The sequence below is a fragment of the Benincasa hispida genome, chromosome 6 (genome assembly GCF_027475165.1).
Source record: "Benincasa hispida cultivar pf3 chromosome 6, pf3_genome.v1.1, whole genome shotgun sequence".
NCBI lineage: Eukaryota > Viridiplantae > Streptophyta > Magnoliopsida > Cucurbitales > Cucurbitaceae > Benincasa > Benincasa hispida.
In genome coordinates this window covers 55261557-55405735 of record NC_143483.1, presented here as the reverse complement: position 1 = coordinate 55405735, position 144179 = coordinate 55261557, and the positions used below count along the sequence as shown (strand labels likewise).

Here is a 144179-nt window from a genome sequence, read left to right as displayed (position 1 = left end):
ACTATAGCTCAGTAATTTCACTTTCGTCACTGTAGGTATATTTCTGTCCACTTGATTTAAATATAATCAGTAAGTCGATTCTTCACAAGTTGTTTGTATTTACAGCTCGGTCAAAATTACTGTTTAACTCCTGCAATACATCTTGCTTCTTAAGTCTCCACTGACTCTCTAATGAACAATCGGTTTATGGTCCTACCAATAAATCGAGTCCTTCTCAGCAATAGAGAGGGTGGATCCCCTTTATTTATGACTAGGAGTTTGTACTTGAGGGAACAACCTATTTGCTAACCCTAAAACGAGTAGGAGTGAATTTCGTCTTATAGGACTATGTCCCCAACTATCTATCTGGTCTTATCTCTAAAATGGGAGGTTTATTGAGTGACAATATTGAGTCATTCTCACCCATGCAGATTAAAGGATAATCCTAAATAAATTAGAGTTCATAGTTAGCTCAGGATTGAGATCGAGTTACCTTGGGTCATCGATTTGAAATAGTCAATTTTAACAGTAAACGGGCGTTATAAAGAAAAGTGACTATTACGTGATCCGGTCTTATTCAAACATCTTTTGCATAGGATGCCCCCACTCGCATGTCCCCACATCAACAACTTTGGGATCATATCGTTTGTATCAATATACAAAACGGGCTGCATCCATAGTGTCCCTAAAATGAGGTACCCAACCTTTCCATATACTTATAGACCATTTTGGATATATACTAAAACTTGATCCTTTTTTATGTCTCTACATAAAGTTTAAGTATTCATATTATAGCCATGGGTTCATGAGTTTATTGGATTTAGGAATTTATAAATGCAATTTATATGTTCAATACAACTTTATTGAAACAATCTCAATAACATCTTTATTGTAAATAGAGATATGTTTAAAGTTTACAAACAACGAGTTTTAGAACATATAACCCAATACGATCTTAGTGTGCAACCTGAGGATTCCATCGGTTTTGGCTTCAGTCTTCGACTCGAGCATTCCGTCGGTTTCAATTCAGTGCTCTACTGACTTTGATCTCCACATTCTATTGGTTTCGATCTTAGTGTACGACCTGAGGATTCCATCAGTTTTGGCTTCAGTCTTTGACTCGAGCATTCTGTCAGTTTCAAACTTAATGCTCTACCAACTTTAATCTCTGCATTCTATTGGCTTTGATCTTAGTACGCGACCTGATGATTCTGCCGATTTTGACTTTAGTCTTTAATCTCAAGCATTCCGTCGGTTTCAAACTCATAGCTCTACCAGCTTGGATCTGTGCATTCTATTAGCTTCGATCTTAGTACGCGACACGAGGAATCCATCGGTTTTGGCTTAAGCCTTTGACTCAAGTATTCGGTTGGTTTTCAAACTCAGTGCTCTACCTGCTTTGATCTTCACATTCTATTGTCTTCGATTTAGTAGATGTGATAAAGCAAAACAAACTAAACTTGTTCTTGCATATAAGCCAAAGCTTGGTAGATTGGACATGGAGCCTAATAATAGACCCTTCTTGGAATTTTGCATCGAATATTTGACAAGCATCTTGTCAATGTACGATACTTAAGACAAGACCAACCTTTTGTTCTTACAATCTCTTATGACTTGGATTCCTAGAACAAACGGCGCCTCTCCCAAATCTTTCATTTGGAATTAGGCAGCTAGCCATTTCTTAACGCCAATAAAAAAACCTACATCATTCCCAATTAGTAGGATATCATCCACAAAAAGCTATTGAGTTGTTGATGATTTTCTTGTAAACACAGGGCTCAAAATCATAAGATTTGATCATTGTATCAAATCGTATATTCCAAGATCTAGATGCTTGTTTCAGTCCATAAATGGACCGATTAAGCTTGTAAACCTTTTGCTCTTGAACTTATTCAATGAATCCTTCTTGTTGAACCATGTAGATGGTTTTCTCAAGATTACCATTCATAAAGGCAGTCTTGACGTCCATTTGCCATATCTCATAGTCATAATATGTGACTATGGACAGGAGAATCCTTATAGATTTTAACATGATAACATGTGAGACTAATTGATAGATTTGTTACAAATTTAATCTTTTATTGATAGATTTGTTACAAATTTAATCTTAGACAAAAGGTCCCTTATATATAGATTTGTTACAAATTTAATCTTTTATTGAAATCAATTTGATCCTATTAAACTGATATAAAAGATTAATCTAATTTCTAATCTCACTAGAAAATTGTGAACTTAGGTCTATCTCAATCAAATTTTAAAACTCTTTTAAAACATGATTAAAGCCTAAATTTGCATGCAACTCTTTCTTATCGATTTTAATTATAATTTCATTAATTATAACACTTATAAAGAATGAAACAATTAAAATCAACTACATTGTTAAGTTAGCCATCCTCAAGGCATTTCTAACTTTTATAAATAAACCTAAGTGCCATGCTTCATGCAATGTTCATTCATTACTAATTTATATAACTCTTATATAACAAGTAATGAACTAAGCATACATGCTAACATATATCTTTATATTATAACATTTATAATAATGATGATGCATGGATTGTTGGGATTGGTATCCTAATTCTCCTGGAGTCTCGTAGTTTGTAAACTGTACAATTGTTATGAATAAAATAAGAGTTATTTTATTTGACATTTACTCATATCCAATAAACAAAACTCCATGGTTATTGTATGTAAACTTAAGCATGTATGTGAGATATACAAGTGGATCAAGCCTTAAGTGATAACCTAAAAAGGTTTGTAGTATAAGGATTAAGAGGGATACCTGGTCCTAGTGACATTACAGATACGACCCACTTTGTAGAAGTTTGTAAGTGTTGTGAACTAATCCTGACCATTCATGTGGAGACATGTGAGCGGGGGTCTCCTATACAAAGAGTTTGTATAAGACTGGACCATGAGTTGATTCGTCTCTTTATATAAGGTCATTGATACTTAAGACTTACATCTCACCTAAATGACCATAGGTGACATGACCTCAATCCTGAGTGTTTTGGGAACTCCTTCCTTTGAGGGCGGTCCTTTGATTAGTATGGGTGAGAATGACAAGATTGCCAACTCAACATGCCTACCTTTTTGGGGATTTGTTTGATTTGGGAGCTGGGAACTCAGTTACACAAGATGAAGTTCAATCCTTCCCCGAAACAGGGGTAAGTAGATAGATTGCTCCTTTAATGGCTGATTCTGAGTATTGAACATAGTGGCCACAACTTCTCTTTGGAAGAGAGGACTTAGTCATAGTAGGACTATGACTTATGTTCATTAAAGAGATCAATGGTACTTAAAGAGTTAGATGTAACTACAAGGGCATAACGGTTAATTGGCTCAGCTGTACTTACGAGCGATCTGTGAAGGGTTATCACATTGTTGATTGGTTGATATAGACACAAAATATATTTGTAATAAGGAAAGTGCAACTGTCAGTCTTTAGTGGAGTGCCCGACAGTTAACGGATGGTGGATCCTGTGACTAAAGAGTTTAGTCAGGTATTCACGTATCGTTGGAGCTTCAAGCTACAGGTCCATAAGGTCCCCTTGGTAGCTCAATGGATTCAAGTTGAGAATCAGTTCTTGATGTTGATTTGAAATGTTCAAATTGACAAAAGGAAATTTGATTATATATGATATAATCGGTGTGATGTATGAGATACATTAAGTGGAGGATTAATATAAATGTGATTTACATTAAGTACCATAAATAGAAAAAGAGTTATGATGTTTCATGAGATGAAATATTAAAACTATAGGTTATAAATATAATATGGTAAGTTGGTTATCATATATATTTATAATAATATTAATTATTAGATAATTATCTATTTTTCTCTAATAACCAATTGAGTGAGAGGTTATTGGTGGTTTCATGGTAACCATAAGATAAAAGGAAAAATGTTTTCCTAAATTTAGTAGAGTTGCTATTCTCAGAAAAGAACTCACGGAATTGTTGTCAAGTGAAATGGTTTTCACTAAACAATAGCTGAAAGAGAGACTAAACGACGATCGTGGAGTGTTACTATATGATAGTTCACTCACCTGGTCATAGCTAAACGATCGCGGGCTTTTTCTATATGATAGATTACCTTCTTCTACACGATTGAGCATTCGTCTATACGATAGACTCTTCTCATCTCCCACTTGCTCAATCATCTACACGATTGTTATTCCTCTAGTCTCTGCCTTTAACCAAGTCCACACAGAGCCATACTTCTGGATTCTCACGCCGCGAATACTAAGGTAACACAGAGCCCTCACTTAACTCGACTGAGTTTGAGATTTTGGAGGTTGTTCGTTAAGTTCGTGTTTGCTATTGACCGTGTTATGTTGTGTTCAAGAATGCTTTAAAGTAATTTAATCATGCAAAATACTATGTTACAACACTTATAATATAAAGATGATGCATGAATAAATGCATAACCAATGGTGGGTTTTAAAACTATATGACATTCATTATGGCATATAAATAAACATACGTCACATGTACATTCATAAAAAAATTAGTCTCAAAATCAGAAAGAAAAGCTCTATTACAAAAGGCCACGCGATCGTGCAGCGCACATCGAGTAACGTATGCTATGACTATGCAACGAGCATGATTGTCTAAATGATCGAGGAGCAAGCGTCGAGTATCGTATATCGAGTGATCGAGTAGCTAGTGACTATGCGATGAGCATGCTAGCCTACACGATTGTTTAGTGCACGCGCCATGCATCAAATATCATATACTTAGCGATCAATTACCCCGAGCGTCTATGCAATCGAGTAGCCAACGCAATACAATCGAGTAAACTCTTTACTCGATCCCATAGTATTAGCTATGCGATCGTTTAACAACTACTACACGATCGAGTATAACTTTTCTACACGATCGCATAGCCAAATCTAAACGATCGTTTAGCTTAAGCCACACGATGCGACCAATGATTCGTCTTCTCCCTCGAAGCAAATAGCAACCCATTGCGTATGAAGCTTCATCACGAACGACTGAAATAGACAACAACTTGGATACAGACTTGATTGCTTGTTAATTATGCCCAAAAACGCAGGGGCCCTTACAAATTAACTTTTGGAAATGTAAAGAAAGCTTTAAAAAGAGGCAATTATCCCGTAAACACCCATCAACAGAATCCACAAACACATTTAACATTTAAACGCATTGTAAAATGCTTAAAACCCACCAAGACTATAAATGACATTCAATACAACAATGGAATTTGGAATATCAAAACAACCTGACTCCGATACTAATTGAAGAAACTCTAAAACTAGAGGACCTGTGAGCAGAAGCGGATCTTTCCAAACTCCATTGTGAAAGAACTCAAACATTTACAATCATACAGAAATGATTATGCATTAATCAATAAATTACAACATGCTTATTAAATAAATCAAATGGATCGAGTAAACAATACATCTGAATAACTCTTTCTTCACGTATTTCCCTCAATCAGTCACGAACGCAACGTTCAACACAAACGTAACGAGCAACTTGAAAATCCTCGATCACCAGCGAGTAAAACTTGATCCTCAATCCTTGAACACAACTCGACACCACCACAAGATTACCTTAGTATTCTTTGTGTGAGAATCTAGGAGTTGTGGGCTTTGTATGATTTTGGATAGAGGGATGGAGGAAGTAAACGATCAAATATGCAATCAAACGATCGTGTAGAAGAAGAAGCCTATCGTATAGACTCGACACTCGATCGTGTAGAAACGAGTGCAATCGTATAGTGAACTCGATGCTCTATCGTTTAGTCTCTCGATAGTGAATTCTGTGAGATGATCCGACTAAATGATTTGAAAAAACTATTTTTTCTTTTTATCTCATAGTTACCATAAAATCGTGTATAATCACCCACTAAGGTCGGTTATTCAGAAAAAGAAATATTAATTATCATATAATTAATAAAATATAAATAAATACAATAACTAACTTATCATATTATATTTATAACCCATAGTTTTAATATTGCATCATATGCAACATACAAACCATAGTTCTTTTCCTATTTTATGGAATTTAATATAAATCATATTTATATTAATTTCTCCAATCAAATAATGTATCAACTATATCATACATAGTTGAATTAATTTAATTATATCATATATAATCAAACTCCCTCTTGTTAATTTGAACATTTCAAACTAACTCAAAATCTTATTCTCAACTTGAATCCATTGAGCTACCAAGGGGACCTTATGGACCTGTAGCTTGAAGCTCTAACGGTATGCGAATAACTGACTAAACTCTTTAATCACGATATCCACCATTCGTTAACTGTCGGGCACTCTACTAAAGACCGACAGTTGTACTCTTCGCACTACAGATATATTTATGTGTCCATATAACCAATCAACAGTGCGATGACTCTACACAAACTGCTCGTAAGTACAACTAGGCCAAATTACAGTTTTGCCCTTGTAGTTACATCTAACTCTTCAAGTACCACTGATTCTTCTAATGAGCAATAAGACATAGTCCCACTATGATTGAGTCCTTTCTTCCCAAGAGAGGATGTGGCCACTATGTTCAAGACCCGGAATCAGCCTGTAAGGGAGTAATTTATCTACTTACCCTTGCATTGGGGAAGGAGTGAATTCCGTCTTGTGAAGCTAAGTTCCCAACTCCCCAATCAAACGAATCCCCAAAATGGTAGGCTTGTTGAGTTGACAATCTGGCCACTCTCACCCATACAAATCAAAGGACTGCCTTCATGAGCAGGAGTTCACAACTCACTCAGGATTCGGGTCATGTCACCTATGGTTATCCTAATGAAATATAAGTCTCTATTATCAATGGTGTTATATAAAGAGACTAATCATTTCGTGGTCCGATCTTATACAAACTCTTTGTATAGGATACCCCCGCTCGCATGTTTCCACATGAACGATCAGGATCAGATCATTTAGCACTTGACAACACTTGTAATGGCTACAAAGCGGGTTGTATCCGTAGTGTCATTAGGATAAGGTACCCAACCTTATCCATCTACTACAGACCATTTAGGTTATTATTTAAACATGATCCACTTATATGTCTCTACATATTTGTTTAAATTTACATAAAATAATCTCAGATCTTAGATTATTGGATTGAGTAAATGCTTATAAAATAACTCTTATTTTATTAATAACAATATGTTCATACAAAGGTTACAAACTATGAGATTACAAAGAGATTTAGGACATTATTCCCAACAGTGCTAATTAGTTCGCACGAGGTTTTTGAAGAAACTTGCTTCGTGGAATTTGAACTTTTATATTTATATGAATTTCAGTATAACAAGTACAACCTCTAATACATAATCCTTTGATGCTTTCAAAATAAACTTTAATCTTTAAGCTGGTTGATCTTCTTGGATGATCGGCTTTTGGGCTTGTTGATCTTCTTGAATAGTCGACCTTTGGGCTTGTTGATCTTCTTGGATGATCGGTCTTTGGACTTGATGATTTTCTTGGATGATCAACCTTTGGCCTTGATGATCGACCTTTAAACTTGATGGTCTTCTTGGAGGACCAGTCTTTGCATGAGGCTTTTGGAGAAACGTAATTCGTGGAGTTAAACTTTTGTTGATGTAGATTTTATGCGGAATGTGGTTCGATCTCTAGTACTTGATCCTTTGATTCTCTTTCTGTTGAATACGTACATTTGATGTGTGAAAGCGGAGCATGTGGATGTTCTCGAAGTTGGAGACTTGGGAGAATGTTTGTATCTTCAAATGACTTTAGTCTTCAAATGTGATCGGTTTCAATAGTCAAGGAATCTTCTAATTGTAGAGAATCCTCTCTAGAGTCTATGGAGTGTAGAATTGTTGACCTCCTAAGAGGACTCCTTTATTTATAGAGTTCTCAGGTGGGCTTCGTGGGCTTGACTTGGTCCATGGGCACCGAATTAATTTTATTCAATCCAACAGTCATGATAAAAACACGTGGCATCATCAATAGACCAATTTTATGTCTTCAATTTTCAATTTAGGACACATGTCAACTTTCAATTCATCCCAAATTCAATTATTTGTAATTTTGTTATTGATTCGATAAATGACATGGTAATTTGTGATTGATCCAAAATTTATCCTTCAACACTTTAATTTAATCCTTAAAAATAATTTTGTTTTAAACTTGAGTATAGTTTAAAGATTTGGACATCGAAATACTAATTACATGCCAAGTCATTTGGACCTAGAAAAAGAACTTGGGTGGACACCATCTTTGTGCAAATTTCGCAGAGTGAAAAATTCGGCATGTGACAATTTTTTTTAAAAATATGTTATTTTTATTTATTTATTTTACTGTATAGGAGAAATGGGATGCATGAATACAATTTAGTTATTTATTAGTTGTTTTTAATAGAATGGAAAAAGAATAATTAACTCATTACTAACTAAGAATGAAGAAAATAAATTAATGGATATTATTAAATTATTATCCTTTTCAATAAAACTATACAATCATAGACGGCTTGGATTCTCTCTCTCTCTCTCCCTCTCTCTCTCCTCCGTTACAGCCACCCATCACCACAGTCAACGCTGACGGACGGCGACGACCAGTCTCCTTTGGCATTTCCCGGCAAAACCCTAAATCCCCATTTCTTCAATTTCCCTTCTTCAACCTTCAATTCCTTCAAATCCCTCCGATCTTGCAAACCCTAGACCCATCGGATTCATCCCAATCACTGTTTGTAATTTTAAAACCATGTCTTCGGAAATTGAGGTCGTCGACGAGGTTCAATCCCGGGATCAAGAGGCCTCCCAGACTGCTTCAGCTTCCGCTGCCAATGGCGATGCGGATGAGAGCTTGAGAAATGATGTCTACACGGCTGCAGCTTATGGCGATTTGGAGAAGCTTCAGAGATTGGTCGAGTGCGAGGGTTGCTCCGTTTCTGAGCCCGATGGCCTTGGCTACTATGCTCTTCAGTGGGCTGCTCTTAATAATCGCACTGCCGCTGCTCGTTATATAATTGAGGTTTGTCTTTCCAATCTGCGTGTTTTTGTCTGTGGGTCGTTTGGGAAATTTGATTTCCTTCCTTCCTGTATTTAGCCCATGGGATTTCTTTTTTGCTTTATTTGCCATTGGATTTTGAATAACTTTATTTCTATTAGTTATCTGGTAGGCTTTATGTGACACGGGATTAGCGTGGTCTTTCACTGCCTTTGTTTTGTTTAAGTGAGTTCATGAATGGTAGTTTCTAGATCGTTTTTTTTTTTTTTTTGGGAAGTATCGTTTTTCAGTTGTTGAGAAAACAAGCCAAAGAAATGAAAGAATAGAACGCTAAGGCATTGAGTTTTTGAATTTCTTTCTGGTTGATGGTTAAGGAAAACTTGAGTTTTCTAATCTGTATCTCCACTCCAAAACAAAAGTATTTGGATGGGTGGAGCAGTTACTAGAGGCTTGAAATGATGTCTGTATGTTCAGACGGAGGCACGATATTTAATACATGTCTTGTTTAAACTGTAATGCTTTCATTTCTCCATCCAGGACATTTTTTTAAATTGAAATACTTTCATTTCTCCAAATTAATTATGCATTTCATGTAATTCGTTTGAGCGACTTATTTTGAGAGATCTATTTTGTAATTCTCTTTTTTGGGACGTGATGAGGGCGCTAAGAGTATGTCAACTTAGTTGAGACAATCGGGTGCGCCCACTGATCCCCATTCACTAGTTTCATCTACTTTTCATGTCTCGCTGTATTTCGAGGATTAGCCTCTTTTCATTTCATCAATGAAAAGTTTTGTTTTTGTTTTAAAAAAAACATCTCTTGTCACTTGTACTAGCTGTTTAGTAAATTTGGTATTCCATCATTTTCAGCATGGAGGCGATGTAAATGCGGCAGATCATACCGGGCAAACAGCCTTACATTGGAGTGCTGTTCGTGGAGCCATCCAGGTAGCTGAGGTTTTACTCCAAGAGGGAGCTGCAGTCAATGCTGCTGATTATATGTATGGCTATCAGGTCGTGTTTATTTCCTTTCCTGCAATGTAATGGTTGCTAATTTATTTAGTGTTCCTATTTGTGAATTTATATGGCCTAAGAAGAAACGTATAATATTTTTTGTATCGGAAAGAGTTAGTATGGTCTCACTGAATAAGACAATAGTTAATACGTGGATAGAACTGTGAGTTTGTTCTTGAAATTGCCTGCAAAATTGTTTAAGAAATAAATAGACCTGTATATAAGAAGATTCAAACTTTATTGTTGTTTTTTTCCTCCAGGTGTTTGATATTGCTATTGACCTTTTCTTTTTCTTTTTGTTTTCTAATTATTTTTTTAACTGTGTTAATGGTAGATTGGTGGTATATGAGAAAATGTAGGTTAAACTTCTTCGTTGAGTGCTCTGATATGTTGTTTGGATGCTTGTTTTTCATGGTTTATTGAGCCACTTGACACTAATTTCCATCCAAAACTTATTTCCAAACTGTAACTAGGTCGTGCTAATCTTCTTTCTTGAATCTTAGCTTTCTAGCTAATGTTCTAGGCATTCTTTTTCTATTGAGAAATTGTTCAAAATGAAATTAATAGTCAGGTTGTACATCAAATGAAAGTTTCCTTCTAGCATACTGATTGTAACTGCATGGACATGGTTGCAGACAACCCATGTTGCAGCTCAATATGGTCAGACGGCTTTTCTCTATCATATTGTTTCAAAATGGAATGCAGACCCTGATGTTCCTGACAATGATGGGAGAAGCCCTTTACACTGGTAGTAGTTTTTTACAATGCTTCAAATTGTGAAAATGGTAGTCGTATTATCCATATTTATGCATGTATGGTGCTTATGGATGTGGTTTTTTTTTTTGGTTTTATGTTTCTCATCCTATTTGTTTTGTAGCCGTAATATTATGGTCCCGAACAATTTGCGCCATTTTACACAGTTGCTACTATTTCCTAACCCAATTCAATGAGTGCCATTATTTCTTTAAAAAAAAAAAATCAATGTGTTGTTCTAAAAATGTCTTTTTCTTACAAATTCTTTTAGGAATTATAAGTCTTTCTCTGTTGATTCTTTATGTGGTTCTTTTAGGGCTGCATACAAAGGTTTTGCTGATTGTATACGACTTCTCTTGTTTTTGGATGCATATCGGGGGCGCCAAGATAAGGAAGGTAATATATGGAGGGTTTAAACAACTTTACTAAAGAAAAACAAACCATTCCTTCTAGTTTAAAGATCATGTGAAACTCGAAAGCACCCCTTTTTTAAATAATTGTTTAGCTCGTGGTTTCTTCTTCTTTCAGGTTGCACTCCTCTCCATTGGGCAGCTATTAGGGGTAATTTAGAGGCATGTACAGTGTTAGTGCAAGCTGGAAAGAAAGAAGATTTGGTGGTGACCGATAATACTGGCCTTACGCCAGCACAACTTGCTTCCGACAAGAACCACAGACAAGTTGCCTTTTTTCTTGTATGTTGAAACCAAATCAGTTTCTCTCTCTCTCATTATTTTTCTTTCTCGTTTCCAAATTCGCAAATTATTATTATTTTTTGTTTTTCATGTGAAGACTCTAGAGTTTGTTATTATTTAGTTAATAATATTTCTCTTGCTTTGTGATTTGTTAGGGGTAAAGACCTCTAGTTTATTTTCTTTCATTCTTCTTCCCATATCTGCCATTTCATTTCTTCTTCAGGTTGATTTTTACTAAAAAACATTTCTATAATTTTCACATGTTATTGTGCCGAAGTTGTACTTTGTAACTGTTGAATGTTACAAAGTACAATTTGTTTTCTTTTGGAGCCAGCCGTAGATTTTGTGTTATCATGTGGGTATAAGGCTTGGAAAATGTTGGAGAATTCCAAGGCTGGCATGAAGATTATTAATTTTTTATTTTTTATTTTTTATTTTGTAAAGACATTTTCAAAAGCTTGAGGATTAAAAGGTGGGACATTTGATTTGTTTGTTATGTTACGGTAACATTTTGAGGTACTTGAATTGAAAGAAAGTGAAGGATTTAGAAGATATGTTTGATGCGTGGTTCAGAGTGCTTATCTTGGCTTCCTCTTTGGTGTATGACATAGTAGAGGTTCAGTGGTTTTTTTTTTTCCTTATTTAATTGGTGTATATGTATTTTTATATTGTCTTCTATTTCTGTTGGATTCCTCGTCTTCCTTTTTCAGTGAACATTTTTGTTTGATTTTTATATATAAAAAGAACATTTTTCTTTGATGACATTTTGTTTCTTATATAAAAGGAAACTAAAAATTTTCTGCTTTTGGACTTTTCAGGGAAATGCTAGAAGGCTACTTGACAAACGTTGTGATGGAAATAGCCGCCTTGGAAAGTTTTCAAAACTAGGACTTGCCCCTGTACTTTGGTGTTTAATCTTTCTGTTGCTGGTGACATATATTCATTCTGTCATTTTGGGTATTTCCATAAGCTTTATGTGACAGTTAAGTATGTATTCTGTCTTTTTAATTACTTAATCACATTTGTTTTGCATTTTTTTGCAGCATCAAATCTGCCAAAGTTAACATCTGGCTTAGGTCTTCTTGCATGGATTGGTGTTATTTTAGCAACTACAGGGCTGCTTATGTTTTATAGATGTAGCAGGTATGAAAACTTTCCGGAAGATAGCCCATTCCTTTAGTTGTTGGATATTTATAGATTGTAACTGCAGGATTTCAGGTTTGATTTATTTGTTAACGTGTGCTCATTTTTTTCTATTAATCTGCAGCAAAGATCCAGGTTTCATTAGAATGGATGTGCACGGCTCTCAGGATATGAAAGATGATGTACGTTTATTTGTTTCTCTCTAAGCCTCTATATAAAGTAATTCTTGAGAGGAACAATTGCATACTTCTTTCATCGTCTTTCAAATTAGTTTCTGTAGAATTGAAAGAGTTCCTGTTCTATTGTTACAATTGGGCAATCTTCTTTCTTTACCGTTATCTTGATGCCTAAGGTGAAAGCTTAACTTTGTTCATATCTTTCTATTAGGAACCTTTGTTGAAAATTGAGATCAACAATCCCGCTTTGCTGGCTGGGAATTGGTCTCAGCTCTGTGCTACTTGCAAGGTGCGTTCTGCTTCTGAGTTTTTAGATTATGTTTTGATTCTTTTCTTTTCTAATTTCCTTTTAGAATTTTTAATTTTTTAAAGCACATTTTTAACTTGATTTAATATCATGCTTAGATTGTCAGGCCTCTTCGTGCAAAGCACTGTTCAACTTGTAATCGATGTGTCGAACAATTCGATCATCACTGCCCTTGGGTATCCAATTGTATTGGCAAGGTACAATATCATTTGTGATGGACATTTTCATGTTAGTTCCTTCATGTTAGTAATGATAAAAAAAAAAAAGAAGAAGCTATCATTAACCTAAAAATATAGTGGAAAGAGGAACTCAACTATAAACTAGCCAAAGGAGTCACAAGCAACCTTCCAATGGACTTGATAGTACAGATGTATCATAGTGAAAAATATAATAATAAGTTGGAAGTTGTAAATTATAATAATAAGTTTTCTTTTTCTCTTCATTATCAAGTTTAGGGTGCTGGCTCAACATGAGATTGCGATTATTTATTTTTCTAGAATTTCAGGAAAAAAAGGAGGGTCAGTTCTTCCCTAGTTTCCCTTTTGGGTGGTATCTAGTTACTAATCCCCCAAGCCGACAAAACCTGACACGACTGACAAAGGAAGAATATAACATATCTTTATAGGAAGGAAGAAAAAATGTTGCCTAGTAAATGAATATTTTCCACAGGGCATACGCATATCCAGACCTAAAAGTTCAATGTTCTTCCTCTTCGTCAAACCTTTTGAGCCTAAAATTTATTGTGTAGCATACTTATTCTGGATTAATTAATAACAATCCCCGGCCTACAAAATAGCCCTTGTGCAAGAAATGGTCAGGAAAAGTTGCTTCTAATTCTCACTAAATTATGTTGGATAAACATTGCCAATTGGTCCTCTTCTTTGTATTAAAGGCTGCCGTTTGCGTTTTTGTTGTATGTTTGCTTAGATAGATTCATAGTCTGAGGTTCAATGAAAACTAATCAATATTTGATTATCACAGAAAAACAAATGGGATTTCTTTATATTTCTCGTTTTGGAAGTTTCGGCAATGTTGATCACTGGAGCAGTTACTATTACAAGTATGTTTCCAAAATGGCTTTAACATTGAATCATGTCTGTAATTTGTTTGGTGGAATCCCATGTGTCTTAATCTTTGACAATAAACCACTTCAGGAATTATAACCGATCCATCCTCTCCATCGTCGTTTGGAGCTTGGATTAATCATGCTGGCAATCATCATGTTGGTGCTATATCATTTCTCATTGTTGATTTCTTCCTCTTCTTTGGTGTGGTAGTCTTAACAATTGTCCAAGCATCTCAGGTACTTCCTGTCTATGGACTCTTTTGGAACTTGTAAATTAGGTGTGTTTGTTTTGTGCTTTGATTCGGTTTTTCTAATTCCACTTTGGTCCTTACTAGTGTAAATTTGCCTTGATGTCACCAGATATCCCGTAATATTACTACAAACGAAATGGCAAATGCTATGCGGTATAGTTATCTGCGTGGCCCTGCAGGTCGGTTTAGGAACCCTTATGATCATGGGATCAGGAAAAACTGTTCAGATTTTCTGATCAAGGGATACAACGAAGATGTGGAGTATAGCGAAAGCTCATCACATTCAGAAGAGATGGAAGCAATGTCTTCACCGATGAATTCAGTCTTGCAGAATGGGGACGCTCATTCTCACCACACCAATGGAAACAACCACATAGCAATAAATGTGAATTCTAAGAATACAACTAGCCATCATGGCCATACTCATTCTTCAAATTGTAGTCACAGTAACCATGGAAAAGCTAAAAACGATGCTGTCCCATTGGGCTTAGGTCTCGGCCTTGGGCGTTTATCAACTCGCTCAGTAGCAGCCTCATGATGCTTATTATTGTTTAAGTGATCACGGAGTTAGTGTTTTGTATCATGTCAATATACTCAACATTAGATTCAAATGTCCAATTATGATTTGTGCGTTCGAAATCTCTGAAACTTTATGTGGAGTGCTTGATTCTGGATGTGATATTCTTTATACAGGTATTGGCACACATGGTTTGTGAAAAATGGAAAGCATCTGGAACTTCTTCTGTGAAGATCATGGAACTTAGCTGCTTGAATATGAACATAATTTCGGCGAGGCTTCCATTCTGGTAATTCAGATTCCAAGCTATATAGTAGATGATTTTCCATATGTTGGTATAACCTTTGAAAGTGCAGATCTATTATTTGTTTGATAGGAACCTCCCATGGAATTTTGAGAATATCTTGGTCAATTGATTTTATTTTAGATATGTTATTGTAATGATTTTTTGTGTGTACAGTACAAAAAATGGCCCTACTATGGTAACTTCTCTTCTCGTTGTGAAGTAAGTGAGCTAACAATCGCCTAATTGTGTTGAAAGGAAATTTATAGTGCTTTGGTTCTTGAAATATATCTTCCACAATTCATCTCTTGATTTTTTCTGCTAAATCGAGTATAGCTGATGCATACAGATATCTAACAATCAAGAGGTTTGTGGTTCGAATCTCTGTACTCTTATTGTATTAAAAACCCTTTTTTTCTTTAAAATTATTATTGTTTTTTAATGATGAAAAAATGTATAAATTGTCAAGACTTGGGTTGTTTATTTCTCTCGTTCTTTCACTACTCACTCAGATAAGGGAATCTGAAGGAAGGTAGGACTCAGGTATAGAGAATTAAAGAGAAATTAGATGGTAAAGAAAGGGTTTTGGGTTCTTGGGATATTGTGGTAAAGCCTATAATGTTTGGTGAAGAAAAGTTTTTCATTAAAATTGGAGTAATAAATGAAAGTAATGGCACATCTTACAAAATATTTGATCTACGGCATCGTCCCTTTATTTTTTTTACTCTTTCAACAATTTTTTTTTTGAACTTTCAACTTTATTTTTTAGTAAACGAGAAATCATTTTATTGATAATATAAAATAAGTTAAAATATCATTCTAGTCTTTGTAATACATGGTTTTAGTACTTGAACTTTAAATTATCTACATTAGTCATTGTATTTTTAATAAATCTTAAAATTAGTCAAAATTAATTAAATAATATAATAACAATAATTTTCATATAAAAAGGACACTATTTGAATATATTATTTACGAGAATTATAAAGGGAATGCTAATACAAACTATTATTTAGAGAAAAATAAACAATATAATGAAAACTATTTTTGAAATTTATTAAAAGTAGAACTAAACTTGAATAATAATACAACAATCAAGGGAAAATTTATACGGATGACCCAAAAATTGGGCCTAAAATGTCAAATGACCCATTTCTAAAAAATAATGTCAATCGACCCTGACATCATCGTCATACCAAATTACGTAAATTCGCCTTCCGTCTAATTATGTAAGGGCAATTTACATCAAACCAAGCAATTACATCAAACCAGGGAATTTCAAGCGAGAGCGAGAGCGAGAGCGAGAGCGTTTAATTAGACAAGAGCGAGATTTACTTCGTGAGGCCGATGTAAAGGCAATTTACGTAATTTGGTATGGCGATAATGTTAGCAGAGGGTCAATTGACATTATTTTTTAAAAATGGGTCATTTGACATTTTGGGCCCAATTTTTGGGTCATCAATACAAATTCCCCAACAATCAAATAGTATTTCAATTATAACCAAAAGTAAAAATAACTGATTATCGGGACTGATTATAAAGAGTATTTGTAAGATAAGAAAGACTGATTATAGAGTATTTGTAAGATAAGAAATAAAAAATCTCCACGTTGCCGAGAGACTCTAAAAGTAATTGACCCATAGTAACTCAATCGGTATACAAATATATTAACAACTAAAAGATCTATGGTTCGATTCCCCTACCCTTATCATACTTGAAAAAAAAAAAATAGTTTTGCAGCTTATTGACAACCAATCTCAAGATAACGTAGAAAATGAACTTCATAATGTCATCAAAGTAAATGCTCAAACATTACTAAATCTTATTTCTTGTTGTTCTAGCAACAACACTTTCAAGGATAGTTTTGTCTCTAAGTAGTACCTCTTTTACTTACAGGAAGCTAACCATAATTTAAAAGTAATGTTATTTACACCACAAAAACCCTCTAAAATGTTTCTTAAGCTTTCTCAGAATTCATCGTTGTTTCCAACAAATTCAAGTACTCTGTTATGGCTTCTCCTTCTTTTGTTACATCCAAGTCGTAATCTGATACGGCACTAGCGCCATCAAGTTCTCTGGCGAGTTCATCTTCCATCTCCAAGTCTCGGTCTTCTTCACCTTCTGGTCCTTCCCCGTCATCAAAGGTGTCCAACATTTGGTTTTCTGCAATGTTTGAAAGGGAGGAACTTGTACCCTCAGAAGCCAAGGCTGCAGTCACTGAGTCAGGTTGCCCATTGACCGTAGTGTTCGTCTCGAGTTCTGATAATATAATAAGTGCTTGCTCTAAGGAGCCACCGGCCTCAAAAGCTGCCCCGGCTGCACACAGTACCGATTTTTTAGAGCATTACTGGTCTGATCAAAATTGCTCAATAAGATCAACGAATTTGTTGTTGTACTAGGATACATGAGACTTATAAAAGGATTTTTGGATTTATAATAAGCACCTTATATTGGAACTAGTTAAAAATAACATGTTGATCATACATAAATACCTTTTGTTCTATCAAAGCCCATGCGAACGAGATTATCAACTGCATCATCTGCTGTTTTATGTTGTCGTTTCCTTTTCCTCGACTCGATAGCATTCTGTAGAATTGCGGATGGCACAAATTTAGCACTGTAGATGTTCAAACGAGAAAACTGACTCACACTAAGGATAAATTTCAAGACACCTGTATAACAGAGTTAGATTCTGGGCTTATCAAATCATCCAATGCTTTCTGTAAGTCATTCTCATTTCTTCTCAGGGCTTCAGCAGCTAACTCCTTCTCATACCTGAAAAACAAGTTAGTTTTAGTTTTAATAATAACTACAAGGATGGTCATACCGTGCATATATAAATTGTCCCAATTGATAAAAATTTTGTCACGATTCACAACGTTGTGGCTTGCGAAACCAAAGAGCTCATCAACACAAGACTTAAAATGAGATAATTGGCAAGGGGACAAGCTGCAAGCATTAAACTTCGAAAGTGAGTTGTAAAACATATCAATGAATATCAAGTGTTCTGAAGTTCTCCAGGCTAGGCTCCTATCCAGTAATTTTCTTAAATCACTAATTGACCCAAAAGCTTAAACTGATGGGTGAAGACAAATTTAATATCATATCATCTAACACCCTCCCTCACTTGTGGGATTGAAATATGAAGAAGACCAACAAGTAGAAATCATTATTAATTGGGGCAGAAATAGCATTGCAAGGGTTTGAACACAAGGCCTCCTTGGACCACTTACTCTGATACCATCTTAAATCACTGACTGGCCTAAAAGCTTAAACTGATGGGTGAAGACAAATTTATTATCGTATCATCTAACAAAAATCTCACAAAAGCTTTCAAGAAGAGTACTCAATTGTCAAGGGAAAGCCCAACATTTACCTTTAACCCCTATTAGTTGTGAAATAATACTCTAATTGCATTCTTCAACACATATCCTAATCCATGATGGTCTAAGTTCAGACTACTGCCCAGATTCAACATTCCCTAATAAACTAAATAGAGAAGCACTACGTGGCACGGGTAATAAAGAGTGAAGCTAGAACCTAAGAAAATATGTTGACCGATCCATATTACTCTATGTTTCTGATACAACCAAACATGAAAAGTCTTGATGAGAAGTTATTCCACCACAACAATCTCACATTAGTTGTCACATACAAAAACAATGTTATCATTCATCTATATGTTTTTTTTCTGACATTTTGGAACAAAAGAATTGGTTAGTCTACTTACCCTATAGATGCCAGTTCTTTCAATATCTGAAGATTGACAGCTTTCTTGGAGGGTGTCATTCCATATAGTTTTTGCTCCCTGAAAATTTTATTCAGGTTATCAACATTATAGATCGTTCACAAACTATTGGAAGAAAATAAAAGCTAGTTTTGCTAAGAACACGTGCATGATTTCCTCCTGGCGTCGAATATCCTCTTCCCGTCTTCTCTCTCTCTTTGCCCTTTCCTCAAAAAGGAAATCAACAGCCTTACATACATCTTGATGGCACATGCGCAGTGCTCTCTTTGCTTCTCTTTCTTTAAAGCCCATATCCATAACATGTGATAATGCTTCATCTGACACTTGTAGCTGAAATTTTAAGGCAGATTGTATTAAGTTGCATAGAAATACAAAGAGGCCATCTTTAAAGCTCAACATGGAGCTACAGCGATGATTACAACTGTGGTTTAGTGGCATTTAATCAAAACCAAATTGCATCACATATATCTCAGGTAGCACACCATCCAATGCTATAAATATGCTCAAGCTTGATCCACCTAATCCTGTAATATGATAAGCTAACCTGAAAATATTTTGCTCGTGCTGAGTTGATTGCTTCCCGAGCCTTATCGAACTTACAGCTGTGATATGCAGCTACCCCCTCCAGTAGCTCCAGCCTCAAATGTCTGTCATTATGACAAAACATAATTAGCTTGTATCTGAAAACATCCCTCAAACTGTTGGCAATAACATGCAGCGGACTTACAAGGCAAGCTCAGGATGGCAACCAGCTTGAAGGATTCGAACACGGGAAGAGTCCTTCCCATGGGATCGTTCGATTCCTTCTCTAGCCCTTGCAAGGCGTATTCCAGCATCCGAGAGAAACTTGATGTCTTTTAGCATGAAATAGCACCACACCATGTCTATTTGAAGTATTGAGACGTTGTCAACAAACTGACAGAAAAGAAGGGTCATACTCAATCAGCAAGCTAAACAAATATTCTTGAGTCAAAGAACATTAAAAATTGCATTAATCTAATTTAAAAAATAAATAAATAAAAAATAAGAATTTCTTTGATACAACCCTGATGGGAACACCACCGTTGGTCACATACAGAAAATAAGGCAAATCATTAAAATCTGTGTATTTTCACCTGGTCTCAACCCAATGCCTCAAATCACATAACAACGATGACCCGACCAGCCTTATTAATATTTAAAAGTCTCATACTAACTTTGGTTGCAATGTTATAAACGAATAGTTATAAGTTTGTTTGAGTGGTCTGTTTTGTTGGACACGGTAACTTAACTTCCTCTTTCTTTTACAAGTAAAAATAACGAGAATGAGTCATTCACCTCAATTAACTTTGGATTGCAAAGAGAGAAAGCCTCCTACAAGAACGAAACCAAATTGATTAGTATTCATAGTAAATAAAAGTACGCTGATATCAGTATCTGGCCAGATATGTTTTATTTTATCCTTTCCTTTTGAGGGAGATTTTTATCATCATCTATATATGGTTTGAATCTTCAAGTTCACCTCAAATCATTTAGATCTGGTCACTGTTTCTTAAAAAGGGGAAAAACAGATAAAATTTAGTTGCTAGTCTTGAAGATTAATTAACATGATCAACCAGCCAGACCTCTCCCATGATGAGAACTTCTAATGCATCTTTGTAATTTCCCTTTCTTATCAGCTGCTTTGCGTTTGCATGAAGCATAAGGCCCATCATGATTGCCCTGTTAAATGTGCAACAAATATATTTCTAATATTTGACATGAGGAAACATAAATTCAAATATTGAGAATGATTTATTACTTACTTTTGGTCAGTTTCAGACCCAAAATTAACTTTCTGTCCACTTTGATCCTCAAGTTCTATATTGAAATCTTCAACCGGGAGAAAACCATTAGCATGCCTTTCAGCTAGAGCAGTGGCAGCTGCCCTGTAAATTTAGAGAAGATGCCAGAAAATCAGATAGATACTAAACAATGTAAAACGTTCAGCATAAACATCAGCAATACATTAAGATGTCTTTTAGATCTTCAAAATTACTCATGGCCCTGCCATGGGGAAAAATATCCTCCAAAAGTTGATTATCATTTGATTCATTATGCCACATTCCAGCTTACAAATAAAATTTGCCTTTCATTCCTGAACTAGATGCATTGTTTCCAAAATCAACTGTTAAAGCCTCATCATATACCCATAGAAGAACCCAAGCAGTCATCCAAAATCCAACTTTCATTGTGGCGATAAGATCTTTTTTTCTTTCTTTTTTTTTTTCCTTCTTATAATTTATATTTGTGAATGTCCGGATCAACTAATGTGCACCTCCATTAATCTCACGGGACAACCTGCCTGACCCAACAACATTTGGGTGTCAAAAAAATTAGGTAGGTGGCCACCATGGATTGACTCTCTTAAAATTCAATTTCAATATTACTTCCACAAAACTTGAAAAGAAGACGATGAAAAGCAAACCCATTTAATCCCAAAATCTCTGAAATTTTTTACCAATTTCTACATGGAATAATCAACATTCTACAAAACCGAGCTTCCCAGAATGGTAAAATCTATTGAAACACAAGCAAACAAAGCAACTCCAGTTGAAACTTATGAACACACAATGAATTGGCTTCTGTCAAATTAAGCAGGCAGCAATGATATTGCACACAATCCTAATAAACATCGTTATAAGAGAAGATATAAAAATAATTAGAGAAATAAAAAGTAAAAGAATCACTTGACTCGAGCAAGCCTAGTAGAGCGTTCTTCCTCAGCCATCAATTCATCCTTGAGTGCCTTGCCCTCTTCAGTAGAAACCCGTCTAGCAAGAATCCTAGAGTTGTTCTTAAGACCCAAATGGATAAGCTTCTCGCTTCCATCGCCATCTTTCAAGATTTTACCACCAGAAATCAAATTAATCGACTCAACACCACAGTTCGATCGTCTTGCAATTTCTTCCCTCAACATGGGGACAGTCCAAATATCGAGTTCCACATCCAACACACCAGTCCATGGCCCTGAAATCTTCAGTTTCGCCATGAAAAATAGACCAAAATAGAAATTGGGACTCCAAAAAAGGAGAGTGGGAAAGTCACTGAGTGGTCTTTTGATCCTTCAGAGGAGAATAGATGGGGGAAAATCGAGGCGGGTATGATTGGGATTAATGAGAGGAGGATTAAAAAGGTACGAGGAGGTTTTCTTGTTCGTCAAGTTTTGGAATTTTGGATACAATTGGATCAAATCCTCTGTTTCAAGTTTGTTGATGCGCTTTTGTGTGTTCGGGTTGGGTCTTTTTGCAAACTTGTGTGCGTGGTACACAAGTACGATTTAATCTAGTCAGCACCATATCGTTGATTGGTCCACGATTTATTTTTCTTTTTTTTTAAAAAAAAAGAAATAGATTGACTAATTTTTTTTAATGGAAGATGTACAACAATATTAAGACTTTAGGAACAAGTCCACAATTACATAAAAATTACAATTACATAAAAAGTATAAGTACATAAAAGGTACAATTATATGAAAAATATAAGTACATAAAAAATAAAGTATATAAAATATACAATTACATAAAAAATACACCTACTGACTCGAAGACGAAGCACCTAATGTACGTTGTAGATAAGTGCATCTGTTATGTCCTTCTCTCTTGCAAATTGTACATCGCACTTTTTGGCTCGCCTCTCTCCAATCCATTTCAAGCCAATAATCTGGTGTTGTATTGGATGGAAGCGGCCTTCATAACATCCCTTGAAATTGGACAATTTGTAGCATTCATCAATAAATGATCATACGCATGTAATCACAAACTGCAATTACATGAGAGTATGGAATCTTGAATGAAGGCCACTTATTGCAAGAACACATTCCTTCTTTCAAGTTCAAAACTTGGGTGTGTTGTCCTTTATAGGGAGAAATCATACTTATATCAGTTTGTACTTCAAAAGTTTAACTTTCCCTGTCAATAGATATCACCGTATGCGCAAATGCTTGTTTTTCCCACCTCTTAAGTTTTTTTAGGGCATATTCTGTATACATGTCTCCACGATTGAGTACTTCACTGATTTCTTGTCTCCGACGTTCAAAATACAGTATTGTGCGATAGAATGTTAGCCTAACCAAAGAAGTAATTGGTAACATTCTAGCACCTTTGAAAACACCATTCATGCATTCAACTGTATTGCTTGTCATCCACCCATAGCGATACCCACCGTCGTGTGATTGAGTCCATTTTTCCAAGTCAATGTTTGAAAAATATTCAAGACATTCAGGGTGCAATTGTTTCAATTCTTTCATGCACCGAATGAACTTTCATCTTTGGTGTTGATTTCCTACCTTAAACACCAAATTTTTTTAGTTGCTTTGATTTGTATTTCGTATTGAAATTACTGGCAACATGGCGAAAACAATATTGATGGTACGCTCTAGGTTCACTCTAACCAATTTCCTCATTATTATTTGAGGCAAGAATGCCTTTATGTTTATCAGAAATCAAACAAATACCCTCTCTTTGGGTAACATATTCACACAATGCCCACAAAAACCATGACCAACGGGACGAATTTTCACCTTCAACAATAGCAAAAGCAAGGGGAAATATATGTCCGTTTGCATCAATAGATAAGGCGGTCAATAATTTTCCCTATACTTTCCGTAGAGATGAGTTCCATCGATCTGGATTAATGGCCTACAATGTTTGAACCTTCTCTTTCACGACCAAAGGACCAAAAAACTCGACAAAATATAGTCGTACTTGGCACATCAGAGGGAAGGAAAAACCAATATGTTTGTGTTCCTGATTGTAATGAACAACAACACTCAACCAATACGGAAGCTCTGAATATGATTTTTATCAACGTTTTTTCTCTTGGCTTGCCACATCCGTCTATAATTAATATTATAGCCATATTGTTTTTTAATTGCTTCTTGGAGTAGGGCCACAGGTACCCTAGGATCAACTCTAACCAAATTTTGGATTTCGATACTCATAAAATTTGAATCAAGCTGTGAATGATCCTGTGTCAATTCTGAAAACAAACATGAGTGTTCCCTTGAAGTTTGGTGATTTCGAACATCCCATGAGTTTTTCGCCGACATGCCCATAACCTCTAAGCAGAACCATCACTCCATGATTTGATTCCACTACAACAATTTCGTAGTGTTCTGTCACACAATATTTTTTTACAGCAAGCTGTAAATCTTCTTTGGTATTAAACAAGATTCCTTTCTGTATTAAACTACATTTATCTACATCTATATTTCTTTCCTCCAAAGTAAACCCTAGTTGAATTTTTAATTTTCCAATCTATTTGGGTGAACATATCCGATGGTACCAACTCAAGGTCATTTCCCCTACTACTGTCGTTTCCAAATAATTCATCAACTTCAACGTCAATGTCACTATCTCCATCATTTCTAGGTTCAAGAATAACTAAATCTTCAGGACGCATCGACATATTTATTATGATTTTTTCAACTGCAAACAAAATAATATATATATGAACCAATCTTCATTTTTAAGTTCATAAAAATAATCTAATTTCTAAGTTCATAAACTACATTAAAACTACACATTAAGTTCATAAACTACATTAGACAAAATCAGAAAAGTAGCCCAACAAAATCAGCACAACCAAAATCTAATTTCTAAGTTCATGAACTACATTAGACAAAATAACCCAACAAATATACATATATTTCTAGATTTAACCCAACAAATAAATCATGGATCCATAAACTATATATTAAGTTCAACCCAAATACAAACAATATAAGTAGCATAATATATATATATATATATGAAGATTATATATTCGAAAACAACGTAGGGAAATTTTTTTAGTACAATCAAAGAGAGGAGAAGCTTTCGGGCGAACGGTTGGACGACCGGTTAAATGGAGGCACACGACTTAAGGGAGGATATTTTTGGATAATTTGTTCGGATGGACGAACAGAGGAGATTTTTGGACGGGGAAGACAGAAGAAAAGAGGAGGCAGAAGGCTTTCGGATGGAGGAAGAAGAAGACTCGCGGTGGTTTAATGGAGAAGGGAATCGTGTACCCGGTACACGACTTAAGGTAATGGGTACACGATTACCTCAGTCAACGCTGCAGGACTGCCACGGCAAACTGTGCGTACCAGATCAACAGAAAATCGTGTATCAGATACACGATTTAGGGCTAATTGTGTACCGGGTACACGATTTAAAAACCTATTTTTTATAATACTTTCAATCCTACCCCACTTTTGTCAATATATATTAAAATAACATTATTTTAAAAAAATCCTAACTAATATCTAGTTTAAATATATTTTTTAAAAATATCTAGTTAAATAAAGGATCTTTTTAAAAAAATCACATTTTATTTGTAATATCTATTTAAAAATATTTTTTAAAAAAATCTAATTAGGAGACCTAAATATTCTCATGTCTTTTCATGTTCTTCTTCTTGTTTTTTTTTTCCTTCGTTTTAGTTTTAATTTTATTAACACGCTCTCCCTGATTTTCAACGTAATTTTATAGGGTTTTTTTTTGTTAAATAAATTTCTTAAAGCACTGTTGCCACATATTTTTGTGTTTCTTCCCTTATTCTTTAATATTTATTTTTATTTTTATTTATTATTATGATTTTTAAAGTTCCTAGACATCCCTTGAATTTTTTTTTTTTTTTTTTTTACTTCAAGTACTCTTCTTTTTCAAAGCTTTTTTATTTTGTTTTATTTGTTGCTTTTTTAGAACTAGAGGTAGATAGGTATCACTTTCATTTTTTAAAAAAAAAAAATTGTTTACGTTGTGTTATCTTTTTCCCTTTTTTTTTTTTTTTTTTTTTTTTTCATTTAACGTGAATTGCATTTTGGATTGAGATTTAGATTGAATATTTAAAAAAAAATAGTTTTTTTTAAAAATAAGTTAAATAGAATTTATAAATATATTAGAAATAAATTTTTATTTCTAATAAAAGTGATTAACATTTTCTTACTATTAATGCAAAACATTACTATTTTGTTTGTTCTTTTACTATCAAAGATTTAAATTAAGAAATCAAAAATTCAATTCGATTACTTCATAAAAAAGTTTGTAATAATAATATTAATTTAAAATTATTTTGAGTAATATGATTCTTTTTTCTTTTAAAAATAAACATAAAAAAATGATTATCAAGTATAAAGTTCTTATTTCAACTTATACGTGCACATTCTATTTTCAACATTATGAAATAGGTGCAACGCGTAGTCTCAACTAGTAAACGAAAAAAATTACTTTTTTGGTCTAGGTTTTATTTAGTCAATAGGTTACAAAATACATTTGAGTTTTGTTTCAATTTGGTCCAAAGTTTTAAGATTTTTACTTAAACATCAATTTTTTTTTTTTTTTTTATTCAGGTCTCATTTGATAACCATTGTGTTTTTTTGTTTTTGATTTTTGAAACTTAAGTCTGTAGGATCTAAAGACAACATTAGAGGGGGTGAATAGGGTTGACTACCAATTTTTTTAAAAAAAATAATTTTATCTTCAAACAATGCTCAATAAAATTAACCCATTAATTTGATTAAAGAAAATTCATGCAAGACAAAACTTAAATCATGCAAGTTATGATAACTTCAAATTTAAAGACAATTTAATCAAGGATAAATTTAAATAACACACTAAAAATTAAATCATGTAATTTAGAAAGATTAAAAAAATAACTAAGACAAGAAGCAAAAAATTTGAAAACAAGAAATAACAGAGAGAGGAAGAGAAAACACCGGGAATTATAGTGATTCGGCAAATTGCCTACTCCATCCTCTAAGACTCCTTCTTGGGTATTTCACTGAGTGATCCTCTTGCAGGTGAGGACCAAATCGACACACGACCCTCTTTTTCCTAGACTAAAGAGAAACCCAAGATCTTCAGGATCAAACCAATTTCTTTTTCTCACAACCCAAGGTGTACCCATACCTTAATACAGTTCCCAAAAATTAAAAGAAAACCTCACAATATTACCTCTTGAAGGCTAAATACACAAGTTGAGCACTCAAAAAAAAAAACTCACAAAAATAACTCTAGGCCAATTTAGAATTGAGAGCTTAAGACTTGATAGCTTTTGGTGTGTGTATATGAAGAGTAAAATCAAGTCGAATTTATAGGCAAGAAAGATAAATTTTGGCCATTGGATATGATTGCAAATGAATGGTGGAGATTGAATAAAAATAGAAAAGGAAAGGATTTGAAAAGGAATTTTGAAAGATTGGAATTATTGAGATTTGGAGAATAAAAAGGATTCGAATGATGAAAATTTAAGAAGGAAATCAAATTTGAAAAGGCTGGAAATTTGGTGAGAATTTGGAGAAAATTGGATCAGGAAATTAAAGGAAAATAAGAAAATAAAAATAAAAATAAAAAATAGTCGGATGATATGAGCACCACATGCACAGGGGAGAAGATTGAGCGTCACGTGCCGCATTCTGTGAAGAAACCACAGGCACGTGCGGCGCACGCGCGCACGAAGCTGGGTGACTGCCACTTGTCATTATCTCATTCTCCACGGTCGCCACGTTACTGCCGCATCATGTGCCACATCATCACCGTGTCAACAAAAAATTACCGGTTGGAGCATCACTTCATCTGCCACATCATCAATATTGACTGTTTGTGTGCCACGTCGGATGCCACGTCAGCAATGTGCCACGTGTTACTGCCACGTTGGATTTCCTCTCCAATCTTCTTTTGCTTATAACTTTCTCGTTTGAACTCCGATTTGAGCGATTCAAATTGCGTTGAAATCGTCTTTCCGAGCTCTACAAGATAGTGACTCTAAAACACTGAAAATGTTAGTACAAAAAATCTGAGTTTGTTATCATCAAAATATTTGGTTTGATTGAAGCCCTAAAGCTAACAAAGTCTACATTCTTTCATTTTCTTACCATGATTTGCATTTTTCTTAATACAAGAATCGAATTCTTATACAAAATCTAGAAACAAAAACAAAATTTTAAAAACTACTTTTTTGTAGTTTCAAAATTTTGGCTTAATTTTTAAAAATATAGGTAGAAAGTAAATAACAAAACAAGAAACCTAGAGGTGGAAATGGTATTTGTAGACATAATTTTCAAAAATTAAAAATAAAAAACCTTATCAAACAGAGCTTAAGTATTCACTTCAATTTTTTACGTTAATGTCTAATTTTTTTTTTTTTTTTTTTTTTATGGATAATGTCTATTATTTAACTTTGTAACAACCCAAAATTTTAAGTGATTTTAATTAATTATCTCAATTTAGTTGATTTTAATTTTCCTTAATTTGGTTTATGACACCAAAATTTAGATCAATGTGAGAAGATAATTAATTTAAAGAGATTTGGAATTTTTGGAGTGATTTTGATGAAAATATTTGAAATTTAAAAAAGAAAAAGAGAATAATTTGAAATTTGGGATTTAAGAGTTCAAATTCATTTGGAATTTATATGTGTGTGACAAAAAAAAAAAAAAAAATCAAAAGTTCTTTTATTTAGAAATAGAGATGTCACGGGGCAAAGACGGGGAAGCCTTCCCATCCCCATCCCTAACCCCTATTTCAATCCCCGTCCCCAAAAAATTCCTACGAGGATTGGGGTAGGTATTTCCATAGAGAATTCGCAGGGATCGGGTTCCCACGGAGAAAAAAAATTCTCGCTTATTTTTTATATAATTTTTCTATTTTTAAAAAAATTAAATTTATTTTCAACAAGATAAGAATTTGTATATTAAATGAGTTATTTCCAATAATTTTTTTTTCAAAGAAAACACTACAAAATGTTCTAATAAAAATAATATATTTTATGAGATTGTTTTCATATATAGCAAATTGGCTAATTTATTTACAAATATAATAAAATGGAAAAAAGTTTCTTCATTTCTAAGAATAGTTCTCTCTCTCTTTTTATTACATTCATGATCTTAAAAATAAGATTTTGAATATTAAAACATTTTTAAAATGTAATAAAATATGAAAAAGTTGGGATGGAAATGTTCTAGCTATGATTTTTGTAAAGTAAATAATAAAGAAATAACTTTATAATATAGGAAAATTATTTCAAATAGTAAAACTATTTAATATATTTACAATATATAGCAACATTTTAGAACTATCAATAATAGACGTTGATATTCTATCAGTGTCTATCAGCATCTATCATTGATAGTTCTAAAATTTTGTTATATTTTGTAAATATTTTGATTCATTTTTCTATATTTAAAAACACCCTTATAATATATATAAACTCACATTTTGTATTATTATTATTATATGTAAATATGTGTTATACTCATCGGGGTGGAGCGCGGCGGGACGGGAAATCGGGACGAGGTCAGGGTTGGGGAGAAAATTCTCCCTATTCCTCGTCCGATCGGGGATTTCCCACCTCGTTCTGAGGCGGTTCCCCAAGAGGCCCCAGCCTTGTAGAGAGAATGGACATCTCTACCTAGAAACCCATGCAAACCCCAGCCCCAATTCTCCCTCTCTCTAAAAGTTCACACACAAGAACTCACTCCCTTTAAACTCTCTCTTAATATTTAGCTACCGCAAGCATCCACCCACCCACCGTGTTCCGTTCGATCGACATTGCCACCGACCGCCGTTTGTCTCCATTAGCACTCGTTGTCGGGCCACCTTCGTCCAATTGTCGAATATTGCCGCTCTCTCTCTCACACACATACGCACGCAACACAGAAGATAACGTCGTTGCATCCTTGCATTTCCTCTGCATTGTGTCGGAAATTGAACCCAGTGTAATTGGAGTTTTAGAGACTTTTAAGATGTTGTTCGACATTCTTTTTGGGTAAGTTTTAGGGGTTTTGTTGATCTTTCTCGAGCTGATCTTGAATGCCCATTGAATGTTGGTCTAATTTTATGTTGCCCACAATATTTATGCTTTAGATTTGAGTTTTGGAGGAATTTTAAAGGTTGTTTTTGGTAATATTTTGGCAAGTGTTTGGGATTTCAGAGCCGTTTGGAATGATGAAGATGCTATAAATTAAGTTTATAATTCTTATTTATGGTCTATGTTTAGATTGAAGTTCTTAATCGAAATTTGAGATAGTTTTGGATCATGCTGTAGTTTGGGTTAGTTAATTGGAAATGTTTGAGATAAACTTGTGATTTTGAATTAGGCCCTAAAAGTTTAATTAGATTTTTGGCTCATGTCTTAGGTTTGGTTCAAGATTTAGACAAACTGATTGACTATGATCAATATTTAAGCTTATATCCGAGGTAAGTGGCTTTACTATTGGAACACCTTTGTGTTGGCCATTTTTGTAAACCTATAACTTGTTTTCCTAAATTTTTATGCTTGAGAAGTTACCATGATGTTTATTGTTTTAAAGCTTGTTAAATGAGTTTGTTCAATTTGTTAAGATTTGACGTTAGTGGATAGGTTAAAAAGGAGAAGGGTTTCTAGGTGAATAAGCCTTCAAATTGAATTAATTAAGTTTAGGATTGGAAAATATTTTAAGTGTAGTAGAAGGGAGATCTCAGGTGAAAGGGAAGAGTTCCAATACTTAGTAAGTTCTTGAAGAGTGTTAAAAGGGGAAAGGTTAGGCATGGAAGAGCTTGTACTTTGAAGGATGCGCTAAAGAGGCCTTAGTTCAAGTTATAGAGGTTATTGTGTTTGTTGCTTAAAGCATTAGTCTAAGCAGGTAGCCTAGCATGAGCCTTGTGCTGCCCTCATTAGAGATTAATTTATGTGAGATAGGCGACCAAGCATGTGGTCGAGCGCCCAAGAATATATGCTAATAGGCTACTTGGCATAAGCGATTGAAGGTGTTATTGAGCATTCAAGGCCAGATGCTGTAGAGGTTGTTGTGCGTGCGGTGAAGTAGTGGTGGGAAGGACTTGCATCGGTAAGGAGCATGATCTCCTATGTGTTTGAGTGTTGAGGAAATTTTATTTTCCTAAGTATAGTTGGCGGGCAAAGGGACATGATTAGAGGTAAAGAATTAAACTTAATGGCACGAGCTGACAATTATTTAGACAAAGTTGGCATGCAAGAGGGAGTATAAAAAGACTTATAAAGAATGAATCAGTTTGGTTAATTCTCTCGTGCAAAGAAGGAATTTCTTCAGCCAAAAGGAAACTTCATTAGTCTACTTGATGCTCTAGGGCTGCTGTGAAGAAATTCTCATGAATTGATGAAGACATCTTGAAGAAATTGAAGGTTGATTTGAATTCTAGATTTACCCTAGGATTTCAGATTTTGAGCTCTTTAGGAGGAATTTGAATTCAAAATTTGAGGTAAGATAATTAAGAGGTTATGTAAGAAGTTCATAGAAGGAAGTTTTGTGTTTTGATGAATGGATTATGAGTTATAAGTTTTGAAAGTTAAAATTGAAAATTGATGTTGAAGAACAAGCAGGCAGCTGCATCGGTTGAACAAGCATGTAGCTCACTGAGGTGGGGAGGATGGGCATGCTTTGGTGCCGGCGAGTGTGTGCGCACATTAGCCAAGACAAGGTTGCTTGGGTGTGTGCGAGGTTGGGTTGTACGGCAAAAGAAGCACCCAACGCTAGTGTCCGTGTAACGCTCAACGCATAAAGAACAAAGCTCAATGCATACCTCAACACCTAACGCATAGGTCAGTGAGCGGGAGACCGTGCACGCGCCTACAGTATCGTGTGCGTGTCTCATCACCTACCTCGAGTGATAGTGTGTGTGTGCTCTACGTTCACCAGGCCGTGTGGTGTGCCTAAGTTACTAAGGGCTTGCCATTGCAATAGTCTTGAAGTCTAAGTGTTGGTAAGTGAAGTCCTTAAGGAATGTTAAGCATGTTAAGCTAATTAATATTTAAATGTGGACTCAAAAAGGGGAATTAGAGATAAATTTAGATTAAGAAAAAAGAAGGCCTAAAAGGTTAAGTTAGTTAAAGTAAGTAAAACTCAAAAGGGAGCCAATGTTATTCACCAAGGGTATGTATTTATGTGACAAGCCAAACGAAAATTGAGAAGGCTTATAAATCCTTAGGAGCTAGCAAGTAACAGTGATTGACAAAGTTTTTCAAATGTTCTCCGTGATTAGGTTTTAATGCATGTGTATTGAATGTTTTACCTAAATTTTTTTCTAAGCATGATTATTTCAAAGCATAATTTAGGTTGAACATGTGAGTTTTAAGTATGCTATCTTTAAGTTGTTTTCAACGCATACTGCAACGAAAGTATGTTGGACGCATGGTCCGCTCTAAAAGCAAAACTTTCCACGCATGGTCCGCTCTAAGGTTTTCAAAGCATGTTTCCAACATGAATGATTTCCAAGAAAAGTTTATGAATCATGTTCTTACGCAATATTTTAAGTATGTTTTGATTCATAAAAGCATTCCTAATTGTATTATGCACTTTTATGCCATGTTTACCTACTTGGAAGCCAAGTTTTCTAAGGAATGCTAAAATATTAAAGCACTATATATGTTTACAATAAATCATGCTTTCAGTACTCTGGTGTTGAAACTCGATACTCAAGAAGATGAAGTTATCCGGGTCCTTTGATACTCAAGGAGATGAAGCTATCCAGGGCATACATTATGTCTATATAGGTGTTTCTCATGAGATTAGCCAAGCGATGATATGATTTTAGGATTTCCAGTATGTTAATGTTATGATTTAAAATGCAAAGTTTCTATGCTTTAACTAAGTTTGATTTCTTAACCCTGAAACTACGAAAGCATTTATGTTCACTAGTTGTTCCTTGTTTATTTACCATATTTATGTTTATGTAATAAGTTTCAAAAGTTAGTTACTCACTGGGCAATTTTAGCTCACCCTTTCAAAATGTTTACTTACCAGGTAGTGGTCGATTACCTGGAGTCTAACTTACAGCTGCCAGTCTACCACTAATTAGTAGGATTTTGAAAGACTTGACATCTACCTAGGTCTTAGTTGAAGGGAATCCAATTCCCCCAAAAATGTGTGGTCGCCTTACAATTTAAAGAAAAAATTGTGAGAAACTAAAATCAATGAACTCTTGGAAATATTTAAAGGATAAACTTACAAAAGGACCTAAACATACTTTCAATGAAGAAGAAAGGAAGAAATGAACTCACCCTTGTGGATTCTTTTCCTTCTTCACGTTTTTCCCTCCAAAGGCCACAAATAATCTCAAGCTTCTCAACAAGAACACCACCTTTAAGGCTACTTTGTTATTCTCTTGGAATAAACAAGGATTGGAAGTGTGGGCTCCAGGACCTTTTGATTGAGGATTTTTTTAAGAGAGAAATTCTTTTTGAAGAAGAGATATTAGAAAGGAAGGGTGGAGGCTAGGTCATTTTTCACAAAAACAAACCTTACCTTAAAAAATGTTATAATAGTATATTTATAAGGAGAAAGGGTAACCCCTTCTCAAAGCTTTTCCAATTTCTTCCTTTTAGCTAATTAACTAATTAACCATTATTTAATTAATTAGCATAAAAATTAAATAACTATATACTAAATCAATTTTAATATAAAGTTAATTGATTAAGTAACATACAAATATCATATATCTCTTTATGAATCCAATTCGTATAAATCTAATATTTGAATCTCATTCAAATACATCTCTCATAATATAGTTTGGATTATAGATAATGTCTATCATAATTCACTATACTTTATATTAATCATATTAATATAAAATTTATTTAATTAATTTGAACCATTCAAATCAATCTTTTTACCATCCTTAACGAGCTCACAATGGGACCTTATGGACCTACAAATTAGAAGTTTCAATGATATGAGATTAATTTAATTAAATCAGTCAATATTCATTAACTATAGATCACTCCACTAAAGATCGAAAGCTGCACTCTTCGTAGATGTATTTGTGTCCATAGATATGACCAATCAACAGTGAGTTGACCCTTCCCAAATTGCTCATAATTATAGTTGGGTCAAAATACCGTTTTACCCCTATAGTTACACCTAACTCTTTAAGTACCACTGATTCATCTAATGAACAATTAGTTTATAGTCCAACTATAAACTAACACTTCTCGGACCAGTGAGAAGTTGAGGTCTCATTGTTCAAGATCCGGAATCAGCTGTTAAAAGAGCAATTTATCTAATTTCTCTATGATCAAGAATGAGTGAATTCCTTTTTGTTAGGTGTGTTCCTAGCTCTTTAATCGAACAAATCCTCAAAATGGTAGGCTTGTTAAGTCGGCTAACACTGCTACTCTCACCCATACAGATTAAAGAATTGCCCTCATACACAAGAGTCTGCAACTCATTCAGAATTAAGGTCAAGTCACCTATGGTCATTCTAATGAAATAATATTATAAAGAGAAACCAATCATTTCATTGTCTGGTCTTGTATAAACGCTTTATATAGGTTACCCCCACTCACATGTCTCCACAAGAACAATATGGCTCATATTTTCTGTAACATTTACAACTCATGTAACAATTACAAAGTGGGTCGTATTCACAACATTACCAGGATAAGGCACCTAACCTTATCCATTTACTGCAGATCTTTTAGGTTATAACTTGAACATGAACTACTTGTATATCTACCACATACTGTTCAAGTTACATCACATAACCTTGGATATTAGTTTATTGGATTGAATTAATGCAATTTGAATGTCAAATAAAATACCTCTTATTTTATTAAATAGATAATTTGTTTTTTCAAAATACATACTATAAGATATACGAGATTTAGGACACTAAATCCAACATTTGTCATGTCTTTGTTAAGTTTTTGGAACTTATGATCATGAGTTGGGAAGGGTAGAACCCTAAGTTGTAGATGCCATCGTGTGTAATATGGTGAGAAGTTACCTTGGTTGTAAATATGTAATTATTTAAGCACTACTGGATTATGCTGATGTTCTAAAATGCCTTCAAGGCTGATGTCGAGAATGTATGTATGTTGTGATGTTATGTTATAAACTGTTTATTAGGTTAAAACAAGTGTGAGGACACAGGCTACAAGTACTAGATAGGCAATAGACGTCATAGGAGGATTGGCATCTACTATCTTCATATCTCCTTTCAGATTAAGAGGATAGCCTGGGAGGGAGCGTGATAATTTTAATTCCTCATTTTTTAGTTGGAAATAAGTAAATTCAGAAGCATGTATTAGACCTCAGGAATTTAATGTATGTTCAATGATTCATTATAAGCACGTTAGAACCATGAGAATGTTCTAATCACATCGCTCATGCATTGCTTAGCCATAATCTCCAGGTAGAAGGTGTTCCGTAGACCGTCAACTTAAATACCTCCAGTCTTCGACAGGATTATATATCAGTTGAGTTTGTAACCCAAGTTTTATAAGTTTAACGACCTATTTTAACTATAAAAATGAGTGGTTAATTTACGTGAGCATGCAACTGTTCTTTGTTATGGATTTTAAATGTCTAATCTAATTTTATAACAACTTACAAAATTTTAGACATGTTAAACATCCACAACAGACATCAAATGCATTCAATATTTAATATAACAATTCTATTAAATAAAAAGAATCCGAACATGCATACTATATATTATAACACTTTATAACATACTTTCAATACATGTAACATGCTTTCTATGGTGGGTTTTTAAATCTACATGGCATACTGCATGCACATACAAGATTTATTTAATTATAACATACATCACATGTATAAATAATTAAACACATACTGATATGGTTTCAGTTTTGGCATAAACAAGCAAACAAAAGCCTAAAAATTACAGGAACTGTAAGAAACAGCTCCAAACTGCTTCCGAACTGCTCGAACTGCTCCAAACCGAACCCAAACAGTTTGAACCGGACCAGAATTGCCTGAACCTGACCAGCCAAAATCCTTTTAAGGCCGAACCGATCAAACCGGCTACTTTTGCTAGTTCTGTTGTCGCTCGGTTCATCTCTCGCTTGGTCCATTGAAATCTCGCTCCAACTCAATCTCTCGCTGAAAACTGATTCAAGAATCTCGCTTCAAACTCAATCTCTCACTCCATACTCAAAATCTCGCTCCAACTCAATCTCTTGCTGAAAACTGATTAAAAAATCCTACTTCAAACTTGATCTCTCACTCCATGCTCGAAATCTCACTCGAACTCAATTCAAAACCTCGCTCGAACTCGAACTCGATCTCTCGCTCGAACTAGAAATCTCGCTCAAAATCGATTCAAAATCTCGTTTGAACTTGAAATCTCGCTCGCAAATTCTATTAGAATCTCGCTTGAATTTCCATCAACATCTCGCTCAAAACGAAATCTCGCTTGTAAAATCTCGCTCTCGCTTGAATTATGGAAATCTCGATTGAAACTTGATCAACGAGATTTGAGCAGATGCTGAAGAACTGGAATCTGCAGCTCGACCTTCTTCATATGTTTCTTCAATTACAACTTAATTTCAACTCTAATGATCCAAAATAAATTACAGACTCTTGAGCACATATATAAGCTCATTAAACAAGAGCCAATTACAAATTTAATCAAGGAATGAAAGAGATATTAAATGCCAGAACTCAGAAAATCATATCAGTTCACCATTTTCATATATCTCATGAAAAACACCCACCAAACTAAAATTAAACCAAATTGAATGCTTAAATGATTCTCTGATACCAATTGAAGGTATTGTAGAGAGTATCCTCCTAAAGTTTCAAATTTGGAATTAAATTGTAGATTTTGAAGGGGTTATAAATGGTCATATTTCTTGGTATTGAGATTATTTTCACTTGAAAAGTGAAAAGTGTACCTTCAATTTATCGGCCTTAACAAAGATAAGTGTGAGAAAAATAAAAATATCTAAGAAAGGTTTTAATATTTTGGAAAGATAAAGGAAATTAATGTATTCAAGACTCTCAATACTTTAAGTTTGGTTTGGATGCTAAGACATCATATGAGTGATTACAAGGTGTAAGCTTTCGTGTAAAGGAAGATATCTCCTTACCATTTGGAACTTTGGACTTTACTATGTATAGTTGGAGGAAATTGTGTAAAATGTTAGTTGTGAAACTCAATTTCAACATGAAAGTCTTTTCCAAAATAAAAGGTTAAAGAGATATAATTAAGGTGAAGTTGTTAGTAGCAATGGTTGTTTTGAAACTATTGACATGGGATGAGGTTTTATTAGCCTAAAGGTACATAATTGAAAGTGTTAACAAGGATTGGGAGATTTTAATTTTGGGAACACATTATATAGAAAATATTGAAGTCATTAATTTAGTTGAAAGAGGAAAATAATCTAGTTTGAAGAAGGTAGAAAGTTATATATTTGTAAAAGTAAGAAAGTTAGATTTTCTAAGATCATCACTAGTACAAAAGGTGGACTTGAGAGTAAAGCTTGAGCTGATAGTAAGAAATCGTTATAGATGGGATGAAATAGCTCAAGTCATAGAAACATGAATTATTCACCAAAGTTCTTGTTATGCCTTAATATTGTGCCTCTGAACACATTAGTTTGATTTGTCAAGAAGGGAAATGGAATCCATGCATTTATGTATCAACTTTTAAGAGTTTAGTATGGTAGTGTAGACAAGTCATAGAGGATGCAGGGGAACGTCGGGGCCACCAGTTGCTGAATTTGGATTTTAAGTCTTGGTCTGAATCCTAGGCTTAGGGCACTACAAGATGATATGTTTTCTCTTGTATTGACAATGAGCTAATTAACTCTAAGGAATATGGACATTCTTAAGATAGATTTACAAATCAAGAAGGTTTGTATCTTAAAAAAAAAAACTATCTTCAGGGATTAATTATAGTTATTATAAGGTTACAGTGATGTGTTTTAGATTGACCATACTTTATAATATCCAGGACTTCAAGAACCTCGTTTTTAGAAAGATCTTTTAAATTCTTTCGTGGTAGGGTTTAAACAATGAGATGTTATGGTTCTAGGAATAAAGAGTAACATGAGAATTATTTCAGGTAAGTTTTACAACCCTTGGTAGTAGAAATGTTTAGGTCGAGTTTCTAATGAATATGAGACTTAGTCAGACAAAGTTGTTTCTCACGCATGTAGTTGCTAAGAAGGGCATCACAATTAACGCTCAAATAATAGAAGTAGTTTCCAGTTGGCCGAACTTTCTATGCTATGCATCTTGGGATTACGCTCTATCTAGTGTGGCCAGTTACTCAGCTCCATGTATGGAGATTTCTCTGTGCCAGTTCAAGCAGTTTAGATACATGTTTTAATTGAATATAACTTCTTAAGCTCACGACAGTTCTCAGAGTAAATGTGTTAAAGTACTATTAATTTTTAGCGTCTTAAAATTCATAGTTCTATATGTACTAGGTTGTCACACTTCATCAGGTACCAGTTTTAGTTATGTCAAATAGTGACCCTACATCTAGTTTGTGGAGGAGTCTCCAATCAGCATTAGGTGCTCAGTTAGATTTTAGTAAAGCTTTTCACCCATAGACCGATGGTCAAACCGAGCATTTGAATCAAACACTAGAGGACATGTTACACGCTTGCACGTTATATTTGCAAAAAGTTGGGACTCCCATTTGCATCTCATAGAGTTCACTATAATAATTGTTACCAGGCTACTATAGGCATGACGCCTTTGAGGCTTGGTATGGGAAAGAGTTGTAGTCTCTTGTTTATTGGCTGAGGTTGGAGATTCGAAAGTTTTTGGGTCTAAATTAGTATAGGCTATCAATGAGGTTATTTGGAAGATTAGAGCAAGGATGCAAACAACATAGGACGGACAGAAAAGTTATGTTGATACGAGAAGAAGGGGGTGAGAGTTTCATGTACATGATAAGATGTTCTTAAAAGTAGCACCTGTGAAAGATGTTCTAAGTTTTGGAAGGAAGGGGAAGCTAAGTTCACGTTTTATTAGGCCATTTGGGATTTTAGAGCGAGTTGTCCTAGTGATGTATCGTTTAACTTGGTCATCACCTCTTTCTACAGTTCATCATGTTTTTCTTGTCTCTATGTTAAGAAAGTATATGACAGATTCATCTCATGTGGTGGATTTTGAGCTCTTACAGTTGAATAAGAACTTGAGTTATAAGGAAAAACCTAAGCAAATTCTTGCAAAGGGAGTGAAAGTTTTGCACAATTAGGAGGTAAGACTAGTAAAGGTTATATGGTAGAATTATCAGCTCGACAAAGCATTATGGGAACGAGAAGATGAGTTGAGAACATCGTGTCTAGAGTTCTTTCAGGATTAGAACTTTCAAGATGAAAGTTCCTAAGGACGAAAGAATGTAACATCCTAAAATGTCATGTGATTTTATATTAATTATCTCAAATTTAGTTAAATATAATTTTTCTTAATTTTGGTTAATGGAACCAAAATTGAGATAATGTGAGAAGATAATTAATTTAAAGAGATTTAGAATTCTGAGTGATTTTGATTAAAAAAATAATTGGCATTTAAAAATGAAAAAGAGAATAATTTAGAATTTGGGATTTAAGAGTAGAATTGGCAAAAATCCCTGCGAGGTCGGATCCCCACCGGTCCTGCCCTCGACCGGGGCGAGGAATCCCTAGTTTGACCCGGGATTATAACGGGGTCCTTGGTCGGGGACGGGGAGGGTATCCCCGCTGTGTCCTTGTCCCCAATTAATTTATTATATATATATATATATATATATAGTGGGGATGGGTCCTCGCGGGGACCCGTTTTCCCGATGGAGAATTCTCGTCCCCGTCTTCAATTGGTGAGGATGGGGGAAATATCCCCGTAGGGGTGGGGATGAGGAGTCCCTCCACCCCGCCCAGGCCCTGTTGCCAACCCTATTTAAGAGTTTAAATTAATTTGGAATTTATATATATGTATGTGTGACAAAAAAAAGAAAATGAATCAAAAGTCTTTTTATCTAGAAACCCGTGAAAACCCACAGCCCCAATTCTCCCTCTCTCTATCAATCCTCACACGCAAGAACTCATTCCCTTCAAACTCTCTCTTAACAGTCAACTTCTTAAGCATCCAACCACTCATCGCCTTCTGTTCGACGGCAGTGCCTCCGACTACTGTTTGTCTCTGCCGACGCTCGTCGTCAGGTCGTCTTCGTCCAGTCACCGGGTACCGCCGCTCTTTCTCTCCCTCTCTTTCTCCCTCTATCTCATACATACGCATGCAACACAGAAGAGAACATCGTTGCATCGTTGCATTCCCTTCTTGTTGCGCCGTCGAAGTTGAACCCCCCCTCACTGGTCAGCTTTGGATTGGAGTTTTAGAGGCTTTTGAGGTGGTGTCCGACAAGATTAAGATTGTTCAAATTTCTTTTTGGGTAAGTTTTAGGGGTTTTGTTGATCTTCTCGACCTGATCTTGAATGTCCATTTAATGTAGGTCTAATTTTATGTTGCCCACAATATTCATGCTTTAAATTGAGTTAAGCTCGAGCTATCCAACACCTTTAAAGGTTGTTTTTGGTAAGATTTTGGTAAATATTTGGGATTTCAAGCCCCTTGGAATGATGAGGATGTTGTAAATTAAGTTTATAATTTTTATTTATGGTCTATGTTTAGGTTGAAGTCCTCAATCAAAATTTGTAGTTTTGGATCAAGAAACAATTTGGGTAAGTTAATTGGAGACATTTGGGATAAATTTGTGAGTTGGAACTAGGCCTTAAAAGTTTAATTAGATTTTTGGCTGATGTCTTAGGTTTGATTCAAGATTTATATAAAGTGGTTGACTAGGATAAATATTTGAGCTTATATCCGAGGTAAGTGCCTTTACTACTAGAATGCCTTCGTGCCAGGCATTTTAGTTCCTTAGTTTTAGTTGGAAATAAGCAAATTTAGAAGCATGTATTAGACCTCAAGAATTTGATGTATGTTAAATGATTCAGTTATGTTCATGTCAGAACCATGGAAATGTTCTAATCACTATGATGTGGGACCCTAGATAAATGTTTTATGATTCATGTTCAATGGTGACAATTTCCCTTCTAACACTAGCAAGTTTTTGTGATCTTTCGGGTTCACTATTATGTTATCGAGAGCTGATGGGTTCCCTACCATGTTACCATGATCCTTCGGGTTCATTAGCATGTTCAGCATCGTGATCCTTGGGCTCACTACCATGTTTAGCTCCGGGGACTGACGTGTTTCCTAGCATGTTTCTATGGTTTCAAGCCACCAGATACGTATTAGAATGTGTTTAATTGTTCACTAGATGACCATCCATGTTTTCATGTTTCCAAGTGTTCATGGTCTCATGTTTCTTTGATGAATTACAATATATTTGTCCCACCAATATGCATTTGCATATATGTATGCATAGCCTGACCCCAACAGTATGGTTACTTATTGAGTATTTTATATTCATCCTTTATTATGATATATTTTCCAGGTAAGGGCAAAATACTCTAACGAATGACAATAATAATTTGTGATCGTGTCAATGGGACTAGCTAAACGCTTCTGCACGTGTTCTTTTTCATGTTCTCGTGTTATAGTTGTTAGCAGTCTAATATTTGGAGTTTTTAATTATTTTTTAATTTTAAACTTATGTTTTTAGGGGGACCCCGAGAAAGTGTTTTATGTTCTTTAAACCAAGTGGATTATTTTGTTTGTTCATTTCTTGTAATAAATAATTTGTTTCTTTCCATTTTGAAATTGTAAAAAGGTTTATTTGAGATTTATGCATGCATGTTGTAACTTCCTATTAGTGAGTATTAGAAAAGTCGCGTCGTTACAAATGTAACATAATTAAGAAATAAAATTTTAAAATTACTTCTAATTGTAATGTAAAAATAGTGGACTTTGATTAATTATCACTCTATTAAATTAATAATAAATACTAACACTTAATATTAAAAGTGTGTATTAAGTGACAATTGAGTTAACAGTGTAAATTTTAGAAGTTAGGGACTAAATTGAAATAAAATTTCAATTTTAAAAATAAAATTGCAACGTTTTAAAATATATAGACTAAATTAAAATTAAACTCAAAACTTTAAGATAAAAATTGTATAAATTTGAGACCAGGGAGCAAAAATTTTTCCAAAAATAGTTTTTATCTTTTAAACTTGTAAAGTATCAATTTAGTGCTTTTAGTTCTATTGAATTGGACTACAAGCTCACATAGGCTATGCCCATAGTAAATGTAGATAATTTTTTTTTAATAATATGTGAAGTGAGAGAATTGAATTTCTAATCTTGAGAATGATAGTATAAATCTTATGTCAGGCTTCTAATCTGTGTAGATTGATAGACCCCTAGAAGACCAAATACATTTTTAAACCATGGGACAAAATTGTGAAATCTCCCTATTGTCTTTCGATACTTGACTCTGGCTTTTGTCACTAAATCAATTTTTCTCTTTTTTTTGACATTTTTTGTAACCACCTTAGTTTCCTACTACATTCTAGGAAGCTACTTCGTGCATGCATAGGCTTAATCGTACAATTTCTTTTAAATCATCAAATTAAAGAGTCAAGATTTTATTTAACAATGCTCAAACGAGCAAAGATGGGAAAACATAATTAAATAATAATAAATAATCTAAAGCAAAATAAAATAAAATAATTTACTATTCGGGGTACCCTTAAACCCTACTTAAAAACAAATGAATGAAATTAAATAGTAAAATAATAAAATTGGCATATTTTGCATAAAAGTGAAGAAACGCCTAACTCCTAAACCAGATTTCAGAACATAATACTATATGCAGAAGCAGTGAATCGTCCTAATGGCCAGGTCATGAATCTCTCTTGTCATGCCCCAGTCTGTCATTACCCTTACCTGAAAAATAGGAAAAGAAAAGGGTGAGTATAAAAAAAATATACTCAGTAAACAGCCCACTACTGGGCCCACTCAGTGATCTGTTAGTCTATCCATTGGACCATAATACACAAGGCATCATAGACATAGGCATAGGTATAGGCATAAGAGGCGAACCCGAAGGCACGCTTTCATAAGTAGTGACACAAAGGTCACGACATAAATACAAGTGGTGATCCCAAAAAGGACACCGTACATAAGCAGAGGATGTGGGCCCAAAGGCTCACACATGCGATGTGCATGACCCAGTGGTACACTAATAGTCACTAAAATCTCATGTGGACATAAGCTTACAAACATGTAGTACATAATCGAACATAAGCATGCAATCAAGGTCATAACTCAGCATTAAACTTTAACACTGTTGCCCATACTTCAATCAACTATTTCACAATCTACTCATAACTCATACATCAATACTCAGACATCAGGCCTTAATACATTATATTCATGCTTCAACATTAGCCCACTATCCTCAGTTTACCCATGCACCTTATCACAGTATCCCCTTAATCCTTACGTCCAACTTCATCACAGTAGGAATACTTCAAATTCAACACATCAAATTCAGCACAAAAACCCATAACAAATTTCATCACAGTTTCACATATGACATAAAAATTTCTCAGCAGGCCTAACAACATCCTAGGGCAACCAACAGTAAACCACTTACCTCAAGATAACGCACTGTCCTAAAACGAAACCTTACTCCACTCGAGAACTTCCTTCACCGCCGCACGTTTCTGTAACTAATCACAAATTAGGCCCAAGAATCTCAAAAGACAGTGGGCTGCCAAAAGGGAACTGACATTACAACGACCGACGAAGAGCGCGACTGGTGCGGACGAACGGCGGCGTAGAGGAGCCAGCTCGAACAACGACTGCAGAAGAGAGGGGGGGCTGGAGGAGGAAAAAGAAGAAGGAAAAAAAAACCTTTTTTTTCCTTTGCACGTAGCCCGAGGACCCTATCACCTTTATAACCCTAAAACCCTCTTCTTTTTCCTAAATTAACCAACCATTTAATTATTTTTTTTCTTTTTCTTTTTCTTTTTCCTTTTTTTTCTTGGGGTTTTACACTCTTCCCCCCTTTAATAAACTTTCGTCCTCGAAAGTTCTAGTCCTAGAAGAGCTCTGGATGCAGTGCCCCCATCTCGTCCTCTTGCTCCCAAGTTGCTTCCTCAAACTGATGATTCTGCTACAGAACCTTCACCAGTGGCACCTCCTTGCTGCCCAAATCTTTCACCTCCCTGGCCACAATTTGCGCGGGCTTCTCCTCGTAACTCAAGTTTTCATTTAGTTGCAAGGGCTCAAAGTCCACCATATGAGACGGGTCTGTTAAATACTTCCTCATATGGAGACATGAAATACATTATGGACTGCGGAGAGAGACGGTGGCAAGGGCAAACGGTAAGCCACAGAGCCGACCCACTCCAAAATCTCGAATGTCCCTACAAAACGTGGACTTAGCTTACCCTTCTTCCCGAATCTCAGGACACCCTTCATCGGCGCCACTTTCAGGAACACCTTGTCACCTGCTTCGAACTCTAGATCTTTTCGCCTAACATCCGCGGAACTTTTCTGTCTACTTTGTGTTGCTAGCATTCTGGCCCTGATTTTCTGGATGGCTTCATTCGTCAACTCCACTAACTCAGTACCCACCAGTTTTCTCTCCCCAATCTCACGCCAACAAACAGGAGACCTGCAACCTCTGCCATAAAGAGCTTCAAACGGCGACATGCCAATGGTAGCCTGATAGCTGTTATTATAATCAAACTCTGTCAAATGTAAGTGGGAGTCCCAACCCCCTAAGAATTCCAACGCACGCGCGCGTAACATGTCCTCCAATATCTGACTTAAACGTACTATTTGCCCATCGGTTTGAGGGTGAAACGCTGTACTGAAGTTCAAACACGACCCTAGAGCTGCCTGGAGACTCTTCCAAAAACTGGAGGTGAAACAAGGGTCCCTGTCGGACACAATTGACACTGGCACACCATGCAACCTTACTATCCCCTTCATGTACAACTGAGCCCACTTACTCACCGTGTACGTGGGCTTTCCTAGAATAAAATGTGTCACCTTGGTGAGTCTGTCTATCACAACCCAAATCACCGAGAAACCTTTCGCTATCCTGGGCAACCCCGTAATAAAATCCATGGTCACGCTCTCCCATTTCCACTCTAGCATATCCAATGGTTGTAGCAAACCTGCTATTTTCTGCCTCGGGGCCTTCACCTGCTGACAGACTAAACATCTACTGACATATTCAGCTATCTCCCTTTTCATATTGGGCCACCAGTAATACCGTTTCACATCTTGGTACATTTTGGTACTACCTGGGTGCATCAAGAATGAAGAGTTATGAGCTTCCGCCAACAGCTTCCCTTTCAAGCCATCATCTACTGGGATGCACAACCCCTGATAATAAAGACCCTTGTCCACTAACACAGAAAATTCACTTGCCTGACCTGAACCTACCTGACGACACTTTTGAACCAAGTCGGGATCACCCTGCTGTGCATCAATAATCTGCTGCCTCAAGGTCGGTTGCACTACCAACTGGGCTAACTGTGAAGTGACTTCCCCCACTGCCATCGCAATCTCTGCTCGTTCCAGATATTTACACAACCGAACCTACTTAGTGATCAAGGCGGCCGAATGAGCTACCTTTCGACTGTGGGCATCGGCTACCACATTCGCTTAACCTGGGTGGTAGAGGATCTCGCAATCACAATCCTTTACTCACTCGAGCCACTTGCGCTGCCTCATGTTTAACTCTTTCTGGGTGAAGAAATATTTCAAACTTTTGTGGTTGATGAACACTTAGATCTTTTCCCCATACAAGTAGTGTCTCCAGATCTTCAAGGAAAACACTACCGTGGCCAATTCCAAGTCGTGGGTAGGATAGTTGCGCTCATGGTTCTTCAACTGGCGGGAGGCATAGGCGACCACCCTACCATGTTGCATAAGCACACAACCCAAACCCTTCTTAGAAGCATCACTGTAGATCACGAAGTTCCCGGAGCCATCTGGTACGGTAAGAACCGGGGCTGAAACCAACCTCTGCTTGAGGTTCTGAAAACCGTCCTCACAAGCTTTGCTCCAAACAAACGAAGCTCCCTTCCTGGTTAGCTGGGTCAATGGCATGGCCATGCTGGAGAAATTCTCTACAAAACTACGATAGTATCCAGCCAAACCTAGGAAACTACGCACCTTACTGACCGTTGTAGGACGGGGCCGATTGGTAACGGCTTCAATCATAGTTGGATCCACTGAAACCCCGTCCTTCGACGCCACGTGCCCAAGGAAGAACACCTTCCGTAGCCAAAACTCGCACTTAGAAAACTTTGCATACAGTTTGTTTTCCCTCAGTGTTCCTAGAACCTTCCTAAGATGTTCCTCATGTTCTGCCTCTGTCTTGGAGTATACCAAAATGTCATCAATAAAAACAATTACAAAGGCGTCTAGGAAGTCCTTGAACACCCGGTTCATCAAATCCATGAATACCGTTGGAGCATTGGTCAGACCAAAAGACATTACAATGAACTCGTAATGCCCATATCTAGATTGGAATGCAGTCTTCGGAATATCACTGTCTCTGATCCTCGGCTGATGGTAACCTGACCGTAGGTCAATCTTGAAAAATACGGTAGCACCCTGTAGCTGGTCAAACAGGTCATCAATTCTAGGAAGCGGGTACTTATTCTTAATGGTCACCTTATTCAACTCCCTATAGTCTATGCATAAACGTAACGACCCATCCTTTTTCTTCACAAACAATACTGTTGCACCCTACAGAGAAACACTGGGTCGAATGAACCCTTTATCAAGTAATTCCTGCAATTGAACCTTTGATTCTTTCAATTTTGCCGGAGCCATTCTGTACGGAGCTTTGGATATAGGAATAATGTCTGACTCCAGTTCAATCGTAAAATCAATCTCCCTTGGTGGAGGCAATCCTGGAAGTTCTTCTGGAAATACATCGGGACAATCTCTCACAACTGGTTCAGAGGTTAGTGCAATCCCGGTTTCCCTTGTGTTAACTACGCTAGCCAAGATACTCCAGACACCTTGGCTAATCAATCTCTTGGCTTTAACTGCTGAAATCACCTTGGGCAAAACTACTGTCCCGACCCCTTTGAACTTAAAGCTGGCTTCTCTAGGGGGGTTAAAATTCACCTCCTTACGGGAACAATCTATACTAGCATGGTTAACAACCAACCAATCCATGCCCAAAATTACATCGAAATCACGCATGTCTAATACTATCAAAGTCACATCAAGGGTGCGATTTGCTATTTCTAACTGACATGCTTTTATCTTTTCACTGGCTATCATAATTTCTCCCGACGGTGTAGACACTGACAAAACATAGCTCAAAGGCTCCAAAACTAACATGGAATGCTTTACGAACAACAAAGAAATGAAAGCGTGGGACAAGCCAGAGTCAAACAATGTCAAGGCATAGTGCCCCAAGATTGGGAGCGTACCTGTCACCATTGTTCCCGAGTGCTCAGCTTCCCGACGACTGGTGGCATAGACCCGACCCTGCTGCTGTTGTCGATTTGAACTACCCTGATACAAACTCGGGGGCTGGACCCCCGCACTTCCGAAACCACTACTAGGGCATTGGTTTGCCGTATGCCCTATCTGCTTACATCTGAAGCATGTCCCTGTGCCAATCAGACAGCGTCCCCAATGATGCTTCCCATAAGACTTGCATACCGACCTTTCCCTCCAAACTCTTCTTGAAGTCGTAGCCTGTCGTTGAGCATGCCCTACTGACCTGCTTGTACTCTGGACCTTCTGCGGAGGTCCCAGAGCTTTCTGTTCAACCTTCCTCTTCTGGCCGGGGGTTGGTTCCTCCGTCAAGGACTTTAGGAACCCTATCCTTGAAGGACAACCCACGCGTGCTGCCGCTCAAAAGGCTGCGACGTATGTGGGAGGCTTCAGGGCTTGCACGATGCCTCGCACCCCGTCTCGGAGTCTTTGCACAAACCTTCCAACCCTCTTTGCTTTGGTAGACACCAGGTCAGGGGCAAAACAAGACAATTTGTCAAACTCCTCTTCATACTTTTCCACTGTCATGGTTCCCTACTTTAAGTTCATGAACCCAGCTTGCTTGTTGTACCTCACATGAGCAGAGAAGTACTTCTCATAAAATCGCTCCTTGAACTGATCCCACATGGCTTGACCTCCACCGGCTTCTATCATTCTCTCAGTCGAGCGCCACCAGCGCTTGGCATTGTCGATGAGAAGAAAGCGGCACACTGTAGCTTCTGCTCCTCTGGACACCTCATGTACTGGAAAAGCCCCTCAATAGTGGACAACCACAATTCTGCATTATTAGGGTCTTTCAGGGATCCGTTAAACGTTGGGGGATCATACTTCTTGAAATCCCGTAGGTATCCAGCTTCCAACGAAGGGCCTGCCACGGTCCGACTTGTGGCCCTATCCTGATTCTGAACTGGTGGTAACGGGACTGATGAGGATGGCGCCTGCTGTGACTGTACGTGCTGGGCGATCTGCTCGGCCACCATGCCCCTTAGCTGTCCCACCACGGCCTGCATGACGACGTTCCCAATAGTTGCAGCCATAGCCGTATATTCTACTAGAATTTCTGAGGACGACGGTCCTGGTGGGGGCACAGTCGAAGTTCAACGTTCCCAAGGTGGCGGGTCCCACACCTCTTGGCTCTGCACCTCGGGTTCTTACAGGTCGGGGTCCCGATCCTTAACTACTTTCCTGCCTCGATTGCCCCTTCCTCTAGTTCGTGGTGCCATACTTGGTGACCACACACAAAACTTTAATACATGCTAGTAGGGTAAACCATCAAACGACAGCACATAAGTAGGATTTCATGTATATATATAGATTTCCCTAAAGGTTTTAAAACAACATACCTGACGATGACGAAAGATCCGTTTGTGGCCATAAGGAACAGATTAGACTCACGATGTAAGTCAGTCTACAGAACCTAAAACTTAGGCTCTGATACCAAATGTAACGACCCTAGTTTCCTACTACATTCTAGGACGCTACTTCGTGCATGCATAAGTTTAATTGTACAATTTCTTTTAAATCATCAAATTAAAGAGCCAAGATTTTATTTAACAATGATCAAACGAGCAAAGATGTGAAAACATAATTAAATAATAATAAATAACCTAAAGCAAAATAAAATAAAATAATTTACTATTCGGGGTACCTCTAAACCCTATTAAAAACAAATGAATGAAATTAAATAGTCAAATAATAAAATTGACATATTTTGCATAAAAGTGAAAAAAAATGTCCAACTCCTAAACCAGATTTCAAAACATAATACTACATGCGGAAGTAGTGAATCGTCCTAATGGCCAGGTCACGGATCTCTCTTGTCATGCACCGGAAAGAAAAGGGTGAGTATAAAAAAAAATATACTCAGTAAGCAGCCCACTACTGGACCCACTCAGTGATCTGTTAGTCTATCCATTGGACCATAATGCACAAGGCATAGGCATAGGTATAGGCATAAAGGGCGATGCTTTCCATTCTCCTAATGTCGATGTTGGTGACGATGTTTTTCTTGGATGACTGACTCTTTTACTGCTTTTTTGTGGGCCCGAAGGCTCATACATGCGATGTGCATGGCCCAGTCTACTCATAACTCACAGGCCTTAACACATTATATTCATGCTTCAACATAAGCCAACTATGACATAAAATTTCATCACAGTTTCACATATGACATAAAATCTCAGCAGGCCTAACAACATCCTAGGGCAACCGATAACGCATTGTCCCAAAACGAGACCTTACTCCACTCGAGAACTTCGAGAACTTCCACGTTTCTGTAACCAATCACAAATTAGGCCCAAGAATCTCAAAAAACAGTGGGCTGCCAAAAGGGAACCGACACTTACCCCGGCGACAACCGAACTGCTCTGGTGTGCAATCGAACGAGGTGAGCGTTTTGACGCGCGTTGGGCTTTGGCTAACGACGAAACACTGACATGCGGCGGACGAACAAAGGCGGAAAGGAAGCTCTGCGCGACTGGAACGCTTGCGGGGCTGGAGACCCGCGGTCGAGCGAATGGAGGCGGTCGAAGCTAACGACCGGAATCAATGGTCGAGCGGCGGACGGGACGAAAACAAACAGCGAGCAGCGGACGGATATGCCTTCTGGTGTGCGCTTGACGACGGCTTCGGCTATGCACCCTGTCGACGAATGGAACAACGACCGGCGAAGAGCGCGACTGGCGCGGAGGAGCAAGCTCGAACGGCGACTGCAGAGGGGGGGGGGGCGCTGGAGGAGGAGGAGGAAGAAGAAAAAGAAAAAAAAAAAAAAAAAGAAAACCCTTTTTTTTCCTTTACACGCAGCCCGAGGACCCCATCACCTTTATAACCCTAAACCCCTCTTCTTTTTCCTAAATTAACCAACCATTTAATTATTCTTTTTTCTTTTTCTTTTTCCTTTTTTTTTTCCTTGGGCGTCACATTTTTTAAGTTGTCTTTTAAACACATTGAGTAGCAATAACGAGATAAAAAAGAACAAGAATTACATTAACCAATAACAAAAGGAAGAAAGGAATATTATAAAAAAGAGCAAGTGATCAATGATAATAGTTTTATGTAAGTTGAATTATGCTTATTTTAGCCTCACAATTTAGTCATTTTTCTAGTTGAATTTGGTCAAAATTTTTAAATGTGTATGAAAGATGAAAGGTATTATTGCAATGTTTAGAATTATAGAAATATTATTTTCTCTATTTTGTCTACAATTTGACATAGGCGTAATCTTCTTTCGATAAGTACAACTCTTCCAACTATGATTCTATTGGTAGACATGTGGAATCATTTGATGTCTTTAAATTATTGTGTTGACTCTCACTTTCTCACTCTCATCGGGACACCAGAGAAGATTTTCATTGGTCAGCCCCTCCCGACTCCTTTAACCTGAACTCCTCTGATACGACAGTTGTAACTGATGAGGTGGAAGTTGGGCCTATCGTTCGTGATTCAAATGGGAACCATTTTCCCTTATCAAGATCTGTTGAACTTATTTAGGCCATTGCTATGTTCGAAGGAATATCTCACACTATTGAAGTTGACATATCTCCTTTTCGAATCGAAACTGATTTTGTTATTCCAAAACGCTGGATATAGAATGAGGTTTAATCGTTCGTTGACTCATTCGTGAGTTTCTCTTAATTGTTCGGTCCTTGGCTTCTACTCTACCTTTTTATTTGAATTCCTTTTAAGTTCTTTTTGTTGCTTTTCTATGTTGTACTAAAGAAAATATAGGAATATTATTTAACAAATGCTAGTGCATTTTTATATTTTATAATAATTCTTTTTTTTTTTAATTTTTTTTATTAAAAAAAAAACTGCTTTCGTTCACAAGGACAGCGATACATTCATAGTGTTCCCTGTGTCCCCGCGCCTAAGGCCTCCCCTGTTCGCCATGGCCACCAGAGGAATCGGCGGTGATAAGAGGACCACCAGAAGCTCCTCCATAAACGCCGTTGCCGCAGCCACAGTCGCCACTACCAGAAGCAAGGCCAAGAAACTCGATCGGGAGAGTCATCTCTACCACCAACTGGTAACCCTCATCCAAACCACCATTTCTTCCGCTCACTCCTTTCTCTCTCTCAACGATCTCCACCTTCTTCCCTCACAAACCCTCGCCCTTGAATCCCTCCTCGGTTCAACTTCATCCTCTCTTTACGCTCTCTCTCCTCGTCTCCCAAAACTTACCCTACCTCCGCCGCCGCCGCCTCCACCGCGGCAATGCTGGTTTCAACGCTTCCTCTCTGCGACATCGGACGTCGATTGCGATCCCAGATGGAATCTCTCTTTCCGTATGTCGAAATCATCCTTCTCCCTCCTCCTCCGTCTCCTTTCTCCGATTCAGAGCTCCTCATCCTCTTCAGTTCCTCCCGATTGTGCTTTAGCCGCTGCGCTTTTCCGATTGGCGCATGGTGCGAGCTACAAGGCGGTTGGTAGGCGGTTTGGAATTGATTCCGCTGATGCTTGCCGCTCGTTTTATGCTGTTTGTAAAGCTATCAATGAGAAATTGGGGCATTTGCTTGAGCTACGGTCTGACATTGATCGGATTGTTGTGGGATTTGGGTGGATTTCGCTTCCGAATTGTTGTGGGGTTTTAGGTCTTAGAAGATTTGGTGTTGAGAGTGAACTGCTAGGCAAAAATGGATCGCTTCTGGTTCAGGCATTAGTTGATGCTGAAGGGAGGTTTCTGGATGTCTCTGCTGGTTGGCCGAGCTCCATGAAACCTGAAACAATCTTGCGGCAGAGCAAGCTATATGAAGAAATTGAGAAATCCAATGAATTACTCAAAGGCCCTGTTTATAATCTCGATGATGATAAACCCATTCCCCAATATTTGATTGGTGATTCTTGCTTCCCCCTCTTGCCATGGCTTTTGACACCATACATGAAACTGAACGAGGAAGATAGCTCTGGCTTTCCTGAGAGAGCATTCAATTCCACACATAACCGTGCAATGGCGTTGGTTAACACAGCATTTGGCAGACTCCGAGCTCGGTGGAAGCTTCTGTCAAAACCATGGAAGGAAGGATGTAGAGATTTTTTCCCCTTTATTGTATTGACTGGGTGTCTGCTGCACAATTTCCTCATTAAATGCAGCGAGAAACTAGATGAAGAGCAAGATCAAGAAGAAGAAGCAATTTGTTCAAGTGAGGACCAGAAGTTCCCTCTTTATGATGGTAAGATAGGAGATGATAGAGGAAAGGATATCAGAGATGCGCTTGCCTTGCACTTGAGTAGCCTGAGCTACAGAAGATGATCGCTTTGAACATCTTGGTAATTTTAATCTTTTATCAGCTGTATATATTCTTTTCCTCTCTCTTGGAACTTTTTCTCAAAACTGCAGATTGTACGTCCTAGTTCTCTAGAAGTAGATCTATTTTTTGTCAACCATTAGTTTCCTAATTATTTGATACTTCTTATGATTAGAGAAGGAATGTTTACACTTATCTAACATGAAAGTGACCTTGAAATCATTCACTCTATATGTAAATTTTTTTTAAAAAAATCTACAGTTCATGGTTTGGGTCCCCTCTAGAATGCAATAATTTTGACATGTAATTATTCTATCAAGTGAATGGGAATCGCTTTTTGAATCAAATAATCTCGGTAAATTAATTTTTGAACGTCATTGTTGGAATTGTTCTAGTTAAACTTGATCTTGAATTTCGGTTGAAGTGAAATAACTATGGATGGTCTAGCTTATAGGAAAAGGACAAAAGTAGTAATGAGCTTTCAGAATGGAAGCTATGACTTGGTCCACTCCAAGCCCTAATTTTGATATTTGCCTACATAACCCAGTGCTTTTAAAAGTTCCAAAAATGTTTTGGAAGTGCTTAAAATATTTTTTTGATGAAATGGTCCATTAGTGTCTCTTTTTTAGAGTCCTTGTTAAAAAAAAGAGTAAGTGTCTACAAAATGACATTGATTGAACTTCTTTTATTTTGTATATGCTTAAAACCTGAGGCCATGGATAGAGAGCCATGATGAACATATTCTACATCCGGATCTTTAGACATTAGGACAAGAAAGATATAACTAACGTGATAATTTCAGTGGTTGCTTTTGCCAGGTTATGTATGAAATTCACATAGTTTGCCCAACTAAAGAGCACCAAAACTGGAGATTATCTTGCCTTCTTAAATCTCAACTCTAACATCTCTTCTTTGCTTCTCTTAATCTGAATGGACTTCTTGAAGGACCTTTTCACAGGCAAGGGACTTGGAATACTTTTGTAGATTTGAAGTGGTTTTTGGGGGTAACAAAGGAATTTAAAAATGAGTCCCTTTCAAAAAAACTATATTTTTAGATGCTCCAAAAAAAAAGTACTCTCTCTTCAGGACCAACTGATATATTATTTTATTTCTAAACCTTGAACTAGCACTTTTCTGTTTGGTTGCCCCAAGAGAAGTGAACTGAAAAGTGTTGTAGTTTTGCACAGAACGGCTCACAGTCACAGGTTAGACTTTGTGTAAATAAATTGCATCTCTTCTCAAATTTCATTTTTACAGGATTGAGAAACTTCAGAACCTGGCAGTTTAAAATTAAAATGTTGACAGCTCAAAACCCCAGAGCAGTTTCATCAGAAATTATTCAGCAAATACAATATTTGGACGACTATACAAATAGCACAAAGGATTCATTTCAACCATTCGACAAAACCAAGCATAAATCTTCACTGGACACAAAACAAATTGGGGAAATCTACCAAAACCATTGAACTCAAAGGTACAAAATTCAATTAACTTTTCTTCAAACCTTGATCATTTTCCAAAGATTGATTTGATCCACCATATTCCTTTAGTATCTTTGGGACCTTCATCTCCTTCTGGTGGAGAATCAGTGTGTGTTGTCCTACGAAGCTTGCTCACATCATAACCCTGTTCCTTAGCTTTCTCCACCAATTGATTATATATCTCCTCATCCAAATGATTCTGCCTGCACAATATCTGCCAAAGAAACACCATGAAATAACAATTCAGAAACCTCCCATTATCATAAGTTCATAACTCAACACCCTTCTCACTCGACCAACTGATTAAAAGTTAAAATCTCCCACCCACATATTATTGAATACAAAACCTACAATAGTTCACAAACATCCAAAACTCCCAAAAGAAAATCAATGTGATAGGACCCACGGTAACCAAAATACTAGATAAATCTAAATTATTTGAGGTACTTGGACCCTCCCCTCTAGAGATCACAATCAAATCCGAAATCACTCACCACAATATTGCCAACCCTTTTCATTCCCCTCCTTCTCTATTTACAACCAAGGAGTATAACCAACTCCCTAACTATTTACTAATATACCTTTAATGCTATAATAATAACCTAATATCATTCCTATCACAATGTCATACCCATAGAAAATCAATTGCCAAAGTAAACATAGCTCAGCGGTAAGTGGTAGATCATCCCCGTAGTAGTTGTACTTAAAAAAAGAAAATCAATGTCATACCCATAGATAGTTTCTGCTAGGCTGGCCAATCAAAGCATGGTGATAATCATGATCAAGATACAAAACCCAGTAATCTCCAACAACAGGAATGACAGGCATGAATGGAGGAACATAGAATTTAACTTTGAGCTTGGCTTCATCACTATCAGGATTAGCTTTAACAGCAGTACCTTCAATAAAACCCCTCTTACCATCAACCCAGGTCTCATTTAGGACATTCACCGTCCGTTCGTCTCTCAGGGTGTAGGTCGCTCTGGTATTAGCTCCATTTTTGGGCTGAAACCTAGATGGAAATGAAGCTATTTCGTACCACCGGCCCATATACCTCTTAAGGTCGACGTCCTTCATGACGTCCATCTCTTTTTGCACCATTGTTGAATGATGAGCTTCTGAGAGAGATCTCAGAGTGGGGTTTCTTGAGGCGTCGGTGGTGATTTGATTTGAATTTTTTGAGTTGTTGAAGAAGATGTGGATTTGGAAAAAGGGGAGACGTGGAGAGATATTATAGCTGTGGGGAAGAGGATTTTTTTGTGGTCTAGAAATCGGCAGAGCCCAGTTGTGGGCAAAAAGTGCTTTTCTTTTCTTTCTTTCCTTGCTTGCTAAACAAGGTAAATGTGGGAGTCGCCAACATCATGGGCCATGGGCATCAATTCTATATACCTTATAGACGGTTCGATTTTGTTTGATTTGACATCAATCAAGAACAAATTCAAATCAAGTGATTTTATAAAGAAGAGACCTAAATCGATGTCCAATAAAGAAAAAAAAATTAATAAATTGGTTTTTATTTGATTCGGTATATTATTGGTTTGGTTCTCGGTTGCGACATTTTTTTTCTCCTTCTAAATTTTAGTTTGTATTTCCAACTTTGTTTTGAATCGGTCATTTTTGTAATTTTAAAATTAAAATTGGGTTCATTTCTTTTCTTATAGATTGAAATTAGACATTTTTATTTTTTTTATTGGCACTTGCTAAATAAAAAACATAAACACTCCATAATAATTTGTTTTCTTTTAAACAATAAATATATATGTATCATAATAATTAAAACACTAAAAGAGACCTAATGTTAGAGTTTATTTTTAAGAATATATATACACTCGGTTCGGTTCGGTTTTGATTGGTCTTTTCAATCAAAATCCAATTTGAACCAATACTTTTTTATTTTCTCTAAATACAAACAAATATGTCTAATTTTATACTACAAAACCAAACCAAACCAGTTGATCGGTTTGGATTGGTTTGTTTTTTTTATTTTTTTATTTTTTCTTGCACTCTTACTTAAGAAGAAAGGAAAAATATTCAGATGCATCATGAGCAATACCTATATCTCTATACATTCCACTAAATTGTCCAAAATTCTTTTTATTCCTTTTTTGAAATATTTTAATTATTTTTTTATTTGGGTGATGAAGGAGATGTATCTGCATCTCGGATTATCCATAAGAAAGATATTTGACTAAAAATATATTTTTTTCGAGGGTTAAATTGTGAATTTGGTATTGAATTTTAAGGTTAAATAGCAAATTTGGTCCCTACTTAAAGAATGTTACAAGTTGGTCCATATTTTATAATTAGAATTTTGTCTCTATGGTTGGATAAAATTCTCATAAATAGTCCCTACAATAGAGAGTATCTATGAGGATTTATATCATAGGCACTAGGTATTATCAAATCATAAGGGACTACATTCTAACCTTCTCAAAATTATCGGGACCAAATTTGCAATTTAACCAAAATTTAAAGTTTAAATTATGTTTATGTACATTTGATTTTGATTTTAACTTGTGACTTAACATCTTGTGTTTTAAATGTTGACTAGGGATGTTGAAGTAAATTCGTGAGTGATAATTTGATGTGATATAACAAATGAATGTAGATTTGATTAGCACAAATTTGTTATATTTAGGTCCTACTAGTTAAGAAATACACGTACGGGTGACGTGTATGGCCAAATGAAGTTCAATTCCGCATGAATTCAGTTCGGTCGAGGATGGAATAACCTCGCCTAAGGTCCGACGAAACTTCAAAGAGTCGAGCAAAAAGTGGATTGGGACTTGAGCGTCCCCTAAGGCTGACCATGATCACGGGTAAATCATGGTGCGCACGGTTGGAGAAGTACGGCCGTGACATTTGGTATCAGAGCCACTCTTTTGAGTGGAGTCGGACAAGACAGGGAGAAAAGACCCGAGGGTTGAATTGAAGACTTCACAGTTGTGTCAAAAGTGCCAGTTTGGCAGGGCAGAAGTAAGTCAGTATCAGAGACAGTGTGTGGGTTGAAGCCGAATTTTTCCATTAAGGGAAATCCATCCCGTCAGGAAGAAAAAAAAAAACAAGCTCATTTGCCAAGAGTTTGGGTGTTCCGTTGGTTAGAAGAAGCACGAAAGGTGTACTGGGTAGGGTGCCTTCGAAAGAACCATTACTACCAGAGGGATAATGCTAATGGTTGCATGCAGAAGAATCGGGGGTCAGGGAGACATGCGTCGGTCAAGTGCAATTGTGCATCAAGAGTCCGTATGAGTGGATGTCATGGCTAGCAGAGCGAGGCGATTGGAAAGCAACTTGCAAGAATGGGCTGTTGTCCCGTGAGAAAATGCTCCCTTTGTGTGGAGCCAGTTTATCCCTTAAGTCATTCCACATGCCTAAGTGAGGTGATTTCACAGTTGTTTGGCCAATGCGCGTTGGAGATGATCAACAGTTTGGCAGTTTAGAGAACGAGAAGAAGCTGCATCAAGTGCAAAAGAAGCATCTTTGCAGCATCGCCACATGAGGTGGCCAGTGAGTTGGCTGAAGTGTAGTGCTAACGAAAGAGGGGGTTGTGTTTTGTTTTCCGAATTCGCTTAGGTGTGAGTAGATGCCACGATGTATGATGTTCCGTGGTAGGCTCGCGAGCCTCACCTTGAGGGGTGCATCTTGATGTGTGCTCAGAGAGTATGTGTTATGGCTATGGTTACGATCGAGTTGTGTGGGATGAAAAGATATCCCTTGTTAGTGGAGGCGAGAGGAAGCCGAAGCTTTTTCCATGCGTATGTTGCGAGTCCCGAAGGCCAAGTCCTAGAGTGGGTGCGAGGAGGCCCGTGGGTGGGATGGCTCATACGTAATGGCACTTTCCGTACTTAGTCTAATGCACATAATTTTCAGAGAGTCCGTTATGCAACCAACCCAAGATCGGATTGTCATCGGGATAATGCCGAGTTTAAGTAGGGGAGAGTGTCGCAATCCAACGAGATTGAAAGTGGATTGCACCCCCAAGTTTGTCATCGAGGACGATGACAGTTTAAGTAGGGGAGGATGTCACAATCTAACTTTGAGATAGTAGATTGTGACCCTACTTGTGCAGACAGTACAGTGGCGACACACAAGTGTCGACACATCTAGTAAAGACAGAGGGCCAAGAGAAGTGTCGTGATGCGACTGTGGAGGACGGTGCATCATCCAATACACCAACATAAGTGGGCAAGAATGTCATGTTGAACATTAAGCAGAAAGACAAGCAACTGTGTCATCGGTGGTGTCAGTGACAAGCTCCGTGGGGGCCGGATGGAGCCTCGGGCCGTGACCTCGAAAGGTGGAGTTCCGTCGCGAGTTTGGATGAGCGGCTCTAGAGTTAGATGCATATTGATAAGATATGCAAACACATCGAATTTCATGTCAATCGGAGTTTAGACGAGCACTCTACGTTGGTGAGTGACGGTTTGCCACATTTGATATGCATGGGTGGCAAAAAGGAAAATGTTCAGAATGCACTATGGGGGGGGGGGGGCATGGTGTCAGCTCTCCACCACCCCTAGGCCTTGTGGCCTAAGTGAGCTACCCCATGGCACATGCATGTATCATGGCATGGGCGAGCGTTACAAGACAAGTGCCTTGGGCGTCTTCCATCGAGAATGTCAGACGGCACGGGTGTGCCGGCTTTGCGCCCCTTCCCATGGGCCAGAGGTTTGATGTAGCACCCGGTATGCCGTTTTGATTCGACAATGGCTCAAAAGGGCCTAAGTCTCAATTACGTCCGGATGGATGGATGTCCGGGAAATCCTGAGTTGGATTGTTGCCCATGGGTCGGTCAATGATGGTTCTCGATAATCGTGTCTGAGCAGGAAAGAGAAAGTTGATGATATCCCGACACTCGGGATCGCATCCTAAAGCATCAATGGAACTCGATAGTTTCCGGTTGGCCCGACACTTGCTTGAGTGGTCTCGATAAGCAGTGTGATGGTCCGATAGAGCCCGATAAGCGACCGTTAGGCCGGTAGAAGCCCGGTAGGCGCTGAAGTAGGCCAGTAGAGCCCGATAAGCATTGTTATGTCCCGAAAATCCCCAATGAGTGTCTGAATCATCCGGTAAACCCCAGTAGAGGGTTATAAGCTTGTTTTGGCCCAACAAAGGATCAGAACTCGTCCTGGTGAAGTTCCAAAATGATGTAGAAGTGTGGGGGACATGTTGTTGGGAACCAAGATGACGAAGAGTGATGCGACATTGCATTGTGATGACCTTAGCCTCATATATGGGCAAGGTCGAGCCTCAGGACTTGGCCTAGAGTAGAGGCAAGTCGGCCAGAGTCGCACATGAGGGAAAATACACGTACAGGCGACGTGTATGGCCAAATGAAGTTCAATTTCGCATGAGTTCAGTTCGGTCGAGGATGGAATAACCTCGGCTAAGGTCCGACGAAACTTCAAAGAGTCGAGCAAAAAGTGGATTGGGATTTGAGTGTCCCCTAAGGCTGACCATGATCATGGATGAATCATGGTGCCACACGGTTGGAGAAGTACGATCGTGATATCATCGAAACATTCTTTCATTATTTAATACCTCTATTTCTTTTAAGAAGAATTTAATACCTTTGATCTTAAATTAAGTAACAAAACACTTAAAATAAATAAAATTATAAAGTCATTTGATTTTATTAATTTAAGAAAAGTTAAAATTAGTTTTAACCCACCTTGTAAATATAATAATAAATATATGCTATTAAAAACAAATAAAAAAATTATATTAGATTATGAAAATAAATAAAAATATAGGGAGAATCAATATGATATAATCTTTTTTTTTTTTTTTTACATAAGAATCATTATAATATAATTAATCATTCTAAAGTTCTTCAAAAAAAAATTTAGCAAAACATCTTAAAACTTTAAATTAGGATGATTATGTTATAACTCTCTCTACATCTCTATATTTTCAAATATTTTCTTATATTCTCTACATATTTTTAGTATCACAGCTCAATCAACTTTATTTGATCATGCTTTCACTAATCTAAAAAAAAAGCTCTAATTAATTTAAACAATCAAATAACCACTTTTACTTTTTTAGGTGAATAGAATGAAAAAAAATTCGTACAAAAAAACTCACAAATACGAGAGGATAGTGAATATAATAATTAAATTAACAATAAAATTTTGAAAAATAAAAGAGATGAGTAGTTGTGTGATTAAAATTAGGAAAATTTAAACAGAAGTATCCCTATTTTCTAACTCCTCCATCTTCCCACGTTTTCTCACATTTTTCCTCTATTTCTCACTCTTATCTTTCCCCTCTTGTCCTTACTCTCCTCATTCTCTTTCTTGATTTGGCATAAAAATAAAATAAATAATAATAATCATGCAATTAAAATATATAACAAAAATAAATACTTACATTGTTTTATTTAAAGTCGTTTTCCTCTCTTTACTATTGTCGTAACTCTCTTCATTCTCTCTTCTATAATTACATTCAATATTGTAAACATTAGAAGGATTCCTCTATTTGATAAAAAAATCTCATGTATTTAAAATATATAACAAAAATGAGTACTTACGTTATCCTATTGAGATTGTTTTTCTTGGTGATGTTGCTCATGGTCCAATGAAACTAGTAACACACACATATGGTAGTTACCTTTGTTTTAAAGAGATGGATTGCCCTAAAATCTCTCAATCACCATCACATAAATTAAATACATATTAAATGAAATGATTGCTTTAATTTGTTAGAAAGGCGTGTGAGAGTTTTGATGCGTGTGGAAGCTTAATGAAAGGATGCTATAAAAAATGTGCAAATGTTCAAGAATAAATAACTAATAGTATAATAGATATATATATATATCTAAATATGAGGGCAAAATGGGAACATAAAAATTCTCCCACTTTGCCTTTTTAGATATAGTATAGATTGGAATTGTGTTTATACTTTGGATAAGTAAAAAGTCATTCGGGGAATCTTAAACCTTCAGAATAACAGACAATTTAGGTTCTTTGAAAATATGCAATTTTTTTTTAAACTAAATTAAAAGGAATTTCAAATACATCATTCGGTTTTTAATAACAATTTTTTGGGTTAAACTTTGATAAAGGATTTTAGATTAATTAGAGTTTTTTTTTTCAATTTGAAGTATTAAAATTTTTTAGAAAATGTACTCATTTTTTACCTCACACTCATAAAAAAAATTAAAATAATTTAAAAGAAAAAGTTACTATATGATAAATTATGATTGAATAATATCGATGTAGTCCAAAATGCACTAAATTATTTTTCTTAAATTTATCATATAATAAATTTGATGAGTCACGTGCCATTGAATCATTCTTTGCCAGATTAATCCATATGTTCCATGTCAATATAAGTTATAATGTGAAAGACACAAGTTCATCATCATCATCATCATTATTATTATTATTGATAGGAAACAGATATGTATATTTCCTAAAAAGACAACAGTTCCAACAAATTTAAAGAATGAATTTGTAATTAGTTAAATGGAGAAATTTTTTTAAAATAAATAATTAAATAAATAGACAGAACAAAATTTAAAGACTAAACTTATTATGTTATTATTACAAATTTAGAACAACAAATAAAGGTAGTGGGGATTTGAAACTTCGATTTTGAGGTAGGTAGTATTTGCAAATTTATCGTTAAATTTTGCTAGTTTGGCACTAAGTTTATTAATTAATCGATACAATTTTTATGGTTTATGATAGAAACTTGTTTTTTTGTATAGTGATTTTTTCGAATATGAATTTGGTAAACTTTTTTGGAATATCCCTTAATATAAGAAATATTTAAGGTTATTATAAATATTATATATATAAATAGATATCATTTTTAGTGTCAAAGTACTAGTGACATTTGCTTATTACTCCATAGCTTGTTCATATGTTTCAAGATTACACACTATTAGTATCCATGTAATCTACCTTTTACTTGTTAAATTGTCTATAAATAGTGATATTTGATGAGTTTTGTATATATACACATTGGTGAAGATTAAGAGAAAGTTGAAGAAAGTGGAGAATTTGGAGAAATTTCTTATTTATTTTTTTGTTATTTATTTATTTATATATTATGTTTTTATTTATTTTAATATTATATTTTCTTTATATCCGTGTTTCTATTGTACGTTGTTTTGCTCTTTATTTTTATAACACGTTATCAGCACGAACTCCTGTTATTTTTTTCCGTTAAAGGTAGACCCTAAAGATATGTTGTTTTTTCCTTTTTATTATAATTAATAAATTAAATAGTATTTTGTATGTTTGATATATACTAAATTTCTAATATAAATATAATGCCTTGTGATAGTGTTATCGTGATAAATTTTACAAAACTATAATTCGTAACCTTTGACATTAATAGCAATAATTATTTGTCGTTGGTGCTTATGCCAAAATACACCTAGATGTAATGAACCTTGGGGAAATAATTAAAGAAGGGAATGTGACATCAAGTCAGGAAAAGGAAAAAGCCAGAATTTTTCTTCGTCATCATCTCTAAGAGGGATTAAAAATGAAATATCTAACATGGAAAGTTCCCTGCATCTTGTGGAAGAATTTGAAAGAAAGTTAAGATAATTAGAAAATGGTTATTCTTCCTATAACTCGTTATGAATGAATGCATTTGAGGCTCCAAGATTTTAAATCAAGAAGTGATTACAACTCCACATTATTTAAAATCAGTTCAAAATTTGTGTATGTGGAGAGAAAATTACTGATGCATATATGTTAGAGATTACATTTTCTACTTTTCATGTCTCGAATATGCTCCTACAACAGTAATATCAAGAGAAATGTTAAAAAAATATATATTATGAACTCATCTCATGTCTTCTTATGGCCGAACAAAATAACGAGTTATTGATAAAGAATCATAAATCTCGATCAACTGGATCAACACCATTTCCTAAAGTGAATCTTGTGAATAAATATGTTTGGCAGATAATGCAACTCCACACAAAATACTTACAAGTACAAAAAACTTTTTCAAATTGACAATGTTGGAAGCAAAAGTCAATCAATATCGGGCTCTGCAAACATAATTGAAAGATTTTGAAAAACAAATATTATTTGACTCAAAAGAATAAAATTTACAAATAATAATCCATTTTCTCTAGTCAATCAAAGAGAAATCTACTGAGTTTTAAAGATATATGTTGTAATGGTCATCATACTGAGACTGATTGAAAAAAATGAGATAGAATATCTGTATATCATATCTACTACCTCATATGAAAACGTATACTGAAAAAGTTGTTTGCCTTATCTTCTGGATTATATTATATTCATATATGAGTAATTGAAACATAACCTGAAGTTCATGAATCTAGGTGTATTTACAATTTGGCATGACCAATTGAGTTGTCTAGAGTTTATAATGACAAGAAGAATTATTGATAATTCAAATGGACAACCATTGAAGAGCTAGAAGATTATTCAATCTAATAAATTATCATCCGAAACTTGCTCTCAAGGCCAATTAATAATTAGACCTTCACTAGCTAAAGTGAGAATTGTGGGAGTTGAATCATTTACATTTTTAAAACGAATTCATTGTGATATATGTGGACCTATTAACCCACCAAGTAGACTATTTGGATATTTTATGGTATTAATAAACGCATCAAGTAGATTGTCACACTCTGCTTATTATCAAGTCGAAATCTTGCATTTGCAAGATTACTTGCTCAAATAATTAAGTTAAGAACACAATTTCTTGGTTATAAAAATTTTTGGATGTGCAATATATGTTTCAATTGCTTCACCACAACGTACTAAGAAAGTCTTTAAAGGATGTTAAGAATTTATGTTGGATTTGATTCCCCATCAATTATCAAATATCTTAAACCTCTAACAAATGATGTATTTACTGCACGATTTGCTAATTGTCATTTTAAATAAGATAAAATTTCCAACATTAAGGAGAGGAATTAAGAAGTTGGAAAAAGAAATTACATAGAATGTATCATTATTGTCTCATTTAGATCTCATATAGATCAATGTGACATTGAAGTTAAGAAGATAATTCATTTGCAAAATATAGCAAATCAATTACTAGATGCATTTATAGATGCAAAGAAAGTAACTGGATCACATATGTTAGCTGCAATTGTTCCATTGAAAATTGATATCCCAATACAACAAGTTGTCATTAATGAGATGGGACACGTGTGATAGACCAATAGGTTCCAAAGATAAAAATTCTCGAAAAAGAAAAATAATTAAAAGTAAAAAAGACTTGGTTGATGATGCAAATTTCTATGAAAAAATCCTTGACATGACTAGTGAAGAATGTGAAATACCTAAAGATAATAATGAGAATTCTATAAACTATGTCATGACGGGAAAAAGATTGAATTAGACTAATGTAGTTATTGACAACATTTTTGCATATAATGTTACTTTTGATATTTTATCTGAAAATGAGGATTCTAAACCAAAACATGTTGAAGAATGTTGGCATAAAAAAAATTGACTTAAGTGGAAATAAACAACCGAGGCAGAATTAAACTCACTTTCAAAATGTTATGTTTTTGAACTAGTAGTACAAACACTAGAAGATGTCAAACTTGTGAGGTACAAATGAGTATTTGTGAGAAAAATAAATGAAAATAATGAGGTCACAAAATATAAAGGAAGATTAATTGCATGGGATTTTTCACAAAGACCTAACATTGATTATAAAGAGACATTCTTCAGTGGTGGATGCAATTACACTATAGTATTTAATTGGCCTAACTGTATATGAAGTCTGATATGTATCTTATGGATGTAGTCACAACATATTTATATGAATCTCTTGATAATGATATTTTATGAAAATCCCATAAGGATTAAGGTACCTAAAACATATAAATCAAATTCATGGGAATTGCATTCAATAAAGTTACAAAGATCACTATATGGATTGAAACAATAAGGACAAATGTAGTATAATCGCCCGAGTGGATATTTGTTGAAAGAATAATATCAAAATAATCTAATATATCTGTATGTTTTTATAAAGAAACCACATTCAAGATTTACTATTATAACTGTATATGTTGATGACTTAAATATGATTAGAACTCCTGAAGAACTTTAAACGACAATAGAATATTTTCAAAAAGAGTTTGAGATGAAAGATTTCAAAAAAACAAAATGTTGTCTTGGTTTGCAGATTAAATATTTAATAGATGAGTATTTATTCATCAGTAAACTTATACAGGAAAAGTTTTGAAAATATTTTATACAAACAAAGCACATCAAATGAACATTCCAATGGAAGTTCGTTCATTGGATGTAAGAAAGACATATTCGACGTCGATATGATAATGAAGCATTTCTTGGACCTGAAGTATCATCTCTTAGTACAACTAGTGCATTTATGTATCTTGCTAATAATACAATACCATATATTGTATTTTCAGTAATTTTTAGCTAGATACATTTCTTTTTCAACAAAAAGACATTGGAATGAAATTAAGCATATATTCGTTATCTCCGGAATGCGATGCGGGTTTGTTTTATTCAAATAAATCAAATTTTGATCTAGTTGGTTATGCAAATTCTAGATCTTTATTTGATCAACACAAAACTAGATCTCAGACAAGTTATCTGTTCATATGTGAAGGAACTATTATATCATGACAATTAGCGAAACAAACCATAATCGCTCTTCCTCAAATCATGCTGAAATTTTTGCAATTCGTGAGGCTAGTAGAGAATGTGTATGGCTAAGATTGATGACTCAACACATTTGTGGAATATGTGGCTTATCCTCTAATAAAAAATCTTCCAATAATATTATACAAAGACAGCACAACATGCACAACTTAAATCAAAGGAAGATATATTTAAAGGAGTTAGAACAAAACATAATTCACTGAAACTTTTCTACACTCATGATCTTGAAGAAAATAGTGATATTAATGTATAACAAATTTGTTCGACGGATAACCTAGCAGACTTGGTTACAAAATCATTACCAACTGCAACATTTGAAAAATTGGTGCAAAACACTGGGATGCAGCAACTCAAATATCTCAAGTGATGTTTTCGTGAAAAGGAGCAAACATATTGTACTTTTTTAGAAGTATAAATTATATGAAATATGTAATCATTTTCCTTCACTGTGATTTTCTTCTCATTGAGTTTTTCCTAATAAGGTTTTAATGAGGCATTATATATATATAATGAGTATCTAATGGGAAGTATTATAAATATTATAATATATGTATAAAGTAGATACTCATTCTTAGTGTCAAAGAACCAAGTGGCATTTGCTCATTACTCCACTTGTTGTCCATGTATCTTAAGATTATACACTATTAGTGTCCATGTAATCCATTTTCTTACTTACCAAATGACCTATAAATAGTGATATTTGGTAGGTTTTGTAATATACGTACATTAGTGAAGATTCAAAAAAAGTTGGAGAAAGTGAAGAATTTGGAGAAATTTCTTATTTCGTATTTTTGTTATTTTATTTTATTTTGTTTATTTATATATCATGTTTTATTTATTTTAATATTATATTTTTTTTTCCATATATGTGTTTTCGTTGTGCTCCGTTCTGCTCTTCATTTTTTACAAAAAAAATACGTTTTGTATTTTTTTAAAATTGGATTACTTATCGGGAATTAGTCATCTAAATATAAAATTCCAATTATATACATATATACCTTAAACTTGTATCAAGTTAAATAATGAACTAATAACCGTAATGATTTAAACAATGAACTAATGATTGCATCAATTTTATTTTTAACCTTGAACTTTTGTAAGTGTGTCAATTTACACCATCTATTACGTTTCATTTGAAAAAATCTTTTGTGATACTTATTGGTTAAACTCTTAAACTTTTAAACTTTCATAAATTAATTGACTTAGACTTTTATTTATTTCCTTATAGAATTGTCCATGCATTTATTGTAATCGTCAATTTTGTAAAAAAAATGGACATTTGAAGAAGTTTGCACAGATTTGAGAATTAATGTATAATAATTTTCAAAGGTAATCACAATAAATGGTATAAATAAATTGACTTATGAATATTTAAGAGTTAATCTACTCAAATAATAAATTGTACACGAATTGGTTGAATGGAATATAGAGAAATGGTGTAAATCGATATACTCACGAAAGTTCAAAATTGATAATTATTAAGGGTATGTCTGGAATACATTTTCAAATATTTAATTTTTAAAAAATAAGTCATCATAGAAGAAATTGGAGTGTTTGGTAGTCATTCAAAATAATTTTCCAAGTGTATTTTAATTAAATTTTATCAAAGTGTTTAAAAAAAAATGAGTTCTTTAAAAAATATTTTTTCTCCAATTAATCTAAACGGACCCTAATTCATGGTTTTAATTGATACAACTACAACTTTAGGAATACAAATTGATATTTGTCATATAATTTACTAATAAAATTAAAATAAATAAAATAAACAAAGAATGGTTCTTGATCAAGAATTTGATTCCCACAAATTTTCCATGGAGTCTCCGTTCAATCTTCACGAAATAAATTAGAGAATTGAGATTAAGAACATGTTTGAGCATGTTTAGGAATGATTCTAAAATGCTTAAAACAATTTTTACCATTTTTAAAATCACTACGAGACATGTTTTATTTATTCAAAATAATTTTGATAATATAAAAACTGTATTTAAAAATATAAAATTATATATCAAATTAATCTCAAAGGATTAAAAGCTTATTTTAGAATGATTACGAACTTGATATGACGAATGATAAATGGGAAGCCGGAAGATAGTACGAACTATGAACTATTGTTTTAAATTTTTCAATCATTGTAGTAATCCCTCTTTAAACTGCTTTCACAAATAAGGTAAAAGTTTGGATTATTTTGAAGCAATAATACAAAATCTGACAGATGAGCTATCCACTTCTGTCACTTCACACTCTATTGCAAGAACAATGTTGCACATTTTACCATGACAGTGACATAAAATGACACAATTTATAGTCTTATTGATGAAAGAAAGCGATTTCGTTTGATTTTCTTCTATCCCATTTGTTGGCAAGCATTTAGCTTTGAGCATTATTGAACTCTTGGTGCTGAAGGATAAAACCAAAAAATCTCACTAAACCCTTTAATCTTCTTGTTCGTTTCTTTCAGCATTTTTGGAGTTTGAGAGCACTGTGAAGAAAGGGGGAAAATGGGTTTAAAAGGGGTTTTTCTTCTCTTGATTTTTCTGTTCCCTTTGTGTATGGCATTTGCAATACCCACAACACTTTTCCCAAGAGTACATTACCCAGTTGATTCCTTAAAGCAAGTTACAAGTTTGAAGCCAAAGATTCCTTTTGAGACTCGTTTCTATCCTCAGCTGCTAGATCATTTCACCTTCACACCAAAGAGTTCCAAAAGATTTTACCAGAAGTATTTGATTAATGAGCAATACTGGAGAAATGGAGCTCCAATCTTCGTTTACACTGGCAATGAGGGTGACATTGAATGGTTTGCTGCCAATACTGGTTTCTTGCCGGATATTGCTCCAAAATTCCATGCCCTTCTGGTTTTTATTGAAGTACTGTTCTAAAAAATAAGAGCCTTTTGTTTTTCTGTTGCCTTTTCTTTTCGGGGGGGGTAGGGATGGAGGTGTTCATTGTTTTGTTTTTTGTATGCAATTTTCATGCCATTATTAACGGATCTGACTAGTTTTATCTCCTTGAAGGTCCATGTTTAATTCTGTAGGGTGGTTGTCTCGTAAGTTGGTCGTGGTGTGCATGAGCTAATCCGACAAAAAAAAAAAAAGAGAAGAAAAGGTCCATGTTTGTGTCTAATATTTTGTTCTTGTCAATTTTCATGGCATTATTAACTGATAATAGCTGGTTTTATCTTCTAGAAAGGTCCATGTTTGTGTCTAATGTATTGTTCTTGTTCATAATTTTCATGGCATTACTAAATGATTTAGCTGATTTTACCTTCTCGAAAGGTCCATGTTTGTGTGATTATTGAGACTGAAAGCACACACACAACATGGGTTAATCCCCAGGCATAATCAAGAGCTAATTTGTGTTGTTTTTGTTTCTGGGTGTTTGATAATTTGTGAAATTCTAGGACAGGTTTCCAGGATAGTTAACAAGAAGTGCGAGTTATTTAGTGGAAGTGGTGGATTTGAATGGTGTTAATTTTAGTTCCTGTTGTTTAGTGGAAGCATAAAGCTTTTTTTGGGCATTCCAGAGAAAGATTTAGATGATTTTGTTCCTGTTTTATTGATCAGCATAGATTTTATGGAGAATCGAAGCCGTTTGGAATGGACTCGTATAACTCGGCAGAAACATTGGGTTACTTGACTTCACAACAAGCTTTGGCTGACTATGCAGTTTTGATAAGAAGTTTGAAGCAAAACCTCTCTTCTGAAGCTTCCCCTGTTGTTGTGTTTGGGGGGTCTTATGGAGGAAGTAAGTAAAAAAAAGTTCACCATTTTGATCTCTTAGTTTGCTTTGCTAATTTTTTGATGGGATGAGTGAGTTTACTTGGTTGTAAGCCAAAACCTGATGCAACATTCAGCTTTTTTACTTTGACTGTTTAACTGTATGAGCATCTATAACTTACCAAGACAAAGCATGTGTAATACATCATGGTACTTGTTAAGTGATTGCTTATACAACTATGTCTTAGTTGTAACAAATTGGTATCTCCAAATCTTGAGTTTTTAGATTATACATTTACTTTTTGCCGAATAGTCAACAATGAAGATCCGTCCCTGACTCCTTAGGTGTCAACATGTCAAAATTTGCTTTAAGTGACTTTGATAGTTAAACATCTATGGTCTAATGATAATGAGGAACCTTTGCAGGTAGATTACATGAGTTTAGGAACTGTTATTCATAAGAAACTTGTGACACATTTTACCAATTGTTTTGGTGATGTTGAAAAGACAATGGAAGATTTCCACAATATCATATCATTTTTAATTCTTGACATCAGAATCTTATCTATTTCCGGGTTTACCTCTCAGTGCTAGCAGCCTGGTTTAGAATGAAATACCCACATATTACTATTGGAGCTTTGGCATCTTCAGCACCCATTTTACACTTTGATAACATCGTACCGAGGTCAAGCTTCTATGATGCCGTTTCTCAGGATTTCAAGGTCTCTCTTACTTTCTCTTGTCTTTGTGGCCGATCCGTCAAAACATGCTCAGTTTCTTTTATTTCATTGCTCATCTATACTACTTATTCTTTCTCATTAGTTTTATGCTGGCAGGATGCTAGCTTGAATTGCTATGAAGTGATAAAAGGGAGTTGGGCAGAGCTTCAGCAAGCATTTACTGAAGAGGGGTTGGCTGAACTAAGTAAAACATTCAGAACTTGCAAGTAAAAAGGACTTTGTATTTTCAGTTTTGTTAGCTGCAACCTCCCTCTTCACAATTCCCAATTTGAATAAGCTGTTAATAAGAACTAACGGTATGTTTCCTCTGTTCTGCCGGGGGAAATACAGGAACCTTCATTCAGTATCCTCAGTTCGAGACTGGTTATGGTCAGCATTTGTCTACACTACAATGGTAAATTACCCGACTGAAGCGAATTTTATGAGGCCATTGCCTGCCTATCCTATACAAGAGGTGAGATCGAGATTTATATAACTTATAAATTGTGATTTATCTCACATTCTAAATCTTCGTATAAGATCATTCAAAGATATCTAAAACACTTTTTTTTTTACCATTGGTTATGATTGATGAAGATGTGTAAGATTATTGACGCATTTGCACCAGAAACTAGCAAGCTTGACAAGGTTTTTGCTGCTGCGAGCTTGTATTACAATTACTCACATGGAGAGAAATGCTTTAACCTGGAAAACGGACCCGATCTTCACGGTCTTAGTGGTTGGAACTGGCAGGTCTGTTGGTTTCCTTGAAGCCACTGCCAATCCTATTTATGTCTTACTTCAGAAGTTTCATTATGATTTGATTGATTAGAACTCTTCTGATTGTGAAACCAAAATTCACCTTCTGCTTTAACTTGAATGAAGGCTTGTACAGAGATGGTGATGCCAATGACTTGTTCCAACGAGAGCATGTTCCCTCCGAGCGAGTTTGATTATGAAGAATTTGCAACAGATTGCAGGAAGAAATATGGAGTTTCACCTCGTCCACATTGGATCACCACTGAATTCGGTGGCGAAGTGAGATTTGTCTTCTTGATTTTATCTCGGTCTCTTTACTGCATTTCCAAACATGCAAAGAAAACAAAACTACTAGAAAAAAAAACAGTTGAGATCAAGAGGCAATTTTATGACGTAATTCCTTGTGGTTGATGATTAAGGGCTAGTTTCTGTTGTGTTGCAGAGAATTGAGGAAGTGTTGAAAAGATTTGGCAGCAATATCATATTTTCTAATGGAATGCAAGATCCATGGAGCAGAGGAGGGTCAGTTATACAAAAATTTATTTCTTTTCAAACCATTCTTGCTGTTTTACGAGAACAACGAATGAGATATGCAGGAAACTTAACTAAAACTGATCTGAAGCTAATATGTGGTTATGCTTGAAAATAGTGGATTTGAATTATTTCTCAAAATCTTTCAAGAAAAATATGCTTTTTGATCTTCAATGAAGCATCAAATAGGCATGGTTTGTCAGATGAACGCGTTATCAATTGTTGACGTAAATGTTTTCATTTCTAAGTTTGTTCAAGAATGCCTGATTTGCCGAATTCTTCCTTTTTCTGATCATTGATCTGAGTGATGGTAATAAATTCAACTTCTCTCAGGGTGCTGAGAAATATTTCAACCAGTATCGTTGCCATCGTCACAGAGAAAGGTATGTAGAATCGATAAATTAGACATTTCTCTTGTCGTCTGTGTAAAGACTTAACCAAAGTGTCCTGGTATTAGGAGCCCACCATGTCGATTTTCGATCAGCAACAAAAGATGACCCTGACTGGCTTGTCGAGCAGAGGAGGCAAGAAGTGGAGATTATTCATCAATGGATTAATGTGTATTATGCAGATATGAAACAAGACAAGAAATTCATCTAATGAATTTTGTCAGTTTAAGTTCAAGTAGGGAGTGATTCTGATTTTTGTTCAAGTACTTTGAAGTGTATCATTCCAGTTTCAGTTCCAAAAGGTTCTGCATTTACTACCCAAATTAAATTACCCTGGGAAGAACCATCTCTACTCTTCTTAGTTTCTAAAAAGCACTCAACTTATGGTTTAAAAGTAATCATTTCAAATACTCTTCTGCTTTTTGGTAATCTTCATACTTTCACAACTTAGCTTATTTATTTTGACTCTAGATTAAAAATATACTTTTGGTTTGAAAATTTTTACATTTTAGTCATTGAATGTTGATTATGTAACGATTAGTTTATATACTTTATAATTTATGACAATTTTAGTCATTTTAGTCTTTTACGGTAGAACTAGGTCTTGACTTAAATTGAGAATCTAATGATACTTAATTTTAATTAAGAGCTTAAGAATTTATTAGAATTTTTTTTTAAGGTTCAAAGAAAAAAATCAAAAGTTTAAGAGAATGGATAGACACTTCTAAAATTAAAATTTGATATAGTGAAAGTCATACCTTAATAATAAGGTCTAGATTCAAGTCTTAACAAGGAGAACAAAAGGTTTTTTCAAAAAAAAAAAAAAAAAAAATACAAAGGACTATGTTGTGCTATGGATTCAACAAAAAAACACAATCAAGATTTTTTTTTCCCAAAAAAAAGACGCAAATATACAAAAATTAACCCTAGTTATGATCTAGTCTCAACAAAGAATGCAATAAAAAGAAAATACATAAACCCAATCTAAAGTGTGCTCTATGCTAAATGAGAGACATTGAAACCTCCAATTTCAAAGTGCTGTCTCAACATAAATCTCACATGAAAAAAACAAAAGGATCAAAATTAAGTAGACAACACCAATAACAAAAATGTGAAAGGATAGGAAAAATTAAGAAAGGAAATGCAAAATGGAGAAAAAATAAGAAATGAATGTGAAAATACCTTGTACAAAATTCATTAGAGTTCTATGTGAGAGCCTATGTGTCGAAGAATTCTAATTAAAAAATGAGGAGAAAAATAAAATAATGTGGTGACTAATTATATATACTAATTAGGGATAAGGGTAGAGATTGTAATTTTACGATGTCTAATAGTAGTTAATCTTGAAAAATCTATTGTTTGAATGGGAATAGAGATGTCATAATGGAATCAAATGATCACAATAGAATCTAGATGCCCATATGGCAATAATCTAAGATTACCACAAAACAAACCACCCAAGATTTTAGAATGTGATTTCGAAAAATATCTAAACCTAATTTTCATTTAAAAAATGTCTAAAGTCATTAAATAATAAATGAATATATTTTTTTAATTGACAATTATGCTCCTCTCTCTTGAATTTTAAAAAAGATTTATGAACAAAAATCTAATAAAAAAATCAACTATGTTGTGAATTTGAGGAACACAACGAGAACACGGATACCAATAGAATATAATATTAAAATAAATATACTATAATAATTAAATATCATAAAATAAATAAAACAACAAAAGATAAATTTCTCTACTTTCTCTAATATTTTTAGATTGTATTGGTATACGTGTGTCTTCCAAAACCCACCGATGCCACTATTTATATTTGGCAAATAGGAGGTGAATTACATGGATACTAGTAGTGTGTAATCTTGAGACACATGAACAACACATGTAATGAATAAGTGACACATGAACAATGGACATTAATAATAGGTGTCGACATTACACCTAATTTAACATATTTATAATAAAATAAAAAAAAAGACAAATTAAATTTACGTTTTGTAGATTAAATAATCTAAACAAATTCGAAAAAATATATATTTATCTTTTCCAATTTCAAATCTAGGTTTCTAGATTACAAAATCAAAATAAAACAAAATAAATATTAATTCTTCTAAAAAAAAGAAAAAGAAAAGAATAATACCTCTATGGGCAAAGGAAAAAAAAAAAAAAAAGACAACATGGGAAAAAAACGAAATTGATTTTTTATAAAAAAAATATATAAATAACAAAAACTAAAACGCATATCATAAATACAAATACAAGATATCTGCGAGTTAGTTAGTGTTTTTCTCTTTTATTTACTAGTAGGTACATGGAGTCCTTACCTTACAGAAAAAAATTGACACAGAACCACAATGCTAGGCATATAGAATTCCACATGAAAAATTCTAAAGCATTAACCCTTCAACTATATATTATATCTTGGGTAAAAAAAAAAATGTCCATAGTCAAATTGTTTAATCCCATAATAATTTCTCTTCAAATACTATATAATCTCATATGATAAAGAATTGAAAGAAACACATGCCATATCGACTTAAAATATGGTCGTATACCCCAAACTTATAAAAATCAATGTTTACCATGACGATATAAGTTTGAACACATATATTCCATACTCTAAAAAAGAAAAAAAAAATCAATTTTTACCATATCAGTCTAAATGAGAACACTAACTTTAATTTTTTCATATTTTTAATTCAAGATTTTAATAGAAAAATTTCTCATTGAAAATTGAGGAAGAGAAGAAAAAAGTTAAAGTTATTATAATTATTATTAGATGGACATGCTTAGTGTCAATTGATCATGTGTCATGTCCTCATTTTCCAAAATATTGTCCACGTGTCTCAAAATTACATATTGTTAGTGTCTATGTAATCCATCTTTTACTCGCCAAATTGCGTATAATGGTATTTAGTGGGTTTTGAAAGACACACATTGGGCAAAGTCCATGAAAATTGGAGAAAGTGGAGAATTTTGAGAAATTTCTTATTTTATATTTTGTTAATTTATTTAAATATTATTTATTTTATTATTTTATTATATTTATTTTAATATTATATTTTATTGGTATATGTGTTCTGTTGTGTTTCTCAAGTTCACAACACGTTATTAGCACGAGCTCCTATCGTTCTCCTCGCTAAAGGTAGGTTATAAAGGTATGTCGGTTTCCTCTTTGTTATTATAAATTAATTTAACGTTATTTTACATATTTAATATCAATTGAATTTTTAATATAAATATAATATTTGATGATAATGTTGCCATGACAAATCTCACAAAATTAGAATTTTTCGCCCTTGATATAACGACAGTAATTATTTGTCATGGATACTTGATGCTGAAATCCACCTGAAATGCTATGAATCTTAAAGAGGCTATTAAAAAAGGAAATACGACATCTATTCAGGACAAATAAAAGCTATGATTTTCTTTCATCATCATCTCCATGAGGGATTGAAAATAGAGTATCTTACAATAAAAGATCTCTGTATCTTGTGAAAAAATTTGAAAGAGGTATGATCATAAAAAAATAGTTATTCTTCCTAAAGCTCGTTATGAATGGATGTACTTGAGGCTACAAGGTTTCCAATCAGTAAGTGATTACTACTTTGCATTATTTAAAATCAGTTCAAAATTGTTGTTATGCGAAGAGAAAATCACTGATGCTGATATGTTAGAGAAAACATTTTCTACATTTCAAGTCTCAAATATGCTCTTGCAACAACAATATTGAAAGAAATGTTTTGAACAATATTATAAACTAATTGCATATCTTCTCGTGACCGAACAAAACAATGAGTTATTAATGAAAAATCATGAATCTTGACCAACTGGGATGACACGATTTCCTGAAGTGAATGCTGTGAATTTTAATAATAATCATAATCGAGGCTGTGGTCGTGGTTGAGGTCATGAACATGGCAGAGGAAGAAATAATTATTATTTTCGTGGTGATTGTTTTAATCATTCAAATTTAAGAGGAACCACACAAAATGATGATTACAAAGGAAAACCTCTACAAGATAAATGTCAAAAAGTGTTGAAAATAAATGCTTCCGATGTGGAATGACTGAACATTGGTCATGTATCTGTCGTTGTTTGCCTCGTGATTTGTATCTAAAAGTGCTTATGAATAAGGGTAAAAGATGATACTAGATGAATAGAGATGAATGGTGAGTTGCTTCTCCATGTGAGAAGAGTAGGCGATGCGTAGAAGTGGATGTGGCACACTTATATAATGCGTACAAGCTTTCGTGAATGAAACCCAAATATAAATCTGACTCAGGCTTCCTGGTAAGTCCAGGTTCAAACACATGGATTTTTGGACAATCTAACGCAGTCCTTACATTGCTTCAATTGTAGACGGTTACCAGATTAATGAGAGTGAAAATTATTTACACTAAGCTCAATGCACGCATGGAAGAAAACATAGGAGTTCAAGGGGGAAAAAAAGGAATTTATGGGTGAATGATGCTAAGTGTTTAGGGGTACGCATTGATTCCAAGCTAAATGAACAAGTGTGTGAAGGTGTGAGAGTGGGATGAAGATTATGTGGATGTTTGTTTACAAACCAAGTGTATGTGTATGCATACGTCTCTGTTCCTTAGATCGTGTTGTTCAACATTTCTCAATGCGAATGCTACATGTATTCTTATCTCTAGGATGCATGCGTTGGTGACAGAGCGAATGGTGAAAACACAAGTATTTTTATCTCTAGACCTACTATGTATTCTGATTCGATGCATTTTTTAGTTAACCTACTCTCTCGAACAATTTAACTATGTAATAACTTCAATCAAGTGATCAAGATGATTAAAGCATGGAATTCAAGTATGCAACAAGTCAGAAAAATGGCAGCCACACACAAATTTGAATGTAAATAGAGAAATAAGAGCAGGTTGATCAAATGTAAGATTGAATTTAAAGATAGCAAATATGTTTACAACAATCTCAATTTAATCGAATGGGATGTTAAATGAAAGTGAAGTAAAAAAAGAGAAAGAAGTCAAGCCATAGAGTTCAATCTCTTGTTCTCTTTGGCTTGATTTAAATATTTGTTGTAACCAACTTGATGAAGAGATAATAAAGAATTCTCTTTCGAGCTTAGTCTCCAACAACTCTTCTTGATCAACAATGACAATGGATCTTTTCCTTCTATCTTCTTCTTGCAACGGCAAAGCTTCTAGCTATCTGAATCCTCTAAGTCTTGTAATATGTCTAACTATTTCTCTTAGCAGCAAACTTCCCTATTTGTAGGCGTTTCCTTCAGCAACTTGTGACAAGACTCACATTAAATTCCATGCCCTGGTCAGCCGCCTGCCATTTCAGAGCTTTTCAGACGTCGCCAGTCAGATGCCTATACCTGTAAGTGGTGATTTGACAGATAAAGCACAAGCTAATGTATCTCTTCTGTGTCGGGCATATTTGAATGCATTCCCTCGCGTTAGCTTGGTCTGTGTCACTTGGTGAAATTTCTTGTATTCGTGCAATTAGATGTGTTAGTGAAGCAAATTTAACAAGAAAGCTATTTTTGTATGCATTAGTGATGTGTAAAGGAATTTCATGCATTTTTCCTTACGATGAATGCATTTTTATCACTAAGAATACTAATTGTTCCAACCTTTTAGAGACAATAACCTGTATTTCTACAAGTTATCAGTCGTACGACAAAACACTTAGTTTATCTCTATCAAGAATCCTTAAAGGAATTAGAGAAAAAATATGGAAGCAAATTTTGCATACCAGGATAATGACATATTTGACCCATCCCATAAGAAGAATTTGGATGTGGTGGAATTCTTTGAATCTCATAAAAAGAAAATCGGTAGAATTGATGGAACATCTGTTTGGGTTGATGCCCTAAATCTCGTGGGTTCTGTAGTTTGTAATTGTAATATACAAACAATTTATTTATTTAATAAAATATGAGATATTTATTCGACATTTAGTTGCATTAACCGATAAAACCAATAAACTAACATCTGAAGTTATCTTCTGTAGCTTAAACATGTATGTAGAGACATACAGGTGGATCATGTTTAAGTGATTAACTAAATAATCTATAATAGATGATGTAAGAGTTAAACAACATGCAGCGAAAGTATCAAGGATCCATAAGCATTCTAATTCACCAATTTGGCAAAAACTAAAGTATTTCCTTAAAAAGTAGGTTTTCAGAACATACCTTTGATGAACTTTCCAAGAAAATGTTTGTATAGCTGTTGTCTTCACTTGATATCACCGTGAACCACCTCAAAGTCTTTCCTACTATGCTCTTGGAGATTTAAACAGAGTTGTGAGACTCAAGAACAACTTGAAGATATGAAGAAGTAAGAGAAGCTCACAGTAGCCAATTGAAGAAGACAATTTCTTCTTCACAGAATTTTTTCTCTCAAAATGCTGCATTCATCATTCTCCAACAACTCCAATCTTCTTTATATATATTAGATGAACATGCAAAGAGATGGAGTGCATGGCTTGAAACTCATGTTGGAGAATCAAAGTAGAGATAATAATGGCTTTTGTGTGAGCATAAAAATGATGGTAATGGAGAAAATTCATTTTCCATTTTGTGCAACCATGCAAAACATTTTTGCATTTTTTTAAAACAAAAAATGATTTTAAAGCATTTAAATTCAAAAATTTATTTTCTTAAATTAATTTAATATCAAATATTAAATTAATTTTTGCACAATAATCATCTTCATATATTAAATCATATTTAAATATTTATTCTCTTGTTCCGTTTAATTTGAACGTTTTAAATTAATTTCTCAAGCTACCCTAAAGCTTATCCATTTACGAGCTAGTAGGGGGACTTTGCGGACCTACAGATCATGGGCTCCAACAATCCGAGATTAATCGGCTAATCTCATTAGACCGATCTAACCCCCATTCATTAACTAATGGGTTCCACTAAAGCCCATAGCTGAACTCTCCTCACTGTAGATATATTATGTCCACTCAATATATCCATGATTAGTAAATTAACCCTTCACAGGTTGCTCGTAATAACGGCTGGGTCGAATCTTTGTTTTACCTCCCAAAATTACCTCTTGTTCTTTAAGTTCCACTGATCCCCTAATAAACAATTGATTGGTGATCCAATCAACAAATCGAATCCCTCTTAGGCCAATGAGAGGGTGGGGCCTCTTGTTCAAGACCCAGAATCAACACTTGAAGGGAACAATCTCTCTACTAATCCTAATCAGATAGGAGTGAATTCCCTCTTGCACCCTATGTTCCCAGCTATTCATTTGGTCTTATCCCCAAAATGGTAAGCTTATTGAGCAGAGGCAATTGGTCTACTCTCACCGTTTGCAAAACAAAGGATAATCCTGAACAAACAAGAGTTCATAGTTAGCTCAGGATTAAGGTTAAGTTACCTAGGTCATCACTTTGAAATAGTCAGTCTTAAATAGTAAATAGTTTTATAAAGTAAAAGTGACAGGTTTCGTGGCCGATCTTGCACAAAACTCATTTGCACAGGACACCCTCACTCCTCATGTCTCAACATGCACAAATTAGGATCACTTCGTATGTAGCATTTTACAACTCTTTGTAACAACTGCATAGTAGGTCGCATCCAATAGTGTTACCATTATAAGGTACCCAACCTTATTCATATACTATAGATCATTTTGACTATTTACTCGAACCTGATCCACTTGTATGTCTCCACATAAAGTTCAAGTACACATATAATAGTCAAGGGACTTAGGTTTATTGGATTTCTAAAAAAACAATATATTCAACAACAACTTTATTGAATTCTCAGAATAAGTTCTAATGTTTACAAATCACAAGTTTTAGGAAATAAAACCCAACAAACTCCCACTTGGACTAAAACTCTAGTGGTAGCTTATATATTCAATATATAAGACCGAGTTTCTGAGTTTTAAAGAGAAATACAATAAACTAGGGATCTCATACCCATGGTTTTACCATTTGGTATCTCATACTTGATATTTCTCCCACTTGCCCTAGGTTATTGGACATGGAAATATATCTGTAGTGCGAAGAATGCAACTGTCAGTCTTTAGTGGAGTGACCGACAGTTAATGAATGTTGAATAATTTAATTAAAGAAGTTTAATTAATTATTCAAGTACCATAAAGCTTCAATCTACATGTCCATAAGCTCATCTATTTAGCTCAATAAGGAATATTGAGAATTAATTTTGGACTAATTTGAATTGTTCAAATTAATTGAGAGAATTAATTATATATGATATAATTAATATAATGTATTTGATACACTATAGTATAAAGTTTATTTATAGAGGAATTAAATTTGAATATGATTCAAATATCGATTATATGGATGAGGTTCATATAACTTAATTTAGTATAAATGTGATTTATATTAAATACCATGCATTGATGAGAGAATTAAAAACTAAAGGTTATATTGTATTGGGTACAATATAAAAACTATAGGTTATGTGTTATATATGATATAACATATAGTTATATATATATATATATATATATAAAATATTTTTATTTAAATTAAAATTATATTTTAATTAAATTTTAATTTTAAAATTAAAGGGAGGGAAATAACTTCCCTTCCCTTAATTCTCTCTTGATCTTAACGTGGTTGGTGGGTGGTTTTAACGGGAGATCATCATCTTCTCCAAAAGAAGTTACAAAGAATATGGAAAAGGGTTTTTGTCTGTATTTTTCACATTAGATCATCCCTGAGAAATTCCTCTCTCAATTCTCTCTTCCTCTTACCAAAATATAGCAGAGCCCACATCTCTTAAATATAGCAGAGCCCACATCTCTTGCTAATTCTCAACCCCTATAGAGAATACAAGAGGCCCATTTTTGGTAGTGTCCTCTTCGGGATTTTTTTCTATATGTGTGTTTTGGTTCATGACCGGAGAAGAGGAAAGTCGTGAAGAAGGGTTATTCAAGGGTAAGTGTTCTTCAAACCTTACCCTTATTCTCTATTCTTATGCATGTTGTAATTTTCTATGATAATGCATAATGTTCTCTATAATCTTATGTTTTTGTGAAATATTGAAAATTGGGAACGATCCCGCTTCCGTTGCGGAACTTCACCATTCCTTCAATTGATATCAGAGCAAGGTTTTGGTCCCAATTTTTAATTTTCCAAAATTTCTTTTATAGATTTGGTGGGTTAAATTCTGTAGTATTGTTCATATTGATGAATTGTATTGAAATGTGAATGGTTTGCAATTTTTGGATGTTTAAGGATTGGACATTTAGATTTATAGATTTATTTTACAAATTGGTCTATAAGGACCCTTTGTTTTTGGGCATAAATTGTGATAGAGTTTGTATTTTGAAAGTTTTAAGTCGTTCGTATGGTGTTTTTCTAGAGAAAACGAGGTACAAATCGGAGAAGGATCGACAGAATTTGTAACTTTGCAGTAGCGTTGCAACGCTGCGAAGGGCGGAATGGAAAAATTTTCCATAACATTGCAACGCTAGGTCACAGTGTTGCATTGCTCCAAGACAGAATTTTTTTTCCAATTTGCACGCTGTTTGGTTCGAGATTCATCTGGTTCGCATCCAGTTCGCTTGGTTCGAGCAGTTCAGGTGCTGGGATATCCAATTCATACAGTTGAAGACCCGGTTCACCTATTTTGAACCAGTTTGGCTATCATTATGTAATAGTTAGTTTTTTTAATTTATTAAATTAATATAAGTATTATATTAATTTAATTAATTGCCTTAGGAGTCCAATCCCGATCCATAATTGTTGATTAAATTATTCATTTGATAAATGATTTATTTTTAATATATGTCATAATGTATACTATGAAGGAAATCAAGCATGAGGATTTCCATGAGGCTACCCTGAAATTGGATCAAAAGAAAATTTGGTAGCGGAAGAGATCGTTCTAAATTCCATTCGAGTGAACACATATAGTCTAAGAACGGAAACTAACAGGTCATGTACAAAACGAAATTACAGCATGCTTTAAGGTGATACAAGGGATAGAGGATGTATACCTTTGGAGAACCATTCTTCACGAATCCCTCGATCAATCTCCATGCATAAAAAAACAGCAACGCTCGAACACAACGTCTGGAACAACACGAACAACAATACGAACACAACGAACGGCCTCCACGAAACCAATTGAGTCTCATTCGATTCACGAACTGAGTGAAAACACCACCACAATAGTTATCTTGGTATTCTTGGTGTGAGAATCTAGAAGTTGTGGGCCCTGTATGAACTTGGCTTGAGGAAGAGACTGAAGGACTACGATCAAGTAGACGATCGAGCAAGTGGAAGATATACACCGTCTATCATATAGAAGATGTGCTCGATCGTTTAGCAAACGGAAACCTATCGTATAGACTATGCCACTTGATCATTTAGCTACGATCAACTAAATGACTATCGTATAGTCAAAGCTGCACGATCGGTTAGTCTCTGTCAACCATCGCTTAGTGAAACTCTTTCACTTGATAGCTTATCCGTGAGTTCTTTTCGAATGAAGTAATTTCTAATTTTAGGAAAACATTTTTTCTTTTATCTCACGGTTACCATAAAACCACCAATAACCTCCCACACAATTGGTTATTAGAGAAAAAGATTTAATTATCATATAATTAATATAATATAAATAAATATGATAACCAACTTATCGTATTATATTTATAACCGATAGTTTTAATATTTCATCTCATGAAACATATAAACCATAGTTCTTTTTCTATTTTATAATACTTAATATAAATCATATTTACATTGATTCCTCCACTTGATGTATCTCATACATCACACCAATTATATCATATATAATTGAATTTTCTCTTGTTAATTTGAACACTTCAAACTAACCCCAAGAATTGATTCTTAACTTGAATCCATTGAGCTACCAAGGAGACCTTATGAACCAGTAGCTTGAAGCTCCATCAGTACGTGAATAATTGACTAAACTCTTTAGTCATGGGGTTCACCATCTTTTAACTGTTGAACACTCCACTAAAGACCGACAACTGCACTATTCTCACTACAGATATATTTCTGTGTTCATATCAACCAATCAACATTGCGATAACCCTTCACAAATCGCTCATAAGTACAGTTAGATTAATTTGCCATTTTGCCCCTGTAGTTACATTTAACTCCTTAAGTACCACTGATTCCTCTAATGAACAATAAGTCATAGTCCTACTATGACTGGGTCCTCTCTTCCAAAGAAAGGATGTGACCACTATGTTCAAGACCTGGAATCAGCCCTTAAGGGAGCAATCTATCTACTTACCCCTGCTTCGGGGAAGGAGTGAATTCCGTCTTGTGTAACTGAGTTCCTAGATCCCCAATCAGACAAATCCTCGAAAAGTTAGACTTTTTGAGTCGACAATCTGGTCATTCTCACCCATACTAATCAAAGGACCGCCCTCATAGACAGAAGTTTCCAAAATACTCAAGATTAAGGTCATGTCACCTATGGTCGTTTTAGTGAGATGTAAGTCTTAATTATCAACGACGTTATATAAAGAGACGAATCATCTCGTGGTCCAGTCTTATACAAACTCTTTGTATAAGATACCCTCGCTCGCATGTCTCCACATGAATGGTCAGGATCAGGCCATTTATAGTAGTTTACAACACTTGCAAACCTGTACAAAACGGGTCGTATCCGTAGTGTCATCAGAATAAGGTATCCCTCCTTAATCCATATACTATAGTCCTTTTTGGTTCTTACTTAAGGCATGATCCACTTGTATATCTCATATACATGCTTAAGTTTACATAAAATAACCATGGATCTTTATTTATTGGATATGAGTAAATGCAAATAAAATAACTCTTATTTTATTAATAACAATATGTACAAAGTTTACAAACTACGAGATTCTGGGAGAATTAGGACACCAATCCCATCATATCATATAGTAAAATCCCATCATAGATTATACATTATTTATGCATCATTTATATTATAAATGTTATAATATATAGTTGCATGATTATTGTTGTTTAAATTATACATTTGATGAATGATTTATTATTTTAATATATATCATAATGTATACCATATAGTAAAATTCCATCATAGGTTATGCATTATTCATGTATCATCTATATTACAAATGTTATAATATATAGTTGCATGATTTAATTTTATAGCATGCTCATGCATCATATAATATAAGTGTTATAATATATGTTTGCATGCATTAATAACATAACCATGCATCGTTTATATTATAAGCGTTATAATATATAGTTTGAATGTATGGATGAATGTATGTTATTAATTATTTCATTACTTTAGTATATATAAATGTTATGTATGGTTAAAGTAATGAATTACTAAAATTGAGATTGTATGAAACATGATACTACTTTAGGTAATTTTATAAATATTATAATTTTACTAAGTATGTCATAATATGCAATGGATGATTTTAATTTGTTTAATTTATTTTATAATTGTTATAATTAAGTAAAATTAGAAATTAAAATCAATAATTCAGAGTTGTATGCAAACGTAGGTTAAAATCATTTTGTAAAATAATTTTAAAATATGATTCACATAGACCTAAGATCACATTTCTAATGAGATTAGAAATAAGTTTAATCTTTTAATTAGTTCAATAGAATTAAATTGGTTTTAATCAAAAGATTAAATTTGTAGCAAACGTATCTATAAGGGACCTTTTGTCTAAGGTTAGTTCTGTCTAAGCTGAGGTATTTAAATTGATGAAAACGAAACACCCCTACCTGAGAATTGACATGGTAAGGTAAATTAGATAGATTTGGTACAAGCATGCAATCCTTGATTAATGTTTATTAAAGTGTTTTATAAACATTAATCAAAGATCCAAAGTAAATGTTACTTTTGGGCAAATTTAAATAAACACTTTGTAAAAATAAGTAGTCATAATAAACACTTTGTAAAAATAAGTAGTCATATTTTTCTAAGATAAATAACCCTGGGTAAAATACTAACTGGGAGTAAAATGAGGTATATGATACATCAATTTTTTTTTCACGTTTCTTCCTCAAAGTTCACACCGTGAGATACTCGACCTCGAGGCACCTTTTCTTGTGTCCTCCTATGGGTGGTGTTTGTATAGGTTAATACTAAGGTGAATGGAGAGAGCATTTATAGTAAATGGGAGCGAGACGTGTGCCAACACATCCCTCGGTCTCTCTTATTAGTTTGTAGTCTCGAGGCACCTTTTCTTGTGTCCCCCTACGAATGACATTTGCATAACTTTTTACTCTGTTGGATTGAGAAAGTAAGCAGTGGAAGTAAAACAGAATCATTAAGCATTCTAATTCATTAATTTTGGCTTTAAACTAAGTATGCTCACCAACTAAAAACAAAGTTTCAACATAACCTTTGAAGCACCTTTGATTCAAGATCTTCAGCTGCAATCTCCTTGATTTCTGCTCATGAACCACCACAAGGACTTCCCCTATTATTCTCTTGGTGCCTTACATTGAGTTGTGGGACTCAAAATAAACTTGAATTTAAGAGAATTTGGAGAAAATAGTATTGGTTTTCAGCAGCTTGAAGAACATACAGAATTTCAGAGTTTTAGCAACAATTGCATGAAGAATTCCACTTAGACTCTTCAGTATTTATTGCATGATTATTATGCAACTAATAGCCTTGCATAAATCACAACTCCAACTTGAATTAATTAAGCTGAAGTATAATGGATTATTGACTAAGTTAATTGGAGAAGAAGTGAGAAAATCCCAACTTTTCCATTTCCAATTTTCTTCTTTTTCTTTTTAATTTGAAATGCTTTTTCAAAATAAAACTTAATTTCAGTCTTTAATTTATATTTTAAAACTGAAATTATATTAATTAAAAAAAAATTAATTCAAAATTAAATTTTCTAATAAAATTAATAATTAACTATTAATTAAATAATTTAATTAATTTTTCTAATTAATTTAAATATCAAATATTTAAATTAATTTGTCACCAATTCCATTACCATGAATCACTATTCATGAATTTAATATTTAAAACATTTTTAAATATTAATCGATTCTACAATTCCGTTTAATTCCAATTTTAACCATGTAATTATATTGCATATAATTACTAATTCCCTTAATTCTAATTTGAACATTTCAAATTAACTTATCACGCTATTTTAAGGCTAATCCGTTTGTGAGCTAGTAGGGGGACCTGGTGGACCTACAAATCATGGTATCCAACGATCTGAGATTAATTGGCTAAACTCTTTACACCGAATTAACCCCCATTTGTTAACTACTAGGTCACTCCACTAGAGCTCGTAGTTGCACTCCCCCCACTGTAGATATTTTGTGTCCACTCGATATAACCATGGTTAGTAAGTTAACCCTTCCAGGTTGTTCGTAATAATGACTGGGTCAAAAGGCTGTTTTACCCCCAAGATTACCTCTTGTTTCTCATGTTCCACTGCTTCTCTAATGTACAATTGATTTGTGATCTAATCAACAAACCGAGTCCCTCTCAGGCCAATGAGAGGGTGGGGCCCCTTGTTCAAGACCCAAATCAACACTTAAGAGAACAACCTCTCAACTATCCCTGAAAGCGGGTAGGAGTGAATTCCATCTCGCACCCTACATCCCCATAAGTTCCATCTCGCACCCTACATCCCTAACTATCTACTCGGTCTTACCCCTGAAATTGGAGGCTTATTGAGCTAGCACTGTTGAGCCAACCCTCACCTATGCAAATTTAAGGATAATCCTGAATAAACAGGAGTTCATAGTTAGCTAAGAATTCAGGTTAAGTTACCAAGTTTGTCGTTGTGAAATAGTCAGGCTTAAACAATAAACAACGTTATAAAGTAAGAGTGGCTTATTTCGTGGTTTGATCTTGTGCAAACTCATTGCACATGATGCCCCCACTCCTCATGTCATGACATGTACGAATTAGGTTCACTTCGTTTATAGCACTTTACAACTCTTTGTAACAAATACAGAGTGGGCCGCATCCAATAGTGTTACCAGAATAAGGCACCCAATAAACTAGCAAACTAATAGTCATGGATCTTTTGGTTTATTGGATTTCTTTTTAAAATGAAATAAGCAATTCACATACTCAATAACAACTTATTGAATTTTCAGAAATAAGTTTATTATTTATAAACCACGAGTTTTAGGACATAAAACCCAACAAACTTCCACTTGGACTAAAACCCCAATGGAAACATATGTTTATGAATGTATAATACTGAGTTTTTGAGTTTTACGGAGAAATACAATAAACTAGGGCATCACATACCCATGGTTTGCCTTTAGGTATCATATACCCATGGGTTTTTCTCCCACTTACCTTAGGTTATATACCTTGTAGTCCTAGTCTTACTAAGAGATTCTCAAACACTTTAACTGAGAGAATCACTAAAAACACGTTAGTATACAACAAACTTCTTATTAAACTATATAGGGAATGCATCTTATTTTCGCAACTCTTGTTTCTCAATAATGGCTAGGAAGTCATACATTCCTCCCACTACATCGAGGTACTCTCAACTCTTTGAGTAAGATGAGTCTCATCTGCTCAAACAACTTTTGTTACACTATCAGTTTTGATCAATAACTATTTATTGACGTATATTTGCTTTTATGGAACATTTTTAAAAACAATTAAGGCAACTAAGAGTAGAAAGTTTTTCACTTGATTTTATGTTATATCATAATAGCCCTAGAAATCTCAAACTTTCTATATTCCTTACTTTGATCCAATCGAGGTATTCTGTATTTTATTTTACCTGACAAGTTTTATACACTTTGAACCTTTCAAGTGTTCTAAACTTATTATTTAGGTTAAATAACTATTTTCCTTTGTGTTTGCTAGCCATTTTTAAATATCTAAATATTTGCAAATAGCTTTTTAACTAGGTTGATTCTAACAGAAATTGCTTTAAAATAGAACAAACATAACTTTTGCTAATGAACATTTCATTTATAACAAAACGTTTATACACTTTGTTCTTTACAACAAGATAAAATAACTTTCATTATAATAACAAAAGGTAGACAAGGTTATCTTCTGACAGCATCTACAACATCTCCCACTGGTCACTTTGAGATATGCTTCTATAATCACAATCTGGAGTACTATCTCATAGCAAGCAATCCTCAGGAATTAGTTTCCTTGTTTTTCTTTCTCTGCTCTTTTTTCCGCAAGGTATTGTGGGCAGTTTCTCTTCTAATGCCCTTCTTCACTGCAGTGGAAACATTTTTTTTTTATCTGCAACATTAACCTTGCCTTTTCTACCAGTAGGTTTTTTTTTTTCCTTTCCCTTTGTTCTTCTATACTGGAATATTTTTATTTTATGAAGAAGAAGCAATATCAGGCTTCTTAGAGGACGATCTTCTTTTCTCAGCAGTAGTAACATTTACTTCTGGTTCCAATCCCTTAGCCCTCATCATGGTCTGGTAAGCCTGTAGCCCGTTGAAAAGTGTAGTCAAGTTATATTCTATTTGATTCATGAGTGCGTTCGTGCAGAACTGCAAGAAACTCTTCAGAAGAGATTTAAGAATAAAACCAACTTAACTCTTCTCATCAATGACAACATCGTTTACTTATGCTATGTTGAAATGGACCATCATGTCCAGAATGTGTTCTCTAACAGAGGCCCATTCTTTCATACGACAGTTGTAAACGTATTTGATAGCATCAAGTCTCAAGGAGAAGGACAGTTGTCCAAACATCCCACGCAGAGACTCCATGATCTGCATGGCAGTACTTATGCTCTCATGTTTCTTAGCCAATACATCAGATATGCTGGCAAGAATATAGGCATAGACTTTCTCGTTAGCCCTAATCCATTTGTCGTATGCATCTCGAACAATTCGGTTTTCTTTTGAGCCAGGAACGGGAGGACACTCCTATGTTAAAACGAACCGTAGGTCATCTATCACCAGTATAGTATTTAGATTTGTTTACCACGTGGCATAGTTATCCCTAGTAAGTTTATCAGATGCCAATAATTGTACTAAATAACTCGCCATTTTGAAAATATAAACAAATTTTATTAGTGAATTGCTTTTTAATCAAATTAGGTTTTAACAAAGTAATAATGTACCCAAATTCTCATTATTTTTGCAATGATACTATATCAAGACATTCTTGACTAAATACTATCTCCAGAATAAGTCATATTTTGATAGTCATTTAGCTATCGTTTTTGTAAGAAATTACTAATACTTCAGTAATTTCATAAGTGTAACCCTCTGTTTTCAAACCTCAGAAGTCGGTCCTAACGATACTACCGAATTGGAAAGAACGACCTAAGAAATCCTATCCATTTCTGAAGAGTTGTTTTGAATCCTATGTTATAACCCTCTGAGGGAATAGTTGTTGTTAAAACAACTAGCAAGGCCAATTTAAAGACGACAAGTAGGCGCAACATAGGAATCTCACGGTCCAAACAAACAGAAGAAACCGTAGGATACGTTGACACATATCCTTCACCCACTTACTACAAACTACTTCCTCCATTCACTTTGATATTGACCCATACAAACACTTTCCGAATGGAGATCACACCTAGGGTGACACAAAGCGTCATATGAATCTCACGGTGTGAATTTTCTAGGAACGTGAGAATTGAAATCAATATATCGTATATTTGATTTTAATTTGAAAAACTTCCCCTCATTCACCTTGATATTGACTTATGCAAATACTTTCCGAATGGAGGTCACTCCCAGGGTGACACGAAGCGTCGCATAAATCTCACGGTGTGAAATTCTTAGGGTGTGAGAATGAAAATCAATATATCACTTTTGATTTTGCTGTGAATAACTTCCCTTATTCACAATAATTTCGATTCATGTACCCACTTTTCGAATGGAGGTCATTCCAAGGTGACACGAAGCGAAACATGGATAGAGATTGTGAACTCTTAGGGATGTGAGAGCTAAAAATGACATATCGTATATGTTATTGATCTCTCACTAAAGTATTCTAAATTCCCACTGAAGTGTTCTAATAACATATCATATATGCTATTAAACTCTCATTAAAGTGTCCTAACATTTATTTGGGTATAATTTTACTCAAGTTTGTTTCGGCTAATTAAACAACCTAAATCTAGGTTTTTATCCAAGTATAACGTTTATATTTGGATTTAACCTACGATGTTTAGATGATAAACCAGTTTTAAAACCTCACACTTCTCATGTATTGATCATGAAAACCGGTTAGCAACGCTCAATTATTTGGCCATAATCCCCAGGTAAGAGGTGTTTCATAGACCATCAACTTAAATACCCCTAGCCTTAGACAGGATTATATACCGGTTGAATTTATAACCATATTTTACAAGATGTTAACTTATTTTAATTATTAAAACAGGTGATTAACCTACGTGAGCATGCAACTTATCTTTGTTATGGATTTTAAATGTCTAACCCAATTTTATAACAACTTACAAAATTTTAGACATGCTAAACATCCATAAAATACATCAAAGGCATTCAATATTTAATATAACATTTATATTAAAACATTTGAAACCCTATACATGCATACTATATATTATAACATTTTATAACATACTTTCAATGCATGTAACATGCTTCTTATGGTGGGATTTTAAGTCTACATGGCATACTATATGCACATACAAGATTTATTTAATTATAACATACATCACATGCGTAAATAACTAAACATAAACTAATATGGTTTTTGTTTTGGCATTATCAAGCAAGCAAAGACCTAATTATTACAAAAACTAGAAAAAAAGGGCTTCATAACAGTTATGGATTGCTCAGATTGCCTTGAACCGGACCTCCAATGCTCAAAACTGTGCTGAATCGGGCAAAAAACCATCGAGTACCATCAAGCATCGAGTATCCCATCAAGTATCAAGTATGCCTTCAAGCACCAAGTATTTCATTAAATACCAGCGAGTATAAGCATTGAGTACCATCGAGTATGGTATCATTCATCGAGTATTTCACGAAATACCATCTAGTATAAGCATCGAGTACCATCGAGTATGGCATTGTACATTGAGTATTTCACAAAATATCATCGAGTTGGTCATCGAGTAAAGCGTCGTGCATCGAGTTTTTGAGCATCAAGCATCAAGTTTTGGAGCATCGAGCATCGAGTTTTGAACAGATTCTAAAAATCTGGTTCCTGTTGCTCGACCTTCTTCACTTCTTTCTTCAATTGCAACCTAATTGCAATTCTAATGACTCCATATAAATTATAGACACTTAAACACACATTAAGGCTCATCAAACAAATGCTAATTACAAGAATTACAACATACTTGAAAACAAAACAATGCCAAAACCAAAACAATGCCAAAACTCAGAGAAACTATATCAGTTCATCATTTTCATACAACTTATAAAACAACACCCGCTAAGCCAAAATTAAACCGAATTGAATGCTTAAATGATGCTCTGACACAAGTTGTTGGATTGAAGAAGCAAGCAACAGAAGTAAAATAGGATCATTAAGCATTCTAATTCATTAATTTTGATTTTAAACTAAGCATGCTCATCAACTAAAAACAAGGTTTCAACACTAACCTTTGATGCACCTTTGATTCAAAATCTTCAGTTGCAATCCCATTGATTCCTGCTCGTGAACCACCACAAAGAATTCCCTACTATTCTCTTGGTGCTTTAGATTGAGTTATGAGACTCAAAATAAATTGTATGTTTCAGCAAATTATATAATGACTTCCACGACACTATATTTACTTCTCACTGATAAACTTACTGGCGAAAATTACGCTACATGGAAAAACACAATCAACTCAATATTATTCATTGATGACCTGGGATTTATCCTAATGGAGGATTATCCTCTCGTTTCTACTCAAAATGCTCCTTGAAACGTTTGGGAGGCATATGATCGTTAGATATGGGAAAATGAGAAGATCCAAGCATATATCTTAGCAAACCATTCTAAAGTCTTGGCCAAGAAGCATGAGCCCATGATCATTGCCTGTAAGATCATGGAGTCCCTGCGGGGAATGTTAGGATAACCGTCCACACAAATCAGGCATGGCGTTCTGAAAAACATCTTCAATGCTCGTATGTAAGAATTGGTATCTGTTAGAGAACACGTTCTCAACATGATGGTCCACTTTAACATGGCGGAGATGAATGAGTCTGTCATTGATGAGGCCAGTCAAATTCGCTTCATCCTGAAATCTCAACTTGAAAGTTTACTGCAGTTTTGTAGCAATGTTGTTATGAACATGATTGACTATAACTTGACCACCTTGCTCAACAAGCTACATACTTTCGAATCCTTGATGAAATCCAAGGAACAAAAAGGAGAGGCAAATGTTGCCTTGTCCTCTAAGAAGTTCTACAGAGGATCGTTCTTTAGAACTAAGTCTGTACCTTCTTCTTCTAGCACCAAAAAGTGGAAGAAGAAGAAAGGTGGAAAGGGGAAAGCTAACCTACTAGCTGCTGCCCAGAAGGACAAAATTGTTGGGGTTGATGCTTTAACTCTCATAGAGTCCTGTAGTTTGTAATTGTATTGCACAAATATTTTATTTATTTAATAAAATATGAGATGTTTTATTTGATATTTAGTAGCATTAAACCCACAAACCAATAAACTAACATTCATGGTTATCATCTGTAGCTTAAATATATATGTAAAAACATATAGGTGGATCATGTTTAAGTGATAATATAACTAGTTTGTAGTAGATGGATAAGGCTAGATACCTTATCCTGGTGACACTATGAGTACAACCTGTTTTGTAGATGTTGCAATTGTTGTAAAGTGCTACAAATTATTTGATTCTAATCATTAATGTGGAGACATGTGAACGAGGGTGTTCTATACAAAGGAGTTTGTATAAGATTGTACCATGAGATAACTAGTTTCATTATATAATGTCGTTCATAATAGAGACTTACATTTCACCAAGATGACCATAGGTGATATGACTTGAATCATGAGTGAGTTGTGAATTGCTGCCTATGAGGGCGGTTCTTTGATTTGTATGGGTGAGAGTGGCCAGATCGCTGAATTAATAATCCTACCATTTTGGGGATTTGTCTAACTGGGGAGCCGAGAACACAACTATACAAGATGAAATTCACTCATTCCACAATGTTGGGGTAAGTAGATAAATTACTCCTTTAAGGGCTGATTCTAGGGCTTGAACAATGTGACACTACATCCTCTCTTAATTCGAGAGAGATTTGGTCATATTTGGATATGATTTATTGTTAATTAGAGGGATTAGTGTATTTAATGAGTTAGACGTAACTATAGGGGTAAAATGGTCATTTTGGTCTAGTTGTACTTACGAACAATTTGTGAAGGGTCATCACACCGTTGACTGGTTATATCCAATGGACACAGAAATATATCTGTAGTGCGAAGAGTGTAGTTGTCGGTCTTTGGTGGAGTGCCCGACAACTAATGGATGTTGAATAATTTAATTAAAGGAGTTTAATTAATTATTCAAGTATCAAATGAGCTTCAAGCTACAGGTCCATGAGATCCTCTCTATAGCTTAATAGAGATTTAATAAGAATCAATTTAGGATTAATTTAAATTGTTCAAACTAATTGAGGGAATTAGTTATATGTGATATAATTAATTTAATTTAATTATATATGATATAATTAATATAATATATTTGATACATTATAATATAAAGTTTATTTGAGAGGAAATAAATATTTGAATATGATTCAAATATTAATTATGTGAATTAGATTCATATTATTGAATTTAATATAAATGAGATTTATATTAAATACCATCGATGAGAGAATTAAAACTATAGGTTATATTGTATGTGATACAATATTAAACCATAGATTATATTTTATATATGTTATAACATATATATATATATATATATGTATTAAAATTTATTAATTAATTAATTATTAATTTTAATTTTTTGAAATTCAGGGAGGGAAATAACTTCCCTCCTTTAATCTATCTCAACTCCCTACGTGTGTGAGTGTGGTGGTTGTGAGATCTACTTCTTCACCATTTTTTGGAAGAAAAATAGAGCTCTGAAAATAAAAGGTGTACTCTCTGAGAAATAGACTTCCCAGTAAATTCTTCTCCTCTCAATCTCTCCCTCTCTTCCAAATATCTAAGAGCCCACAAATTTTGTAGTGATTCTTATCCCAATAGAGAATACAGGAGGTTCTTTTCGTGTTTGTGGCCATTAAAGTTTCGTGTTCGTGGCACTACGTGACCAGTTTTGGAGGAAAGAAAATATGTGAAGAAATTCGTTCTTCAAAGGCAAGGGTTTCTCAAGCCCTAATTTTTCTTTTTCTTTAATTTTTATTAGTATGTTGTAAATTTAATTTATGCATATTCTGGTTATTGTAAATTAGTATCGTGGGAAAACAAAATTGGGGTGATCTTCACGTTTCCACTCAAGACTTTTACAGGTTTCTTCGTTTGGTATCAGAGCGTGGTTTTTGGTCCCAAATTTTACTTTTCCATAATTAATTTCATAGAATTGGTGGGATTTTGCATTTTGTAAAAATTCTATTCATATGATGAAAGTGTTGCTGAATGTTTACGATTATTGGATGTTTTCGAGATAGGACCTTTAGATTTATCGCTTTACTTCTAAAAATTTCTTTGTAAGCGTTCGTGTTTTGTGCATAAATTATGCGTTAGAGTCCATAATTTAAAGTCTTTGAGTTGTTTGTGATTTTCAGGTGAAATTCTGGGAAAAATAAGGCTAAAAACGGAGGAAATTCGAAGGAGATCGTAACTATACAGTGGCTACTGTATAGTAGCGTTGCAAAGCTACAAAGAGTGGGCAGACGAAAATTTCTGTAGCATTACAATGCTAGGTCACAACGTTACAATGCTGTGAGACAAATTCTTTTTTTGGTTCATGCACGGTTCATTGCTTTTCTAGCTTTTGGTTCATCCAATTCAGTTGGTTTGAGCAATTCGGGTTTGGTTCAAGTGTTGGGCGATCCGATTCGAGTAGTTCAAGGCCCAATTCATTTGTTGTACTTGATACAATATTATTCAAATATTAATTATGTGCATTGAATTCATATAATTAAATTTAGTATAAATGAAATTTATATTAAATACCATGCATTAATGAGAGAATTAAAACTATAGAATATATTGTATTTGATACAATATTAAACTACATGTTATGTGTTATATATGATATAACATATCGTTATATATATATATATATATATAATATTTATTTAAGTTAAAATTAATTAATTTTAGTTTTAATTTTAATTTTAGTTTTAATTTTAATTTTAAAATTAATTGAAGGGAAATAACTTCATTCCCCTTAATTCTCTCTTAATCCCACATAATGATTGAGGTAGTTGGACTGGTGATAATCTTCTTCACAGAAGACTTGTGATAGAGGTAGTCTCTGTTTTTGAGATCTCAAGAAAATCCTAGACACTCTCTCTTCTCCTTTCCATCTATCTCTCTATTCCAAAATCACAGAGCCTATACCTCCTGTAATTCTCAGATCCTACAGAGAATACAGAGGTAATTCTTGTGGTGGTGCCCCTTGGTTTTATTGTTTGTGAATTTCATTGTTCATGGTTGATCATTATTGGAGAGGGGATTTCATGAATGTTGTGCGTTCTTCAAGGTTAAGTGATTTCTAAACCTTAATTACTTTTCCTTTCTCCCAGCATGCTGTAAATTAATTGAAATAATGCATTTTTTGGTTCTGTAAATTTCTGTTTTGTGTAAAATTAAAAATTGGGACCGGTTCCCGCTAACACCTCAACAAGAGTTGTTGAAGTTGGATCATCTAGTAGGTCAAATCCACCTCAAGTGTTGAGGGAGCCTCGATGCAGTGAGAGAGTTGTGAACCTGCCTGTTTGTCATATGGATTTAACAGAAATCCTAGCTATTGTAGTTGACAGAGATGTTGAGGATCTATTATCTTACAAGAAGGCAATGACGGATGTTGACAAAGATGAGTATATCAAAGCTATGGATCTCGAAATAGAGTCTATGTACTTCAATTTTGTTTGAAATCTTGTAGATCGACCTGATGGGGTTAAACCTATAGGTTGAAAGTGGACCTACAAGAGAAAACGGGGTGTTGATGGGAAGGTGTAAACCTTCAAAGATAAACTTGTGACAAAGGGTTATACCCAAGTTAAGAGAGTCAACTATGAAGAGACTTTCTCACATGTAGCCTTGTTGAAATCTATTCGGATACTCCTGTCCATTGCCTCATATTATGACTATGAGATTTGGCAAATGGACATTAAGATTGCTTTTATGAATGGCAATCTTGAGGAGAACATTTATATGGAACAACTCGAGGATTTGATCAAAATGTTGACAAATAGATTGAAGCAAAAGGTTTACAAGCTTAATCAGTCCATTTATAGATTGAAGCAAGCTTCTTGATCTTGGAATATAAGATTTGATACTGTGACCAAATCTTATGGCTTTGATCAAAATGTTGACGAGCCTAGTGTATATAAGAGAATCATCAATAGTTTAGTAGTTTTTCTAGTACTGTATGTAGACGATATCCTACTCATTAGGAATGATGTAGGTATGCTGACTAAAATAAAAAAATTGATTAGCGACCTAATTCCAAATGAAAGATTTAGGAAAGGCGCAGTTTGTTCTGGGCATTCAGATCTTTAGAGATTGAAAGAACAAAATGCTGCATTGTCCCAGGCATCGTATATTAACAAGATGCTTGTCAAGTTTTCGATGCAGAACTTAAAGAGGGGTTTACTCTCTTTTAGGCATGGAGTTATATTGTCTAAGGAATAGTGTCCTAAGATACCTCTAGAAGTTGAGGAAATGAGATGGATCTTCTATGCATTGGCTGTTGGTAGCCTGATGTAGGCGATGTTATGTACTAGACCTAACATCTGCTATGTAGTGAGGATAGTCAGTAAATATCAATCTAATCTAGGATTTGATCATTAGACCGCCGTTAAGCACATCTTCAAGTATCTATAGAGAATGAGGGATTACAAGCTCGTATATGGTTCTAAGGATTTTATCCTTATAGGATACACAAACTCTGATTTCCAGACTGATAAGGATTCTAGGAAATCCATATCAAGATTAGTGTCCACTCTTAATGGATGGACAATAGTCTGGAAGAGTACCAAGCAGGGGCGAATTGTTGATTTCACTATGGAGGCTGAATACATAGTGGCTTGTGAAACTACTAAGGAAGCTGTGTGGCTCATGAAATTCTTTACTGATCTAGAAGTGGTTCTAGAAATGTCTAAGTCTATCACCCTTTATTGTGATAATAGTGGTGCTATGGCTAATTCCCAAGAGCCTAGGAGTCACAAGCACGGGAAGCACATAGAGCGGAAGTATCATCTCATCCGAGAGATTGTGCATTGAGGGGACGTGATCGTCACGCAGATAGCTTCGGAGCACAACGTTGATGATCCATTTACAATGGCCCTCACGACTAAGGTGTTTGAGGGTCACCTACAGAGTGTGGGTCTATGAAACAAGCCAAATATAGTCTAGGGCAAGTGGAAGATATTGTATTGGGCGTGTATTATGCCCTAGTTTACTGTTGTCTCTTATATTAGTGTAACTTTTACAATGTACACCCCACTAGCTTTAGGACAAGTGGGAGATTGTTGAGGTCGATGTCCTAAATCTCGTGGGTTCTATAATTTGTAATTGTAATGTATAAATGATTTATTTATTTAATAAAATATGAGATATCTTATTTGACGTTTAGTAGAATTAACCCATAATACCAATAACCTAACATTTGAGGTTATCTTCTGTACCTTAAACATATATGTAGAGACATACAAGTGGATCATGTTTTAGTGATAACTTAAATGGTTTGTAGTAGATGGATAAGACTGGGTATTTTATCCTTGTGACACTACGAATACGACCCGTTTCGTAGATGTTACAATTATTGTAAAGTGCTACAAATGATCTGATCCTGATCATTTATGTAAAGACATATGAGCGGGGTGCTCTATACAAAGGGTTTGTATAAGACTAGATCACAAAATGACTAGTCTCATTATATAACACCGTTAATAATAGAGAATCACATTTCACCAGGATGACCATAGGTGACATGACCTGAATCTTGAGTGAGTTGTGAATTCCTGCCTATAAAGGCGATACTTTGAATTGTATGGGTGAGAGTGGCCAGATCGCCGACTCAATAAGCCTACCATTTTGGGGATTCATCTGATTGGGAGCTAGGAACACAACTACACAAGACAGAATTGACTCCTTCCCTAATGTCGGGGTAAGTAGATAAATTACTCATTTAAGGGATGATTCTATGGCTTAAACAATGTGGCACCACACCCTCTCTTGGCCTGAGAGGGGTTTGATCATAGTTGGACTATGACTTATTGTTCATTAGAGGGGTCAGTGATACTTAAGGAGTTAAATATAACTACAGGGGTAAAACGGTAATTTTGACTCAACTGTACTTACGAGCAATTTGTGAAGAGTCATCGCATTGTTGACTGGTTATATCCAATAGACACAGAAATATATCTGTAGTGCGAAGAGTGTACCTGTCAGTCTTTAGTGGAGTGACAGGCAGTTAATGGATGTTGAATAATTTAATTAAAGGAGTTTAATTAATTATCAAGTACCATTGGAACTTAAATCTATAGGTAAGATCCGCTTTATAGCTCAATAGGGATGATTGAGAATTAATTTTGGATTAATTTGAATTATTCAAATTAATTGAGGAAATTAATTATATGTGATATAATTTATTTAAATTAATTATATGTGATATAATCTATTTAAATTAATTATATATGATATAATTAATATAATGTATTTGATACATTATATTATAAAGTTTATTTAGAGAGGAATTAAATTGGAATATGATTCAAATATTAATTAAATGGATGAGATTCATATAACTAAATTTAATATAAATGTGATTTATATTAAATATCATGCATTGATGAGAGAATAAAAACCTATAGGTTATATTATATTTGATACAATATAAAAATTATAGGTTAAATATATATAAATTAGTTATTATATATATACAATATTTTTATTTAAATCAAAATCAAAATTTAATTTAATTTTAATTTTTCCTCCCCTTAATTCTCTCTTGATCTTAATGTGGATGGTTTCAACGGGAGATCATCATCTTCTTCAAGATAAGTTATAGAGAATATAGAAAAAGGGTTTTTTTTTCCTGTATTTTTTACAGTAGATCATCCCTGAGAAACTCCTCTCTCAAATCTCTCTCCCTTTTACCAAAATACAAAAGTGCCCATACCTCCTGCTAATTCTCAACCCCTATAGAGAATATATGAGGCTATCTTTTGGTAGTGTCATCTTTGAGATTTGTTTCTATACGTGTGTCTTGGTTTGTGTTTAGTTTGGACCGAAGAAAAGGAAATTCTTGAAGAACGGTTCTTATCAAGGGTAAGTCTTCTTGAAACCTTAACCTTATTCTCTCTTCTTATGTGTGCTGCAATTTTATGTGATAATGCATAATGTTCTCTATAATTTTATGTTTCTGTGAGATATTGAAAATTGGGAACGATCTCGCTTCCGCTACGAAACTTTACGGTTCCTTCAATATCAAGTATTTCTTTTGACTTTGAAAATATGTAGACTTAATGTTATTTTTCTTATTCATCTCCATATTTTTTCTCTCTTAATAGATGTTAACCTTTGCCAAATTATTTTCTTTTAATGAAGAAACCTAGATATTTTTATATATTATGTGACTCAACAATGAGTAAAGAAGATCTATGTCTGGCAGACAGTGTAACTATACATACAATACTTACAAGTAGAAAATATTTTTCCAAATTGACAATGTTAGAAGCAAAAGTCAATACAATATCAGGTTCTGCAAACCTAATTGAAGGGTTTGGAAAAACAAATATTATTTTGCCTAGAGGAACAAAATTTACAGTTGACAGTGCATTATTCTTTAGTCAATGAAAGAGAAATCTACTTAGTTTTAAAGATATACATTGTAATGCTTATCATATTAAGACCGATAGAAAGAATAATATGGAGTACCTTTATATCATATCTACTGTCTCATATGAAAAACGTATACTAGAAAAGTTGTCTACTTTATCTTCTGAATTATATTTTACTCATATACGAGTAATTGAAACATATGCAACAATGAACCTGAAGTTCATAAATCCAGACATATTTACAATTTGGCATGACAAATTAGGTCACTTAGGGTCTATAATGATGAGAAGAATGATTGAGAGTTCAAATGAACATTCATTGAAGAGCTAGAAGATTCGTCAATCTAATGAAATATCATGTGATACTTGCTCTCAAGGCAAATTAATCATTAAACCATTATTAGTCAAAGTGAGGATTGAATCACCTGCATTTTTAGAACGAATTCATAGTGATATATGTGGACCTATTAACCTACCAAGTGGACCATTTAAAAATTTTATGGTATTAATAGACGTATCCAACATATGGTCACATGTTTGCTTATTATCAAGTCGAAATCTTGCATTTGCAAGATTACTTGCTCAAATAATTAAGTTAAGAGCATAATTTTTTATTATACAATTAAGACCATTCATCTTGATAGTGAATTTACATCCCAAGCTTTTGGTAATTATTGTATGTCAATTAGGATAAGTGTTGAACATCCTATAGCTCATGTTCATACACAAAATGATTTAGCAGAATCATTCATAAAATATTTGCAGTTAATTGCTAGACCATTGCTTATGAGAGTTAAGCTTCCTACATCTCTATGAGAATATGGTATTTTGCATGCAACATCACTTGTACGCATTAGACCAGTATCTTACATAAGTACTTGCCATTACAATTAGCTTATGGCCATGAGCCAAATATTTTCCATCTGAGAATTTTTGGATGTGCAGTATATGTTCCAATTACTCCACCACAACGTACTAAGATGGGTCCTCAAAGGAGGTTAGGAATATATATTGGATATCATTCTCCATCAATTATCAAATATCTTGAACCCCTAACGGGTGATGTATTTACTCATGATTTGTTGATTGTCATTTTAGTGAGACAAATTTTCCAACATTAGGGAGAGAAATTAAGAAGTTGGAAAAAGAAATTACATAGAATGTATCGTTATTGTCTCATTTAGATCCCCATACAGACGAATGTGAACTTGAAGTTCAGAAGATAATTTATTTGAAAAATATAGCAAACTAGTTACCAGATGCATTTATAGATGCAAAGAAAGTAACTAAGTCACATATACCAGTAAGTTGTCACTAATGAGTCTGGAACATGTTAGAAACGTGGTAGATCAGGATCCAAAGATAAACGAAAAAGAAGAATAATTAATAGTCAAGAAGACTTGGTTGAGGATATAAAACCCATGAAGAAATTCATAACATGACTAATGAGGAATTTGGAATACATAAGGATAATAATGCGATTCAATAAACGATGTCATGGCAAGAAAAAAGATGGAATCAAACTCATGTAGTTATTGACAACATTTTTACGTATAATGTTGCTCTTGATGTTATATTTGAAAATGAGGATCCTGATCCAAAATTTGTTGAAGAATGTCGATTAGAAAAGATCAACTTCAATGGAAAGAAACAATTGAGACATAATTGAATTCACTTTCAAAACATCTGGTTTTTGGACCAGTAGTCCGAACACCAGATAGTGTCAAACCTGTAGGATACAAATGAGTATTCGTGAGGAAAAAAATGGAAATAATGAGGTCATAAAATATAAAGCAAGACTAGTTGTACAAGGTTTTTCACAAAGACCTGGTATTGATTATGAGGAGACGTATTCTCCAGTGATGGATGCAATTATACTAAGATATTTAATTGGTCTGGTCGTGTATGAAAGTATAGATATGCATCTTATGGATATAGTCAAAACATATTTACATGGATCTCTTGATAATGATATTTATATGAGAATCCCATAAGGATTTAAGGTACTTGTAACATATAAATCAAATTCCTGGGAATTGTATTCAATAAAGTTACATAGACACTATATGAATTGAAACAATCAGAACGAATGTGGTACAATTGCCTGAGTTGATATTTGTTGAAAGAAAGATATCAAAACAATCCAACCTGTCCATGTGTTTTTATAAAGAAATCACAGTTAGGATTTACTATTATAATTGTATATGTTGATGACTTAAATATAATTGGAACTTTTGAAGAGTTTTCAAAGACAATAGAATATCTTAAGAAAGAATTTGAGATGAAAGATCTTGGGAATACAAAATATTTCCTTGGCTTGCAAATTGAGTATTTAGCAAATGAGATATTTGTTCATTAGTCAACTTTTACAGGAAAAGTTTTGCAAAGATTTTATATGAACAAAGCACATCCATTGCACATACCATTGGAAGTTCGTTCACTAGATCTTAAAAATATATATTTCGACCTCGAAATGATAATGAAGAATTTCTTAGTCCTAAAGTACCATATCTTAGTGTAATTGGTGCACTTATGTATCTTGCTAATAATACAAGACCAGATATTGCATTTTCAGTAAATTTATTAGCAAGATATAGTTTTTCTCCAATAAAAAGACATTGTTACGAAATCAAGCATATACTTCATTATCTTCGAGGAACGATTCACATGAGTTTTTTTTATTCAAATTATTCAAATTTTGATCTAGTTGATTATACAGATTCTAGATATTTATTTGATTCATACAAAGCAAGATCTCAAATATGTTATCTGTTCACATATGGAGGAACTTCTGTATCGTGGCGGTTAGTGAAACAGACCATAACGACTACTTCCTCAAATTATGCTGAAATTCTTGTAATTCATGAGGCTAGTCGAGAATGTGTATAGCTAGTATCAATGACTCAACACATTCATGGAACATGTGGTTTGTCTTCGAGTAAAAATCTTCCAACGATATTATACGAAGACAACACAACATGCATATCCCAAATCAAAGAAGGATATATTAAAGGAGATATAACAAACATATTTCACAAAAGCTTTTATACACTCATGATCTTGAAGAAATCGACAACATCACTATACAACAAATTTGTTCGAGAGATAACCTTGCAGACTTATTTACAAAGACATTACTCACCACAACCTTTGAAAAATTGGTGCACAACATTGGAATGTGACGACTCTAAGATCTTAAATGATGTTTCTATGAGGGGGATTAAATATATTTTTTAGAAGTGTAAATTATATGAAATATGTACTTTTTTCCCTTCACTAAGATTTTTTTTGCCATTGCTTTTTTTCCTAGTAAGGTTTTAACGAGGCACATTTCATATATATAATGGGCATCTAAGAGGGAGTATTACAAATATTATGATAATAGATGTCCATTAGATGCTCATGCTTAGTGTCCATTGACCATGTGTCATGCCCTCATCTCCCAAAGTGTTGTCCATGTGTCTCAACATCACACACTATTGGTATCCATGTAATCCATCTCTTACTTGCCAAGATGCCTATAAATAGTGGTATTTTGTGGGTTTTGAAAGACACACATTGGACAAAGTTCATGCAAATTAGAGAAAGTTGAGAATTTAGAGAAATTTCTTATTTTATATTTTGTTAATTTATTTGATTATTTATTTCTTTTATTATTATGTCATATTTATTTTAATATTATATTTTATTGATATCCTATTCTTGTTGTGTTCCTCAAATTCACAACAAAAGTTGATTTTTTATTAATCAAAATTTAAAATTAGGAAAATATAATGTCAAATATGTATGGAAGATTGAATTATCGATTTTTGAAAGGGTAATTGATACCTTATTTATTGAACTACCAACTTTTTTTTTAGAATAGATGATATTATTATACAACAACAAGGGGGATCCCATAGCCCGAGATCAAGGCATCAAAGCAACAAAGCACAAGCAAAGACAGGACAACAATAACAAAACAAAGCTAACAAGATAAGACCAGAACATAACCAAAACATAAACACAAAAACCCCCAAACCACCAGGGAGAAAGCCGGAGAAAAGAAACCAAAACCCTATAGCTATGGACAACAACAAAACAAAGAGCAAAGGCAAGTTCAAAAAGAAGAAAAACATCCATAAACACACTAGATAAGACTAAGATGGTCAATCCGCCAAGAAGCAGCTCGAGCACGAACTGTAGAGACCATAAGGTGAAACAGAGCAGACACCGACCTCGGTCAACCTCCATGCAGCCGCCAATTATTCTCCTGCTAGATGTAGTAGATGGAAGCACACCAGAATACACGAAACGACTTACTACACACTCCCTTATCCGACCCCACTCGGCACAACCACCTCAACTAGACATCTCAACCGGTAACCTGATGCGACAAGTCTAACTGACAGAACACACCATACCACACCTCTTTCCCAAACCCACACTCAAAAAATAAATGATCCTGCGATTCCACACCTCCCTCACACAGAAGACACCCTCCTTTGATAACATACCTCAACTTCTCAACCAATCTCGCGTACCCAACTTGTCCCTCACAGCTAACCACACACAGAAGGAATGACGCGAAATACCACCCTTCACCCACAAAATACCAACTCAAGACACCCTAGGACGACGAGGACGCAAACTTTCCTACGCATTATTAAAAGAAAACTGACCACTAGCACTCGACACCCAAACTCAATAATCCTCCCCCCTCACCCTAGGCCCCACTGCTTAAATAAGACCCCAGATCTCAAGCAACTCCTAAGACTCTATAGGCCACCTCCAACCTTCCTCACCATCCCTGAACTTCGACAACCGCGCCTTCAAACTATTCCCTGCATCAAAAACAACCATAGACCCATATGAATCCAAAATCGCACCCCCGGCAGCCAAGGATCCTACCAAACAAAACAAGATCGTCCATCGCCGGCCATCAAACGAACCAAATGCTTGAATCTATATCTACAATGCAAGATAGCCCTTAAGCACCAAGACCTCCCAACCTCACTCCGAATAGCCCACAAAGACAACCCACACAAAACATACGTCTCTACCCATGCCACCCATAATGATCCCGATTTAATTAAGAGAAGCCAGAGCAGCTTCATAATAGCAGCCTGGTTCCATGAAGCCACATGTTTCACACCCAACCTCCCTTCTCCTAATGGCAAGCACACCTCATCCCACGCCACCTGTGCACCACCCCGACTCACCGCACTGCCCATCCATAAATAACGACATAACAGACGATCAACCTCATGAGTTACACACGCAGGTAACACGAAAATGCTACACCAAAAAGCCTGAAAGGATTGTAAAACAGACCTAACAAGCTACAACCTCCCAGCAAAAGAGAGGGACCGCGCCGCCCAGCTTCTAATACGAGCTGTAATCCTCTGTATCAAAGGTGCACAATCCATAGCCCTCAACTGACCAACCAATAAAGGTAACCCCAGATACCTAACATGCAGTGAACCAAGAGAGAATCCCATAAATGCAGCTAGTTCCTTCGCCTCACCAGACTCCACACCCGCAACAAACATAGAACTCTTCCCAATATTTGCAACTAACCTAGACAGCCCTACAAAATCTGTCAGGACCTGCCTTATAAACTCCAAAGAATCTCTCTCAGTTGCATAGAAAATCATCAAATCGTCTACAAAAACCAAATGAGTCAGACCCACACGCTCACACCGATCATTAAAACCTAAACCACATAGGAGGTTTATTCAACAACCTGGACAAGACCTTCATCACCACCACAAACAAAAAAGGAGACAACGGATTCCCCTGCCTCAACCCCTTCCTATCAAGAAAAAATCCCTCAAGAGAACCATTAATCATCACAGAGAATGTAGACGAAGTAACACAAGCCCTCACTCAACTACAAACTTTTAAAATGGTAATTGGTACCTTATTTATTGAATTAGGTCAAATTGTCATTTTAAATTTGATACTTTTTTTTTTTTTTTTTTGAAAAACAACACTTTTTTTTTTTTTTTAAGAGTGATACAACACATAAGTGGTGGGGTTGGCTTAGTTTAATTTTTAACTCTTTCTCGCAGCCATAGAGTAAGTTTATAATGTATTCAACTGAATGTAGAGGAAAAAAATGGAAACTTTTTAGATTTTATGTAGTTTTATTACATTACATTACAACCTATTAAAATTTTCAATGCACCGACTCCTCCAGAAGAAATCTTCTTAGCTAAAGTTTTTATTTCGTTTTTTTTTCCTTTCATTTCATTGGTTTCTTTCCTACTTTCACTGCTGCAATTAGATCTCAGTTCCTCACTTTCTCAGTAACGCGGAAAGAGGGAGAGGAAAATTACGACGAAAAAGAAAAAACAAGAATCAAAAGGAATATCAGGGTGAGAAATGTCACGCCGATCTGGGGCTTGCCTAAGGTGTTGTCTCGTGATTTTTGCTGTAGTTTCTGCTTTGGCTGTTTGTGGACCGGCCTTGTATTGGAGATTCAAGAAGGCTTTGCAATTGGGCGATTCCAAAGCCTCCTGTCCTCCTTGCATCTGCGATTGTCCACCCCCATTATCCCTTTTGAAGATTTCCCCCGGTAATACTCGTTAACCTCTCCTGGGTTGCTTTGCATTTCTGTTTTTCTTTACTTAGTTGTGAAATTTAGTGAAATCAACAGATACCCATTTGAAGAATTTGGTTGTTTGATCTGTTCCCATTGATGATTTTGATTCTTAGCTGTTTCTTTCTTTGCTTATGTGTTGCTGTTAAGGGCTATTGAAAAGTTGACCCATATTAGATTTGGATTTGTAGTCCTTTGGTTACCTTCTGGTTGGGCTTAATGGAGCTAGATTAAGCCCTATCTCAGGTTAGATTATGGGTCTTTCGTTGGGAAACTTTTCAAGAATTTGTGTTTTTGTTCACCGGTGCCTTTTGGAGTAACAACACTCGTCGATAGCTAGAATTTTACTACTCTTTTTGGATGCTGTACTTCTTGAATTGATTTTTTTTGTTGGTTCTTAACTAGAGTATACCTTAAGTGGCAGTCGATCTGAAATTATGAACTTGGACTTCTTTCTTAGAATTCACTTTGAGTTCATGCTTCTGTTTCCCTGGATGTTGCTCGCTGTGCTGTTTAGTAAATTTTCTCAATTGTGAATTCCTTGTCTGTACTTGATAGTTGTCAAAGAAAATTCAGTTGGGCTTCAATTATAGATTAGCTAAAACTTGTACTCATTAAATGAAATGGTAATACCACCATGACCTTCAATGGTTCTTTCTTTGTGTTTCTAAAAACATTGATTTTAGGATTTATTTGGTCCTCATTTTATTTTGCTATCATAATTAACTTCTTGAAGTATCAATTTGCTAGCTAGGGAAAGAAGTTTATGGAAGCTCAACCATAGAATTCTTTCTTATAGAAAAAGAATTCTATATAACTCTATATATCACGCTTACTGTCTATTCCTGCCCCACAATTGTTAAATTAGCAATGGGCGTGTGAAATTGCATCTAAAATGAATATTATTCTGAACCTAATTCTTCTTTTTTGGAAAAAGAAAAAACTATTTTTAATATAAATTGCGTCCTGGTAGCAAAGGCTTCATGGGGTAAGTTCCCTAAGGGTCTTGGGTCGAAGCCTCCAGGGGAAAGCTAATATCCTTGGTGTTTCTTCGAATTGGTGTTAGCGCATGTGCCGTTGTGAAGTTTCTGTGTTAAGATTGGGGCAAGGGTTGATACCGTTAATGTAAAATTAATATATAGACTTGCTTATAAATTGCTCAAACCTTATTTTCCAAATGCAGATTCTTTTATTAAATTTATGTTTTCCTCTCTTAGGACTGTATTTGATTCCATGTAATTGTAGACTTGATTTGTGTTCTTAGTAGATTCTTTATTGCTTCCTCATTAATACGTCTTCTCTTTTTTCTTGATTACTCTTTTATAGGTCTGGCCAATCTCTCCATCACAGGTTAGAATTCATCCCTCCAAATCAACTTGGCAATGAACTTTGCTATCCTCATTATGTGAAAATCATGATTTGTTACTTGTTTTACTAGTAATGGAATGCTTGTTATGGTTTACTGAACTATACTTATGTGCTTTCTGTTTTTATGGAGAAATATATATGCAGCTTTTATTCCATTTTTCTTCCATCATCCATTTCCATGACATGATACCATTGAGGTTAAATTTATTTGTTTTAGATCCAACGTTTTCTTGTTGTTCTGCTTTATTCTATGATGAATCTGAACTTATGAAGAAAATTCTGCCTTATGCACTTTATTAAAGGGATTCTGCCAACGATTTTCTTCTAGTTCTTGATGTTCTTCGATATATGCCGGTTTAGAATTGCAGGAATCAATCTTGCTAAGAATGTGTGCACACTACTTGTTGCTGTGAGCATCAATTATCATACATCCAAATATCCCTCTTCTAGTATTTTGTTGAGTCTAGAGAAGTCTCAACTCCCTTTCCTCGACTTCTACCTTTATAATATGAAAGGGGTGGTTCAAGCTAGGGTGACTACTTATCTAAAATTTAATACCCTACGATTTTTTTTATTTTTTTTTACATGTTTGTAGGTCAGGTGGGTTGTCTTATGGGATTAGTCGAGGTACATATAAGTGGGCCCATATACTCAGGTTTTTTTTTTTTTTTAAAAAAAGAAGAATAAGCTTTTCTTCACTTTTTGAGTTGGGAACTTTTCAAGGAGAAAATATCACATAGGCTTTTAGCTACATACTGGAATTCTTGGAATTATCTTGTTCAAGCTTGAAATTTATTTTGATATTTGTGTTCTTAGCAAACTCGATTTCAGCTAGTTATTCAAATCTATTGTAACATCTGCTTATTTATTCTCTGACTTTTTTTTTATGCACATGCTAACTTATTTTTACAATACAGACTGTGGCAGTAATGACCCAGATCTCAAGCAGGAGATGGAAAAACAATTTGTGGACCTTTTGACAGAGGAATTGAAGCTTCAAGAAGCAGTTTCTGGCGAACACACTCGCCATATGAACATCACTTTATTCGAGGCAAAAAGGGCAGCTTCTCAGTATCAGAGGGAGGCTGAAAAGTGCATTGCTGCAACTGAAACTTGTGAAGAGGCACGAGAACGTGCCGAGGCATTGATGATCAAGGAGAGGAAGCTTACATCATTGTGGGAGCGACGAGCCCGCCAAATGGGTTGGGAAGGGGAATAAGTCTATAATTTCAAAGGCCAACTCTTAGTTCAACTAGTCGTCGGGTCCTTCAATCCATGAGATCAGTAGAAACTGGCAAGCAAAGTGCTTGGTTCATCAATCTGTCAAGGCATATTGTTCTCTCTTTTCCTCCATTGATTGTGTTGTACTTTTCCTGGAAACATGTCAATTCTACATCATAATTCATACATGACAATGTTATAGATCCCACTCTTCTGCATTTGCTAATATATATATACGATTATCTCCTCTTGGACCGTAGCTATGTGACTTGTTGGCTAGGCATTTCTGAGCTGTCGATGAGTTCGAATAGACCGTATTATTCTCATTCTCATATTGGAAAATGTTGTCTCAGTTTTGGCACCAGGTTGATTCCCTGGTAAGTGATGTTAGTAAAATATGATGTTATCACTTCTGCATACTGGGAATTTTTGCTTGCTGTCTGCTTTAAAGAAAAATGGATATTCGGCATTTTCCAACTATGAAAAGCTACATGGTAACAGCTCTCTCTCTCTCTCTCTATATATATATATAATCCTTGAGGTTTCTTCTAATGAATTAGAGTGTTTATGAGTTAGATTGAATTTGTTCCAATGGTGAAATTTGTCCGATTTAAGTAATTTCATTTTCACGAGACTTCAAGATTAACTTGTTCTCATAAAAACATGATAATTCTTAGAGTTTTCTCAACCTTGTTCCATTTTTCAATTTGAACAATTTGCATTAAGAACAAAACTACCTAAAATTTGCATTTTCATCAAGGTTCAGTGAAATAAAACTACATGAATTCCAACTATCCATCTGCATAACTGTACAACATTCACCAAGTCAACAAATGATCGAGGGGCGCAAGATAATCGAGTCGAGGGGAATTATCAATCTAACCTCTTTATTAATCCAAATGGAACTGGAAGAGGATTTCACATATAGAAGAACAGAAATGAGTTATCCTGTGAATAGTCTAGCAACAAACCAACCAGGCAAGAAAAACTTCTTGTTGCAGAAAGAGAAGCAGCCAATGATAGGAGAACTTCATCAAAGAAAGATGAAGATACAGTGTTGGGAGTCGGTTATAAAATCATTTCCCTTTTGCAATCTACGAATGAGCAGCAACATGTGTTTTCATATACACGACGACCCGAGAGATTGAGCGTCGAATCCAAATTCGTCCTTTATTTGAATAGATTGATCTTGATCCTGCATCACATATACAAAAACCCCTCAATAAGCAACAAAAATGAGATGCAACTTGTTGGGAGATCATTCGAGAGCTCCCTGTAATCGATCAGCTATAGACTCACTAACCATATACTCATCCATACAATCTAACTAGTTACGTTATATCGCGCCAAACGCTATGCTATTCACCCCTCGGTCTTACATCTAAATACTTTTAACTATTGGGGTTTACCAGCTGCATGGAGGGCTATACATCTCAAATCAGAGGGCAGTATTGATTATGTAATCAGAATATGGACTAGGAGAATAACTGAATTAACTGTACGGAAAAGGGAAAATGCTTAGATGATACCTGTTTCAACAGAGCATTTACCGATTCATCCAAGGAATTGAAACTAGAATTTGCAAATCCATGTTGGAGCTTTGTTTGTTATACATATTTAAATAATAATATGTTTAATTAAAGTATGAGCTATGTATGTAGGTTAATAATTTATCACATTGGATTATTAGATTAGACTATATTATGTGATCTAATTAGGTAGAGCTCTAGATTCCTAATTGAGTATAGATTTAATGGATAGAAGCTCATTTCTAGTTAATTAAGGTTTAATGGGAACCATAATTGAACTAGTATATAAAGAGAGCTTAGGGCTATGGTCCCCAATATACCAAAACAATACGCACTCAAGTCTTTCTTGAATCCCATCTAGAGAGATCTTACTAGGGCATTCGGAGTTTTGGTTGAGGAAGACGATAGTCGCCTTATAATTGCCATCAATTTTACAAATTTTGCAATGGAATTCGGTATGTTATTCTTGACAATTTAGCATGAATGATCCTAGGGTTTATCTATTCAATATAGATCTAAAGTAATTATGCTAATAAGTGGTATCAGAGTATGAATTTTATGTTGCATTGTTGGTTTTATGTGTTTTCCATTGATATTGTTGATTAAATTTTGGTTTCTGTAAAGAATTTAAAGAATTAAAAAAAAAATGGCCGACTTACTATAACAACGTTGTAAATCTCATCGACAAGTGGTACCAGAGTATGAATTTTGTGATCTTGCAATCCGTGTTCTTGTCGGTGGTATTTGGCATACCCATCACCGATTATGAATTATGTACTTGTGGTGGATTAAAGTGGATTTTTTTTTTGGGTTGATTATTTTGATTGAATGGTGGTTTACTAAAATTAAAAAAGAAAAAAAAAACTTAGTTCTATTATTGTCAAAATTGAGGATGTTCAATTGAACATTCTTGACAAAAGTTTACCAATGTGATGAAATCCACTGGAAAAGGTTAAAGACCGGTTGAAGAAGTTGCATCTCTTGCCACTGCAAGTTTCATCTATCAAGACTTTCGGTCAATGACTGACTGGAGTTGCCATCGGACGAAGGTATCAGTCAATTACCGATTAAAGTTTTGCCAGCGGTTCTTGATTTTAATTATCAGTTTTTTTTTTATTCTTTAATTCTTAACAGATGACTTATGAATCTAGTTTTAAATTTGATTGATAATGGAAAAGTTAATATTGTCGCTGTTTTTTTTTTTTTTTAACTGAAAAGTTATGTTAATATTTAATTGATGAATATGAGTTTCTAAACTCAATTGTGATTGATAATTTTGGAAATTGGTGGGATTTCAAGGTTATAAAAAAATTGATTGAATTCAGTGAATTTATTTTTAAATAGTTTCATAATATTGAATTTGTCAACTATTTAGATTAATTGCTGATTCAATTTCTTGCCCCCATATCTAAGTTTTCTTAATTAATAATTTGGTGAAATTCTTGAAAGGGTTCTTAGTTCTTGATTGATAAGTTTGTGAATTTAAATTTAAATTTGGTTAATGATATTTGGTGATATTCACATATTTATGTTGTCTTAATTGTATCATGTGTATGCAATTACTGGGTAAATTTTGGTCAAGACTATTTGGTATTTTTTTTTCCATTATTTTTTTACAATAATATTGTTATATTATTGTGTCTTATATTTTAGATTGGATGACAAAATAATATGTTTCCAAAGTAGCCTATGTTATCTTTGATTAATTTTATTATGAAATATAAGATGTGCATATTCATGAATTTATGCAGATAATTATCGGCCCAACAAAAGATAATTATTTGGCCAAATTGTGAGTATGCATGTAGTAATGAGTATGTGAAAATTGTAAAGATTGCTCATGTGACAAATAGTCGATCCAAAGAGAGGCTATTTTTTGAAGTTTATTGTCAGTACTTTGATTACTACACTCAGAGTATCATATACAGTTGGTATTTTTGCCCAAAGGTTGAAAATCAATATTGTGCTAGGTATCTTGTTAAGGGGGCCCACCACACATGTGAAATTATTTTGTTTATATTTTAATTGTGAGTATATATTTCATTGTTTATTGTTTCAGGTCTTACTCAAATATTTGGAAGTTTGAGTTCAATCCCTAAGTTGAATGGATCGAATTTCAAGATTTGGAAGAAAAGCCTAGAGATACTTCTCGGGTGTATGGATTTGGACCTTGTATTAAGGACCGATAAACCTACTTATACTAAGAAACAACTAAATACGACTAATATAGAGAAGTGGGAATGGTCAAATCTCATGTGTCTGATGATCATTAAGAACTCCATTTCAGAGTCTTTTTGGGGCTTTATAACGAAAAGTGAAAATGCCAATAAGTTCCTTGCTCAAATTGAGAAATATTTTGCTAAAAATAAAAAAAGGAGAATCAAGTGGTCTTTTGACTTCTTTAACTTCTATGAGGTACAAGGGCAATGAAAACATAAGGGAGTACATTATAGAAATGTCCAATCTTGCAGGTAAATTAAAGGTACTTGATATCGAGATAAATGAAAATTTACTCGTACAGCTACTACTTATCTTTCTTCTTGCACAATTCAATCAGTTTAAGATAAGCTATAATACTCATAAGGATAAATGGAGTATTAATGAACTTATCTCACAATGTGTGCAAGAAGAAGATACGACCAAAAGAGAAAGGACAGAAAGTGCTCATTTGGCAATTGACTCTCGTGATAAGAAGAAAAGGAAATCTACGGGTGCTGCAGAAGGGACATCTCAGCAGAATAAGAGCAAGAAACAGGCTTTTTTTTTTTTTTTTTTTTTTTTTTTTTTTTTTTTGCAAAAAGAAAGGTCACTTCAAGAAAGATTGTCCCAAGTACGCTAAGTGGCGTATAAAATAGGGTAAACTTCTTATTTTGGTTTGTTCTGAAGTTAATTTAGCTTCTATACCTACAAATACTTGGTGGGTAGATTCTGGTACTACTACTCACATAAGTATATCGATGAAGGATTGCCTATGGAGTCGACCGCCAAGTGATGCTGAAGGATTCATCTAAGTGGGTGATGACAAAATAGTTCTAGTTGAAGCTATTGGGAATTTTAGATTACTTTTAAAAATTAGTGTTATTTGGATATGAATGAGACTTTTATTGTACCGACATTTAGACGAAATTTAGTTTCTATTTCCAGTTTGGAAAATTTTGGATTTTCTTGTTCTTTTGGAAATAAAAAGTTAGTCTTTTTCAAGATTCCAAGCTTATTGGTGCCGGTTTTTTAATTGATAATTTATATAGGCTTGATTCTTTTGCTTCATTTAACAAGATCCTGTTATCTAATTCATGTGGAAGCGTAAATTAAATGAGAATTCCGCTATGTTATGGCACAAGCGTTTAGGTCACATCTCTAAATAGAGAATTCAAAAACTTGTGTTAGATGGAATTCTTGATTCCCTTGATTTTGAGTAATTTCGACGTTTGTGTATAATGTATTAATGGAAAACAGACAAACATAAGAAAATTAGGTACTAACAGATGCTCAGACGTCTTAAAACTAATACATACAAACATTTGTGGTCCATTCCCTATGCCTTCTTGGAATGGACAACAATATTTTATTATGTTCATAGACGACTATTCAAGATATGGGTACCTATATTTAATTTATGAGAAATCTCAATCTTTGGACGTTTTCAAGTCTTTCAAAGCTGAAGTTGAACTTCAACTTGGAAAGAAAATTAAGGTTGTCAAATATGATAGTGGTGGTGAATACTACGGTAGATATGATAAATTAGGTGAACAACGTTCAGGGTTCTTTGCCAAATACCTAGAGGATGTGGAATCGTCTCGCAATAACTATGCCGGGCAAACCTAACATGAATGGTGTAGCGGAAAGGCGAAACAGAACACTCAAGGATATGGTAAGAATTATGATTAGTCATTCTTCTCTACCAGAATCCCTTTGGGGTGATGTACTAAGACTGCAACATATATCCTTAATAGCGTACCTAGTAAAGCAGTAGCTAAAATCCTTTATGAGTTGTGGACAGGAAAAAAGCCTAGTATTAGGCATCTTCACATCTAGGGTTGTCCAACTGAGGCTAGGCCTTACAGGCCTAATGAAAGAAAATCGGACTCAAGAATTATTAGCTGCTATTTTGTTGGGTATTCTGAGTGCTCTCAGGGTTTCAAGTTTTATGATCTCACTTCTAGATCATTGTTTGAGATGGGAAATGCTAGATTTCTTGAGGATGTTGATTTTAGGAGGGAAGATAACATAAGGAAAGTTGTCTTTGAAGAGGAATTAGTTTCTTTTCCTTATGTGGTTATAATTGATGTTCAGGCTCCAATTCTTGATTTCACTATTGAACCAATTATAGAACAAGATAACATTGAAATCCTCATTATTGAATTTGAAGTTCAAACTCAATAACCTTAAGTGCCACTAAGAAGATCTACTCGAGAGAGAAGAAGTACACTTCCAAATGATTATATTATGTTTCTTCAAGAACATTAGGATGATGTGGGCGTAATGGAAGATGATCCAATCAACTTCCAACAAACTCTACAAAGTTCTAACTCTCAAAAGTGGATAAATGCTATGGAAGAGAAAATAAAATCCATGAAAGACAATGATGTTTGGGAACTTATGGAATTGCCATCAGGAGTGAAACCCATAGGTTGTAAATGGATATTTAAAACCAAAAGGGATTCAGATGACAATATCGAAAGATATAAAGCTTGTCTTGTTGCAAAGAGTTTTACTCAAAAGGAAGACATTGATTACAAAAAGATTTTATCTCCGGTTTCATTGAAAGACTATTTTAGGGTAATCATGGTATTAGTAGCTCACTTTGATTTAGAGCTACACCAGATGGATGTAATGTTGGGGTTAATGCCATAAATCTTGTAGGATCCCATAGTTTGTAAACCATGTATGAACAAACTCTTTATGTGATTAATAAATTATATGATATTTTATTCACTATGTCTATAAAATATGTGATATTTTAGTTGTATTAACCATCAATTAATAAACTAACATCCAAGATTATCATTGTAAATTTAACATGTATGTGAAGACATACGAGTGGATTATGTTTAAGTGATAACCTAAATGGTCTGTAGTAGATGGATAAGGCTGGGTACCTTATCCTGGTGACACTACAGGTATGACCCGCTTTGTAGGTGTTACAATTGTTGTAAAGTGCCACAAATAATCTGATCCTGATCATTCATGTATTAGACATGCAAGCAGGGATATTCTATACAAAGGAGTTTGTATAAAACCGGACTACAAAATGTTTAATCCCATTATATAACATCGTTTATAATAGAGACTTACATTTCACCAGGATGATCACAAGTAATATGGCCTGAATCTCGAGTAATTTGTGAACTTCTGCCTATAAGAGTGGTTCTTTAATTTGTATGGGTGAGAGTGGCCAGATCGCCGACTCAAGAAGCCTACCATTTTAGGGATTCGTGTGATTGGGAAGCTGGGAACACAACTACACAAGATGGAAATCACTCTTTCCCTGAAGTAGGGGTAAGTAGATAAATTGCTGCCTTAAGAACTGATTCTAGGTCTTGAACAATGTGGCGCCACACCCTCTCCTGACCCGAGAGGGTTTTAGTCATAGTAGGATTGTGATCTATTATTCTTTAGAGGGATTAGTGGTATTTAAGGAGTTAGATGTAACTACAAGGGCAAAATGGTGATTTGGCCTAGTTGTACTTACAAGCAATTGTTGGTCTTTAGTGGAGTGCCCGACAATTAACGGATAGTGAATAATGTAATTAAAGAGTTTAATTAATTATTCATATACCGTCAAAGCTTCAAGCTACAGGTCCATAAGGTCCCCTTGGTAGCTCAGCAAGATTTAGTTGAGAATCAGTTTTTGGATGAATTTGAATTGTTCAAATTAATAGAAGAAATTATATGATATAATTAAATTGTTTCAATTATATATGATATAATTGTCATAATGTATTTGATACATTATAACTTAACGGGAGGAAATAAATATTTGAATGAGATTCAAATATATTTTCTATGAATGAGACTCATAATTGATAAATTTAATATAAATATGATTTATATTAAATGTCATATAATAAAGAAAAGAAACTATAGTTTATATTGTATGTGATACAATATTAAACTATAAGTTATAAGTTATATGTTATATTTGATATAACATATAATTTAATATAAATATAATATGATAAGTTATTTATCGTATTTATTTATATTATATTACTATTATTTGAATAATAAGGAAGGGAGTTACAACTCCATTCCCCCATCTTTTCTCTCCACCTACATGAGTGGTGGTGGTTAATTTTGGGCAAAGTAGAAAAAGAAAAAGATTTTCTTCTTCTTGTTGCTAATGTTGTTGAACAATTGAAAAAGTTATAGAAGTGTTCTGTCTTTTAAGTTTAGTGTGAGAAAGCTCTCAATCTTCTTCCTCCACACATTTAAACCTTTCTCTCTAATCAAAATGGTTAGAGCCCACCACTCCTGAATTCTCACCCTGAGAATACCGAGGATTCTTTTGTGGTTGTATCCAGGTTTTGGTTCGAGAAAATCTTGAAGAAGGTCTTCAAAAAATTGTTGATTCTGTTCGAGGGAGGGAACGCGAAGAAAGGTTCTTCAAAGGTGAAATTCTTGAACCATTTTCTTGAAAAAGCATGCTGCAATTTAACTTTAAATGCATATCTGTTGTATATTTACTGTAAACTTAGTATTCGGATTAATGAAATTTGGTCGATCCGCTTCCATTCAAGGTTCTCCTCATAAGAGTTCCTACATATAAAAACTGCATTTCTCAATGGGAACATTGATGAGACAATTTATATGATGCAACCAAAAAACTTTGTGTGTGGTAATTCAAAGTCTATAGTGTACAAATTGAAGAAATCCATCTACGGTTTCAAGCAAGCCTCCTGTCAATGGTATCACAAATTCCATGAAGTGATAACCTCCTTTGGTTTTGAAGTGAATATAATGGAAGATTATATATATCACAAGTTTAGTGGGAGTAAATCAATCTTTCGAGTATTATATGTCGATGACATACTCATAGCAAGTAATGATGTAGGTTTATTGCATGCCACTAAGAGATTTCTTAAAAAGAATTTTGAGATGAAGGATATTAGTGATGCTTCTTTTGTATTAGAAATTGAATACTACGAGAACATTCTCAAGGTATTTTGAGATTGTCACATTTTGGATTCTGTAACATTCTCTCTAATACAATTATTCTCTCTCTGCCCATGGAGTAACTAACACACTATTAGTATATCACATAAATATTTATGTCGATTCTTTATACTTTACGTTTTTCATATTCTTTATTGGTTGATTTATAAAGAGCTATACTCATATTAGCCATAGTTTTTGTCCTAAATCTTTATATTTTTTAAGATCAAATTTTATTTTTTTAGTCGAAGATGTCTTAACTAGTTTAGTCATAGGTTGACTTGTTCTATTAATTATATATTGAGAGAACCACTTGTAATATTTATTACCATAATAAAATTATAAAATGATGTAGCCAAATTAAGAACGAATAGGTAAAAAAAAAATGTATGTAAAATTACATTCCTCTCCCTTTAGATGGACTACTATCAAGTCAATATTGATTAGCTACTCCTCTTTTGCCATGCTTGTCATTTCTATTATGTACTTTTAAATAAGCTAAAATTTATTTAATAGGCATGCCATATTAACATTATGCTGAAGTTATTAATGATTGAGATTAAGGGTCTGTTTAAATCCACGACAAGAGAAAACGTTTTTCCAAGAAATAATTTTTATTTAAACATACTTCAAGTCTGAAAATATATTTAAAATATACTATAGGTTTAAAATACTTTGAAATTTTCATAAGTTAAATTTATTTTAAAATTTTTTTTAAAATATTTAAATTTAAAGTACACTTTTAAAGTGTTTTAGAAGCTATTTTGTGTGGTTGTCAAACACTTTAATTTTTTTTCCTCAAAATAACTCATTTTTACAATTAAAATTTTGACAAGTTAAACCAAACACATCATAAATCAAGCCAATTTATAGTTAAATTATACAATTGAATTTTCTTTAAAAATTTAGAAACTAATGATGAAAGTCCAAAGACTCTTATATAAAATTTGAATTCTTTAAGTTGTTAATATAATAGAAACTAAATAGAGTCATAAGCTATAATTTTGATTCGATTAAATATTTGCTTAAAAATTTTCAAATTTATGTTTAATAAGAATAAAAAAGTGTCTAATAAATTTTTAGACTTAAGTTTGTGTTTCTATTAAACAAACCTTTTATTTAAATGAAAAAAAAAATATCTAATATGTCTCTGAACTTGAGTTTGTGTTTAATAAATCTCTAATATATTGGACACTCTTTAAATTAGAATTTATTACATAAAATTGAATTGTTGGTATTATAACACCTTAGATTTTTAACTTTGTCTTTCATAGTTCTATAAATTTTTAAAATGTTAAATATGTAGAAATTTAAAGATTTATTAGACAAAAATTAAAGGTTTAGAGATTTGTTAAATAAAAAGTTGAAAAATTTAGAAATCTATTTGTTAAGTTTAATAAATTTATTATTTTATTCTTGTTTTGAGTAAAGTTAAAGAATGGATTAAACATAAAATTGAAAGCTGAATATTATTCTGTCTAAAAGTAGAAAAACTAAATAGGTAATTTAACTTGAAAATTGTAAGAATTTTAGGAACTAAATTACAAGTATAAAAACTCACTAAAAAGAATTATAATTTTTTAAAATAAAAATGTATAATTTAGTTAATACTATGGAGGTCTTTCTCCATATCCATAAATAATTTTGGTATTCCATTTTTATCACTCTATCACAAAAGCATATGAATAATAAACAATTAATGATAAGAGTAATGTTTAAAACAAAGAGGTTTTAATTTTATGAAAATTTGGATAGAAATATCGATAAAATTTCAAATTTTACGAATATTTTTTAAAATATTATAAAAAAATCAAAAAATAAATATACATTAGTAAATAAATATTTTATTGTTTTTAAACAAGTTAACATACCCATTATCAATATTATATTCACAGTAGTGTTATTTTATTACTTAATTATTATATTTCGTGATTTTTCTATGATATAATAGAAATATCGATTCACTCTCGATGAAAATATCGATGGAAATATTGACGTATCAAGAAAAATTTAATACTATGTTCTTTATATCTTTTTCTTTTTAATTTCTTTGATGTTTTTTTTTTTTTTTTTTTTGCAAATCTCAAGAAAACCTCATTGATGAGTAAACACATTATAGGTGTAAATATTTTTTAGTTCTTTGTTGAGAACTTCAAACCTACCTCAGGTGGCCGATAAGGCCATAGTATTAATTTTCTGTCGATATGTCGATATTTTTATCAATATTTTTACATTTTCATGATTTAACATCTACAGAGGGGTGAATCAAATATTTTCATTATATCGTAAAAAAATGACATTAATATATACTTTTATCATTAAATATTAGACAGATTAACTTGTTTGAAAATCATAAAGGGTTTAATTACCAATTTAAGTTTTTTTTTTTTGAATTTGTTTAATAATTTTTTTAGAAATTTATATTAAAATTGACATTTTACCAATATTTCCAGTGAAATTTCCGTAAAATTTAGACCTTTATATTTCCATCAACATTGATATTCTAAACCTTGATTAAGTCATATATTATATATTTATTTATAAAGTTAAAGGCTCAAATTTCTATTTTTTATATTGTTGAACTTAAAAAATGATTATTTCGACATATTGTTGAGATTAAACCATATATATATATTTTTCCATTTATATGTATGTTAGTATTAGGTTTGTGAATTTGTCGACTTGAACATAACTCTTGATTTATGCATATATTCTCGACTCAGATCATCAAAGGAGGTTCAAATTTTCTCAACTTCACATGTCATCGAATTAAAGGATCTAAATAAATAATAAATTTGTAAATTTAAGTAAGTTTAATGAGCATATCAATACATTTCATTATTGCTAAATAAAATTAACTTATTGTATAACATCACATAAAACTTTCTTTTTTGTGACGTCCCAAAAATTTAATTTGGGAGACAAGATAATTAACTTAAAAGATATTTGTAAAGAATTAGAATTTTAATTCAATTTAAGGAAAACTGGATTAATTTACTTGGAGGAAGTGTGATTTTAAATTGATTAAATATTTGGAAGGATATAATTTATCTCAACTATACTATTGGATTGTATAATAGCTTTAATTTTGATTTTGGAGCCAAAATTAAGTTAATTGGTTTGAGATTAATTTGATAAGAGATTTGGAATTTTTAGATTATTTTGGATAAAGATTTGAGAATAAAAAAAAATGAAAAGAATTAGGATTTTGGAAATTAGAAAGAATTTGAAATTTAAGAAGGAAAAGGGGAAATTGTGGTTTTAAATGTTATTCTCTTTTTGGAGTTTGGGTCAAAATTAGAGAAGATGATTAATTTAAATTGAGTTGATAAAAGAAATTTGGATTTAATTTGAATTAATTAGGTTATGAAATTTCTAATTTCATCATATTGTGAAATTTCTAATTCAATTAGAATATGAATTCTCAAATTAATTAAATTATGGATTGTCTAATTAATTAAAAATATGGATTTTCTAATTAGAGAAAATGTCTTATTAAAAAAAAAAAAACCTAATCTATCTAATACTGTAATCATTGATTTTTTAAAAAAATAGATTCCTAATTAGATAAAGTGTTATATTAAAAAAGAAAACCTAATCTATCTACTACTTTAATTAATCTACTACCTCAAGTTACGGAATCCCAAATAATTTAAGATTAAGATTATTTTTCCTCTATAAATATAATCATGCACTTCATTCCAGAGGAGGTCAATTATAAAGAAAAATCCCTGTTACTTTCACTTTTTTTAGCCGTCTCGCTTTCCTTTTTGTGGTGAAGAAATTACTCTTAGAAGCTTCTAAACATATTTAGTTCTTTGAGAAAGACAACCTTCTTTTTAACAAGCATTCCTAGAAGTTAGATAAGGAAGGTAGATTGCATGTAGAGTTTTATCTAGCTCAAGCTCAAGGTAAGTAATCTTACTACTGGAATTGCCTTCATGTTGGGCGATAAAATTAAGGATGATTTTGATGGTTCTAAGACTGTATGAATCATGATACCTGGTTAGAAAGGAAATATGAACATATGACTGTTTTGTTAGAAGTATGTGATAAGTATGAGCATGATCTTGTTTTATAAAATATTTTACAAGAATGTATGAGCATGAACTGGATCTTATTTGACATGTATGAGGATGTATGAGATTTATGTCATGATTCATGTGTGGAACTCTGTTTTATGATGCATGACATTTATGTTAGTGATAGTTGCCCCTACCTATAGTCATGTACCCACCAGAGGTTTGTGATCTCCTTCGGGATTTCACTAGAGGTTTGTGTTTCTCTCGGAATTCACCAGAGGTTAGTGATCTCGTTTGAGATTTCACCAGAGAATCATGTTTCCTTTGAGATTCACTAGAGTTTAGTGATCTTCTTCAGGATTTAACCAGAGGTTAGTGATCTCCTTCGGGATTTCACCAGAGGTTTATGTTTCTTACGGGATTCACCAGAGGTTAGTGTCTCCTTCGGGATTTCACCAGAGGTTTATGTTTCCTACGGGATTCACCAAAGGTTAATTTCCCCTTCGAGATTCACCAAAGATTAGTGATCTCCTTCGAGATTTCACCAGAGTTTTGTGTGTACAACTCATTGATGGTAGACCGGGTTAAATTATTCATAAGATGACTATCCATGATAAGTAAAGATTTTTGCATGTTCCACTAGAATGTTGCATTTATTAGACATAAATACTTAGTCTGACCCTAATAATGGTGTTACTTACTGAGTATTTTATACTCATCCTTTCTTACGTTATGTTTTCAGGTAAGAGCAAGGACATACTGACAAATGACAGAAGGAATTTGTGACTGTTCCATTGGGACTAGAGATATGTTTCGCTCATGTTTTCATGTTTTAATGTTTTAAATTCCAGTTTTAATGTTTGAACTTAGAGTTCCATTGTTTGAAATTTCTATTTGTGAAGCTTCATGAAATTCATTTTCACCTTATATTTTAGGGGTACCTCGATCAAAGATTTTTAGTTACTTAAATTTTACAAAAATTATTTATTTAATAAAAATTCTTTTGGTTTTAGTTAAAATTTATAAGAGAGTTGTTTTTAGATTTATGCTTGCATGTAGTAATGGTGTAGTATAAGTCTTAGAAATTCGGGTCATTACAGTTAATATCAGACCCTATGTTTTGGGTTATGTAGATTGACTTACAATGTAAATCCAGAATGTCCCTATGGGCCAATAACGGATCCTTCGTCATCACCAAGTATGTCTGATAACGAGCAGAAATGCACTTTATTATAGTACTAAGTTATTAAATAATGCAGGTTTGCATTAATAAAAATATATAAGATTGCGTCCAACAAGCATTAAATTCACAATATTGCGGTCGCATGCGTCCATTGCATTAAAACACTTAACTTATGTATTTTTATGTAGAATATGCGTTGACGCAAGGCGAAAAATGTGATCCAAAGAAATCAACGGCCGAGCGCATCAAAAGATTGCATTAACGCAAGGCTATGCGGTCATTTACGCTCACAAATATCTGCTCAAGAAGGTTACTGCATAGAGCCGGTGCAACTTGGTGGACGCCTTGGGTGAAAAGTGTAATAAATCACGATGGGACAGAAAGTTGGTGACGGTCGATTCCGAATTAAGTTGACAAGCCGTTAACGAACTACTGTAGCAAGTACACTCAACTATTCGGTGACAAATATTCGGCGTATCAGACAGAGAATTAATGCCATCCCATCAGTGCAATCATAAGAGAGAAGAAGCCTTTCACCCCGAAGCTCTATAAATACCAGAGGCCACCTTTAGTGAAGTAGTTCGACAGTTAGATAATTTTCCCTTAGATAGAAGTAGCCTGGTTCATAGTTTTTCTTTTACTTAGAAGGCGGAGCGAGAGAAGGGAAGAGATGCCGAAAGATCGCTTTAGTCAACTCGAGAGAGAATCCAGAAGGCGTGGAAAAGCAGAGAGAGGGCCGACTCTTGCAAGAGTAAGATTATCTTTTGAGTAGAGTAGAGAAGAACAGTGTAAAAAGCCTTGGGAAGCAAGAGATTGCTAACGGGCTCTTTATTCTTATTCCGCATTGTTATTCTGTATTTCAATTCTATATCTATAAAATAGAACTTGCTTATCTACATCTGTTCAGTCTTTTAAAAGTACGCATGAGTAGCTAAATTTATCGAATGGGTTGAGAAGAACTTAGCTAACATGACCTAGGATTTTCATTGCATGCAATCATCTTGTCTTATGTTGTGCCCAACACCCCTTTAGAGCTACTCGAGAGAGAGTCTAAAGAAAGAACCTAAGACTTGAGAGAGCTATGTTAGAATCTAGACTTGAGAGAGCAAGATTAGATCTACATATGCAATAGATATGGACTTAGAAATAAGCTATGTTTGCTAACATGCATCGCATGTACCCTAGAGATAGGTTATGGTATTATGCGGTCGTTTTGTATGTGTGTATGTCATTCGTCATCGTATAAACAAGAATAGAGGCTTATGTGTAGGTCCTATAGACTTCATCGCATATATCACATGCGTTCTAAAACTAGAGCGTAGCATTTGCATTGAGAGATGATTTGCTATTGTATGTGTATTGCATAATCGCATAACATGAACGCAATCTTAGGAAGTGTTAGATAAACCCCTTCTCAACCCGTTCCCCGCATATTCATCGCATCTTCTGTATTATTAACTCTTTTCTTAACTCTGCCGCATACATTTTACATTGGAAACAACAACCCAACAACTCTTTAATTTATTGGTCACCGCAAAGTCATCTTAAAAATTATTGCCGCATATTGTTTTCCTTAGTCCCTGAGTTCGACCCTAGACTTGCCAGGAAACTCAGTAGGATTTATACTTGGGCTCTACTGAGAAAACTTGTTGCATAACGCATTTTTCATCACCGCAATTTCCTTGCTTGATTGCTTGTTTGACCGTTGTTGCGTAGGAAGAATCCTGGTGGCCCTTCTTTCTGCGCCACAGGTTGGAAATTTTGTTGTTGATTCTTCCAAGCAAAATTGGGGTGGTTTCTCCAACCGGAGTTGTAGGTAGTCGAAAAAAGGTTATTCTTTACAAAGTATACAGATTGTGGATTTTGCGGGGAATCTTCCATCGCGTGCCCATCACCACAAGTCGCACACCTTGTAGTGTTTTGACTGATTGTGTTGATTTGCCCAGTTTGTGGTGTTGGGCTGCTGATCGCAATTCTTTGGATTAAATTCATCATTGCGATCATCTGGTTTTGTAATGAAGCAATAACACCATTATTTGCGTCATTGTCTTTGAGTCTCAATCTCTTTTCACACACTCTCCAATCTTCATGGTTCTTAGAGATGCGATCCAAGATATTCTTTGCCTCATCATACATTTTATCAAGCAGACCACAAGCGGCTGTCGTATTGGCAGTGGTCTACAAAGCAGGAGTCAAACCATGATAGAAAATCTCCATTTGAAGACAGTCTGAAAACCCATTGTGTGGACAGTCTCAGACCAACCTCTTAAACCTCGCCTAAGCATCGCTGAGCGATTCGTCCATGTCTTGTTCAAAATTTGTAATCAGTTTCCTTCGTCTGACGTTCTCGGTAGGTGGAAAATACTTCATAAATTTCTCCACTACCTGTTCCCTCCTGGCTCGAGAGAATATGCACATTTCCTAGCCTGATCACAGAGAGAAAATGGGAACAACGTTAGTCAAACTTCTTTGGTAGAGATGTTCGGGAACACAAAAGTATTATAGATTTCAATAAAACTTCGGAGGTGGGCGTGTGGATCCTCGCCATGCCTTCCTCCGAATTGACTTGCAGTCTTGATCATCTGTAGCATCACCGGTTTTATTTCGAATCTGCTTCCGTCGAGGGCAGGCCTCATGATTCCTTGGGAGAAATCATAGAAGTTTGGCGATGCATAGTCCCTAATGGGCCTATTGCGATCTTTTGCCAACAAAATTGGATTCACCATGACATTGTTATCATTTGGTGCTCCATTTTCAGGTTGCTTCGCCATCTCTTCTTTATCTAACTGTAGTTGCTGTTGGCGGTCTCTCAATCTTTGTCTAAAAGACCTCTCAATCTCCGGGTTGTAATTTGCCATAGATTGAGAGTCTGCAAAGAAATCATAAAAATTACCGTTAGCACTCTATTTTGCCTAAGTCCCCGGCAACGGCGCCAAAAACTTGATGCTTGATTTTATGAAGTGAAAATATGGATGATATGCATTGATGGAATTGCGTTGTGCACTCAAGTTTCCCCAGCGGAATCCAAGTGTAAATTCCTCTGAGTTTCCTAGTAAGTCTAGGGTCAAACACAGGGACTTGTGAAAACAGATTGCGTTGGTAATTTCTATGAAAACCTTGTGGTAACCGAGTAAATAAATTGTTTTTTTATTGTTGATTGCGTTAATGAGAAAATAAACAAATGCGGCAGATTTGAGAAAAAGCAGTTGTGTGATAGATACAATGAGTATGCGATGAACGGGTTGAGAAGATCTTTAGCTAGCGTTACTTGGGAATGCGTCAGACTAAACGATCATGTTACAACCATACACAACAAGTCATTTTCTAATGAAAATGCGATGCTTCTAAGTCTATGACGCATGTGTTGAATGCAAAAGTGTCCATAGAGCTTATTCCTAAGTCTCTACTCTTGTCCTATGCAATGATGTAAAATACATGAAAGCAAGATGACCACATACAATCATATCCTATCTAAGATGCATGCGATGCGTTAATAACAAATAGTGCTCATTCCTAAGCTCCCATCTCTTGTATTATGTATTCTAATCTGACTCTCCCGATCCTAGATTCTAACCTGACCTTCCCAAGTCTAGATCCTGTCCTTAGACTACCCTCCCGAGTATCTCTAATGGACAAATGAAGCATACATAATACAAGATAATCGCAAAGAATGAAGATTTCCAAGTTGTGCTAGCTAAATGTTTCTCAACCCATTCAACTGATTTAGCTACTCATGTGTAAATAACAGAGAGTGAACAAATATAGAGAAGAAAATTCCATTTTTATAAATTAGTTTGAGTACTAATGCTTAGATTTATGAGGTGTGGAAAATATGGATGATATGTGTCGATGGATAGCGTTGTGCACTCAAGTTTGCCCAACGGAATCCAAGTGTAAATTCCTCTGAGTTTCCTGGTAAGTCCAGGGTCAAACAGAGGGACTTGTGAAAATAGTTGCGTTGGAGATTTTTATGAAAACTTGCGGTAACCAGTGAAATAAACAAGTGTTGGGTGGTTGTTGCGTTGATGAAAATAATAATAAATGTGGCAGAGTTTGAAAAGAGTTGGTAAACGGGAAATACGATGAATATACGGTGAACGGGTTGAGAAGGATTTCGGCTAACACTCCTTAAGATGCGTTCATGCTTTGCGATCATGCAACATGCATACAATCGTAAACCACCTCTCGACATGAATGCCACGGCTTCTAAGGCTAGAACGCATGCAATAAATATGCGATAAGTCTACAAGGTTTACACATAAACCCTTATCTCTATTTATGCGATGACAATATGACATTCACACAAATATGCGATCACATAACATCATTCTTATTCCTAGGATGCAATACGATGCAAGTTGACAAATAGAGCTTATCTCTTAGTCCCTATCTCTTGTTTATGCAAGTCTAATCTCGCTCTTTTGAGACCAGATTTTAACCTAGCTCTCTCGAGACATTAGGTTCTTTCTTTAGATTCTCTCTCGAGTAACTCTAAAGGGGTAATTTGCACAACATAAAACAAGATAATCGCAAGCAATGAACTTCCTAGATCATGTTAGCTTAGTTCCTCTCAACCTATTCAATTAGTTTAGATACTCATGCGTGTTAAGAGAATGAGCAGATGTAGAAATAGAACTTCCATTGAATAGATATAAGTTGAAGTATAGAATGATAATGCAAGTATAGTAAAGAGCCTGGAGCAATTTCTTGCCACCAGGCGCTACACTATTCTAATCGTGCTCTAAAGATATTCTCGCTTTTACGAGAGTTAACCCACTCTTTGCTCTTACGCCCCAAGGTTCTCTCTTGAATAGCCTTGGATGATCTCCGGCATCACCACTCTTCTCTAGCTCCGCCGTAAAATGGAAAAGAAAACTATGAACAGAGATATGAACTTATAAGGTGATGTGAAGTAATCGGCTGCTTAACCCTTTTTCTGAAGAATGCACTTGGTATTTATAGGGTATCAAAGGTGAAAGGCGGCTTCTCTCTCCTGGTTTTACAGATGGGACAGCTTGAACTCCTAACTGATGCCAGATAATTGTCACCGATAAAGCTGGATGTACTTTGTGACCGTTATCGGCTGTCAACTTAATTTGGATCTGACTGCCGTCAGCTTTCTGTCCCATCGATCTTAATTGTCCTTTCGTCCGGATGCGACCACCATGTTGCGGTGATTCTTCTTGAGTGAATGTTTGCGAGCACGATCAATGCAAAGTCTTGCGGTGAAGTTGCGCTTGGCCAATGTATTCCTATGATCGCATTCTTTGCATTGTGTTTGCGAGCACGATCAACGCAAGTCTTGTGGTGAAGTTGCGCTCGGCCAATGTATTCCTATGATTGCATTCTTTGCATTGTGTTAACGCATTATTCTGCACAAAATATAAAGATCAACTGCTCTAATGCATTGGACGCATGCGACCGCAATATTATAGAATTTATGCTTAATGGACGCAATTTAACATATTTCATCAACGCAATCCAATATTGTTTAAGGGTTTAGCACTATGATAACGTACATTTCTGCCTGTTATCACACCCCAAAATTTAAACAATGCTTGTCCTTAAGCATAAGCTAAAGATTCCTTTAGCAAGTTAGCCGCAAAGTTCTTTCCCTAGATTTCTTAAGGATACTTCGTTCAAATCATATGCCGAATTTCCTTAAGTCTTATTCAAATCTCTTCCTAAAATACTTCTAAGACTTAGGGATTGCAAGCTTAACTTTCAAAAGGACCTTACTGAATTTCGGAACATCGCATGATTTATTTCAAAAAAGAAAATTTCCCACCGGGGTGTCAAATGATTTATCCTTGCACAAAAAATTTTCTTCATTGCTATTTTTTTCTGACCTTGCATCGATCCGAGTGCCTTGCCTTCGTTTTGGCTTGGCCCCATGGGTATCATGCGGACATCCAACTACGAGCAATGCACTCTTTCTCAGACTAAATTAATGCCATCTTGGCAGTGGAGTTGCGTCATTTATTTATACGTTGATCCTGGTGACTTACTTTCGTTTAGGCTTGCCCCCACGTGTGTCATGCAGACATCCAACTACGGGCAAGTTCCTTTCATAACTTAACTCTTATCAATCATGGGTTTTCCATTGCGTTGACAGTGGAGTTTTTATTCTCAAAAATCATCTTTTTGGTTTTTTTTTTTTTTGTAGCAAGGTCGGAAACAAATACCCCACCCCTAAATTTAAAATGCGGCAATGTCCTCACTACAAAAAGATTAAAATAAGTCATGTAATGGTCAAAAAATGCGTTGTAAAGAGAGTTTGAAAGAAAGCTAACAAACCCCTAACTTCGAGAAATATTTCATGAGGTAAGTATCCTAAGATTTACGTTGACTCTAGTATATACGAAAGAGATAGTAGCATATTTTTCATCATTGAAATCATGCTTGGCAAAGAACAACATGCGGTAAACTACGAAAGTTATCTACTGGTGATATGATTGCGGTAATCAAGGAGGATGCGGTGATAAAATTTTAAAAATAATATGCAATGTGATAGCGCAAAATTTGAAGTCAAGATAAGGAAGAGTACACCCCCAAATTAGCATTGTTGCCCGCATTGTATTGACGCATCCATTTTGTGGCGATCATTCTTCGTTGGGTTGCGGTGATGGAATAAGATGAGTGTTGCTTCGCGTACGTTCCCGCAATCCAGTGCCTCGATTATTGCAAGGAAAACAAATAGAGGGTCAAATTATTTTAAACAAAAGAAGATGTTTTTTTCCCTGAATTAGTACTGGAAAATGAAAAGATAGCTGAAAAGATAGTGAAGATTCTGAGTAATGGAGAAAAGAGTTGAAGACTTGAAGTTTTAACTTGCGTCCCGGAGAAATTGCGATCATTTGACAATGCAGGGACCACCTACTTCCTTCTTTATTCAAATTTTTTAGTTCCATGGAGTCGACTTGACGATGTCAGTCTTATCCATGGTATGCCTTTACTCGCTGCCCATTGACTTTGAATATGTTGGTGCCGTCGTTATTTGATAATCCTACCGCGTTATGCAGAAGTACTTGTCGAATTATGAACGGTCCGGACCAACGAGACTTTAGCTTTCCCGGGAAGAGTCGCAGATGTGAATTGAAAAGCAAGACCTTCTGCCCGACTTGGAGGTTTTTGCCGCATATGCGTTGATCATGTCAGCGCTTGGTGCGCAACTTATAAATTTTCGCATTTTCATATGCGTTGTTACTCCATTCTTTTAGCTCGACCAATTACATTTTTCGCGCTTCCCCTGCTTTCTTTAAATCGAAAGTCAGTTTCTTGACCGCCTACAATGCTTTATATTCCAGCTCCAAGGGCAAGTGACACGCTTTTTCGAATACCAACGCATAGGGGGACATACCTATAGGTGTTTTAAATGCGGTTCGGTATGCCCATAACGCATCATCAAGCTTCATTGCCCAATCCTTCCGCGAAGGTTTGACTACCTTCTCGAGTATCAATTTGATTTTTCAATTGGACACCTCAGCTTGGCCATTTGTTTGCAGATGGTATGCGGTGGCCACTTTGTGGAGGATATTGTACTTGCGTAGCAGCTCATTTATATTGTGGTTGACAAAGTGTGATCCTTCATCACTTATGATAGCACGGGTAGTTCCAAAACGCGTGAAAATATTTTTCTTCAGGAACTGGGAGACTACTGTCGCATCACTTGCAGCGCATGCAATTGCCTCTACCCACTTGGAGACATAGTCAACGACTAATAGAATATAGTGCTTACCGTTTGAAGGAGGGAATAGTCCCATGAAATCAATCCCCCATACGTCAAATAGTTCTAGCTCCAAGATAGTATTCATTGGCATTGCGTTCTTCCATGAAATGTTGTCGGTGCATTGACACCGATCACATTTCATTGTGTAGTCAGCAGCATCCTTAAATAATGAAGGCCAGAAGAATCCAGTTTGTAAAACTTTGGCTGTAGTATGTTGTCCTCCAAGTGCCCTCCATATGGCGAATCATGGCACCACGATAATATACGTTGTTGAGCAGCGTCTGGGATGCATAATCGAATGATTTGGTCTGCACCTCTTTTGTACAGAATCGGCTCATCCCAATAATAGTGTCTGCATTTATTCTTGAGCTTCTTCTGTTGATGATAGGTGTAATCTTCAGGAAATTGTTCACAGACTAAATAATTAACGATGTCTGCATACCAAGGTAGTTCTTATATGTGAAATAGATGCTCATCCGAAAATACGGCACTCACTTCAGATCATTGCAGTCAACATCGGGATTTTCCAGTCAGGACAAATGATCCGCAACTTGATTCTCTGTCCCCTTTCGATCAATTATCTCGATATCAAATTATTGAAGGAGGAGAACCCATCTGATCAATCTCAGCTTTGCGTCCCTCTTTGTCATCAAATATTTGATTGCCAAGTGATCAATATGAATGAGTACCTTGGTTCCCAACAAATATGCCCGGAATTTTTCCAACGCAAAAATCACAGACAGTAGCTCTTTTACAGTGGTGGTATAAATAATTTGAGCAGGGTTCAGAGTTTTACTCGCATATGCGATGGGGTGCAAAATTGTTTTCTTTTTTTTCGCTAGTGCGGCTCCCATCGCATACCCGCTTGCGTCGCACATGATTTCGAACGACAGTGTCCAATCCGACGCAATTAAGACGGGTGAGGTAATCAGCTCATCCTTTAAAATTCGAAATGCGTTGAGGAAATTTTTGTCAAATTCAAACTTTATATCTGCCTCTAGTAATGAACTTAATGGTCCTGCTATTTTAGAAAAGTCTTTAACGAATCGTCTGTAAAATCTAGTATGCCCCAAGAAGCTTCGCACTGCCTTCACGTTGGTTGGAGGTGGAAGCTTTTCAATTGCGTCAATCTTTGCTTTGTCCACCTCCAACCCTTCTCGGGAGACCTTGTGTCCTAACACTATACCCTTTGTCACCATGAAGTGACATTTTTCCTAGTTGAGCACCAGGTTCGTCTTTTCACATCTTTTCAGAATTTTCTCTAGATTGGCCAGGCAGACTTCATAAGTGTTCCTATAAACGGAGATGTCATACATAAATATTTCTACTGAGTCCTTGAGATAATGTGAAAAGATCGCCATCATGCACCTCTGGAACGTGCTTAGTGCATTGTAGAGACCGAACGGCATACGACGAAAAGCGAATGTCCCATATGGACAGGTGAATGTGGTATTGTCTTGGTCTTCAGGAGCTATCATGATCTAGTTGTACCCAGCGTATCCATCCAAGAAATAGTAAAAATCATTCCCTACTAATCTGTCCAGCATTTGATCGATGAATGATAGAGGGAAGTGATCTTTCTTTGTGGCCGCATTCAATTTGCGGTGGTCGATACAGATGTGCCATCCAGTGATGGTCCTTTGCGATATTAATTCATCGTTCTCATTGGGGACTACCGTCATTTCACCCTTCTTCGGCACACAATACATGGGGCTGACCCACGAGCTATCTGCAATGGGATAGATAATGCCCGCATCCAGCCACTTGATAATCTTCTTTTTTACGACCTCTTTCATTGCAGGGTTAAGTCTGCATTGATTTTCAATGGTTGCTTTGTGGTCATCCTTAAGACGAATGTGGTGCATGCAGTACGCAGAGCTAATTCCTCTGATATTAGCGAGCGTCCAGCCGATTCCTGACACATGCTTTTTGAGAATGCTCATCAACACATTCTCTTGATCTGCGTTGAGCGCAGAGGAAATTATTACTGGCAACTTCTCATTCTACCCCAGAAATGCGTACTTCAGATGTGTTGGTAGGGTTTTTAGTTCAAGGATTGGTGGCTCTATGAGAGAAGGTTGCATTATTTTTCTTTCTTCCTTCGACTCTTCTTTTTGCGTTCCGATCGATCCTTCTTCCTTGTTTGTTTTTGCTACGATCTCATTGCAGGCAGCTACGAATGCGTCGACATCCTCTTCTTTATACTCTTCATCAGACTTTTTTTCTTCAATCAAATTCAAGTCATCTTCCGAATCTGGCAGGACTTCCTCATCAGGAAATTTCATGGCATGAATTATATTAAATTTGAGCTTCTGTTCGTTTATGCTCAAAGTGATCTCACCCTTGTGCACTTCAATTTGAGCACGACCCGTTGATAGGAAAGGTCGTCCCAAAATGATGGCACATCTTTATCGATCTCATAATCCAGGATGATGAAGTCAACTGGCAAAATAAATTTATCAATCGTGATCAGCACATCCTTCACCTTACCTTCTGGATGAACTAGAGATCTGTTGGTCAGTTGGAGAGTCACGGATGTGGGCACAAGTTGCCCCACATTTAGTTGCCGAAAGATTGACAGCAGGATCAAATTTATGCTGGCCCCCAAGTCACACAGGGCTTGACCAATATAGAGCCTTCCTATGGAGCAAGGAATAGTGAAGCTCCCAGGATCGCTCATCTTTGGTGGGACAATAGATTTGGAACTTTGCGTTAGTGCCACCGTGGCAAATTTTCCAGCGCCTCTTTTCTTGGTTACCTTATCCTTCAGAAACTTGGCATAGGTAGGCATTTCCTCAATCGCTTCACTGAAAGGAATATTAACATGTAATTGTTTTAGCAAACACATGAAGCGTTAGTACTGTACCTCTTTGTTTTTCTTCTTCTTTAGCCTCTGAGGGAAAAGTGGTAACTGGACTTTCACGGTTCCCTTTTCATTTGACTTTGAGGTTGACGCAACCTCAGGTTCTACTGCTTCATTTTCTTTTTCTTCTTCTTGCGTTGCCGCAATCTTAAGTTTAGCTGCAATGGAGGTTGATCTTTTCGGCTCAATTCTTTTCTCCCTCCACAATCTTTCCACAGTACAATGTCACAACCTGACATTGCTCCTTACCTGAACCCCCTTGCGGTTTACTTTTGAGTTCATTTGCAATCTGGCCCATTTGCAATTCAAGATTGCAGATGGACGTAGCCTGACTTTGAAACACCGTCTCATTTTTCTCTATATATTGCTTCAATAGGTTTTCTAGGGAAGAAGATTGCAGTGGTTGTTATGAGCTACTTGCTTGATTGCCCTGTTGACCGTTGCTGCGTTGAAAGAACCCTGGTGGCCCTTCTTTTTTTGCCACAGATTGAAAATTTTATTGTCAATTCTTCCAAGCAAAGTTTGGGTGGTTTTTCCACCCGGGAATGTAGGTGTTGGAAAAGGGGTTGTTCTTTACAAAATATACAGACTGTGGGTTTTGTGGGCAATCCTCCATTGCATGCCCATCACCGCAAGTCGCATACCTTGTGGTGTTTTGACTTATTTCGTTGATTTGCCCACCTTGCGGTGTTAGGCTGTTGATCGTCATTCCTTGAATCAAATTCATCATTGCAGTCATTTGGTTTTGCAATGAAATAATAGCACCGTTATTTGCATCCGGATCTTTGAGTCTTAATCTCTGATCGCTCTTCCTTCAGTCTTCATGATTCTTGGTGATGCGGTCCAGGATATTTTTTGCCTCATCATAAGTCTTGTCAAGTAGACCACCAGTTGCTACCGCATTGGCAGAAGTCTGCGAAGCAGGATTCAAACTGTGGTAGAAAATTTCCATTTGAAGGCAGTCTGGCATCGCTGAGCGATTCGTCCATATCTTGTTCAAAATTAGTAATAAGCTTTCTTCGTCTGGCATTTTCTTTAGGTGGGAAATACTTCTTCATAAACTTCTCCACCACCTGCTCCCAAGAAGTGATCTCTCCTGATTCGAACGAATAAGCCCATTTCCTAGGCTGATCACAGAGAGAAAATGGGAACAACGTTAGTCGAACTTCTTCAGCAGAGATGTTCAAGAACACAAAGTATTGCAGATTTCAATAAAACTTCGGAGATGGGCGTGTGGATCATAGCCACGCCTTCCTTTGAATTAACCTGCAGCCTGGATCATCTACAGCATCATCGGTTTCATTTCAAATCTACTTCCATCTAAGGTAGGCCTCATGATTCCCGGAGAGAAATCATAGAGGTTTGACGATGCATAGTCCCTAATGGGCCTGTAGCGATCGTTTTCCAACAGAATCGGATTTGCTATGACATTGTTGTTGTTTGATGCTTCATTCCTAGGCTTCTCCGCCATCTCTTCTTTATCGGATTGTGGTTGCTGTTGGCGGTCTCTTAGTCTCCTTCAAAATATTCTCTCAATCTTTGGGTCATAGTTCGCTAGAGATTGAGAGTTCTAGAAAGAAATCACAAAAATTATCGTTAAAAACTATTTTGCCGAAGTTCCCGGCAACGGTGTCAAAAAACTTGATGCTTAGATTTATGAGGTGTGGAAAATATGGATGATATATATTGATGGATAGCGTTGTGCACTCAAATTTCCCCAGCAGAATCCAAGTGTAAATTCCTCTGAGTTTCCTGGTAAGTTCAGGGTCGAACACAAAGACTTATGAAAATAGTTGTGTTGGAGATTTTTATGAAAACTTGCGGTAACCAGTGAAATAAACAAGTGTTGGGTGGTGGTTGCGTTGATGAAAATAATAATAAATGTCGCAGAGTTTGAAAAGAGTTGGTAAATGGGAAATACGATGAATATGCGGTGAACGGGTTGAGAAGGGTTTCGGCTAACACTCCCTAGGATGCGTTCATGCTTTGTGATCGTGCAACATGCATATAATAGTAGACCACCACTCGGCGTGAATGCCACGGCTTCTAAGGCTAGAATATGCGATAAGTCTAAAGGGTTTACACATAAACCTCTATCTCTATTTATGCGATGACAACATGACATTCACACAAATATGCGACCACATAATATCATTCCTATTCCTAGGATGCATGCGATGCAAGTTGACAAACAGAGCTTATCTCTAAGTCCCTATCTCTTGTTTATGCAAGTCTAATCTTGCTCTTTCGAGACCAGATTCCTAGCTCTCTCAAGACATTAGGTTCTTTCTTTAGATTTTCTCTCGAGTAACTCTAAATGGGTAATTTGCACAACATAAAACAAGACAATCGCAAGCAATGAACTTCCTAGATCATGTTAGCTTAGTTCCTCTCAACCCATTCAACTAATTTAGCTACTCATGCATATTAAGAGAATGAGTAGATGTAGAAACAAAACTTCCATTGAATAGATATAAGATGAAGTACAGAATAACAATGCAAGTGTAGTAAAGAGCCTGGAGCAATTTCTTGCCACCAGGCGCTACACTATTCTAATCGTGCTCTAAAGCTATTCTCGCTTTCGCGAGAGTCAACCCGCTCTCTGCTCTTACGTCCCAAGGTTCTCTCTCAAGCTTCTTGGACGATCTCCAGCGTCACCACTCTTCTTTAGCTCCGCCATAAAACAGAAAAGAAAACTATGAATAGAGGTGTGAACTTGTAAAGTGATGTCAAGTAATCGATTGCTTAACCCTTTCTCTGAAGAATGCACTTGGTATTTATAGGGCATCAAAGGTGAAAGGCGACTTCTCTCTCCTGGTTGTACAAATGGGACAGCTTTAATTTCTGACTGATGCTCCGGATAATTGTCATTGATAAAGATGGATGTACTTTGTGACCGTTATCGGCTGTCAACTTAATTTGGATCCGACTACCGTCAGCTTTCTGTCCCATCGATCTTAATTGTCCTTTCGTTTGGATGCGTCCACCATGTTGCGGTGATTCTTCTTGGGTGAATGTTTGCGAGCACGATCAACACAAAGTCTTGCGGTGGAGTTGCGCCGCATTCTTTGCATTGCGTTAACGCATTATTCTGCACAAAATATAAAGATCAACTGCTCTAATACATTGGACACATGCGATCGGAATATTATAGAATTTATGTTTAATGGATGCAATTTAACATATTTCATCAACGCAATCCAACATTGTTTAAGGATTTAGCACTATGATAATGTGCATTTCTGCTCGTTATCAAGTATAAAAGGACAATGGAAGTTAAAGGTAGAGAATCTGGTAGCAATTCCTTACTGACCGAGGCTTTTACACTGAAATCTCTATTCGGCTCTAAAGATGTTCCAGCTTCCACAGGCGTCGGCACTCTCTTTGTCCTTGAAGCTTCCGGCGCTCTCCCAAACTTACCGGAACGATCTACCGGCATAACCTCCTTTCTCGCTTCCGCCTTAAAATGAAAGAAAACTAAGAACAAAGGCGTATGAACTAAAGAATGGTGAACTGATCAACTCGTCAACCCCTTCTCTGAAGAATGCCCTTGGTATTTATAGAGCATCCATGGTGAAAGGCGGCTTCTCTCTCATGGTTGTATAGATGGGATGGCTTTAATTCTGACTGATGCACCGAATAATAGTCACTGAAAAGCTGAATGTACTTTGTGACCGTTATCAGCTATCAATTTAATTCGAATTTGACTGTCACAGCTTTCTGTCCCATCACGATTAGCCTTTCACCCAGATGCGCCCACCATGTTGCGCTGACCAAGTTACAGTGATCCTTACCGGGCGAATGTTTGCGACACAATCATCGCAAAGCCTTGCGGTTAAGTTGCGCTCGACCAGCGATTTCCTATGATCGCAATTCTTGCATTGCATCAACGCATATTCTGCACAAAAATACAAAAATCAACTGTTCTAATGTGTTTAACGCATGCGACCGCAATATTATGAAGTTTATGCTTAATGGACGCAAATTAACATATTTCATCAACGTAATCCAACATTGTTTAAGAACTTAGCACTATGATAACGTACATTTCTACCCGTTATCATGCACCACGGCGAAAGTATTACAAAGTGGGTATTATTGGCCAACACTATTTAAGGATGCAAGAGACTACGCGATGAAGTGTGACTGGTGCCAATGCATGGGTAACATTTCATGGAAACATGAGATGCCTATGAACATCATTTTAGAACTAGAGTTGTTTGAGTCTGGGGCATTGATTTCATTGGACCATTCCCACCTTCGAATGGTCACAAGTATATTCTGTTAGCCGTCGACTACGTGTCCAAGTGGGAAGAAGCAGTAGCATGCGCCACAAGCGATGCAGCGGTTATCTCCAAATTTCTGAAGAAAAATATTTTCACTCGTTTTGGCATTCCACATGCCATAATAAGTGATGAAGGCACCCACTTTATCAATCACACTATCAAAGAATTGCTGCGCAAATATAATATCCTCCATAAAGTGGCTACCGCATACTATCCATAGACGAATGGTCAGGCCGAAGTGTCCAACCGGGAGATCAAGCTGATATTGGAGAAGGTGGTAAAGTCTTCGCGAAAGGATTGGGCAACAAAGCTGGACGATGTGCTGTGGGCATACAAGACCGCCTATAAAACACGGATAGGCATGTCTCCGTATCCGTTGGTGTTTGGTAAAGCATATCATTTACCACTGGAGCTGGAGCACAAAGCGCTGTGGGTGGTGAAAAAGCTTAATTTTGACTTAAAGGCAGCAGGAGAAGCAAGAAAACATCAATTGGTTGAGCTAGAGGAATGGAGAATTAACGCATACAAGAAAGCAAAAATCTACAAAGAGCGCGCAAAGCGCTAGCACGACAAACAATTATGCAAAAAAAACCTTCAAGTCGGGCAAAAGGTCTTACTATTTAATTCATGGCTACGACTTTTCCCTGGGAAATTAAAATCACGCTGGTCCGGACCCTTCATAGTCAGAGAGGTATTCCCACATGGCGCGGTTGAGTTATCCAATGACAACGGAACCAACATATTCAAGGTTAATGGGCAACGAGTGAAAGAATATCGTGGAGAAGACTAGCATTGTAAGGTCGCCCCCATGGACCTGAGAAACTCTGAATGAGAAAGAAGTGGGTGGTCCATGCGTTATCATGTGATTCAAATTCATCAGGGACGCAAGGCGCAAGTTTTGTGAAGTATCCATTGAAATCCTGAATTCATGAACTTATCTCTATTCCCTTTAGTATTATCATTTCGCTATCTGATTTCTTGCTTATCTAAAAAAAAACAATAAAAAAAATGGCGAGCAAAATTTTGTTAACTTTGCTTTTTTGTTATCATTTGACCCTCTCAATTTTTTTTTTTTTTTTTTTTTTTGCAAACGATTGCGGAGGCACTACACAAAGATGCAACTACTTTATTCCGTCACTGCAATCCAAAGAAGGTAGATCACTATAAAGCAAGATACATCAACAAGTAATGCGGGCGATAGCGCAAATTTGGGGTTTGCATCTTTCCTTGACTTTATTCCAAATTTTGCACTATCGCATCACATTTTAATTTTGAAAATTTTATCACCGCATCCTCTTTGGTTACCGCAATCATTTAACATTGATCAATTTAGTAAGTCACCACATGATTTCTCTTTGCCAATTATGATTTCAATGATGAAATGCATGCTTCTATCTTTTCGTACACACTAGAGTCAACTTAATTTTAGGAGAGTCACCTCATTAAATATTTCTAGAAGTTAGTGATCTGCTAGCTTTCCATCAAATTAACCCTTTACGAAACTTTCTAAGAACATCGCATGACTTCTTTCGATCTTTTAGCAACAAGGACATTGCCGCATTTTAAATTTGGGGGTGCGGTATTTATTTTCGACCTTGCTATTTTTAGCCTATATATATATATATATCATAACATTGCGATCGGATCCTACTTGTAGTTGGATGTCCGCATGACACACGTGGGGGCAAGCCAAAACGAAGGCGAGGCACTTGGATCAGCACAAGGTCAGAGAAAAAAACATAATAATGTCTAAAATACGTAAGGATAAAAAATCATTTAACACCCCAGTGAAAAAGTTTTTTTTTTTTTTTGGAAATAAATCATGCAATGTCTTGGAATCTAGTAAAGTCTTTTTGAAGGTTAAACTTGCGGTCCCTAAATTCTAGAAATATTTTAAGAAGGGACTTGGATAGAAATTAAGGAAACTTTGGTGTATAGGATTTAAATAAGGTATCCTTGAGAAATCTAGGAAAAGAAATTGTGGTCGACTTTCTAAAGGAAATATTTAGCTTCTACTTGAGGACAAGTATTGTTTAAATTTGGGGGTATGATAATGGGCAGAAATGCACGTTATTACAGTGCTAAGTTATTAACAATGCAGGTTTGCGTTGATAAAAATATATAAGATTGCGTCCAAAAAGCATTAAGTTCACAATATTGCAGTCGCATGCGTCCATCGCATTAAAATAGTTAAATTATGTATTTTTTATGTAGAATATGCGTTGATGCAAGGCGGAAAATGTGATTCAAAGAAATCAACGGCCGAATGCATCAAAAGATTGTGTTAACGCAAGGCTATGCGTCATTTGCACTCGCAAATATCTGCTTAAGAAGGTTGCCGCATAGAGCCGGCGCAACTTGGTGAACGCATCGGGTGAAAAGTGTAATAAATCATGATGGGACAGAAAGCTTATGACGATCGATTCCGAATTAAGTTGACAAGCCGTTAACGAACTACTGTAGCAAGTACACTCAATTTTTTGGTGACAAATATTTGGTGCATCAGACAGAGAATTAATGTCATCCTATCAGTGCAATCATAAGAGAGAAGAAGCTTTTCATCTCGAAGCTCTATAAATACCAAAGGCCACCTTCAGTGAAGGAGTTTGACAGTTAGATAATTTTCCCTTAGATAGAAGTAGCCTGGTTCATAGTGTTTCTTTTACTTAGAAGGCGGAGCGAGAGAAGGGAAGAGACACCGGAAGATCACTCTGGTCAACTCGAGAGAGAACCCAGAAGGCATGGAAAAGAAAATAGAGGGTCGAATCTTGCGAGAGTAAGATTATCTTTTGAGCAGAGTAGAGAAGAATAGTGTAAAAAGCCTTGGGAAGCAAGAGATTGCTACCAAGCTCTTTATTCTTATTCTGCATTGTTATTCTATATTTCAATTCTATATCTATAAAATGGAACTTTCTTATCTACATTTGTTCACTCTCTTAAAAGCATGCATGAGTAGCTAAATTTATCGAATGGGTTGAGAAGAACTTAGCTAACATGACCTAGGATTTTCATTGCATGCGATCATTTTGTCTTATGTTGTGCCCAACACCCCTTTAGAGCTACTCGAGAGAGAGTATAAAGAAAGAACCTAAGACTTGAGGGAGCTAGGATAGAATCTAGACTCGAAAGAGCAAGATTAGATCTGCATAAGCAAGAGATAGGGACTTAGAGATAAGCTCTGTTTGCTAACATGCATCGCATGCACCCTAGAGATAGGTTATGGTATTATATGGTCGTCTTGTATGTGTGTATGTCATTTGTCATTGCATAAACAAGAATAGAGGCTTATGTGTTGGTTCTATAGACTTCATCGCATATATCGCATGCGTTCTAAAACTAGAAGTCGTAGCATTTGCATTAAGAGATGATTTGCTATTGTATGTGTGTTGCATAATCGCATAACATGAACGCAATCTTAGGAAGTGTTAGCTAAACCCCTTCTCAATCCGTTCCCCGTATATTCATCGCATCTTCTATATTATTAACGCTTTTCTAACTCTGCCGCATACATTTTACACCGCAAACAACAACCCAACAACTCTTTGATTTATTAGTCACTGCAAAGTCATCTTAAAAATTATTGCCGCATATTGTTTTCCTTAGTTCCTGAGTTCAACCCTGGACTTGCCAGGAAACTCAGTAGGATTTATACTTGGGTTCTGCTAAGAAAACTTGATGCACAACACATTTTCCATCACCGCAATCTTCTTTTATTATTTCACCGCAAATTCCTTTCATTATTTTACCGCATAAAATAACGCATCAATATCTTATCAATTAACAGTTTTATGATAGTTGTGCATTAAAATATTTGTTTAGCTTAAATGCAACAGTTATGTTCTAATGTGAGGTCAGTGACTCGATTGAAGTTATTATAAGTTGATTATTCATATACGATGCTACAAAAGGAAAAAAAAAATTATGAGGTCACTTGGCACTAGTTTATCTCATGGAAGAACTGTTAGAAAGGAAATATATACTTCAGTTCAAAGATCTTAAAGGTTGATGAAATTATATAGAGTGACGACAGTTTAGGAATAAAATTATGTATATGTTTAAGCCAATGAATAAAATTCTCTTCACAAGAATTCATTGAGGACTAGTGTTATGTTTTGTAATGTGTAATAAAATTGGTGGTAGTATAAATAAATTTCTTCACAAGGCGCGTACTCAAGTATAAGGTTAAAAGTTGTTTTGTGGATAAGAAAGAGAAAATGACGAGACTATAGATTTATTAGAGGTTCTAAGATATTAAAACCAAACATTTCAAGAGAAATTTTGAAAGGATTAATAGGACATGATCGCTTTGGTAATACTAGGAAATTGATAGACTAGGTAAAGTACTGTGTTTCAGATTTCTCAGGTACATGCTTGAAAGGGGAGACAAGTTACTAGTAAAAGTACGTGTAATGATATGAAAAATTCTTTTGGAATATCTAGCTAAGTTGATGTCATTAAAGGAAGCCAAAATAGTTGGACATGAGCTTGGACTTAAAAGAGATAAATCAAAGTGTTATTTGTTTGACTTGAACGATTATTTTAAGGTACCTAGATTAAAACCATAGCCTTATTGCGATGAGGAAATCCTAGTTGGTCAAACTTGAACAAACAAAAGTTTTTTGGAGTTTAAATGCATGAAAATTGGCGAAGGAGAATTCTACAAAATGAAAATTCTTAGTGAGAAAGATAGGACTTATGGAGGAGTTAAGTAAATTATACTTTAGTAACGAGATTACGTGCAAGAAATAAGATATGAGGATTTCTATGAGCAACGGAATGATCGTTCCAAATTCCATTCGTATATGAACATAAACAATTACAATCAAGAAACGGAAACATACAGATTATGCACAAAACAAAATTACCGCATGCTTTATTAAGATCAAGGAATAAAATTAACATATCTTTGAAGACTCATCTTCAACACCCTTGATCACGAACGCTCGAACAATCAACAAGATTGCAAACCAAACGCTCGAACACTATGATCGCAACACTGCATGATCACAATTATCTCCAAAATCACGAACACAGCGAACAACCTCCAAAAACCTCGACTATGTCAAGTTGAGTACGACACCACCATAATGGCTACATTAGTATTCTCGGTGTGAGAATCCAGAAGTGTGGGCTCTATGTGAACTTTGTTAGAGGACGAGACCGAAGGAACAATCGTGTAAACGATTGAGCAAGTAGGAAATGATAGGGTCTATCGTCTAGACGATGCCCAATCATTTAGAAGAAGTTTCACGATCGTTTAGCAAAAGCTCCACGATCGTTTAGCTATTGGCCAGTGATGCGTGCTGTTATGCAATGAAATAATGGTAAGGAATGCACTGGTGGTATATGCGTTGTGCATGCAAGTTTTCTCAGCAAGATCCAAGTATAAATCCTACTGAGTTACCTGGTAAGCTCAGGGTCAAACACAGGGACTAAGGAAAAAAGTATGCAATGGTAATTTTAGATCACTTTGCAGTAACAAATAAATCAAGGGATTGGTTGGTTTTTTGTTTACAGTATAAAGTTTATGCGGCAGAGTTGAGAAAATAGTTGATAATACGAAAGATGCAATGAGTATGCAGGGGAACGGGTTGAGAAGGGGTTTAGCTTTCCTAGGATTGCATTTGTGTTATGCGATCATGCTATATACATACAACAGCAAGTCATCTCTCAATGCAAATGCTACGGCTTTTAGTTTTAGAATGCATGCGATGTATGCGATGATGTCTATAGGACTTATATCTAAGCCTCTATTCTTGTCTATGCAATGAAGAATGACACAAACATACACAAGGCGACTGCATACTACCATAACCTACCTCTAAGGTGCATGCAATGCATGTTGGCAAACAGAGCTTATCTCTAAGTCTACATCTCTTGCTATACAGATCTAATCTTGCTCTCTTGAGTCTAGATTCTAACCTAGCTCTCTTACGTCTTAGGTTCTTTCTTTAGACTCTCTCTCGAGTAGCTCTAAAAGGGTGATGGATGCAACATAAGACAAGATGATCGTATGCAATGAAGATCCTAGGTCATGTTAGCTAAGTACTTCTCAACCCATTCGATAGTTTTAGCTATTCATGCATATTTTAAAGAGAGTGAACAGATGTAGAAATACAAGTTCCATTCTATATATGAAATTGAAGTACAGAATGACAATGTGAAATAAAGATAAAGAGCCTGGTAGCAATTTCTAGCTTCCCAAGGCTTTTACACTGTTCTTCTCTACTCTGCTCAAAAAATATTCTTGCTCTCGCAAGAGTCGGCCCTCTCTCTATTTTCCACGCTCCCTGGCCCTCTCTCGAGCTGACCAGGACGATCTTCCGGTGTCTTCTCCCTTTTCTCGCTTCCGCATTCTAAGTATAAGAAAAGTAAGAACAAGGCTAACTATCGTCTATATGGTGAACTCTCTAAACTGGGCGAACTAAACCGAACTCCTTAAACGAAGGTGGCCTTCGGTATTTATAGATCTTCAGGGTGAATAGCTTTTTCTCTCATATGATTGCACTGATGGGATGGCATTAATTCTCTGTCTGATGCGCCGAATAATTTTCACCGAAAAGTTGAGTGTACTTGTTACAGTGTCGTTAATGGCTTGTCAACTTAATTCGGAATCGACCGTCTTCAACTTTCTGTCCCATCGTGATTTATTAAGCTTTCACCTTAATGCGCCGGCTTTATGCGGCCACCTTCTTGAGCATATTTTTGCGAATGCAAATGATCGCATATCCTTGCGGTCGCAATCTCTTATGCGCTCAGACGCTAATTTTC

General features: G+C 35.1%; 6 protein-coding genes and 2 long non-coding RNA genes across 10 annotated transcripts; 5 read left to right on the top strand and 3 right to left on the bottom strand.

Moving 5' to 3' along the window:
* The first annotated feature begins 8349 nt into the window (after positions 1–8349).
* On the top strand, positions 8350–15426 carry TIP1 (Ankyrin repeat family protein with DHHC zinc finger domain-containing protein). Of its 2 annotated transcripts, XM_039034644.2 has the most exons (14): positions 8350–8963; positions 9809–9952; positions 10588–10700; positions 11022–11101; positions 11234–11397; positions 12216–12354; positions 12441–12540; positions 12665–12722; positions 12928–13005; positions 13122–13220; positions 14005–14083; positions 14178–14326; positions 14450–14906; positions 15034–15426. In XM_039034644.2, exons 1-13 carry the CDS (start codon positions 8694–8696, stop codon positions 14876–14878), a joined length of 1902 nt encoding a protein of 633 aa, XP_038890572.1. In that variant the 5' UTR covers positions 8350–8693; the 3' UTR covers positions 14879–14906; positions 15034–15426. The 2 variants fall into 2 exon arrangements, with proteins under 2 accessions (XP_038890572.1, XP_038890571.1); XM_039034643.2 differs by lacking the exon at positions 15034–15426 and having other exon boundaries at positions 14450–14979.
* Positions 15427–16897: 1471 nt separating this feature from the next.
* NUB1 (ubiquitin-associated (UBA)/TS-N domain-containing protein) lies at positions 16898–22135 on the bottom strand. The gene is made up of 11 exons (XM_090314765.1): positions 21597–22135; positions 20673–20795; positions 20493–20589; positions 20206–20241; positions 19616–19803; positions 19433–19535; positions 19033–19218; positions 18871–18944; positions 17813–17915; positions 17633–17726; positions 16898–17456 (listed from the first exon to the last, which is right to left on the bottom strand). The coding sequence occupies exons 1-11, from the start codon at positions 21896–21898 to the stop codon at positions 17098–17100; spliced, it is 1665 nt and encodes a 554-aa protein (XP_090170891.1). The 5' UTR covers positions 21899–22135; the 3' UTR covers positions 16898–17097.
* Positions 22136–39604: 17469 nt separating this feature from the next.
* On the top strand, positions 39605–41392 carry LOC120080156 (uncharacterized). Its single transcript, XR_016530045.1, has 2 exons — positions 39605–40326; positions 40413–41392. It is a non-coding gene; the product is annotated as an uncharacterized LOC120080156 (long non-coding RNA).
* Positions 41393–42179: 787 nt separating this feature from the next.
* LOC150035778 (uncharacterized) lies at positions 42180–49975 on the bottom strand. The gene is made up of 2 exons (XR_016530246.1): positions 47026–49975; positions 42180–42496 (listed from the first exon to the last, which is right to left on the bottom strand). It is a non-coding gene; the product is annotated as an uncharacterized LOC150035778 (long non-coding RNA).
* Positions 49976–50792: 817 nt separating this feature from the next.
* On the top strand, positions 50793–52615 carry LOC120079785 (LOW protein: nuclease-like protein). Its single transcript, XM_039034172.2, has one exon. It carries the CDS (start codon positions 50982–50984, stop codon positions 52341–52343), a length of 1362 nt encoding a protein of 453 aa, XP_038890100.2. The 5' UTR covers positions 50793–50981; the 3' UTR covers positions 52344–52615.
* A 982-nt stretch (positions 52616–53597) lies between these two features.
* Positions 53598–55177, bottom strand: LOC120079786 (temperature-induced lipocalin-1-like). Its single transcript, XM_039034173.2, has 2 exons — positions 54549–55177; positions 53598–54033 (listed from the first exon to the last, which is right to left on the bottom strand). Exons 1-2 carry the CDS (start codon positions 54918–54920, stop codon positions 53848–53850), a joined length of 558 nt encoding a protein of 185 aa, XP_038890101.2. The 5' UTR covers positions 54921–55177; the 3' UTR covers positions 53598–53847.
* A 12618-nt stretch (positions 55178–67795) lies between these two features.
* LOC120079418 (alpha/beta-Hydrolases superfamily protein) lies at positions 67796–71994 on the top strand. 2 transcript variants are annotated; one of them, XM_039033589.2, is made up of 10 exons: positions 67796–68337; positions 69034–69214; positions 69775–69908; positions 70023–70132; positions 70257–70380; positions 70503–70658; positions 70791–70943; positions 71107–71186; positions 71529–71578; positions 71653–71994. In XM_039033589.2, exons 1-10 carry the CDS (start codon positions 67969–67971, stop codon positions 71793–71795), a joined length of 1500 nt encoding a protein of 499 aa, XP_038889517.1. In that variant the 5' UTR covers positions 67796–67968; the 3' UTR covers positions 71796–71994. The 2 variants fall into 2 exon arrangements, with proteins under 2 accessions (XP_038889517.1, XP_038889518.2); XM_039033590.2 differs by having other exon boundaries at positions 67905–68337; positions 69039–69214.
* A 33617-nt stretch (positions 71995–105611) lies between these two features.
* Positions 105612–108900, top strand: LOC120080238 (uncharacterized). Its single transcript, XM_039034823.2, has 3 exons — positions 105612–106028; positions 107379–107402; positions 108338–108900. The coding sequence occupies exons 1-3, from the start codon at positions 105836–105838 to the stop codon at positions 108637–108639; spliced, it is 519 nt and encodes a 172-aa protein (XP_038890751.1). The 5' UTR covers positions 105612–105835; the 3' UTR covers positions 108640–108900.
* Positions 108901–144179: the final 35279 nt, after the last annotated feature.

What these genes read in the sequence shown, in the direction of transcription:
- TIP1 (XM_039034644.2), top strand. Translation starts at nt 8,694, where the DNA reads ATGTCTTCGGAAATTGAGGTCGTCGACGAGGTTCAATCCCGGGATCAA. An exon ending in ATTATATGTATGGCTATCAG is followed by an intron (nt 9,953 to 10,587) that starts GTCGTGTTTATT and finishes ACATGGTTGCAG; the next exon opens with ACAACCCATGTTGCAGCTCA. An exon ending in TATTCATTCTGTCATTTTGG is followed by an intron (nt 12,355 to 12,440) that starts GTATTTCCATAA and finishes ATTTTTTTGCAG; the next exon opens with CATCAAATCTGCCAAAGTTA.
- LOC120079785 (XM_039034172.2), top strand. Translation starts at nt 50,982, where the DNA reads ATGGCCACCAGAGGAATCGGCGGTGATAAGAGGACCACCAGAAGCTCC.
- LOC120080238 (XM_039034823.2), top strand. Translation starts at nt 105,836, where the DNA reads ATGTCACGCCGATCTGGGGCTTGCCTAAGGTGTTGTCTCGTGATTTTT. An exon ending in CCTTTTGAAGATTTCCCCCG is followed by an intron (nt 106,029 to 107,378) that starts GTAATACTCGTT and finishes ACTCTTTTATAG; the next exon opens with GTCTGGCCAATCTCTCCATC. An exon ending in GGCCAATCTCTCCATCACAG is followed by an intron (nt 107,403 to 108,337) that starts GTTAGAATTCAT and finishes TTTACAATACAG; the next exon opens with ACTGTGGCAGTAATGACCCA.
- LOC120079418 (XM_039033589.2), top strand. Translation starts at nt 67,969, where the DNA reads ATGGGTTTAAAAGGGGTTTTTCTTCTCTTGATTTTTCTGTTCCCTTTG. An exon ending in CCACTGAATTCGGTGGCGAA is followed by an intron (nt 70,944 to 71,106) that starts GTGAGATTTGTC and finishes GTTGTGTTGCAG; the next exon opens with AGAATTGAGGAAGTGTTGAA. An exon ending in TGCCATCGTCACAGAGAAAG is followed by an intron (nt 71,579 to 71,652) that starts GTATGTAGAATC and finishes TCCTGGTATTAG; the next exon opens with GAGCCCACCATGTCGATTTT.
- NUB1 (XM_090314765.1), bottom strand. Translation starts at nt 21,898, where the DNA reads ATGGCGAAACTGAAGATTTCAGGGCCATGGACTGGTGTGTTGGATGTG. An exon ending in ACTAGGCTTGCTCGAGTCAA is followed by an intron (nt 20,796 to 21,596) that starts GTGATTCTTTTA and finishes CTAAATTTACAG; the next exon opens with GGCAGCTGCCACTGCTCTAG. An exon ending in AAAGAACTGGCATCTATAGG is followed by an intron (nt 17,916 to 18,870) that starts GTAAGTAGACTA and finishes CTTGTTTTTCAG; the next exon opens with GTATGAGAAGGAGTTAGCTG.
- LOC120079786 (XM_039034173.2), bottom strand. Translation starts at nt 54,920, where the DNA reads ATGGTGCAAAAAGAGATGGACGTCATGAAGGACGTCGACCTTAAGAGG. An exon ending in CTAGCAGAAACTATCTATGG is followed by an intron (nt 54,034 to 54,548) that starts GTATGACATTGA and finishes TTTCTTTGGCAG; the next exon opens with ATATTGTGCAGGCAGAATCA.